Here is a 144,179-nt window from a genome sequence, read left to right on the forward strand (position 1 = left end):
CCGGTGCCCTAGATGCAGTATTACCTCCAACAAAACTGGTGATTCCCTGACCCTGACTGCTTTGGGCTGGCAAAGAAACCTGCACAGATACTGCCGGTGGTGAAGAAAATGGTGGCCTTACAGTGACGGAAGGGATGTTGCGTTGCTGAGTAGCTTCATTGGCCGAGTGTGCTACAACCTTAAGGGACGTTTGGTAGTTAGTCCAGGCTTGCAAATGCATGGTGGTTAAATGTCTATGCATGCAACTTGTATTGAGACTTTTCAGATTCTGACCTCTGCTTAAGCTAGTTGAACATTTTTGACAGATGACTTTGCGCTGATCAATTGGATGTTGTTTAAAAAAATGCCAGACTGCACTCTTCCTAGCATCGGATCCCTTTTCAGGAATTGCTGACTGAGCTTTAACCGGATGGACACGCTGTCCTCCAACATTTTTTTGCTTTGCCACGCGTTTTGGGCAAGATACGGGCCCGGCAGATGGAACCTGTTGCGATGTTGATGCCTGCTGCGGCCCCTCCTCCTCTGGCTGCCAATCGGGGTCGACAACTGGGTCATCTATAACCTCCTCTTCTAGCTCGTGTGCAACTTCGTCTGTGTCACCGTGTAGGTCGGCGGTATAGCGTTCGTGACGGGGCAACATAGTCTCATCAGGGTCTGATTCTGGATCAGTACCCTGAGAGGGCAATGTTGTGGTCTGAGTCAAAGGACCAGCATAGTAGTCTGGCTGTGGCTGTGCATCAGTGCACTCCATGTCAGAATCTACTTGTAATGGGCATGGCCTGTTAACTGTTTCACTTTCTAAGCCAGGGACGGTATGTGTAAAGAGCTCCATGGAGTAACCCGTTGTGTCGCCTGCTGCATCCTTCTCTCTTGTTGTTGTTTTTGCTGAAGAGGACAAGGAAGCGACTTGTCCCTGACCGTGAACATCCACTAACGACGCGCTGCTTTTAGATTTGCCAGTTTCAGAAGAGGAGGCAAAAGAGCTAGAGGCTGAGTCAGCAAGGTAAGCCAAAACTTGCTGTTGCTGCTCCGGCTTTAAAAGCGGTTTTCCAACTCCCAGAAAAGGGAGTGTTCTAAGCCTTGTGTAGCCAGACGACGAACCTGGCTCCACAGCTCCAGACTTAGGTGGAATAATTTTTTTCCCACGACCACCTGATGCTCCACTACCACTACCATCATTACCAGCTGACAATGAACGCCCACGGCCACGACCTCTTCCACCAGACTTCCTCATTGTTTTACAAACTTAACCAAAGTAACTTTATTTGTTGCTGTCAGACAACTTACACGGTGAGCTATAACTTCAGTATGATTTCGATATCGCTTTACAGGTTGGTGAAACCGCAAGGAAAATCAGGCACAATGTTACACACTCTGTTTTCTGTGGCACAAAATCAGAGAGATGCCACACACGCAGGACTGTCACTCAAGCAAAAATGTCAATATTAATCTCCCACTTTTTTTTTTTTTTTTTTTTAAGGAGACTTTAGAAAAAAAATTAAATAAAATGATTTATTCAGGAAGAATTTAGAAACCAAATAAAATAAAATGATTTTTCAGGGACAATTTAGAAACCAAATAAAAAAAAAATATAGGCTTTCTATGGCCCACTGAGTGAGAGATGGCACCCACAGGAGTCAGAAGTTGCACACAAGCCCAGAGGCCAATATTTTTCTCCCACTGATTGATGTGATTTTTTTTCAGGTAGATTTTAGAACCCAAATCAAGCAAAAAAAAAATATATAGGCTTTCTATGGCCCACTGAGTGAGAGATGGCACCCACAGGAGTCAGGAGTGGCACACAAGCCCAGAGGCCAATATTTTTCTCCCACTGATTGATGTGATTTTTTTTCAGGTAGATTTTAGAACCCAAATCAAGCAAAAAAAAAAAAAATAGGCTTTCTATGGCCCACTGAGTGAGAGATAGCACCCACAGGAGTCAGGAGTGGCACACAAGCCCAGAGGCCAATATTTTTCTCCCACTGATTGATGTGATTTTTTTTCAGGTAGATTTTAGAACCCAAATCAAGCAAAAAAAAAAATATAGGCTTTCTATGGCCCACTGAGTGAGAGATGGCACCCACAGGAGTCAGGAGTGGCACACAAGCCCAGAGGCCAATATTTTTCTCCCACTGATTGATGTGATTTTTTTTCAGGTAGATTTTAGAACCCAAATCAAGCAAAAAAAAAATATAGGCTTTCTATGGCCCACTGAGTGAGAGATGGCACCCACAGGAGTCAGGAGTGGCACACAAGCCCAGAGGCCAATATTTTTCTCCCACTGATTGATGTGATTTTTTTCAGGTAGATTTTAGAACCCAAATCAAGCAAAAAAAAAAAATATAGGCTTTCTATGGCCCACTGAGTGAGAGATGGCACCCACAGGAGTCAGGAGTGGCACACAAGCCCAGAGGCCAATATTTTTCTCCCACTGATGTGATTTTTTTTCAGGTAGATTTTAGAACCCAAATCAAGCAAAAAAAAAAAAATATAGGCTTTCTATGGCCCACTGAGTGAGAGATGGCACCCACAGGAGTCAGGAGTGGCACACAAGCCCAGAGGCCAATATTTTTCTCCCACTAATTGATGTGATTTTTTTTCAGGTAGATTTTAGAACCCAAATCAAGCAAAAAAAAAAAATAGGCTTTCTATGGCCCACTGAGTGAGAGATGGCACCCACAGGAGTCAGGAGTGGCACACAAGCCCAGAGGCCAATATTTTTCTCCCAATGATTGATGTGATTTTTTCAGGTAGATTTTAGTACCCAAATCAAGCAAAAAAAAATATAGGCTTTCTATGGCCCACTGAGTGAGAGATGGCATACACAGGGATGGCACTCTAGCAGAAATGCCAATCTTAATCTCCCACAAAAAAAAAAAAAAAAAAAAGGGACTGTCCCACAATTACTATCTCCCTGCAGTAATCTCAGCCAGGTATGGCAGGCAGCAATAAGGAGTGGACTGATGCACAAATGAAATAAAAAGTGTGGACAAACAAAAAAGATAGCTGTGCAGAAAGGAAGAAACAAGAGGATTTTTGCTTTGAAAAAAGCAGTTGGTTTGCACAGCGGCGTACACACAGCAATGCAGCTATCAGGGAGCCTTCTAGGGCAGCCCAATGAGCTACAGCGCTGAGGAAAAAAAAAAAATGTAGCTTCCATTGTCCCTGCAAACCGAAGGTGGTGTTGGACAGTGGAAATCGCTACAGCACAAGCGGTTTTGTGGTTAATGGACCCTGCCTAACGCTATCCCTGCTTCTGAAGAAGCGGCAGCAACCTCTCCCTAAGCTCAGATCAGCAGCAGTAAGATGGCGGTCAGCGGGAACGCCCCTTTATAGCCCCTGTGACTCCGCAGACAGCAAACCAATCACTGCAATGCCCTTCTCTAAGATGGTGGGGACCAGGACCTATGTCATCACGCTGCCCACACTCTGCGTTCACCTTCATTGGCTGAGAAATGGCGCTTTTCGCGTCATTGAAACGCGACTTTGGCGCGAAAGTCGCGTACCGCATCGCCGACCCCGCACAGGGGTCGGGTCGGGTTTCATGAAACTCGACTTTGCCAAAAGTCGGCGACTTTTGAAAATGAACGACCCGTTTCGCTCAACCCTACCGGTGACTACCTCTTGAAGCTCATCAAGAGAATGCCAAGAGTGTGCAAAGCGGGCAGCACGGTGGCGCAGTGGTTAGCACAGCAGCCTTGCAGCGCTGGGGTCCTGGGTTCGAATCCCACCCAGGACAACATCTGCAAAGAGTTTGTATGTTCTCTCCGTGTTTGCGTGGGTTTCCTCCGGGCACTCCGGTTTCCTCCCACATTCCAAAGACATACTGATAGGGATACTAGATTGTGAGCCCCATCGGGGACAGTGATAATAATGTGTGCAAAAACTGTAAAGCGCTGCGGAATATGTTAGCGCTATATAAAAATAAAGATTATTATAAAGCAGTCATCAAAGCAAAAGGTGGCTACTTTGAAGAACCTAGAATATTAGACATAATTTCAGTTGTTTCACACTTTTTTGTTAAGTATATAATTCCACATGTGTTAATAATTTTGATGCCTTCTGTGTGATTGTACAATTTTCATAGTCATGAAAATACAGAAAAAGCTTTAAATGGGAAGGTGTGTCCAAACTTTTGGTCTGTACTGTATGTATATTTTTATATATATATATATATATATATATATATATACACACACACACATGCATACTTTCTTTGTCAGCATATTTATCAACACATTCTCTTCAATAACGAAACACCAGGACACTTGTAGAACTTCTTAGAATAGTACAACAGTGCAAGAAAAGGGCAGCTGAGTGGGTATGGCACATCTGGTAAGAGTGTGAAGGTGCAAAGGGTAAGAACATTTTGGGGTCCCACTCAAACTGAGATAGCAATTCTCATAATACATATACACACTGAAGATAAAATATATAGTATATCAATTGTACATGTGTTATTTTCATTTCTGCGGTAAAACATCATAGAACATTTGTATGAAGTTAACTGATAGATTTGTACATCCTTTATATAATGGTTCTCTGTACAACAACAGCTAAACTCCTTTCCACATTCTTTTTTAATTTAGAAAGACTTGGTCTCAATTTAATCAGATTTCTCATTTTTTTACCCATGGACCTGCAAGTAAGTCAGCCAATACGTCAGACTAGTCAAAGTTATATTCTATTCATATGAGCGGTTGACTGCTGTATAGAAAAAATGACTAGGTTTTAAATACACCTGAATGATTGTAATGTGCCTACAGTGATACCCAGTAGTTATCTTTGAGAACTGCACTTAACACAATTTCAAATTTGACATACATCATAGTCACAATCTACAAGTTGCAATGGTTCATAAAATACCTCTGATTTACTATCTAATGAGCAGATAAACGTTCAACCAATCTGAAAGGATAACACAACATCTTCTCTAATTTGCTTTCTCTAAACTCTGAATTTGATTTTTGGAGTTTGTATTTTTTATAGGAGCCGGAACTGTCAGGCTGGTGTCTATACCGGATGAATTAGGTGAGACAGGGGTTATTCCTTTTGGACTAAAACCTTGGCCCACAACAGCTGGTCTCACACATGGTACAGCAATGGATTGGGAGACTTGAGAACGGTGGACTTTTTTACCTTTGGGTTCACGAGTAGTATCTCTAGATCGTGGCCTTTGAGGCCTTTCCTGTCTGGGGCTTTTAGCCCCACATGGGGAAGGGCTTCGACTCTTCTGTCGAGAAGAACTGGGAAGAATAAGGTCGTGCAATCGTGCAAGTGCTGGACTTCTGCTTCGTGGGGAACGAGCATTTCCTGGGCTGGGACTGCGGGATCGGGATTTGGGCCGGAGGAGGACTTGAGTGCTGTTATCATCCTCTGAACTGGAGTCTGAGCTGTCAGAAGTTGAGCTCGGTTCTGAACCTGGCAGAGAGATCTGGGGCAAAGAGTGAAGGTACAACAAAATACTGATAGAGAAAAGAAAATGTTGACAGTTTCTTACAGAATAAGAATATGTGAATGTAAATGGGAACTGGGACTTCACTTACCTGAAAAGGCTCTGTAACCCCAATTAGGGTGTTCATGTTGTTGCTGTAGTAGCCAAGAAGATATTCACCCGTGCCTCTGGGAAGTGATTCTTCACTGAACATTACCTGTGATAGGAACATATTGATTTCAAGACAACCATGGCAAATAATATTGTATGATCTCATTGTTTTGCTGCACTGCACTACTGGTAAAGCTGTGAGCTAACAACCTGGTGCTGGTATCTTCCTCCATCTGCTTCATCTTCTGTTTTCACCCACACATAAGACACGTAATCTTTATGATGTCGAAACCCAACCTGAAAATAAAGCAGGAGAAGACGTAAGACCACTAGAATTTATAAGATAAATTATACACCTATTTATTGCTTCTCACCTTATAAAGTCCAATCCAGTCCCAAGAACTCTTCATGTAAATGGGAGACCACAGGTAGGTAACACGGGCATCTGCAGGCAGTAACCACTCATCACGTACTGAAATGTGCACAAGTGGGGCAACAAGACAGGTGGAAAACTGAAACAAAACAAACGACTGTAAAGGTGTGTTCACATGGAGTTTTATATGCTGAGTTTTTGGAGCAGAAACTCTCTAAAAACATTTCAACGATTCTCTTGCTGGTCTTCATGAGGGGGCATTTCGGAGCAGATGCTCCTCATGCCTCTTAATAAATCAGGAAAAGCACACAGAGCAGCGTGCGCCACTTTGTGCACCTCTCCACAAACCTTATTTTAACCCTGTTGGAGCAAGATTTGTGGTGTAGCGAACGGCGTCGCTCGTCATGATTTTGATGCGAAGTGGTCGTCACGCCCCTGTCACACCCAGTTTGTCAGAGGTGGGGTGAGAAAGATTTGATAAATTGCCCATTATAACTTTTTATTGAAGAGTTGAAAAGTTTCTACTCTGAAAATTCAGCAAAAAACACATAAATGAGTGTTCTTAGAACCGCTTTTGTCAGGATTATCTTGCCACGCAAACAGGCTGCCGATCATCCAATGAATGAGCAAAATGCATTTACGCAGCGCAAAAAACATCATTCTCAGTGGTGCATCGTCCTGTGTAAACAGGACTCACACTGCCGACAACAATGGCAGACTATGTGTAGTGGGCCATCTTTTACAGATTACTCAGTGCGCATCTTTTACTTTGGTCTGCTTGTGTAAACATATATTTCCGTAAATGTCCGCTGATCGTTAAAGATTTACTGATTGGCAGTCATATTGTGCCACCTGTCAGTCCGTGTCAACAGACCATAACATCTAAATGCAAAGTGCATTGTGAGAGTAGGCATTTACTATCAGATTATTTCCTTGGCATCGTTGTAAGTATTTATTACAGCTTGCACCAGCAGATACAGTGAAGGAAATAAGCATTTGATCCCTTGCTGATTTTGTAAGTTTGCCCACTGACAAAGACATGAACACTCTATAATTTTAAGGGTAGGTTAATTTTAACATTAAGAGATAGAATATCATAAATAAAATCCAGAAAATCACATTGTATAAATGATATAAATTTATTTGCATTTTGCAGTGAGAAATAAGTATTTGATCCCTCTGGCAAACAGGATTTAAAGGGAACCTGTCACCCCAAAAATCGAAGATGAGCTGCGGCCACCGGCATCGGGGCCTTATCTACAGCATTTTGTAATGCTGTAGATAAGCCCCCGATGTATACTGAAAGATGAAAAAGATGGGTGTCACAGTCCGGTCCGGGGCCTCCTATCTTCTTACGATGACGTCCTCTTCTTGTCTTCACACCGCAGCTCCGGCGCAGGCGTACTTTGTCTGCCCTGTTGAGGGCAGAGCAAAGTACTGCAGTGCGCAGGCGCTGGGCCTCTCTGACCTTTCCCGGCGCCTGCACACTGCAGTACTTTGCTCTGCCCTCAACAGGGCAGACAAAGTATGCCTGCGTCGGAGCTGCGGCGTGAAGACAAGAAGAGGACCGTGACGCCCATCGGACCCGGACCTCCCCTGGGTTTCTCATCTTTCAGGATACATCGGGGGCTTATCTACAACATTACAGAATGCTGTAGATAAGCCACTGATGCCGGTGGCAGCAGCTCATCTTCGATTTTTGGGGTGACAGTGTCCCTTTAATACTTGGTGGCAAAACCCTTGTTGGCAAGCACAGCTTTCAGATGTTTTTTGTTGTTGATGATGAGGTTTGCGCACATGTCAGGAGGAATTTTGCTCCACTCCTCTTTGCAGATCATCTCTAAATCATTAAGATTTTGAGGCTGTCGCTTGGCAACTTGGAGCTTCAACTCCCTTCGTAAGTTTTCAATGGGATTAAGGTCTGGAGACTGGCTAGGCCACTCCATGATAGTAACCCCTTTCTGACATTAGACGTACTATCCCGTCGAGGTGGGGTGGGCCTGTATGACCACCGACGGGATAGCACGTCATATGCGATCGTCCGCGCTCACGGGATCGCAGCGTTCCGACGGCATAGGGAAGCATCGCGCAGGGAGGGGGCTCCTTGCGTGCATCCCTGAGACCCTCGGAGCAACGCGATGTGATCGCGTTGCTCCGAGGGTCTCCTACCTCCTTCTCCCTGCAGGCCCCGGATCCAAAATGGCCGCGGGGCTGCTCCCGGGTCCTGCAGGGAAGTGGCTTACAAGCGACTGCTAAGAACAGGCGCTGGTAAGCCAGGAATACTGCCTGTCAGATCGCTGATCTGACACAGTGCTGTGCAAAGTGTCAGATCAGCGATCTGACACCATAGTGCGATGTCCCCCCCTGGGGCAATGTAAAAAAGTAAAAAAATATATATATTTACATATGAAGTGAAAAAATTGGAACAGCATCAAATTACTACCTTACAAGGCATACAGAGCTCTCCCGACCAGCAATCGAATGGTCAAAAAGTAATAAACTCAAAAAAAAGGAAAAGCAGCACAAAATAATTGAAAAAAGTGGACTTTATTGCCTGAACGGGTTCAGGCAATAAAGTCCACTTTTTTTCAATTATTTTGTGCTGCTTTTCCTTTTTTTTGAGTTTATATTTACATATGTAAAAAAAATTCCTAAATAAAGCAAGAAAAAAAAAATTGTTCCAATAAATACATTTCTTTATCTAAATAAAAAAAAACAACAATAAAAGATACACATATTTAGTATTGCCGCGTCCGCAACGACCCGACCTAAAAAACTGTCCCACTAATTAACCCCTTCTGTGAACATCGTAAAAAAAAAAAAAAAAAAAACGAGGTAAAAAACAATGCTTTATCATCGTACCACTGAACAAAAAGTGGAGTAAGACGCAATAAAGAAAAGGATATAAATATCCATGGTACCGCTGAAAACGTCATCTTCTCCCGCAAAAAATGAGCTGCCACACAGCGTCATCAGCGAAAAAATTAAAAAGTTATAGTCCTCAGAATAAAGCGATGCAAAAATAATTATTCTTTGTATAAAATAGTTTTTATCGTACAAAAGCGCCAAAACATAAAAAAATTATATAAATGAGGTATCGCTGTAATCATACTGACCCGAAGAATAAAACTGCTCTATCAATTTTACCAAACGCGGAACGGTATAATTGACCACCACCACCCCCCCCCCCTCAAAAGAAATTCATGAATAGCTGGTTTTTGGTCATTCTGCCTCACAAAAATCGGAATACAAAGCGATCGAAAAATGTCACGTTCCCGAAAATGGTTCCAATAAAAAGTCAACTCATCCCACAAAAAACAAGACCTCACATGACTCTGTGGACCAAAATATGGAAAAATTATAGCTCTCAAAATGTGGAGACGCAAAAACTTTTTTTTGCAATAAAAAGCATCTTTTAGTGTGTGACAGCTGCCAATCATAAAAATCAGCTAAAAAATCCACCATAAATAGTAAATCAACCCCCCTTCATCACTCCCTTAGTTAGGGAAAAATGATAAAATTTACAAAAATGTATTTATTTCCATTTTCCCATTAGGGTTAGGGCTAGGGTTGGGGCTAAAGTTAGGGATGGGGCTAGGGTTAGGCTTGGGGTTGGGGTAAGGGCTACAGTTAGGGTTGGGGCTACAGTTAGGGTTGGGGCTAAAGTTAGGGTTGTGGCTAAAGTTAGGGTTTGGATTACATTTACGGTTGGGATTAGGGTTAGGGGTGTGTCAGAGTTAGGGGTGTTGTTAGGGTTACCATTTGATTAGGGTTAGGGTGTGTTTGGATTAAAGTTTCAGTTAGAATTGGGGGGTTTCCACTGTTTAGGCACATCAGGGGCTCTCGAAACGCGACATGGCGTCTGATCTCAATTCCAGCCAATTCTGCGCTGAAAAAGTAAAACGGTGCTCCTTCCCTTCCAAGCTCTCCCGTGCCCCCAAACAGGGGTTTACCCCAACATATGGGGTATCAGCGTACTAAGGACACATTGGACAACTTTTGGGGTCCAATTTCTCCTGTTACCCTTGGGAAAATACAAAACTGGGGGCTAAAATATAATTTTTGTGGAAAAAAATTAACTGTAGTGAAACTGCGTTATTAACTGTAGTGAAACATTTGGGGGTTCAAAGTTCTCACAACACATCTAGATAAGTTCCTTGGGAGGTCTAGTTTCCAATATGGGGTCACTTATGGGGGGTTTCTACTGTTTAGGTACATCAGGGGCTCTGCAAATGCAACGTGATGCCTGCAGACCAATCCATCTAAGTCTGCATTCCAAACGTCGCTCCTTGCCTTCCGAGCTCTGCCATGCACCCAAATGGTGGTCCCCCCCACATATGGGGTATCAGCGTACTCAGGACACATTGGACAAAAACTTTTGGGGTCGAGTTTCTCCTGTTACCCTTGGGAAAATACAAAACTGGGGTCTAAAAAAGAATTTTTGTGGAAAAAAAAAGAATTTTTATTTTCACGGCTCTGCGTTATAAACTTCTGTGAAGCACTTGGTGGGTCAAAGTGCTTACCACACATCTAGATAAGTTCCTTAGGGGTCTACTATCCAAAATTGTGTCACTTGTGGGGGGTTTCAATGTTTAGGCACATCAGGTGTTGTGAATTCTGTTGTCGGGCTCCCTCCTGTGGTCATGAATGGTACTTCGGCTGGTTCTGTCCATGGACTTCCTCTGGTGGGTGTTTCTGAGTTTCCTTCCACAGGTGACGAGGTTAATTCGTTAGCTGCTGCTCTATTTAACTCCACTTAGATCTTTGCTCCATGCCACCTGTCTATGTTCCAGTATTGGTTTAGTTCACTCCTGGATCGTTCTTGTGACCTGTCTTCCCAACAGAAGCTAAGTTCCAGCTTGTATTTCTTTGGTTTGCTATTTTTCTGTCCAGCTTGCAATTTTTATTGTTGTCTTGCTTGCTGGAAGCTCTGGGACGCAGAGGGAGCACCTCCGCACCGTGAGTCGGTGCGGAGGGTCTTTTTGCGCCCTCTGCGTGGTCTTTTTGTAGGTTTTTGTGCTGATCGCAAAGTAACCTTTCCTATCCTCGGTCTGTTCAGTAAGTCGGGCCTCACTTTGCTAAATCTATTTCATCTCTGTGTTTGTATTTTCATCTTACTCACAGTCATTATATGTGGGGGGCTGCCTTTTCCTTTGGGGAATTTCTCTGAGGCAAGGTAGGCTTTATTTTTCTATCTTCAGGGCTAGCTAGTTTCTTAGGCTGTGCCGAGTTGCATAGGGAGCGTTAGGCGCAATCCACGGCTATTTCTAGTGTGTTTGATAGGATTAGGGATTGCGGTCAGCAGAGTTCCCACGTCCCAGAGCTCGTCCTTTATTATCAGTAACTATCAGGTCATTCCATGTGCTCTTAACCACCAGGTCCATTATTGTCCTGACCACCAGGTCATAACAAAATCAGGGGCTCTCCAAACGCGACATGGCGTCCTATCTCAATTCCAGTCAATTTTGCATTGAAAAGTCATATGGCACTCCTTCCCTTCCGAGCTCTGCTCTTCGCCCAAACGGTGGTTTACCCCCACATATGGGGTATCAGCGTACTCAGGACAAATTGCACAACAACTTTTGGGGTCCAACTTCTTCTGTTACCCTTGGGAAAATATAAAATTGGGGGCGAAAAGATCATTTTTGTGAAAAAATATGATTTTTTTTATTTTTACGGCTCTGCATTATAAACTTCTGTGAAGCAGTAGGTGGGTCAAAGTGCTCACCACACATCTAGATAAGTTCCATAGGGGGTCTACTTTCCAAAATGTTGTCACTTGTGGGGGGTTTCAATGTTTAGGCACATCACGGGCTCTCCAAACGTGACATGGCGTCCTATCTCAATTCCAGTCAATTTTGCATTGAAAAGTCAGACGGCACTCCTTCCCTTCCGAGCTCTGCTGTGCGCCCAAACAGTGGTTTACCCTCACATATGGGGTATCAGCGTACTCAGGACAAATTGAACAACAACTTTTGGTGTCCAATTTCTCCTGTTACCCTTGGTGAAATAAAACAAATTGGAGCTGAATTAAATTTTTTGTGAAAAAAAATTAAATGTTCATTTTTTTTTAAACATACCAAAAATTCCTGTTAAACACCTGAAGGGTTAATAATCTTCTTGAATGTGGTTTTGAGCACCTTGAGATGTGCAGTTTTTAGAATGGTGTCACACTTGGGTATTTTCTATCATATAGACCCCTCAAAGTGACTTGAAATGTGATGTAGTCTCTAAAAAAAAATGGTGTTGTAAAAATGAGAAATTGCTGGTCAACTTTTAACCCTTAGGCTAGGTTCACACTGCGTTAGCAGCAGCCCGTTCAGCACATACGCTAACGGGCTGCTGTAACGCAAGTGCCGGCGTTTGCATCGCGCTAGCGCAGATAGAGCATCTGCTAGCTCTCTCTGTGCTAGCAGTGACGGAAACGCTGCAGCCCGCGTCTCGGGGTCCTTCACTCAATGACGGCACATACTGTAGCTAGCGGACGCCCATTGTGGGCGTGCGCTAGCGATGCATCCGACATTGCAGTCTATGGCGGCGTTAACGGACTACGTTACACCGCGTTATGCCGCGGTGTAATGTAGTCCGTTAAACGTACCACCATAACGCAATGTGAACCCAGCCTTATAACTCCGCAACAAAAAAAAATTTGGGTTCCAAAATTGTGCTGATGTAAAGTAGACATGAGGGAAATGTTACTTATTAACTATTTTGTGTGACATATCTCTGTGATTTAAGGGCATAAAAATTCAAAGTTGGAAAATTGCAAAACTTTCTAAATTTTCGCCAAATTTCCGTTTTTTCGACAAATAAACGCAGGTAATATCAATATCTGTTGTGAATTCTGTGGCAGAGTTCACTCCTGTGGTCACAAGTGGTACTTCGGCTGATTCTCTCTGGGATCTTCCGTTTGTGGAGGAAAGTGGTACTGCAGCTTCTGAGTTTCCTCCCTCAGGTGATCTGGTGAGCTCATTAGCTTCTTCTCTACTTAACTCAACCTGATGCTTTGATCTATGCTTCCTGTCAATGTTTCAGTGTGGGACTTGTTTTTTCCCTGGATCATTCCTGTGGCCTGCTGCTCTGCAAAGCTAAGTTTTGCTTATGTTATTTTGTTGCTATTTTTCTGTCCAGCTTGCTTTATTGGTTTTTCTCGCCTGCTGGAAGCTCTGAGACGCAGAGGGACCACCTCCGTACCGTTAGTCGGTGCGGAGGGTCTTTTTGGTCCCCTCTGCGTGGTTTTTTATAGGTTTTTGTGCTGACCGCAAAGTTATCTTCCCTATCCTCGTTCTGTTCAGCTAGTTGGGCCTCACTTTGCTAAATCTGTTTCATCTCTATGTTTGTGTTTTCATCTTACTCACAGTCATTATATGTGGGGGGCTACCTTTTCCTTTGGGGAATTTCTCTGAGGCAAGGTAGGCTTATTTTTCTATCTTCAGGATTAGCTAGTTTCTCAGGCTGTGACGAGGCGCCTAGGTTCTGGTCAGGAGCGCTCCACGGCTACCTTTAGTGTGGTTTGATAGGCTTAGGGATTGCGGTCTGCAGAGTTCCCACGTCTCAGACCTCGTTCTATTATTTTGGGTTATTGTCAGTTCACTGTATGTGCTCTGACCTCCATGTCCATTGTGATTCTGAATTGCCTTTCATAACAAATATCATGAAGTACAATATGTCACGAGAAAACAAAGTCAGAATCATCAGGATCCGTTGAAGTGTTCCAGAGTTATAACCTCATAAAGGGACAGTGGTCAGAAGTGTAAAAATTGGCCTGGTCATTAACGTGCAAACCACCCTTGGGGGTAAAGGGGTTAATGTGCTTCTATTTGAGCCACTCCTTTGTGGCCTTGGCTGTATGTTTTGGTTCATTGTCTTGCTGGAAGACCCAGCCATGACTCATTTTTAACGTCCTGGCGGAGGGAAGGAGGTTGTCGCTCCGGATCTTACAGTACATGGCTCCATCCATTCTTCCATTGATGCGGAGAAGTAGTCCTGTGCCCTTAGCAGTGAAACACCCCAAACACATAAGATTCCACCTTCATGCTTGACAGTGGGGATGGTGTTCTTTGGGTCATAGGAAGCATTTCTCTTCCTCCAACACAGCGAGTTGAGTTAATGTCAAAGAGCACAATTTTTGTCTCATCTGACCCCAGCACCTTCTCCCAATCACTCACAGAATCATCCAGGTATTCATTAGCAAACTTCAGATGGGCCTGCACATGTGCCTTCTTGAGCTGGGGTACTTTGCAGGCACTGCAGGACTTTAAATCTTTATGGCGTAATGTGTTACCAATGGTTTCCTTGGTAACTGTAGTCGCAGCTGCCTTGAGATCAGTGACAAGTTCCCCCCCGCCGTAGTTTTAGGCTGATCTCTCACCTTCCTCATGATCAAGGATACCCCATGAGGAGAAATTTTTGCATGGTGCCCCAGATCAATGTCGATTGACAGTCATTTTGTATTTCCTTCATTTTCTTACTATTGCACCAACAGTTGTCTCCTTCTCACCCAGCATCTTACTTATGGTTTTGTAGCCCATTCCAGCTTTGTACAGGTCTATGATCTTGTCCCGACATCTTTATAAAGCTCTTTGGTCTTGTCCATGTTGTAGAGGTTAAAGCCTGACTGATTAATTGAGTCTGTGGAAAGGAGTCTTTTATAAAGGTGACTATGAAAGACAGCTGTCCATAATGCAGGTAACGAGTTGATTAAGAGCATCTAACTGGTCTGTAGGAGCCAGAACTCTTAATGGTTGGTAGGTGATCAAATACATATTTGTCACTGCAAAATGCAAATAAATCTATATAATTTATACAATATGATTTTCTGCCTAAGCAGCATCGATAGTAAAAAGATCTAATGTTAAAAATAATAAAATAAAAATAAAAAAATGGTTATTCTCACCATCCGACGGCCCCTGATCTCCTCAGCGGTGCACGAGGCGGCTTCCGTTCTCATGGATGCTTTGCGCAAAGGACCTTTGTGATGTCACGGCCACGTGACCGCGACGTCATCCCAGGTCCTTCGCACAAAGCATCCCTGGGAACGGAAGCTGTCGTGTGCACCGCTGAGAGGCGGGAGGACTCCGGGGGCCATCGGAAGGTAAGGATATCACTAATTTTTATTTTAATTATTTTTTTAACAGGGATATGGTGCCCAGTCCGTGGAGGAGAGTCTTCTCTCCTCCACCCTGGGTACCATCCGCACCATCCGTGAAGGAAAGTCTTCTCTCCTCCACCCTGGGTACCATCTGCACATGATCCGCTTACTTCCCGCATGGTGGGCATAGCCCCATGCGGGAAGTAAGCGGATCAATGCATTCCTATGTGTGCGGAATCCCCGCGATTCCGCAAAATTAATGAACATGCTGCGTTTTTTTCCGGAATGCGTTTCCGCTCTGGAAAAAAACGTACCATGTGCACAAAAATTGCGGATTGCACTCTAATAATAGGATGCTTAATGTATGCGTTTTTTTGCGGTTTTATTGTGTTTTTATAGCGAAAAAAACGCAAAAAATCTGGAACGTATGCACACATCCTCAGTGTTTTATCAGTTTTTCTCGTATGCAAAAAGATTTCTCAAGTTACTTGAATCAGTCAGTGAAAAGTGGACAGCACATGGATGCAACTAGGATGTCATCAGTGTGTTACCGAGTTTTTCATGGGCCCACAGACTTGTATTGTCTCCAGACGTCTGAATGAGGCCTGATTATGATAGAAGCTTTTTGCATACTAAGATTTAGCAAAGTAATGAAATAGAAGGACTGAGTACGACTATCCAGCTGTAGAAATTTCATGGACAATGATGCAGCTGGATGGTCGCTGTGATGCTCATCTTCACTATATTGTTTCTGTTTGAGTGGAAATGTGGACAGCTTCTTACTAAGAGCTTCTCTGGCGTTCTTACAGCAGCAAAGAGTCAAAATCCAAAATAATGCCCAAAGTTCAATGAGAGCCGATGAATGTGATATGCGAGTGCCCGCATTGTTTTGTCTGTAGATTGTACCCATTATATTAGGTATTGCTCTCCCTAGTAAGGTGTTACATTCAGAATGAGGATAGTAACACAAAGTTAGACTACACTAGTATGACTGCGGACCGTCTATCCTTTCTTTTTGCCATACCCACAATATCATTATGCCAATACAACCCTATGCAAAACCCCAGAATGGTATAAAATAATATCCTGTATTCTAGGATCTACAAGCATTCCTCATACTGGTAGGGATGACACCATATCTCTGTATTAATGATGACTGGTGTGCACCACAAGATAACAATGACATCGATTGAACTATTGATTGCAATCTTACCTTTACGGTGAAAATAGCAGACACAGGTTTGTGGTCACTCTCTGTGTATTGCATATGAGATCCATAGCTGAGCAGTGTTGCGGACAGGCCCGCAGACACACTGCTGCTCGTGTCAGACTGTGAAATTGGATTTTTCATTTTCCATAGAATTCGGTCAGTCCATGCTGGCTTTCTCTTTTTAGAACTGAATATTGCATGAATATAGAAAAAGATAATTCCACAGGAGGTAAGCTTAAATAGATTGTTCAGTCTTGGTTCATAAATATTGGAGCAATAGGGGTCCAACATCTTGCACAGTCACCTATCTGGTGCCATTTACCCAGCAACTGTCAGATGTAACCATTGAACCCAGCTGTACAGTAAACTTTCATACAATGTGTAGCAGCAGCTGCTGAGTGCTGCAGAACGCCTCCTATTGATAGAATTGGGGCTGTTCTGCTCCGCAGCAGATGCTACACATTGAATAGAAGTTCGCTGCACAGCTGTGTTTAAGGCTTATTTCTGACAGCAGCCTGAGCTTATAACTGACAGATGAGGATGCCAGGTAATGGACCCCACTGATCCGATGTTGATGACCTATTACAAGGATAAGCTATCAATATGTGACCGGTTAACCCTTTAAGTGCACATAATTCCAGAAAATACCCCAAAATGTGAAAACTTCCATAAATCTGCTAATGCATTGTACTCCTTTACATACATACTTACCTAGTATCATAGATGTTGGTCCCAACATCATACTTATATGTGGGAGGGAAGGTCAGGGGCCCTTCCATAAAGCCAGAAAGCACATGTTCACAGCATTTTTCCATGTTTAGCTGTAAGGAGAGATTATGACTGGATTTAGGTAGTTTTACAGGTATCTTTGTTTGCCACAAGTTATAGGTCTCCTTTTCACAAAGTATACATTAATAAGTAGTGCAATAAAAAAAAAAAAAAAGACTTTGCAGCATGATTTGCTTTATCATCAATTGATGATACCACAGGCAGTTCATCTGTCTTTATCTGTTAATGGGTCTTTCCGTAGAATCCCAAGACTTTAGGCCTAAACTTCCTTAAATGTCCTGTCCTATGGATGAATAAAAACATTCAGAAGAAGCGAGAGACCAGAAGCAGCTCTCACTTTCTTCGGATGTCTATTACGTCCATAGGAGAGAAGTGTGAAGTAAGCACTGATGGGCCTCAGTACTGGACAACCTGTTTAAGGGTGACTGCAAGAATCGTGGCATGTAACTACATGTCTAGTCAGGAGATTAGGAGTTTTGTATCAGAAGAGTAGGCCCATAGTCCCTATATATTGGGAAAGTACAACCCCTGGCAAAAATTATGGAATCACCGGCCTTGGAGGATGTTCATTCAGTTGTTAAATTTTGTAGAAAAAAAGCAGATCACAGACATGGCACAAAACTAAAGTCATTTCAAATGGCAACTTTCTGGCTTTAAGAAACACTAAAAGAAATCAATAACAAAAATGTGGTAGTCAGTAATGCTTACTTTTTTAACCAAGCATAGGGGAAAATTATGGAATCACTCAATTCTCAGCCTCCTTTTCTGCTCGCTTTCTAAAACTGAACATGGACAAAACATAATTCATCATCTTTCCCTCATCTCACTCTACCCCTCCACCATACCTATCCATCAATGTCTGCTCGCTTTCCCCAGTCCTGCATGCTCGGTGCCTCGGGTTGATCCTCGACTCTGCCCTCCCTTTCAAGCCACATATCCAAGCCCTTACCTCTTCCTGCCGTCTCAAACTCAAAATTATTTCCTGGATCCGCGCATTCCTCGACAACGAAACCACAAAAACACTAGTGCACGTCCTTATCATCTCCCGCCTTGAATACTGCAACCTCCTACTCTCTGGATTCCCCTCTAGCACTCTGGCACCACTCCAATCCATCCTACACTCTGCTACCCGACTAATCTATCTGTCTCCCCGCTATTCCCCAGCCTCTCGCCTATGATAAGCCTTTCACTGGCTTCCTATCGTCTAGAGGCTACAGTTCAAAAAAGCTATGACATACAAAGCCATCCACAACCAGTCTCCTCCATACATTTGCGACATGGTCTCCCGGTACTTACCTACACACAAAATTCGATCCTCACAAGATCTCTATCTCTACTCCCCACTTATCTCTTCTTCCCACAACCGCATCCAAGACTTCTCCCGTGCTTCCCCCATACTCTGGAACTCTCTACCCCAACACATCAAACTCTCACCATAGAAACCTTCAAAAATAACCTGAAGACTCACCTCTTCCGACAAGCCTACAGCCTGCAGTGATCCTCAAGCTACTGAACCGCCGCACGACCAGCTCTACCCCCTCCTAGTGTGTCCTCACCCATCCCCTGCATACTGTGAGCCCTCGTGGGCAGAGTTCTCCCTCCTTCTGTACCTGTTAGTGCCTTGTTTTTTGCTCATGCTTATTGTATATGTCTATATTTGCCCCATTTTCACATGTAAAGCGCCAAGCGCCATGGAATAAATGGCGCTATAAAAATGTATAATAATAATATTATATATACACACACACACACACACACATACATATCAAACACTCTGTGTTTGGCTGGACTTTTTGGAGGTTTTAGGTAGGGATATGCTGTACCCCTGATATCTTCCAACATACTGCAGGGAAGGCTATGGGTGTGCAGCTGTAAGGTCAGCAGAGCACTATGAGTGGAAGGAGGAGGCCTGACGGCATTGCAGCAGAGCACTAAACCAGGTCCTATGAAACTGAGAAGTCCCAAAGCGGTGCAGCGACTATCCTATAATCCAGAAAACCAAACCCCAAGTGCCTGTCTCCGTCCTTAGAGGCTGGAGATGGCTGCCGAGATCAGGAAGGCGCTTCTCACAATGTGCAAGAAGCGCCATGTAGGTGGGCGGAACCACCGGCGTGACACGCGGTTGTGGGCAGAGTTACCGGCTTGCGACCTAGCAAGGGCCGAAGCTGGGGACTAAATTAGCGGTGCCCGGCTGGAAAAGGCGACTGGGCCCGCGACGTGCTCAGGAGCCCCCCTTCCTGGAGGAAAAACTCACCGCCGGAGCCTGGATGAGAAGGCAGAGCAGAGCAGCCACTCTGCATGCAGGTCAGGGCTGCGACACGGACGGTGAGGAACCATCAATCACCCGTCCCCTTTAAGGGGGAGATGGAGAGGGACTGTCCAGCTCCTTGCCACACCTCTGATCCATCAGTGGTGGTGCAGTGGGAGCAGCACGGACGCCATGGGGGCCTCTGTGTATCCTAAGGGTTCACTCCCCTGGGATTTCACAGGGCTATGTACGGCTGTAGCCTGGCTCAGAAGGGGGTACATGGAGGTGACACTCCATGTTCCCGTCTGTTGCTGGTGCGGGGAGATCAGCACCCTGAAGGGAACCGTCTCCCCTATGATAGCTCAGGCATGGCATCCCACGTCGCAGGAGAGGATATGGGGAGGCAACACTCCCAGTGCTTGCATGTTGTTGGTTGGGGGAGATCGGCCCCTTGAAAGGGTCCGTCGCCCCAGTCTTCCTCGTGAAAAAGGGTTAAAAACGTAAAAAAAATTGAAAATAAAATTAAAAAGTATGGTCTGAATAGCAGACCCCGTGTGCCTCCTACGGACACTAACAGTGAACTGGTTCGATCCGGAGCCAGTGGGTGGTGTATACTGCAGAAGAGGAGCTAACCCTTTTTTGTATTCACTTAGTGTCAGCCTCCTAGCGGCAGCAGCATACACCCACGGTCCTGTGTCCCCCAATGTGGGGAAGGAGAAATCCATGCTGCAGTGTGTGCAAACTTGGTCAAGAACTACAGGAAACATCTGATCTCTGTAATTGCAAACCAAGGTTTCTGTACCAAATATTAAGTTCTGTTTTTCTATTGTATCAAATAGCAATTTCATGCAATAAACTGTAAATTAGGTATGTAAGAATCACACACTGTGATTTTCTGGATTTTTTTTTTTTTAGGATTCTGTCTCTCACAGTTGAAGTGTGCCTACGATAAAAATTACAGCCCTCTTCATTATTTCTAGGTGGGAAAACTTGTACAACTGGCAGTGTATCAAGTACGTACTTATTTTCCCTACTGTATATTTTCCCTTATTCACACTGAGGTCAACATTGACACGTGGTAAGGTTTTAAATATTAGACAGTGTAGGACTGTCCTGATCAGAGTTACCTTGACGAGGTGGGATGGCTTTTATGCTATTTTTGATCAAAAACAGTATTATTAAAAACTCTGTTATTTTTTTTAACTTATTTACAGCAGGGTTTTTGCTCCTTTTTTCTCTTGTAGGTTTTATATGTTTTGTGGCCAATGTGAACATGCGTTTATGTGCTGCATGTGTACCAACTTAAGTCAAGCTCAATTTTTGTGTTTTTTCTGTATATTTTATATGTAGTTACTTTGAAAATTCGATTTGAAAGTTTAAGCTCAGCTTTCTGGTTAAATATGATTCCTACTGACATTGAAGAATGTGTTTCTTATGTGTGTCTATTTACCCCATTCTACCCTCGTCCTCACCTGATCTTTCTCCCAAAGCAGAGACAGTTTGTTGCCTTGGACAGCAGACTTCACAAAATACAGGTCTAGGTCATCTATTCGGAAATTTAAGTCTCCAAACCAGAACACCAGGCTGAAATGATATACAGAAGAAATTAATTGTGCCTAAAACAAATATATCTCAGAAGAAGAAGAAGTATTGCAAACTGAACAACCAACAGAAAATCATAGTGCTCAAGGTAATTAGCGGATTGCTATACTCCAATATGTAAGTTTTAGATGTTCGGTGACACCATGAATAGCCTGTCTAATCAAATTTCTACATTTTGTCTCATTTTTATTTTCTATTAACCCCTTTCTGACATCAGACGTACTATCACGTCGAGGTGGGGTGGGCCCCTATGACCACCGACGGGATAGTACGTCATATGCGATCGGCAGCGCTCACGGGGGGAGCGCCGCCGATCGCGGCCGGGTGTCAGCTGCTTATCGCAGCTGACATCCGGCACTATGTGCCAGGAGCGGTCATGGATCGCCCCCGGCACATTAACCCCCGGCACACCGCGATCAAAGATGATTGCGATGTGCCGGTGGTACAGGGAAGATTCCCGCAGGGAGGGGGCTCCCTGCGGGCTTCTCTGAGCCCCCCGCAGCAACGTGATGTGATCGCGTTGCTGCGAGGGTCTTACCTCCCTCCCTGCCTGCTCCAGCCCCGGATCCAAGATGGCCGCGGATCCGGGTCCTGCAGGGAGGGAGGTGGCTTCACAGAGCCTGCTCAGAGCAGGCACTGTGAAGCCTGCAGCGCTGCAAGTCAGATCAGTGATCTGACAGAGTGCTATGCAAACTGTCAGATCATTGATCTGTGATGTCCACCCCCTGGGACAAAATAAAAAAGTAAAAAAAAAAATTTCCAAATGTGTAAAAAAATAAAAATATTCCTAAATAATGAAAAAAAAAAAATATTATTCCCATAAATACATTTCTTCATCTAAATAAAAAAAAAAAACAATAAAAGTAAACATATTTAGTATCGCCGCGTCCGTAACGACCCGACTTATAAAACTGGCCCACTAGTTAACCCCTTCAGTAAACACCGTAAGAAAAAAAAAAAAAACAAGTCAAAAAACAACGCTTTATCATCATACCGCCGAACTAAAAGTGGAATAACACGCGATCAAAAAGACAGATATAAATAACCATGGTACCGCTGAAAGCGTCATCTTGTCCTGCAAAAAACGAGCCGCCATACAGCATCATCAGCAAAAAATAAAAAAGTTATAGTCCTGAGAATAAAGCGATGCAAAAATAATTATTTTTTCTGTAAAATAGTTTTTATCGTATAAAAGCGCCAAAACATAAAAAAATTATATAAATAAGGTGTCGCTGTAATAGTACTGACCCGAAGAATAAAACTGATTTATCAATTTTACCAAACGCGGAACGGTATAAACGCCTCCTCCAAAAGAAATTCATGAATAGCTGGTTTTTGGTCATTCTTCCTCACAAAAATCAGAATAAAAAGCGATCAAAAAATGTCACGTGCCCGAAAATGTTACCAATAAAAACGTCAACTCGTCCCGCAAAAAAACAAGACCTCACATGACTCTGTGGACCAAAATATGGAAAAATTATAGCTCTCAAAATGTGGTAACGCAAAAAATATTTTTTGCAATAAAAAGCGTCTTTCAGTGTGTGACGGCTCCCAATCATAAAAATCCGCTAAAAAACTCGCTATAAAAGTAAATCAAACCCCCCTTCATCACCCCCTTAGTTATGGAAAAATTAAAAAAAATGTATTTATTTCCATTTTCCCATTAGGGCTAGGGTTAGGGCTAGGGTTAGGGTTAGGGCTAGGGTTAGGGCTAGGGTTAGGGCTAGGGTTAGGGTTGGGGCTACAGTTAGGGTTGGGGCTAAAGTTAGGGTTTAGATTACATTTACAGTTGGGAATAGGGTTGGGATTAGGGTTAGGGGTGTGTCAGGGTTAGAGGTGTGGTTAGGGTTACCGTTGTAATTAGGGTTAGGGGTGTGTTTGGATTAGGGTTTCAGTTATAATTGGGGGGTTTCCACTGTTTAGGCACATCAGGGGCTCTCCAAACACGACATGGCGTCCGATCTCAATTCCAGCCAATTCTGCGTTGAAAAAGTAAAACAGTGCTCCTTCCCTTCCGAGCTCTCCCGTGTGCCCAAACAGGGGTTTACCCCAACATATGGGGTATCAGCGTACTCAGGACAAATAGGACAACTTTTGGGGTCCAATTTTTCCTGTTACCCTTGGGAAAATACAAAACTGGGGGCTAAAAAATAATTTTTGTGGGAAAAAAATTTTGTTTTATTTTTATGGCTCTGCATTATAAACTTCTGTGAAGCCCTTGGTGGGTCAAAGCGCTCACCACACATCTAGATAAGTTCCCTAGGGGGTCTACTTTCCAAAATGGTGTCACTTGTGGGGGGTTTCTACTGTTTAGGTACATTAGGGGCTCTGCAAACGCAATGTGACACCTGCAGACCATTCCATCTAAGTCTGCATTCCAAATGGCGCTCCTTCCCTTCCGAGCCCTCCCATGCGCCCAAACAGTGGTTCCCCCCCACTTATGGGGTATCAGCGCACTCAGGACAAATTGGGCAACAAATTTTGGGGTCCAATTTCTCCTGTTACCTTTGGGAAAATACAAAACTGGGGGCTAAAAAAATAATTTATGTGGGAAAAAATTTTTGTTTTATTTTTACGGCTCTGCATTATAAACTTCTGTGAAGCCCTTGGTGGGTCAAAGCGCTCAAAACACATCTAGATAAGTTCCTTAGGGGGTCTACTTTCCAAAATGGTGTCACTTGTGGGGGGTTTCAATGTTTAGGCACATCAGTGGCTCTCTAAACGCAACATGGCGTCTCAATTCCTGTCAATTTTGCATTGAAAAGTCAAACTGCGCTCCTTCCCTTCCGAGCTCTCCCATGCGCCCAAACAGTGGTTTACCCCCACATGTGGGGTATCAGCATATTCAGGACAAATTGTACAACAACTTCTGGGGTCCAATTTCTTCTCTTACCCGTGGGAAAATAAAACATTGGGTGCGAAAAGATAATTTTTGTGAAAAAATATGATTTTTTATTTTTACGGTTCTACATTATAAACTTCTGTGAAGCACTTGGTGGGTCAAAGTGCTCACCACACCTCTAGATAAGTTCCTTAGGGGGTCTACTTTCCAAAATGGTGTCACTTGTGGGGGGTTTCAATGTTTAGGCACATCAGGGGCTCTCCAAACACAACATGGTGTCCCATCTCAATTCCAGTCAATTTTGCATTGAAAAGTCAAACGGCGCCCAAACAGTGGTTTACCCCCACATATGGGGTATCGGTGTACTCAGGACAAATTGTACAACAACTTTTGGGGTCCATTTTCTCCTGTTACCCTTGGTAAAATAAAACAAATTGGAGCTGAAGTAAATTTTTTGTGAAAAAAAGTTAAATGTTCATTTTTATTTAAACATTCCAAAAATTCCTGTGAAGCACCAGAAGGGTTAATAAACTTCTTGAATATGGTTTTTAGCACCTTGAGGGGTGCAGTTTTTAGAATGGTGTCACACTTGGGTATTTTTTCATATAGACCCCTCAAAATGACTTCAAATGAGATGTGGTCCCTAAAAAAAAATGGTGTTGTAAAAATGAGAAATTGCTGGTCAACTTTTAACCCTTATAACTCCCTAACAAAAAAAATTTTTGGTTCCAAAATTGTGCTGATGTAAAGTAGACATGTGGGAAATGTTACTTATTCACTGTGTGATTTACAGTTAGGTCCATATATATTTGGACAGAGCCAACATTTTTCTAATTTTGGTTATAGACATTACCACAATGAATTTTAAACAAAACAATTCAGATGCAGGTAAAGTTCAGACTTTCAGCTTTCATTTTGGATAAAAGGTTTAGGAGTTTCAGCTCCTTAACATGTGCCACCCTGTTTTTAAGGGACCAAAAGTAATTGGACAGATTCAATAATTTTAAAGAAAATGTTCATTTTTAGTGCTTGGTTGAAAACCCTTTGTTGGCAATGACTGCCTGAAGTCTTGAACTCATGAACATCACCAGATGCTGTGTTTCCTCCTTTTTGATGCTCTGCCAGGTCTTCACTGCGGTGGTTGTCAGTTGCTGTTTGTTTGTGGGCCTTTCTGTCTGAAGTTTAGTCTTTAACAAGAGAAATGCATGCTCAATTGGGTTGAGATCAGGTGATTGACTTGGCCATTCAAGAATATTCCACTTCTTTGCTTTAATAAACTCCTGGGTTGCTTTGGCTTTATGTTTTGGGTCATTGTCCATCTGTAGTATGAAATGACGACCAACCAGTTTGGCTGCATTTGGCTAGATCTGGGCACACAGTATGGCTCTGAATACCTCAGAATTCATTTGGCTGCTTCTGTCCTGTGTCACATCATCAATAAACACTAGAGACCCAGTGCCACTGGCAGCCATGCATGCCCAAGCCATCACACTGCCTCCGCCGTGTTTTACAGATGATGTGGTATGCTTTGGATCATGAGCTGTACCATGCATTCACCATACATTTCTCTTTCCATCATTCTGGTAGAGGATGATCTTGGTTTCATCTGTCCAAAGAATGTTCTTCCAGAACTGTGCTGGCTTTTTCAGATGCTTTTTAGCAAAGTCCAGTCTAGTCTTTTTATTCGTGATGCTTATGAGTGGCTTGCACCGTGCAGTGAACCCTCTGTATTTACTTTCATGTAGTCTTCTCTGTATGGTAGATTTGGATATTGATACGCCGACCTCCTGGAGAGTGTTGTTCACTTGGTTGGCTGTTGTGTAGGGGTTTCTCTTCACCATGGAGATTATTCTGGGATCATCCACCACTGTTGTCTTCCGTGGGCGCCCAGGTCTTTCTGCATTAATGAGTTCACCAGTGCTTTCTTTCTTTCTCAGGATGTACCAAACTGTAGATTTTGCCACCCCTAATATTGTAGCAATTTCTCGGATGGGTTTTTTCTGTTTTCGCAGCTTAAGGATGGCTTGTTTCACCTGCATGGAGAGCTCCTTTGACCGCATGTTTACTTCACAGCAAAACCTTCCAAATGCAAGCACCACACCTCAAATCAACTCCAGGCCTTTTATCTGCATAATTGAGAATGACATAACAAAGGGATTGCCCACACCTGTCCATGAAATATCCTTGGAGTCAATTGTCCAATTACTTTTGGTCCCTTTAAAAACAGGGTGGCACATGTTAAAGAGCTGAAACTCCTAAACCCTTCATCCAATTTTAATGTGGATACCCTCAAATGAAAGCTGAAAGTCTGAACTTCAACTGCATCTGAATTGTTTTGTTTAAAATTCATTGTGGTAATGTCTATACCCAAAATTAGAAAAATGTTGTCTGTCCAAATATATATGGACCTAACTGTAATTGCATAAAAATTCAAAGTTGGAAAATTGCGAAATTTTCATAATTTTCGCCAAATTTCCGTTTTTTTTCCACAAATAAACGCAGGTAATATCAAAGAAATGTTACCACTGTCATGAAGTACAATATGTCACGAGAAAACAATGTCAGAATCACCGGGATCCGTTGAAGCGTTCCAGAGTTATAACCTCATAAAGGGACAGTGGTCAGAATTGTAAAAATTGGCCCGGTCATTAACGTGCAAACCACCCTTGGTCGTAAAGGGGCTAATAACAATAAAATTAAAAAAACACAAAAATGGAACACAATTTAGTGAACTCACTACTCCGCATGGCAGCTTATGAGTTTCATAAAAGTACACCTTTCCGAAACCTGTAAGATGGGATGAACCGATTTTTACTATAGATTTTAATATTTCTATTCAATCAGGGATCTATTCTGGTGTCGGACTATTCCTATAGTTTTTTTTTTCTTTTTACTATGGCTGACCTTAGAAAACAAAACTGGAAAACTGGTTTTATAAATTGAGAATACAAAACATTTTTTTCACATACTGAAGACAACCATAGATATTCTGAGGTTTCATAAATGATGTTGTAAGACCCACTCTTAAAATTAGAACATATCAATGTTATAATCCAACCTACACAACCTGGCAGTCGTTATTAATATGTTATTGTGACGGTATCCATGTGTTTGCATACATTTGTATAACCATAAAAACCTGTTCTGAGACCTCTTATTGTGCCCATGTAGGCTCATTTTCATATGGCTGCTCCCAGTCCTCCTAATTTTCACTAGAGCAACAAGTAACAAACATGACATTTCCCTGCATTAAACTAGTGTGACATCAACACCGAGATTTAACTCTTTCTATTCAGACATAAAAGTTCTGCATAATTCCTGAGCCTTCAGTCTGTTTTTAGTGGAACTTTAAATTTTGGAAAGATGAGGAGTAAGTATTTTACAGAAATTAAAAGGACAGATGAGGCAAGGAAAAGGGAAAAGCATACGGTATATTAACTTAGTATTACTCCTGTTATTATTCCCCAGACAGGAGGGGTTTTTCTGAATTGAGTGGGGAATTATTATCATACTTGTGTTTTCTATGGTGTCTTTTGTACACATTATCAAAAGTCATAAAATCTTTATAATAATAAAAATAAAAAAATAAGGAGGTACAGTATGTCGAATGAGTTTTCTGAAAGCAGAAAGCGACTGTGAACAGAAGCTATCTTTAAAGCCGAGGCATGCAGGAATCCATTGACCTCAGCATACCCGACTACTCAGTCATTCGTATCCACGACAGGTTTCTAAATGGAAAAGTGTTTGATTGACAGGTCTCTTACCATACATAAATAGGGAGAGACTTATTAAGAGTACTAGATGGTGGCCCTATTCTAACGCATCGGGTATTCTAGAATATGTATGTATGTATATATATATAGCAGCCACATAGCATATAGCAGAGGCCACGTAACAGACAGCCACGTAGTATATAGCACAGCCATGTAGTATGTAGGAGCCACGTAGTATAGAACACAGCCACGTAGTATATAACACAGCCCACATAGTATATAACACTGTCCACATAGTATATAACACTGCCCACGCAGTATATAACACTGCGCATGAAGTACATAACACTGCCCACGTAGTATATAACACTGCCCACGTAGTACCGTGTATAACACTGCACACATAGTATATAACACTGCCCACGTAGTATATAACACTGGCCACTAACTATATAACACTGCCACATGGTATATAACACAGCCCACGTAGTATATAACACTGCCCACGTAGTATAAAACACAGTCCACGTAGTATATAACACTGCGCACGTAGTATATAACACTGCCACATGGAATATATCACAGCCCACGTAGTATATAACACAGCCCACGTAGTATATAACACTGTCCACGTAGTATATAACAGCCCACGTAGTATATAACACTGCCCACGTAGTACGGTATATAACACTGAGCACGTAGTATATAACACAGACAGCCACGCAGTATATAACACAGGCCACGCAGTATATAACACTGCCCACATAGTATATAACACTGCCCATATAGTATATAACACTGCCCACGTAATATATAACACTGCCCACGTAGTATATAACACAGGCCACGCAGTATATAACACTGCCCACGTAGTATATAACACTGCCCACGTAGTATATAACACTGCCCACGTAGTATATAACACAGTCCATGTAGTATATAACACTGCGCACGTAGTATATAACACTGCCCACGTAGTATATAACACAGTCCATGTAGTATATAACACTGCCCACGTAGTATATAACACTGCCCACGTAGTATATAACACTGCCCACGTAGTATATAACACTGCGCACGTAGTATATAACACAGCCCATGTAATATATAGCATCCATGCAGTATATAACACAGCCCACGTAGTATAACATTGCCCATGTAGTATATAAAATTGCCCACGTAGTATATAACACTGCCCACGCAGTATATAACACAGGCCACACAGTATATAACACTGCCCACGTAGTATATAGCACTGTGGGCACCATATCCCTGTTAAAAAAAGAATGAAAATAAAAAATAATTATATACTCACCCTCCGGCGTTCAGCGAAGCTGTCCCTATGTGCGCTACGCGGCCGCCAGCTTCCGTTCCCAGCGATGCATTGTGAAATTACCCAATGACTTGACCGCTACGTCATCATCTCGCGACACCGCAATGCAAGGCCCGGAGCGTCGCGATAAGCGGGAAAGGCGCCGGAAGGTGAGTATAAAATGATTTTTCATTTATTTTCTTATTTTTAACATTAGATCTTTTTACTATTGATGCTGCATAGGCAGCATCAATAGTAAAAAGTTGGTCACACAGGGTTAATAGCAGCGTTAACGGACTGCGTTACATCGCAGCATAACGAGGTGTAACGCAGCCATTAACCCTGTGTGAGTGCTGACTGGAGGGGAGTATGGAGGGGGCACCGACAGAGAGTAGGAAGGGGCGAATTTGAGGCCGCGACCAATCAGTGACGCGGGATTTCCGTGACAGACAAACAGACAGACAAACATACGCAAGTGCCCCTTAGACAATTATATAGTAGATGTTCCCACGACATGCCTAAAGTTGCCGATGTAATCACATCCGCCGGTGCCTTTGCTTTATATATTAAAGCGTGGCTTCCAAACAAACCTCCGTGGGTGGCACCATATTAACACCCCGGCAGCAGGCGCGCTATCTGGGTGTTATGTTTGACTCCGATCTCTCCTTCACCTCCCATATACAATCTCTTGCCCGCTCGTGCCGCTTACACCTAAAGAACATCTCTAGAATCCGCCCTTTTCTCACCATGGAAACAACAAAAACCCTCACTGTCGCCCTGATCCACTCCCGCCTGGACTACTGCAACGCTCTATTAATTGGCCTCCCCCTCACTCGACTTTCCCCTCTCCAGTCTATCCTTATTGCAGCAGCCAGGGTTGTCCATCTAGCTAATCGTTACTCAAAAGCGTCCGCTCTTTGCCAGTCATTACACTGGCTGCCCATTGATTACAGGATACAATTCAAAGTACTTGTTCTCACCAAAAAAGCTCTCCACAGTGCGGCACCCCCTTACATCTCCTCCCTCATTTCTGTCTATCGGCCTAACCGACCTCTGTGCTCTGCAAATGACTTTCGACTAACCTCTTCACTAATCCATACCTCCCACTCCCGACTACAAGACTTCTCCCGTGCTGCGCCAATCCTCTGGAATGCTCTACCCCAAGAAATTAGCACCATCCACAATTTGCATAGTTTTAGGCACTCCCTCAAAACACATTCGTTCTGAGCGGCCTATCATGTTCCCTAATCAGTTATTTTGTTTGTGTGTAGCCCATTCACTATCTCCATCTATCCCCACTCCCTGAAGATGGCTGGACCATCATTGTAAATACATCATTGTAAATACACACCTGTACTTTGTATCTCCCCCACCTCATTGTAGATTGTAAGCTCTCACGAGCAGGGTCATCTTGTGTTGCTTATTGTATTGTTAACATTGTTACTTATGACTGTTGTGATTGAAGCTGTTAAACTGTAAAGTGCTGCGGAATATGTTGGCGCTATATAAATAAAGATTATTATTATTATTATTATTATTAATAAAGCAGTCTGAAGAATGTACACATTACTTACCTCTTTTAAATGCTTTAAGGTTTCAGAAGTCCTAAATAACAAACTGAGCAAGTGCATATGCATCATTTTGACATGTTACACTCATTTTTTACTGTGGGTTAGAGGCGAATTATAAGGCGGTGTTCAGACAGAAACTCCCTGAAAAATTTGTTATGGGCACATTCCCTAATCGAGAGGAGGAGCTGAATGCAATGCTTGTCCTTAGGGCTGGAATTCTTAAAAAAGAGGAGAATGTATTATGACTAACATTTCATATGTCAAGTTAATTAATGTAACATGCTCCCATTTTATAAGTAGGCATACTGCTTTCTATAAATCCAGTGTATCTATCCCCTTATCAGATAGTTAATGGGGGTTTCCCACAAACATAATCATTTTAAATAGTAAATCTGGGAATAATAATCAGTTCCACAATTGGATGTGTTTAAAAATATTCCTGTGCTGTGATAATCTTATAAATGTGCCCCTGCTGTGTACTGTGTAAGTGCTGTGTCCGACCCTGCAGGAACATGGTCTGATTATACCACAGCTCCTGGGCAGGGGAGGAAGCAAAAAAGTATACATATATTACAGTGAGGGATTGCAGTTGATTCTTTTGTGAGGCAAAACATTTCACTGCCTGATTGCAAGCAATCTTACCTGAAAAAAAAAAAAATCAGCTGTGCCCCTTGCTGTCCTATCTGTATAATCTTTTTCTTCCCCCCTCTGCCCAGGAGCTGTGGTGTGATCAGACCATGTTCCTGCACGGTCAGACACGGCCATTACACAGTACACAGCAGGGGCACATTTATAAGATTACCTCAGCATGGGAACATTTTTTTTAAACACATCCAATTGTGAAAATTATTATTATTCAAAGACCTGTTGATTCAAATATTGATTCAAATGTACTTTGTTTGTAGGAAAACCCCTTTAAATCTATGCCAATCATGACAATTTTGAGCATAAATTATAGTAAATTTGTCATGCTGCAGAGGCCTCTTCCATCCTACTAAGCCCTGCCTATTTTACAAACCTTTGGGGGGATTGGCGCAGAAAATGGCTCAGTGGTTAGCACTGCAGCCTTGCAGCGCTGGAGTCCTGGGTTCAAATCCCACCAAGGACACCATCTGCAAGGAGTTTGTATGTTCTCCCCGTGTTTGCGTGGGTTTCCTCCAGGTCCTGATAGAGAATTTAGATACTGATAGGGAATTTAGATTGTGAGCCCCATCGGGGACAGCGATGATAATGTGTGCAAAACTGTAAAGCGCTGCGGAATATGTTAGCGCTATATAAAAATAAAGTACCAGTACTAGCCTTGGTAAATTCATCTCTGACGTTTTCTGTGCAACTCAAGGCCTCATTTAGACGTCCATGTTTCATGTACGTGTTTGTTGTATTTGAGATTTTCACAGATAGAACACATTACAGGAAAAGGGGCTGTTCACAGGTCTATGTTGTTTTCTGCAGACCAAGTGTCTGCAAAGGAGAAAACAAAAAACAGGGGCATGTTGGTTTTTGATCTGATTCATGGATCAAATTCATCCTTTCACCTCAATGGGTTCATGAAAAAAAACAACAAACAGCGCACACATGTTCTTGCTGTGTGTCATTCGAGAGCTGCCTGGTTTCTACAATTTAATTGACAGACTATGAAAAAAAAATATTTGTGCATACTGCAAAAGTGCACCAAAAATGGATAAAAATCTATTTTTTTTACTTGTATGCAGAACCCCACCTCTACCCCCTCAATGAATGAGGTCTAAAACACAGTTCAGCGTAGCCAGGAAGTCTGTCTATAATGCTGCCGATGTCTATGGAAGCATGACCCAAAGACAGTTTCACTGTACTTTATGCCAATTTCCTATTTTAACTCCTAAAGATATTTTTTTTATCCATTGTAATATATAGTTCCTTTGGAAACAGCAAAGAGCCAATGAATATTAATCAACAAGAACTACACACGTGGTCAAAATTTTTGGTGCCCCTCGTTTAATGTCAGAAAAAAAAACAATGGTCACAGAAATAACTTGAATCTGACAAAAGTAATAATAAGTAAAAGATCTATGACAATGAACAAATGAAAGTCAGACATTGCTGTTCAACCATGCTTCCACAGAATTAAAAAAAAAAATAAAACTGATGAAATAGGCCTGGACAGAAATGATGGAACCCTTATCTTAATATTGTGTTGCACAACCTTTTGAGGCAATCACTGCAAACGAGGAATACCAACAATTTTGACTACGTGTGTATATCTGTTACTCATAAGCAGTAAGCATCTAATTTATCTGGCTATTAATTACCCTAAGCCATCAATGTTATGGCTTCTTGGAATCTCCATTTACACTTGTTAGAACTAACTGAAAGTTTCACATGATTACCCATTATAGTGGCACATCATTCAAACTCTAAAATTCATGTTTAGACCAGGAACTTACTCATGATCTAGGACACCATTCGCCAGGGGACCCTGAAATTGCTGAAGATGCAGAATACTCTCAAAATTGTCCACACGCTGGTCAGAATTTTCCATGTGAGCTGGCAAGTGACAGTTCAGAAAGCACACCATGTGTCCAAAGAGGGACAGCCGAATGCTAACGCCACCTTTGTTACCCTAAAAATGGAAGCAAAAATGGAGCAGCTAAAATTCCACAAACAGACCTACAAACAATAAAAGCAATCAGAACACCAAAAAAGTGAGGCAATGCTAGAAGTGGGCATTATGGGAACATGTCCTAATGAAGCGGACCGACTTGAGTCGTAAGGACACATACACACTACCAACCACAATAGTGATAATGGAAGACAAGTACATTGTCGTTTTCTTACACAGTGATATATGGATTTCTGTTTCTTGAGTGTGCACGCACACACACACACACGTAAAAGTTGCTAAATCATATACAGAGTGCGAAATAAGTATTGAACACGTCACCAATTTTCTAAGTAAAAAATATATTTTGTTATGCTGTGATGTCTATTGTCGGTACAAATAGATAAAAAGAACCCGGCACTCAACTTTAGTCAAATTGATGGTTTTTTATTTCGTAGTACGAAAAACGTTTCGGCCTGGTCTGGCCTTCGTCAGTTACTACAATGTTGTAAAGAAAATAGATAATAAGTACATCTGTGACTACATCTGTAAATACATCAGTGGATACATACAGTGTAAGATAAATAAATAAACGGAATAAAGAAAATGAACAGAACAAACAGAAGCAAACAAAAGTATATACAGTGTGTCAAAAGGTCCTGGTATGGCGATGTTAGGAACCAACAATATGAGGAGTACACTAGTAAATCCCAGCCCCCCTGGTGGTGAAAGGGTATGGAGAGTAAAGTGCCCCGTATCGTACCGTACTGAGAGGTGTCTGGGAGAATGTTGAGGGAATACTCCAAAAGGTGTGGTGAACTCCAAGGAGATCCCTAGGAAGGAGAAAAACCCCGTGGTAGGAGCTACTGTCAATCAGCTATAGTAAGTCCGTACCGGAAATATGAGAGGCCCCAGTGAGTGCTAATACCTTGAAAAATGTAAGCCTCCGGTCAAAAGACGCGGCTGCAGATACTGCTGCAGGCTGTGGAGAAGGAAGGAGTGAAGTCAGGGTACATGTCAGATGGCGAAGTAGCCAAGTGGTGTGACATGCTGGGTGGCGACATAGCCCCTGAGGAGAGAATTACCTGAGGGAGAAGAGGGTCCGGACGCGGTGTCCACCGCTGTCAGAGGGGCTTACCCGAGTGAGGAGACGCCAATGCGGCGTTCCTTATGTGCGCGCCGGTCCAACCGGAAGTGATGTACCGGAAGTGACCGCATGTTGTTACCCGCGATTGACAGGAGTGAGCCGGCCAATCGGGTGACTCCACAATAGGGAGGCGGGACATAACAAGGTGTGCACTGTGAAGTGTAGCAGAGGAACAGCCTCAGATGGTACGGAATAGTGATAGCAGCGCTGAAAAGGTGGAGGTGGGGGTTATTCATATCATATCCGCTGTGACCCCGTGGATAGGCAGAAGAGTCCTGGTGGCTCAATATAGGCGGCTCTAGGAAGATAGATAAATATGTTAGAGATATGCATATAATAAAAAACAGGATAAGTATGTGATTAATATGATAAGTATGCAATAACAACCAAGTCACAATGCACATAATTGACAACTGTGAGTATCAAAATGTTAGAGTCCCTAATATTGAGACATCCCTATGCAAATTAAGTAAAAGAGACAAGGTCATAGTCCCTATTAAGACCTTTAGGATGCAGGGTATCGAGGGTGTGGATCCAGAACGCCTCCCTACGTTTTAGGGAGGCTAATCTGTCACCCCCTCGTCTGGGCGCTGGGACCTGCTCGATTACCTGGAACATAAGTTGAGAAATGTTGTGGCCTTTCGATATAAAATGTTGTGGGATGGGTAGGAGCGTGTTGCCACACCTGATCGTGGACTTATGCTTTGAGATGCGTTCCCGAATGGACCGGGTTGTCTCTCCCACATAAAGCATGCCGCATGGGCACTTGATGAGGTAAATTACATAGGCCGAGTCACAATTGAAATAGTTCTTAATAGGAAACGATCTGCCGGAACGTGGGTGGTGAAATGAGCTGCCCTTAAGAACATTGCTGCATTGGGTGCAGTGGAGACAAGGGAAGGTCCCTAGACGAGGGTTCTGAAGGAACCGTTGGGTGGGTGCCTTTTTGTCTGGTCCTACGTCGGCTCTTACCAGTGTGTCTCTTAGGTTACGGGGTCTTCTAAAACACGGGAGGAAAGGTTCCTTAAACTCCGGGATGTTTGGGTGGGCAGTTGTGAGTAGATGCCAGTGTTGGCGTATATTTTTATGGAGAATATAAGCAAAAGGGTGGTCCTGGAACAAGAAGTGATTTGAATCGAGAACCAGTGTGAGTAGTTCCACCACTAAGTCAATTTGTTGCTTATGGGTCCCTGTGGTAGATAGAAGTTTTTTGATAGAATTAATACCATCCACGTGGGGAATGGAAGTGTATAAAAGATTTATACACTTCCATTCCCCACGTGGATGGTATTAATTCTATCAAAAAACTTCTATCTACCACAGGGACCCATAAGCAACAAATTGACTTAGTGGTGGAACTACTCACACTGGTTCTCGATTCAAATCACTTCTTGTTCCAGGACCAATACTACCTACAGATACGGGGGACCGCAATGGGCTCCAACGTGGCGCCCCCTTACGCTAACAGCTATATGGCAGATTTTGAGGAGAGCATCATCTACCCTGACTCACGCTTCCAAGAGAACGTCTTACTCTGGAAGCGTTACATAGACGATATTTTTTGCGTTTGGGGCGGCACGTTGGAGTCCTTCCGGTCCTTTGTGGATTTCCTTAACACCGCGTGGCCTGGCATCTCCTTTACCATGGCTCATGACCTGCACAGAATGAATTTTCAGGACACAGTGGTCATCAAAGACCACACGGGTAGGTTAAGCACTGATATCTACATAAAGAACACTGACCGGAATAGCCTATTGCACTTTGAGAGTCTACATCCCAGAGCCATCAAAAAAGCGATCCCTAAATCCCAAATCCAGCGGGTAACCCGCATAGTCTCGGATAACGAGCTACGGACACAAAGAGTTCAGAGATGGAAGCCAAATTTCATGCACGAGGTTATCCTAACTCATTCCTTCAAGAATCCCAGACACCTAACCCTAACAACAGGTCAAAGTCTAATAAACGTGTTCCATTTGTTCATTCCTTCCACCCTTTTGCTTATATTCTCCATAAAAATATACGCCAACACTGGCATCTACTCACAACTGCCCACCCAAACATCCCGGAGTTTAAGGAACCTTTCCTCCCGTGTTTTAGAAGACCCCGTAACCTAAGAGACACACTGGTAAGAGCCGACGTAGGACCAGACAAAAAGGCACCCACCCAACGGTTCCTTCAGAACCCTCGTCTAGGGACCTTCCCTTGTCTCCACTGCACCCAATGCAGCAATGTTCTTAAGGGCAGCTCATTTCACCACCCACGTTCCGGCAGATCGTTTCCTATTAAGAACTATTTCAATTGTGACTCGGCCTATGTAATTTACCTCATCAAGTGCCCATGCGGCATGCTTTATGTGGGAGAGACGACCCGGTCCATTCGGGAACGCATCTCAAAGCATAAGTCCACGATCAGGTGTGGCAACACGCTCCTACCCATCCCACAACATTTTATATCGAAAGGCCACAACATTTCTCAACTTATGTTCCAGGTAATCGAGCAGGTCCCAGCGCCCAGACGAGGGGGTGACAGATTAGCCTCCCTAAAACGTAGGGAGGCGTTCTGGATCCACACCCTCGATACCCTGCATCCTAAAGGTCTTAATAGGGACTATGACCTTGTCTCTTTTACTTAATTTGCATAGGGATGTCTCAATATTAGGGACTCTAACATTTTGATACTCACAGTTGTCAATTATGTGCATTGTGACTTGGTTGTTATTGCATACTTATCATATTAATCACATACTTATCCTGTTTTTTATTATATGCATATCTCTAACATATTTATCTATCTTCCTAGAGCCGCCTATATTGAGCCACCAGGACTCTTCTGCCTATCCACGGGGTCACAGCGGATATGATATGAATAACCCCCACCTCCACCTTTTCAGCGCTGCTATCACTATTCCGTACCATCTGAGGCTGTTCCTCTGCTACACTTCACAGTGCACACCTTGTTATGTCCCGCCTCCCTATTGTGGAGTCACCCGATTGGCCGGCTCACTCCTGTCAATCGCGGGTAACAACATGCGGTCACTTCCGGTACATCACTTCCGGTTGGACCGGCGCGCACATAAGGAACGCCGCATTGGCGTCTCCTCACTCGGGTAAGCCCCTCTGACAGCGGTGGACACCGCGTCCGGACCCTCTTCTCCCTCAGGTAATTCTCTCCTCAGGGGCTATGTCGCCACCCAGCATGTCACACCACTTGGCTACTTCGCCATCTGACATGTACCCTGACTTCACTCCTTCCTTCTCCACAGCCTGCAGCAGTATCTGCAGCCGCGTCTTTTGACCGGAGGCTTACATTTTTCAAGGTATTAGCACTCACTGGGGCCTCTCATATTTCCGGTACGGACTTACTATAGCTGATTGACAGTAGCTCCTACCACGGGGTTTTTCTCCTTCCTAGGGATCTCCTTGGAGTTCACCACACCTTTTGGAGTATTCCCTCAACATTCTCCCAGACACCTCTCAGTACGGTACGATACGGGGCACTTTACTCTCCATACCCTTTCACCACCAGGGGGGCTGGGATTTACTAGTGTACTCCTCATATTGTTGGTTCCTAACATCGCCATACCAGGACCTTTTGACACACTGTATATACTTTTGTTTGCTTCTGTTTGTTCTGTTCATTTTCTTTATTCCGTTTATTTATTTATCTTACACTGTATGTATCCACTGATGTATTTACAGATGTAGTCACAGATGTACTTATTATCTATTTTCTTTACAACATTGTAGTAACTGACGAAGGCCAGACCAGGCCGAAACGTTTTTCGTACTACGAAATAAAAAACCATCAATTTGACTAAAGTTGAGTGCCGGGTTCTTTTTATCTATATATAAAGCTTGGGAAACTACCCGTGCACCTTAGTAGCTGTGCCCACGTCTTTTGATTCACTATTGTCGGTACAAGTCCCCTCTAAAATGTAAAGTGCAGCGGAATATGTTGGCGCTACAGAAATAAAATTATTATTACTATTGTTGACATGAAATTCTCACCAGATGTCAGTAACAACCTATCGAATCCACACAGGCAAATGAATCAAACCATAGATATCCATATAGTAAGTTATGTGTAATAATGAGAACTATAACAGGGAAAAAGAATTGAACGCATGAAGAAAGAGAGGTGCAAAAAGTCATGACCCCAGCTAAAATCTATCAGTATTTAGAATGCAATCCTGCAAATAATATCAGTTGGTTCAACTGATAGCCTATAAAACGGTGTCTCATAACCAAGGTCCCACAAAAGAAACATCTTATGATGGGTAAAACCAGTGGGCAGTCTCAAGACCTTAACAACCTTATTGTTGCAAATCCTACTGATGGCATTGGTTAGAGAAGAATTTCTAAACTGCTGAATGTTTCAGTATGCACTGTTGAGACCATAATCCGAAAGTGGAAATAACATCATTTCACCATAAACCACTTACAGCCAGGTGCTCCCTGCAAGATTTCAGACAGAGGAGTAAAAATAATTATCAGAAAAGTTGTCCGAGAGCCAAGGACCAAATAAAACCAAGTAATGCACTCAACCTCCTTTTCCTGTATGCACGCTCATAAGACTTCATTGCTGAAAAAAAAAATGCACGTTTAGTTTGCTCAACAAAATTAAGACAAGCCTTCTGATATACTGGCAGAAAATAATCTGGTCAGATGAGACCAAAATTAAACTCTTTTGGATGCCATAATACATACATACAATGTTTTGAGGCCAAAAGGCACTGCATATCACTCCGAAAACACCACAATAACAATGAAGTTTGGAGATGGGAACATCATGGAATGGGGCTGTTTTTCATCATAAGGCACTAATAAACTTCATCTGATTGAAGGTAGGATGACAAGCCAGAGATGGTATGTCACTCTCCATAAGGAGAAACGATACCCCTTAGACCCCAGTCCAGAGCCTCTCACCTAGCCAAATTAGTTCTCATGCTTCGCACTGACGAGGGCCAACAGCCCGAAACACCGTGTCTGCGAATTGAGATACTAATTTGGCTTTTATCCTAAGTCATATTGCACGACTCGTTAAAGAGTTGATTGTGACTTGTAGGATCGCTACTTCCAACAGGTGGCGCTATAGAGTTTAAGTCCTCTTTTTCTCAGAAGAGGCAATTTGCATATAGATAAACATACCGACACATTCTGCTGCCATTTACCAGGATGCTAAAGATAACACGAGAGTGTACATTTCAGCAAGTCAATGAACCCAAACACACGGCCACGGAAACTCTCAATTGGTTGCAGAGACAGAAAATAAAGTTGCTAGAATGGCCCAGCCAATCACCTGACCTGAATCAGATAGAAAATTTATGGAAGGAACAAAAGCTCCGAGTTCATAGAGGGAGTCCACGGAACCTTCAGGATTTGAAGAGTGTTTGTGTGGAAGAATGGGCCAAAATCACACCTGACAAATGCATGCGACTAGTTTCTCCATACAGGTGGCATCTTGAAGCTGTCATCACCAAAAAAGGCTCTTTAACAAAGTATTAATTGAATTTTCATAAGAGAGTCTTCAATACTTTTTTCTATTTATTATTTCTCATTTTTACACATAATTTATAGACATCTATGGCTTGATTCCTTTGCCTGTGTTGATTGGATGGGTTGTCTAAATAATAAAAGTTGTAGCTAGCTCACCCGGTCTGTCGCCCTTTGGAGATCTACTCACTGCCAGGAAGCCGCATGGAATTTAAATGGGAGAGGCACACCCATGATTAAGTAGCCACAATATACAACAGAAAATTCCAGAGAATCTTTCCTGCTTGGCAATTAAAACCATTTTAATCTTTCTTTTGTCCTTAATATACACAGGACCTAGAAAAAGACCTAAGGTCGAAATGCGTAGTCTGCACGCATAAAGCAGCAGTGTGCCCTTTTTTTGATCCCCTGTGTATATTAAGGACTTCTGCCATATGGATTATTTTAAATATGAAAGAATAAAATGGTTTTAATTGTCAAATAGGAAAGATTCACTGGAATTTTCTGTTGTATATTGTGGCGATTGGATGGGTTGTTACAGACATCTGGTGAGAATTTCATGTCAATAGCACCTTTAGAAATGTACGTAGAAAACTGGTCACATGTTTAATACTTATTTCACCTGCTTTATCTTATTGGACAACATTGGCTCTTTTCCCTTCTAGAACCAGTGATTCTAGAGGGGAATACAATGCAATATTCGGTACACAGACTCTTCACATTGCAGTCGTGGCATGCAGTAGGACTAATAGTCTAATGCAGTATACTAACCCAGTAACCCCCTAAGCCAGTTCTTGTGCAGTCCGTCTGTACATCGCGTAGATAGGGAAGGTGGAAATACTTTGCAAACACCAACAGAAGACAACCTTGCATCCGCACAGAGCTGACCTATGACAATAAATCAGACAGCAAATGAAATCGTTGTGCGAAAAACAAAAAAAAGCGCATTTTTAAATATGAGTAACAACTGAAGCCTTGCTGTGCTTTGATATGTCACAGATAACACTGGGCCCAATTCATCATTGCTTTTCCATCAATTTAGTTGTCTTGAATATTTCTCACTCAGTGACTTTTTGATTCATGACAAATTCATCAAACGATTTAGACTAATTCATCAAATATGACTTTTTCAAAAGTCACAATTTGGCACAACTATACTCCAATCCCTCTCTGAATTGATTACATTACAGCATAATGAGTTGGGGGCCCTTATGGCTGTTGAGAAAGCCCCTATCTAAGGCCCCAATTTATCATTTGTGGTTTTCATTAAGCTTTTTTTGCCTTGCGGTAGTCATTGCAGTAAATTCTTCAAATATCTGAACACGCTACATGAATTTTGTGCAAAATCAAAAATGCTCTTTTTCCCTGTCTTTGACTTGTTTTACGACTTCTTAGCACAAAAAGTTGCACGTTTTGCAAAATGGGGCAAAAATTGCACCAAAATATCAGATGCACATTAAATCATATCAGGGGTGGACTAGAGTACATTTGTGACTTCAGAAAAAGTCGTAGTTGATGAAACAGTCAAAAACATCTGGAAAACCCGCACTGACGTAAAAATCAGAAAGAAAACTAAACCACAAAAAACAACTTTGAAAAAGGCGCATATCATTTGACGAATTTGTTGTGAATTAAAAGATCATTGAGAGGTATTCAAGTCAAAACACTAGAAAAAATGCAATTATGAATCAGTTCCAAAGACTTGCTGAACGGCTCTGCTTCCACCAGACATCTTCTCTAGTCTCCGCACACATTTACGTTAATCGGACAAGTAAATCAATACAAATCAAGTTACCGTACATCAGCAAGTCATTCCATTGTGTCACCGCATATAATGGATAAGTGCTACTAAAAGATTTCATTCAACAGGACACCCAGGAACTGTAAGAAACTGAATATAAAGAGCTCTAATGTAGCATATAGGCGCCTCTCATTTTATTTGGTACATATAACTACATTTAAACTGGCTAAATTACGTCTATGGCCACATGCACACGTTGTGTATTGGGGGAGTTTTTTGCATCAGTATCTGTTAGGTGTTGAGTTCCCGCTGCTGCACAGGGGGAATCTCGAACCATGTCCTATGCGGTCTCCCATTCTTCCCCAGTCGCAGAGGAGCCTGCTCAGCAGAGATGTCAGTCCCAGCATCTTGCTCAAGCTGATGCTGAGCGTCTGGTTACTGCTGCTGTCCCAGGTTCGGCTATTATAACCAGCATTAATCAGCGGCGAGCAGACGATCCAGGGACTAAGTTCTGCTTTTTGTCAACTGAGCATGCCCGTGGGACGACCTCTCATTAGAGGTCGGGGGTCACATGCTCAGGTTCTGAAGCGGTCCTGATTGGACTACGGGGAAAGTCCCGGAAGGACGCAGCTATAAAAGGTTTGCATGGCCGCTCGGCCATGAGCTAGTATAAATCGAGAATCATGTATGGGTGTATGTGTGCATGCAATCTGATGAAAGCTCCTAAATTGATCCCCTTCCCTAATGTTGTTGTCTGAGTGTGGGTGATTGGAGCTAACTAGCGCCAGATTGTGCCATCCAGCACAATGCACGACAGTACTGTGTCTACAGCAGCGTCCGTCAGAGCGGCACCATGCACAAATAGTGCGCTTTCCTGGCACATGCTTAGGGTGGTTAGTGGAGTCTGCCAGAGCGGCGCTGTACGCACCTAGTGCAGTAAATCTTCAGTTAGTTTGTGCCTGGCATGGCAGTTGCAGCACCGAATGCTAGTGAGTCTAGATGGACTCTAACCCTGTGTCCTTGGTGCAGGGTCCTGTGACCAAAACACTAGCATTCACTCTGTGGTATTGCGGCCCTGTGACGCAACAGGGTTCGCCTCCTACATACTGGGTGAAGTTAACCCGCGTGTGTTCGTTATACCGCCATATACTGTCCGTCATTACTAAGCAGCAAGTGTCATCTCTGCACGGTAGACCTAGGGCTACGATTGCACCGTATATCCTCTTTAATATTATTTGGTACGTTCCGCTAGCACTAACAGTATCAGTAAGCCAAAACCAGGAGAGGGTGATAAATACAGAAGTGGTGACATGTTTCTATTGCACTTTTCCTCTGATCGTTCCTCTCCTGTTTTTGGCTGAGGTAAAAAACTAGCCAAATTCTCAGCATGCGCACGTGGCCTAAGACAAAAGTCAATTGTCATCAAGAATCACTGTGAGTTGCTCTTACACATGCAGACACTTCCTAAAAAAAGAACATGACCATGAATTGTAAATAACGGTAAAATGAACTAATTTGCATGACAGTGTGTGGTCCAATTCGTTCCATTGAAACAATCCCTTTATTAATTTTACCCCCAGCCCCATACTTCTTCTTATTAATAATAATAATAATAATATTATACACAGGAAACATTCTTTCTGCATATAATTGGCCACAGCGGCCATTTATTAAAAAACAACAATAATTTAACAAAAAATTTAAATTACTGAAAGAATTGGGGAGGTCCTAGGGGCTACAAGATCCGACACATGTAAACCAAAGTATTTTCCTGTCCGGAGCCCCACTAAGTGCCAGATCATCCAATCATAATTTAATTCTGAAGAGAACAATCCAAGCAAATTCCCCATCATAACAAATTCCACCAACTCCAAGGACCCTGCTCACCGCAAATGCATTCTGAAACCTCAAGTGCGTGCGCCCCCAACCAACTCCAGAGCAAGCTCCATCCCTTTGTGAATGGAAAGTGCCCACAAGTCAATTCAAATCAAATTCAGATGTACCCCATCACTTATTAAAAAATTCCCTTTGCCCCAAGTCATGATGCCTAACCCCCATTATGTGCTACAAAACCTGAAATAGCTTTATTCAGTTTCACCCTTGCCCTATTAATATCTTTTGGGGATCTTGCTCTACTAGTTCTTCTAAGCACTATGTCGGACCATACTACAACAGTTTTTGGAGACACCAGCCAGAACTTCAGGAAATCAAAACAAATGTACTTAATCAGTTCTCTAAACACTATTGAGGTACCTTCACACTCAGCGACGCTGCAGCGGTACCGACAACGATGTCGATCGCTGCAGCGTCGCTGTTTGGTCGCTGGAGAGCTGTCACACAGACAGCTCTCCAGCGACCAACGATGCCGGTAACCAGGGTAAACATCGGGTTACTAAGCGCAGGGCCGCGCTTAGTAACCCGATGTTTACCCTGGTTACCATCGTAAAAGTAAAAAAAACAAACACTACATACTTACCTTCCACTGTCTGTCCCCCGGCGCTGTGCTTTCCTGCACTGACTGTGAGCACAGCGGCCGGAAAGCAGAGCGGTGACGTCACCGCTGTGCTTTCCGGCTGGCCGGCGCTCACAGCCAGTGCAGAGAAGCACAGCGCCGGGGACAGACAGCGGAAGGTAAGTATGTAGTGTTTGTTTTTTTTAACTTTTACGCTGGTAACCAGGGGAAACATCGGGTTACTAAGCGCGGCCCTGCACTTAGGAACCCGATGTTTACCCTGGTTACCAGTGAAGACATCGCTGAATCGGCGCCACACACGCCGATTCAGCGATGTCTGCAGGGAGTCCAGCGACGAAATAAAGTGCTGGACTTTCTGCTCCAACCAACGATGTCACAGCAGGATCCTGATCGCTGCTGCGTGTCAAACTGAATGATATCGCTAGCCAGGACGCTGCAACGTCATGGATCGCTAGCGATATCATTCAGTGTGACGGTACCTTTGCACTTATTGCCTCCAGTGTGCAGAACGAGAATGTCGGGCATACTATCTAAACATGTAAAACCCTGCTCCACACCATAACTCTACATCCAGCCATCTAAGAATCAGGGCAACTGTTTGAAATCTAGCTGCCTTCCCTCGGGTCTGATATCCGCACAGCAGGCCCCCCAATGCACGTAAGAATGTCCAAATAGCCAGGCTAAACATGGGTCTCCATCTGCAATAGACAAAACCAAAGAAACACACATCTAATTATCAACAAAATCAGTCATGCCTACGTTACAACAACTATAGCCACTACATTTTAAAGACAAATATAAGTCTTATAAGGAATAGAACTCCACCTCCATATCCATTGTAGTTCTTCCTATCTAAGGTCTCTGTCTGGCGCCTCAGTTGCCACACCTATTCGAAAAGAATGAGAAGCAAAACAGGAAGAATCCAAGCCCGACTTGCCAAAGCACTTTCGCATATCAGCTGTAAAATGGTATTGTGAAAGAAAAACCCATCCTCATGGAACAGCAAGGGTCCTTTCTTATCCATCACTAGCTGCTGGTAGTCTTGAAATCAGTATAAAGGGCACATCATTGAACCAGCCACTGGCCCCCAAACAAAACCATTCTGCCCCTGCCAGCCTGATCGGTTTTTGAGCTTCTAATTCAAAATTCCATTACTCTATCCAAACAACAAATATCTTTCCATAACAAACCTCCTCCTTTAATTTTGGTTGGTGAGACTAATTCCCCCACTCTCTGCACCCCAAAAAAGGCCAATGAGAATGCTAACATAAATAAAACCATCTCAAACCCTAAAATGCAAACAAAACCCTACTGCCCTCTAAGTGTCTTTCCAAAATATCAAATTAAACTGAACGTTGATTATACTTTAATCCCTGACCCTTTTTATAACCCTTTAGAAACTGACTAACCATTAATTCCTTAGTCATATCCTTTCGTCCCCAAAGTTTAAAACCAAACGCCAGTGCCGCTACAAAACTATTAATTTTTGCTACCGATCAATGCAATTCCACTTTTCTAATTAAATAAACAAAACTGCAAACATTCTATGCCTATGCAGAGTGACCTCCCCCAATACATTATTACATTATGCAGCTTTTCCATACTCGCCAAGCCACTTCATAAGCCTCGCACTTATGGGTCAGCAACCAAACCATAAATCAGCCATCTCGATCCTCGATAACCAGCCTTCACAGGTGCACCGGGCACTATAATCCCGAATCCTGAGACTCTGGGGCCAATTTGCAAAAGCGATCCCACTGAAATAGAGATAAAGAATCTGCAATGGAATTCTCAATTCCTGGAACATGGATCGCCACAATATAAGCATTCAGTTTCAAGCAACACAAGACTAATTCCCTGACTAATTTCATTGCTGGTGGGGATGAAGTCGCTAGATTATTAATAATAACTACCAACCCCATGTTATCACAATGAAACCTAATCATGCGATTCATAAATTCTTTTCCCGAAATTGACACAGCTATCACAATTGGAAATAGCTCCAATGATGTCAAATTATTCATGAAACCTTGCTCTTTCCACTCACTGGGCCACTTGCCTGCACATCACTGCCCCTCACAATAGGCTCCAAAACCTTCACGACCCACAGCATCCGTATAAATATTAAAGGGCCACTGTCACCCCCCTGCAGCCGTTATAAACTAAAAGAGCCACCTTGTGCAGCAGTAATGCTGCATTCTAACAAGGTGGCTCTTTTAGTTTTGTGTTCAAGTATTATTAAAATAAAGCGTTTTGAAACTCTGCAGAAATACCTGTCTTTGTCCACGGAGGCGGGTCTGAAGCCTCCTCTGAAGTGCCCAACAGCCGTCACTCACATCTTCTGGGGCGATGGTCGCCGCCCCCTGCGCGCTGTTTTCTTTTCAAATCCAACTCTCACCCACGTCCCCCGCCCCCCGCCTTCCAGCCAGCTAGCAGGCAAGTTTCGTAGGTTGTTTCTTTCCCGGCGATTGCTATGAGCAGAAGGAGGAGGCGGCAGGATGAGCTCAGCTGAATAGCCAGAGGCTGGAAGGCGGGGGACGTGGGTGAGAGTCTGAGACACGCAGTGCACATGCCCAGGAATCCTAGCCCCGCACTGTGCATAATGCATAACACATTGCGGAGCAGGGATTCCCGAGGTGGGTGGCCGCACTGCCAGCACAGGCGCAGTCTGCAAGCCTGGCTGTGACGTCAGACAGCCAGAGCTTACTGCGCCTGCCCCACAAATATTTACACAGCGCCGGCGTTGGATTTGAAAAGAAAACAGCACGCAGGGGGCGGCGACCATCGCCCCAGAAGATGTGAGTGACGGCTGTTGGGCACTTCACAGAGGAGGCTTCAGACCCGCCTCCGTCGACAAAGACAGGTATTTCTGCAGAGTTTCAAAACGCTTTATTTTAATAATACCTGAACACAAAACTAAAAGAGCCACCTTGTTGGAATGCAGCATTACTGCTGCACAAGGTGGCTCTTTTAGTTTATAACGGCTGGAGGGGGGTGACAGTGGCCCTTTAAGATCAACCTTATTCTGAACCTTGTTCTGAATTATGGACCGCCTGTTATAATTTCTCAAAAACATACCCCAAACCACTAATTCATCTATGCGCTCCTTTTTGAAGCACCCCCGCCATTGCTGCCACTAATCTCCAGCAAAAAAATTGGGCCATGGACATAATTCAACAGGCATAATTCAATTTTCTCAACAATGACTGCATCTCTCTCAATGTCAACGTTGCGCCCTGTCCACTTCCTGCTCTAGTGACACCAGCTTGTCTTCAGGTAACCGACACTCCATAGCCACTGAATCTATCAAAAATGTCCAAAAAACTAAACTGTGTGATAAGTCCCTTTGTTTTTCAGCAGCTAAAGGCATTCCAAAACGCTCCGCAATCCAAAACATGGTTCCTAATAAATTCTCACAAACTACTGACTCAGGCGCAGGGGCGGACATACCGCCGGTTCAGCCTGTGCAGCTGCACAGGGGCCCCGAAGGAGAGGGGGCCCGATCAGCTGTTGAAATGTCTTGTTCTGTCATAGAGGCAGCGGCAGCATCTCCAGTAAGTGGAGAGGAAGGGGGCCGATACCAGAGTCATTTGCGTTAGAAAGGGCCCTGCGATCTGCAGCAGACGCTGTAGGGGGCCCCCTTCCTCTCCTCTTAATGCTGCTGCTGGCTCTATGATGCAGGTCAGGAGAATCGCAGCATTGCTTTCAGTTCCACTTGCAGGGGGTGGCCCCTGCAAGGGACGCTATGGAAGTTTGCAATCAAACTATTTAGTATAGTTTGATTGCAAACTTCCATAGCATCCCTTGTGCACACACGCTGAGCTGGTCCGTGAAGCTCCTCATCTGGGCCCTCTCTGCTTGTTGTCACATGCCTGTTGCTCCAGCATCCATCCTGTGCAGAGCGTGTCTCCTGCAGCTGCTACAGACCTCAAGGCCTCATCTCTTGGAGCACAAGGTGAGGGATGGCCGGGAGTTATCACTGCTGCTGGTTAGTATCTGCAGAGCAGCAGTGTGTCCATGACAGCAGTGACTTAGTGACTGTGTGCTCGGTGCTTCCTGGTCGCTGCAGTGAATGGCTGAGAAACCTGATCCTGCACTGATCAGATAGCGGGGAGCTGCATCACAGGCACTAATTCACTGCTTGTAATCACTGACCCCAGATGCCTCCAGCCATTACTGATGCAATATCTCCAGGCTCAGAGTGGCCCCTGACCCCAGCCTTCCTCCTGTTCTGTATTTTGTATTGCTGCACTTAATATATACAGTATAATTCTGTATAATATGCGCACACAAACAGTATAGTACACAGATGTGTATTTTATGAGTATATTCCACTTGTGCAAAATCATAAAGAAATCCTCAATATATATAAAACCAATTTTTTATTAATTAAAAGCAAGGCAACGGACCCCACCAATAGTGACAAATAACAACAAAAACCCAAACCAAAAAGACAAAAAAGTGCTACTAAAACACCGTAAAACTGATGGGGAATAACTATATCACCCTAGCTGAGGCACCTATATCCGCCCCTACCTGGCTGCGGAGGTAGACACCCTAGGGGGGAACGTTGTGGCGCCCCCGCTCCACGATGACTGTCCCTAGAGGCCCCAATATGCCCTGCAGCCACTAATGAGAGCCTCTACCCAGAAGCTACAGGGTCCTCTAGCACTATACATAGACCAGCTGTGCTAGGGAAGACCTATATCCCCAAAAGAACAAAGTTTTACATAGACACATATGGCGGTAACTGGTGAATGTACTGGATGATAATAGCTCCCCAGTGGACTATTAGAAGTATCTCACATTCATATGGATACACTACTACCGGACATACTTCATTATTTACACAGGCAGGAGCACCAGTGCTGTGTTCCCCTGTTGCATCACCAGTCTAGATGATAAGCTCCAACAGCATAGTTTCCTATGCATCGATATATATGGAAGCCATCAGTACTCATCTGTAGGTAAGTCCACTGTGCCTTTGAGGCGTTCACTTTAGATGGCGGTGTGGTGGAGCACAGTGGACTTACCGACAGATGAGTACTGATGGCTTCCATATATATCAGTACTCATCCTTAATTGCATAATTTCCTCTTTACTAATGTATAACACCGTCCCTTATTATGTAGCATCCTTTTTAGTTATGTATGTTGCTGTCCTTTATTATGTAGTGTCCCCTGTTGTTAGCCTTCTCCAACAGAAAAAAAACTATCATGCTCCATCAGCAATCATTTCAGTTTATATCTAACAAAAGAGGACGGTATGAAATAAATACCAGGGCACTGTAAATAACAGTACTGTATATAACGGAGAAGGCACTGTGTAATAAGAGATGGTGTTACACATAACAAGAGAGGGCACTGTGTAATAAGGGACTGGTGCTCTTTATAACAAGAGAAGGCACTGTAATAAGGGACTGTGCGTTATATAAAAAGAGAGGGCACTGTGTAATAAGGGGCGGCAATATACATGAGAGGATACTATGTAATATATGTATACTGTATATCTGTACATTGGTAGCCATAAAAGGAGGGGGGCCCAAACACATTTCTTGCACAGGGGCCCCAAATCGTCTGTGTCCGCCCCTGCTCAGGCGGACCTATAAACAAAAAGTCATCCAAATAATGAATGACGGACAATGTTAGAAACTTCCCTCGCCACGCATTCCAGAAAGGAACTAAACATTTCAAAAAGTGAACAAGTGGACTCTCCCTACCCTCCCATCCCCAAACCTGACAATCTATTATTCTGCAACGGACAAAATATAGAGCCATACTCAATAGGCTGTGCAGGTGCTGTAATCCTGCCAGTCACAGATCCGGAATCTACAGTAGTCATTCTCCAATAGACACTCTTGGCCCTGATGATTCTCTCCCAATCCTGTCTTCCAATTGACCCTCACCTCTCATCTCTGTATTTGTAATCCAATTGCCGTCTCGTTAAACTGGCCAGCATACTGCTGCTGGTTCCTGCACCTTCTGCCTGGTTTACGACTTCTCATCGTAGCCCATGTTTTATTTTCCTGCACCCAATCTCTTCTACTCTGTCCCTGGTCTATGATGTCACCAGTAGGCCCTGCACCAGGAACCCCAGCACCAGGACCAGACGCCTGCCCTCGTTCCTCTTGTCGTCTGCATCCAACACCAACTGTCCTTCCAACTACAATGCCTGTTTCTACCACAAGATCTTGCCACTCTATAACTTGACAAGCAGGCCCTGCAACAGGAACATGCCACTGCAGGACTGACATCCGGCCTCCCAGGAGATGCAGGACATGCAGCTTACCCGCGTTGTGGCCTACTTCCTCCCGAAGCCCTGGGCTGGCTGCCAGGATTTCTCCCAGGCCACCTGATCACTTGCATCTAGATGGCACCTGCTGCCCGGAGGGTCGCTGGAGGGGCTCCTGAGCCAATGCCTGGAACGAGGGGTCACATCGGGGCTCAACCTTTATGGCGGCCTCGTTCTCCTAGGCCGCCGACTATATCCTTCAGGAACAGGCTGTGGCACTGCTCCTCCCAGCAGCCAGGACAACTGCTCCTCCAGCCAGGCCTCACCTCTCACACCTGCCGCAGCTCTCACCTTGCCCATGAGGGCTACTAGGCTAGGCATCACCATCCAGTAATCCAGTAACCAGGTGAGGGAGTGGGGATGGATTCTTCTCTCTGGGAAAGCCCCAAGAATGGCCCCTTTTCCCACACTTTTCCTTTTTATACTCCCCTTTACTGCCCCCTCCCCTTAGTGATCCAATCCCATAGCCCCAATTCAAACTTCCTTTTCTCTCCTGGCCCAATCACTGTCATGTGGTCCTCAGCCTAAAAGTAGAGCTCCGGCCCCTCCTTTACACCGCAAATGTATTATTCATAGTAATCAGCTCTCCTGACCAATGATAGTGCAGAAAACAGCCCAGTGCCAAAAGTAATCCATTACAAGCATTATATTTCTGGCATTACCAAGCTGCAACACAGCAAAATATATGCCAAGGATACTTTACTCTGGAAACATTGTATTTAAGCTTTTCATTACCGGTAGTTATGCTGTCAAGAAGACAAGTGAGGCAGCAATTCCTACATAAACTACCATTATATGGATAAAATAATTTTTACACCTCTGTATCATTGCATTTAGGTTTTTAATTCAGTCCCATTTCCCCAGGTGTATAAAATACAGACCCCAGTCACGCAATCTTCCTATATTAAAATGTGACAGAATTGGTTGTTCTAAAGAGCTCACTGATACCACTGTGGTACTGTAAGGACATGTTTCCATGGGCAGAAACCGGCAGCGCTTTGGACGCAGCATATGTCCAAAGCGCTGCCGACTTTTGAACGCTGGTGATTCCACATGTGTTCATTAAACCGTGCGGAATCACCGCACCCAATACATTTCAAGGGTGATATTTATCTTGCGGAGACTGAGCATCTTCGCTAGATAAATTGACATGCTGCTGTCTGTAAAAACGCATCGCATGTCCGTTTACGCAGGATTTCATGAAATCCCATCCACTATGCTGTAACATCTGGCTGCTGGGGGTCCAACCCGCAGCGTTTACTGACCGTGGAAACATACCCTAATAAGATTTTACCAATGTAAGAAGCCAACTCCTGACATTTCTGAAAATTTTAACCATTTAAGAATTACAGCAAGTGGCCGTGAAGTTGCAAAACCATGTAAAGTTACAGTGTGAGGTCACTGAGTGATGAAGAGCATAACTGCAAAGATCCAAACGTCCTCTGGCATGAACATCAGCATAAAAAATGTGTGTTGGGAGTTTCATTGCATACGTTTCCATGACCAAGCAGAAACATGCAAGCCTTACATCACCAAGCACAATGCCAAGGATTATATGGAGTGGCACGCTGCCACTGGACTCTGGAGCAATGGAAATATGTTGCGGAGTGACAAATCATACTTCTCAATCAGGCATCTGATTTACAAGTTTGGGTTTTGTGAATGCTAGGAGAACGTTACCTGTCAGACTGCAATGTGGCAAGTGTAAAGTTTGGTGGAGGAGTGCTATGGGGTTATTTTTCAGAGGTTGGTCTAGGTCCCTTAAACTGGCCAAAAATATTAGATGTCATACAGTTGTACAATGCTTTGGCTGATTGTTTGGCCCACCGCTATCTCAGCTGACTCTCCCATACACAGGAGCGCTCGCTTCTGTATTCTTTCTTAGCTCTGGGAGAATAGCGCGATCAGCAGTCCGAAATTATACATCAAATATACATCTCTTGCCCAACCATCATCATGCACCCCCATACACATTAGATGGTCGTTCCAACCTGTGATATCAGCGGTTCTGGACAACACTGGTCAAGTACGTATGGGGGGCCGTTAGTTACAGTGAAAGGAATCCTTAATGCTTCAGCATCCTAAAACATTTTGGACAATTCTATGGTTCCATCTTTGTTGGAACAGTATGGGGAAGGCCCTTTTTTGTTCATCAATGACTGTGCAACAGTACACAACGAAAGGTCTATAAAGGCTTGGCTGGGTGAGTTTTATTATGGAAGAACCCGTATGGGCCACAAAGAATCCTTTTGGGATGAACCAAGCCTTCTCATCAAACATCTGTGTCTAATCTCACAAATGCTCCTCTGCATGAAATGGAAAAACACTCCCAAAGACACACTCCAAAGATCTTGTGAGAAGCCCTTCCAGAAGCGTGGGAACTGATTCAGTTCCAAAGAGATGACCAACTGCACATTAATACCTATGGATTTAGATTGGGATGTCATAAAAGCTCCCGTAGGTGTAATGTGCAGGTATCCCAATACTTTTGTCCATATAGTATTAATATATGCTGTAGACATACATGCTGTATATATATAGCAGTAGATCGGCTCACTCAGCTGCTTAATGAGGTAGTCACAGGAATGCCTTCATCAGGTCAACAGAAAAATAGCCGTATTCAGACTTTTGGGCATAAACAAACAGCACGCTTTATGGTCCGCATAACTTCAAGGATCCGCCCGCTCAGAAATCAGGGTTAAGCTCGCTTTAGCAAATAGCATCTCTGTAGGTCAGCTTCTTCTTCAGAGCACACCCAGCACAATTATTAAGTCCAGAGGCTTCACCTTTACCTCCTGGACCACATCGTAGGGTGTGTGTATATAAATGTACAAGGATAGATAGAAAGGATAGCTAGATAGATAGACAGATAGATATAGAGAGCACAAGCACAGCAATAAACAGACAGAAATCGATATATATTACGGTAAATAATACAAGCAGTGATCTACATGCTTTCCTACTGAAAATCTCACCAGCACATAGCTGAAGGGGCTCAAGACATCCATGAACACTTCACTCCACTGATCTGAAAACAGAGCATCCTTCAGACGCTTATTGATCATGGAATTGACCTCCTGTAACCTGTAGAAACATAGTATGAAACAGGCTGATAAATGAAAACCCAAAAGGCCCACATATCTATTAGATTAACTGTGGCCGTACCCGTCATTATCGACAGGTTCGGCTCTCTAATATGTATGTCAGGGAAAATAAGGATCTTCTATGTCCGATTTCAGACTGCTGATCCTTTTGCTCTCTACAAGAAAAGCTGCTGCCAGAGATTTCTGGCATTGGTCTTCATAAAGAACACCGAAGCACTAGTTTCTTTTTGTATGAGAGATTCAGGCGAGATGGACGCCGGCTGAATGATTAACCAAACCATCAACCGACAGCTATCTAAAGTATATGGGAACTTAAAAGTGGCTAGATATTTTAATTTATTATTGTAACATTTAAGGGATAGGATATTAAGGATGTATCTTACCCAATAACAAACATATCGGTCTTGCCATCTCCAGCATTTAGGCAGAGAAGACCGGTGAGGTCTGACGGTGGCACAGAGCAGCCCACATTCCACGTGATGATGTATACCCTGCACAGGGACATAATATACAACAATAGCGGGAAAGTATGAACACAATATTTAGTCAAACAATGATAGAATCTGCACAGGAAAACAAACAACTAAAAATGAATGTAGATTGGGGATAGTATCATACAGTATTTGCATTACATGCAAGAATGCAATAAATCGAATCCCCAAACTAGAAGTCACATTTCTGGATATAAACACATGCTCAGCATTAGAGTTGGGGGAATTTATCTGAGTGAAATTAAATTATTTGTGTATTTTACAAAAATCCATATTCTCCAGAAAACAGATTTTTTTGTAATTCCCTCTGCGTTAATTCAGCAAAACTACTAAACCATATGGGACCAGCAAAAAGTTACAAAAAAAGGTAATAATCACCTCATCTCTGCTATTCACTTTCCCCTACAGTGCCTTGCGAAAGTATTCGGCTCCCTGGGACTTTTCAACATTTTCCCACATATCATGCTTCAAGCATAAAGATAGCAAATGCAAATTTTTGGTGAAGAATCAACAAGTGGAACACAATTGTGAAGGTGAACTAAATTTATTGGTTATTTTAAATTTTTGTGGAAATTCAAAAACTGAAAAGTGGGGCGTGCAATATTATTCGTCCCCTTTACTTTCAGTGCAGCAAACTCACTCCAGAAGTTCATTGTGGATCTCTGAATGATCCAATGTTGTTCTAAATGCCTAATGATGATAAATATAATCCACCTGTGTCTAATCAAGTCTCCGTATAAATGCACCTGCTCTGTGATAGTCTCAGACTATGTGCACAAGTTGCGGATTTGCCTGCAGATCCGCAGCTGATTGGCCACTGTGGATTCGCAGCAGTTTTCCCATCAGGTTTACAGTACCATGTAAACTTATGGAAAGCCAAACCGCGTGCCCATGGGGCAGAAAATACTGCGCGGAAATGCTGCGTTGTATTTTCCACAGCATGTCAATTGTTTGTACGGATTCCGCAGCGTTTTACACCTGCTCCTCAATAGGAATCTGTAGGTGTAAAACCGCAGGTGAAATCAGCACAAAAAATGCAGGAAATCCGGGGTAAATCCGAAGGTATAACGCAGTGCGTTTTACCTGCGGATTTTTCAAAAACGGTGCGGAAAAACCTGCACATCAATCCACAACGTGGGCACATAGCCTCAGGGTTCTGTTTGAAACACAAAGAGCCTCATGAAGACCAAGGAACACAACAGGCAGGTCCGTGATACTGTTGTGGAGAAGTTTAAAGCTGGATTTGGATACAAAATGATTTCCAAAACTTTAAACATCCCAAGGAGCACTCTGCAAGTGATCATATTGAAATGGAAGGAGTATCATACCACTGCAAATCTACCAAGACCTGGCCGTCCCTCTAAACTTTCATCTCAAACAAGGAGAAGACTGATCAGAAATGCAGACAAGAGGCCCATGATCACTCTGGATGAACTGCAGAGATCTACAGCTGAGGTGGGACAGTCTGTCCATAGGACAACAATCAGTCATACACTGCACAAATCTGGCCTTTATGGAAGAGTGGCAAGAAGAAAGCCATTTCTCAAAGATATCCATAAAAAGTGCTGTTTAAAGTTTGCAACAAGCCACCTGGGAGACACCAAACATGTGGAAGAATGTGATCTGGTCAGATGAAACCAAAATCGAACTTTTTGGCAACAATGTCAAATGATATGTTTGGCGTAAAGGCAACACAGCTCATCACCCTGAACACACCATCCCCACTGTCAAACATGGTGGTGGCAGCATTATGGTTTGGGCCTGCTTTTCTTCAGCAGGGACAGGGAAGATGGTTAAAATTGATGGGAAGATGGAGGGAGCCAAATACAGGACCATTGTTGAAGAAAACCTGCTGGAGTCTGCAAAAGACCTGAGACTGGGATGGAGATTTGTCTTCCAACAAGACAATGATCCCAACCATAAAGCAAAATCTACAATGAAATGGTTCACAAATAAATGTATCCAGGTGATAGAATGCCCAAGTCAAAGTCAAGACCTCAATTCAATCAAGAATCTGTGGAAAGAGATGAAAAATGCTGTTCACAAACGATCTCCATCAAACCTCACTGAGCTCAAGCTGTTTGCCAAGGAAGAATGGGCAAGAATTTCAGTCTCTCGATGTCCAAAACTGATAGAGACATACCCCAAGTGACTTGCATCTGTAATCGTAGCAAAAGGTGGTGCAACAAAGTGTTAAGTTAAAGGGGACGAATAATATTGCACGCCCCACTTTTAACTTTGTGATTTTCCACAATAATTTAAAATAACCAATAAATTTCGTTCAATTTCACAAGTGTTTTCCACTTGTTGTTGATTCTCGACCAAAAATTTACATTTGGTGTCTTTATGTTTGTAGCATGATATGTGGGAAAAGGTTGAAAAGTTCCAGGGAGCCAAATACTTTCACAAGGCACTGTATATGGTCCTCGGAGACATTTACCGCCATGGCACACTGAAACCCTGGGCATCTAGATGTCAGGCTAAGACTGCATGTGCAGGGATGTGAGTGAGCATTGTAACGTTGCTGCACACATCGTGACATTATGACCTACGTCCCAACCTTACGATGCTCAATCGAGGCAGGGACATCCAGCGGTAACTAGGTCTGGAATGTCTCTGCAAATGCATTGTGAAGATGACCAAGGTTTAGAAGTGCGCGGCAGTAATAAGGGGCGCCAAGAATGGTAAGTGGGACAGTATCAGTTATTTTTTTTTCTCTACATCCTTAGTTTTGTTATCTCTCCAGACCCCCGATGATAACAAGGGACATTCAATTCGCAGAGAATAAATTCATAGCAAATAGAATTTCTAGGTCAAAGCCACATGGTTTGTCGAATTCTAATCTTGCCAGATCCGTTCATTTCTACTCAAAATATATGCTAAAAAGAGTGCTGGTCCCATCATCTGCTGTTTTGCCATGAGATAAGCGGCACCAGAAGTAAGCAGCAGCCCCACATCTCTATTCAATCTATACAAATAGCATATTTCACAGCAAAACTTTTAAATTTAGAAAGAGACTATTATACACGTAGGTAGATACACCACTGAGCACTCACTCTTGATATTTAGGTAACTGTTCTTGAACAAGCAGATTCAAGACCACAAAAATACATTTCTGGTGTCAGACTAATGGATATTACATGCAGTCATTGTCAGAGCCTATTGCTCATTCCTTTCTCCTGAGGATCCACAGCGGTGGTTTATGGCTGTTCTACAGGAAGACTGCAGTTTTGTAATCATTTATAGACTGCTGAATATATTACTATTCTGTATGGCTTGGATTCAGATCTTGCTCTGTGGTTAAAGTCTAAAATCAAACCCACTGTGTGCGGTCATGTCTTACTGCGTTCATTCTGTATGTAAAGGTAACAATAGAAGGAGGAAGAATGAGTGAAGAAAGCATCAGTGAACAATGGTCTATATTTCGTGTACGCCAAACATATCTATATGGCTCCCTTCAAAGGGAGGTCAGATCCAATGGTATAGAAATGCAAGGCAGACGGCACTTTACAGTTTAGACTCTGCAACATAAGAATACTTTTTTCTTCCTTTAGAACCTATGGGCAAAGAATCTCACTGCATGTACAGGGGGGCAAAAAAGTATTTAGTCAGTCAGCAATAGTGCAAGTTCCACCACTTAAAAAGATGAGAGGCGTCTGTAATTTACATCATAGGTAGACCTCAACTATGGGAGACAAACTGGGGAAAAAAAATCCAGAAAATCACATTGTCTGTTTTTTTTAACATTTTATTTGCATATGATGGTGGAAAATAAGTATTTGGTCAGAAACAAAATTTCATCTCAATACTTTGTAATATATCCTTTGTTGGCAATGACAGAGGTCAAACGTTTTCTGTAAGTCTTCACAAGGTTGCCACACACTGTTGTTGGTATGTTGGCCCATTCCTCCATGCAGATCTCCTCTAGAGCAGTGATGTTTTTGGCTTTTCGCTTGGCAACACGGACTTTCAACTCCCTCCAAAGGTTTTCTATAGGGTTGAGATCTGGAGACTGGCTAGGCCACTCCAGGACCTTGAAATGCTTCTTACGAAGCCACTCCTTCGTTGCCCTGGCGGTGTGCTTTGGATCATTGTCATGTTGAAAGACCCAGCCACGTTTCATCTTCAATGCCCTTGCTGATGGAAGGAGGTTTGCACTCAAAATCTCACGATACATGGCCCCATTCATTCTTTCATGTACCCGGATCAGTCGTCCTGGCCCCTTTGCAGAGAAACAGCCCCAAAGCATGATGTTTCCACCACCATGCTTTACAGTAGGTATGGTGTTTGATGGATGCAACTCAGTATTCTTTTTCCTCCAAACACGACAAGTTGTGTTTCTACCAAACAGTTCCAGTTTGGTTTCATCAGACCATAGGACATTCTCCCAAAACTCTTCTGGATCATCCAAATGCTCTCTAGCAAACTTCAGACGGGCCCGGACATGTACTGGCTTAAGCAGTGGGACACGTCTGGCACTGCAGGATCTGAGTCCATGGTGGCGTAGTGTGTTACTTATGGTAGGCCTTGTTACATTGGTCCCAGCTCTCTGCAGTTCATTCACTAGGTCCCCCCGCGTGGTTCTGGGATTTTTGCTCACCGTTCTTGTGATCATTCTGACCCCACGGGGTGGGATTTTGCGTGGAGCCCCAGATCGAGGGAGATTATCAGTGGTCTTGTATGTCTTCCATTTTCTAATTATTGCTCCCACTGTTGATTTCTTCACTCCAAGCTGGTTGGCTATTGCAGATTCAGTCTTCCCAGCCTGGTGCAGGGCTACAATTTTGTTTCTGGTGTCCTTTGACAGCTCTTTGGTCTTCACCATAGAGGAGTTTGGAGTCAGACTGTTTGAGGGTGTGCACAGGTGTCTTTTTATACTGATAACAAGTTTAAACAGGTGCCATTACTACAGGTAATGAGTGGAGGAAAGAGGAAACTCTTAAAGAAGAAGTTACAGGTCTGTGAGAGCCAGAAATCTTGATTGTTTCTGACCAAATACTTATTTTCCACCATAATATGGAAATAAAATGTTAAAAAAACAGACAATGTGATTTTCTGGATTTTTTTTTCTCAGTTTGTCTCCCATAGTTGAGGTCTACCTATGATGTAAATTACAGACGCCTCTCATCTTTTTAAGTGGTGGAACTTGCACTATTGCTGACTGACTAAATACTTTTTTGCCCCACTGTATGCCTACATAGTACTACCAGAGGTAAGAGCCTTCTGTTGGAGATATCCTGCTGAAGAAAAGTCTCAAATGCAATGTACATACAGCCTAACTCAAGACAGAAGAATGAAATTACACACAAGGTTTGTAAAAACAACAGGTCCAATATAATCAGGTTTCAGTTATTAAAATGCAATTAGATCAAATGAGTGCATCTCATTTGTATTATGCTATAGTTGAGCATTTTGGTTTATTTTAATACATTTACCTAAAATCCTCTCCTGCCTTGTTTAGTTCAGCACCATTAAAAAATGATCTGTCTGCTTCAATTTGCGATGACGAATTGGAATCAGATCTCAAACAAGATTCCTGAGGTCTAACTGGACGTGGAGACGCTTGGGATCTGCTAGGCTGTGGTGATCCTCTTGGGCTAGGGACTGGTGATCGATGAGGCGAGGATGGAGCAGGAGGAAGTGGCCTATATTGATGAGTTGGAGATAAAAGACCTGGACAAGATCCTTCAGGTTGTGATCTACCAGATTCACTTTTCGGACTGAACTGAGAACCCACAGGATGAAGTCTCAAGGATCCTTCTGGTTGTGACCGGTCAGGAGCAGAAGATCCCACAGGTGCTAAAGGACGAATAGACAGTTGTCCTACCGGAAGTGAAGTTTGTGAACAGCTAGAACCTTCAGGTTGAGATCTACCAGATCCTGCAGGACTAAGTCGAGGAGAAGTCAAAGAGATATGCCTTGTGGACAACTCTGGAGATGGTGGAGCAACAAACACAAGTTGGGCATCCATCTTTAGGAAGCAAGCACAAAACATACAGTGTCAACATGATCAAAATAACAAGTCAAAAAGCACATCTGGTAATTATCACAACTTTACTTTAAGTACAGTCCTGCTCATCGTTATAAGCACCCATGAAATTTAAGTACATAATGTGAAATATCTCCTGAAAAAAAATTAATGAAGTGAAACAGGGTTTTTTTTTATAATGCAGTCGTGTTAAATACAAAAGAGCAAATGACAAACAATCATTTAAAACAGAAAACAATGGGAGGGAAAAAAAAAAAAAACCTAAAGCTTGCTCTGACACAGGTATTGGCACCCTTTACATTAAATTAGTGTGGAAACACATTTTGACTCACCTGTGGTAAATCACAAATGAGAATCACCTGTGATTAATGTGGCACCCCTAGGGGTATTTGCCACAAAAATAGTTACTGACAGTAAATGCAAATACTAAAATAGCAAGACTGCACTACCACCTCCGGCCAGAAGGGGGAGCTCCAGAGACTCCCCTTGATTCATTCTGGTCTGAGAGAAGAACTGGCAGTTGGGCTAAGGAGCTGAAAGTGAGAGGTCATACAGTTGAATCTCTAACAGCCCTGTGACTGTTACCAGGCCTAAATCACCGGCCTGAGGAGAAGAGGGATAGAGAAAAAGGACATTGTGAGAACCGGGTAGCATTAATCACTACCCAGAACAGGCGCAAAGACGGATACCGGATCCGTGGCTGTATTCATTACATATAATACAGCAACCGGAAAAACGTGAGGTGATATCAGCTTCACTAGGGTCGGACGCAGCAACAGACACAGAGTTCAGCGGTACTCCTGGAGGGGGTAAGCCGATAAAAGGACTCGGGTTGCCCGTCGAACCAGGACCTGGAGGGGACAGATTGGGCCGGCAGCCAGTTCACATACAGCAGCAGGGCCACACAGATATTGCGTACAATAAGAGGCGAAGACCCCGGCAGGGTCAAAGTAACTCAGAGTTCCCATACAGACTCCGGTGACAGGACTGGTTGTAAATCCTTTTTTTGTTAAAGTAAACTGGTTAAACGTTTCAGTGCCTCAGTCTTTCATTTGGACAATAGCCATCTATCCAGGATTGGGATCATCACCGCTGGGAGAACCTGCTGCTGATCAAGTAAGTGCCTGTTCCCTCACGATACCCTTTACACTGTGCATTGCCTGAGGCCACAGCACCGGGTCAAGCCACCCGTGACACCCCCCTCAAGAGACAGACCCCATTGGTCCGGTGCTGGGTACCCCGGTCTCTTGGGCGTCACAATTGGCGTCACGAACAGGATCTAGCCAGCCCGTATACCGGGTATTGTGTGCCGTGATTGGAGCCCAAAACTGTAAAAAAACTTGGATGAAAAATCTTGAAAATTGACTTTATTAAAGAAAAATCCATTCTCCATTGACAACTATTGAAAGTGACTTTTCCCCATTGGTTATAATGGAGTAAAGATGGCCGCCATCCCCTGAGGTAATCACTTCATAACCGTTAGGCACGAGACTGTTAATTGAGCTACGCCATCACCTGAGCCCCAGTCTAACTGAAAAAACTTCAGAATCCGCCATTACAGAGCGCGGTGGGTGGGAGCAGCAGGGGGCGTGTCATTGTGGGCGGCACCAAGCTGAGCGCTCTGACATCAGAGCAAGGGGAAAATCGATCCTGCTGCACAGCGGAACGAATCTACACTATCCCGACGGAAGCGGAGGACCGGAAGGGTCCGGATTAACTAAGGGGGCACAGTATGTCGCAGCACGGAGACGCCGCAGCACCCGGCGACGCTAATGCAGCTGAAAGACAGAGTGTCGATAGAGAGTCCGGTAGCGCAGCGGTGCAAGGAGTGGCGCCCATCATGCCGGTGCTGATGCCATATACCCCGGGTGGCCCATGGCTTCCAATGTATGAAGGTGAGCCTAATACCCTTGACGATTTCAGAGAAAAGATGCTGGCCCATTTTGACATGTTCCCTGTGGGTGAAGTTCAGCGTGTTAGTCTCCTGATGATGCAGTTAAGTGGCCATGCTAAGCGAGAAGTCACAGCATGGGCAGCTGATCTAAAAGGCACTGTTGAACGCATATTTGCTGGATTAAAAGCTACATTTGAAACCACTGCCAGCAGCAAAGCTAAAGTACGATTCTTTAATTGCAAACAAAAAGTTAATGAGGGCGTGAGAGACTTTGCCTTAAACCTGCAGGAAGCCCTTAAATCACTTACACTGGCTGAACCCATTTTTAACACCGGAGCGGATAAACTGCTAAGAGATCAATTTATTGAGGGACTCTACACCCCTTCTCACCGGGGGCATGTGAGCATGCTTGTTTTTAAGAACCCTGAATTGACATTTGCCCAATTAAAGGAGAGCGTTATACGTCTCCAGCTGGCAGAGGCACCTCGGGATCAGGATCCTGCGCAACTCATGGCAGAGGCTCCTCAACAACATGGAGTACCAGTGACATCAGCTATGTCCGGGGCCATTGCTAAGCCCCTGGGGCCCAGTACTAATGAGGCTCTTCAACAAAAGCTTGACTCTTTAGCTGATGTTGTTGCTTCAATGGCTAAAACCATGCAGGAGATGAGAGGACCCAAGATGGAGTTGTCAAACCGTAGAGAAGGTGTTCCATGGATGAGACCCCGGAGATACCCGACATGGAGAGGACGACCCCGCGACCGCTACCAACCGGATGGACAGCCCATTTGCCGCCGTTGCCAGCAGCCAGGCCACTTTGCACGAGATTGTGATTTAAACGGGAATCCCCTGGGAATGCGGGCCGCTTCGCAGGAATGAACTTTCAAGGCCCAACACCCTGGCACGACAGGTACATCGGAGGACGACCCATTATCCCTATCGTGCTGGACGGAATGCCCCTCAACGCTTTGCTGGACACAGGTTCCCAGATTTCATCTATACCGTATATCCTTTATAAGAGGTACTGGGCTGATGCAGATATTGATAAAGGGCCCTCTGATGTTGAACTAGATATATGGGCCAGTAATGGTAAGTTGGTACCGAAACTAGGATTCAGGGAGATGACCATAAAGATTGGTAAAGTAGAATTGAAGAAACAGGGTATAATTGTTGTTGATGTTGACCGGCGGAACTGTGAACCAACTGTATTGATAGGAATGAATGTGTTAGAGAACTGCTTTTCCGAAGTCATTTCTGTCTTACAGCAAATTGCTGAAACTGCCCAATCCTGCCAGCAGAGAGTTCTCCGGAGGGAAATAAAAGTATTGATGTTAAGGCAACAGGTAGAAGTTGCAGGTGGAGAAATCGGCAGTGTGAGGGTAAGTGATCCAACATCTATTGTAATCCCACCAAAAACAGAAATGCTGGTATGGTGTAGAGCAGCCATTGGTACTAAGGGACGAGATTATCAAGCCTTAATAGAACCAGTGTACACCGACAGCAGGCCCACTATACTCACAGCACGAGGGATAGTCGAGGTACACCGGGGACGAGTGGCGGTACGACTTTTGAACTGTGGAGAGGAAGAGGTCACTTTGCCAAGGTATGCTACAATGGCAAAGCTATATACTGTTGACAACAATGCCATCACAACCATTGAGCCCTTAGAACCAACCTGTCAGGTGGAAGGCAATGGCTCAGATGGAGAAATGGAGGATTGGTGCCAACAGCTACACGTGGGCATAAATTCAACACCTACCCATCAAAAACAAGGGGTGTATAGGCTAGTGACGGAATATGAACAAGTCTTCAGTAAACACCCATTGGACTTCGGACGGATAGAAGGGGTAGAACACACAATCCCCACCAGTGACCATCCCCCAATAAAAGAAAGATATAGACCCATACCGCCCGCTCACTATCAATGTGCAAAAGATATGCTGAGGAAGATGAAACAGGCCGGGGTAATAAGAGACAGCTGTAGCCCCTGGGCGGCCCCTCTAGTGATTGTCAAAAAAAAGGACGGAACCATGAGAATGTGCGTAGACTACCGGAAGATTAATAACATCACCCATAAAGACGCCTACCCCTTGCCTAGGATAGAAGAGTCCTTAACTGCTTTGAAATCTGCTAATTATTTTTCCACCTTAGACTTAACAAGCGGGTATTGGCAAGTCCCTGTGGCTGAGCGAGATAAGGAAAAGACGGCATTCACCACACCAATGGGTCTATGTGAATTTAATCGCATGCCGTTCGGACTCTGCAACGCATCCGGTACCTTCCAGCGGCTGATGGAATGCTGCCTCGGACACAAGAACTTCGAGACCATCCTCCTGTACCTAGATGATGTGATCGTCTACTCAAAGACTTACGAACAACACTTAATAGACCTGGCAGAAGTGTTCGAAGCCTTATCCAGGTATGGCATGAAAGTCAAGCCATCCAAATGTCACCTTCTCAAGCCAAAGGTACAGTACCTGGGACACATCGTGAGTTCGGAGGGAGTAGCACCAGATCCCGAGAAAATAAGCGCCATAAGGGATTGGCCAAGACCTACCAGCGCAAAAGAAGTGAGACAATTCCTGGGATTGGTGGGTTACTATCGCAGATTTATAAAAGGATTTACCAAGTTGGCAGCACCCTTGCAAGACACCTTGGTAGGGCAGACGAAGAAACCTTCAAACCGAAACCCTCCTTTTCAGTGGAACGACGAAAGGGAAGACTCCTTTGAACAACTAAAGAAGGCACTAACCGGAGAAGAGGTTCTGGCATACCCAGATTACCATCAACCTTTCATCCTCTACACCGATGCCAGTAATGTGGGACTAGGAGCGGTGCTGTCAGAAAAGCAAGAAGGTCGGGAGAAAGTCATCGCCTTTGCAAGTAGAAAGCTCCGGCCTACTGAAAGAAATTCAGAAAATTACAGCTCCTTCAAATTGGAACTACTGGCAGTAGTTTGGGCTGTGACTGAACGTTTCAAACACTATCTGGCCGCTGCAGAATTTATTGTCTATACTGACAACAATCCGTTGACCCACCTGGACACAGCCAAATTAGGTGCGTTAGAACAGCGATGGATAGCCCGGTTATCTAATTACAACTTCAAGATCAAGTATCGAGCAGGTCGCAAGAATGGAAATGCCGATGCCCTATCCCGGATGCCACACTTGAGAGATGTAGAAGAAGAAATGGGGGAGCTTGAGGAAATTGAACTACCAGCCTTCCATCATCCCAAGGCAAAACATCATCAGTCAAGTACCTATCAGAAACAACAAGAGGAGAATTTAAATCCGTTAGCACACCATAGATGGGCTGACACCCAAGACAGCAATCCGGCTGTGAAGTTGGTGAAGGAACTGTTAACTGAGCAAAGTGCATATCCCGATGAGGATGCCCCAGAAGAGACGCATCAACTCTGGAAAGAGAGAGGCAAAATGTTCCTGTATCAAGGGAAGCTCTGTAGAAGGTAAACCAATCCGAAAACACATGAATTGGTTTGGCAGATTATCGTGCCTAAACAAGATGTCAAGATGGTCCTCGAAGCTTACCATAATGGTGCTGGTCACTTCGGTTGGAAAAAGTTAGAAGTACTTCTAAGAGAAAGATTTTATTGGGTCGGGATGAGAAAATCAATCGAACAGTGGTGCAGAAATTGTGGCCCGTGCAACCTCAGAAGAAACGATCAAAAGAACCAAAGAGCACCACTGCAGCCCATAATCACCAAACAACCACTTGAACTTGTAGCCATGGACCACGTGAAGTTGACACCAAGCCGGTCTGGCTATGTCTATGCCTTGACCATCGTGGACCATTATTCACGCTTCTTGGTAGTAGTACCCGTAAAAGATCTGACAGCAAAAACAGCAGCCAAAGCGTTCCAAACGTACTTTTGTAGACCCCATGGATATCCGGAACAGGTTCTCACCGACCAAGGTACAGCCTTTGAATCAGAGATCTTCAGAGAATTCTGTAATATGTATGGTTGCAAAAAGATCCGGACGACGGCCTATCATCCACAAACAAACGGCTTATGCGAGAAGATGAACCATATTGTAATAGAACTACTAAAGACTTTACCTGAGGCAGAAAGGAATCAATGGCCAGAGAAATTGCCTGACTTGGTGGATCTGTATAATCATGTCCCGGTGAGTTCCACCAATTGCACCCCAGCTTACCTTATGCGTGCAAGACCCGGCCAATTACCAATCGATCTAGAAATGGGAATTCTGAAACCAGACGCAGAAGTCCAAGACTCCAATTGGGATATCATACGGCAAAAGCAGTATCGCCAAGTGCAAGAGAGTGTGGAAAGAAGCCTTCAGCAAACTAGAGAAAGACAAGAGCGAACTTTCAACCAGAATGCTCTAGCGACCCCATTAAGACCAGGTGACCAAGTGCTCAAGAGAAATCGTCGAACCAATAAACTGGACAATCAGTGGGAAGCCGTACCCTACACAGTTTTACCAACAAGAGTGGATAATCCTAAAATGTGTCTCATTAGCAAAAACGGAGGCTTAACATCTGTACTAGTGTCAAGAGACAATCTTAAATTATGTCCGGAAGCATTGAAAGAGCCAGACGTTGTCCAGCCAGAACCAGAAGTTATTCAACCCATACAGGTTCAACCAGTAAAGGAAAAAGAAGAGGAAGTGTATCACACCTGTATAGGAGACTTTCCCAAAACCCTACTAACATACCATGGTGCAGTAGTGGTTCCCATGGTGGCCTTTTACCCAACACCAAACCCAATACCAGAAGTCCCAAGACAGGAAGAGGCTGACCCCGTACTACAGGAGGTTCCAGGCCAGGAAGAACAGATTCTTGGTCAGAGTAATCCCATTCACGGTGGACTTGCCAACTCCATAGTCGTGGAATTATCTTTAGCAGAGCGGGCAGATACTACATCCGCAGTAGACAGTAGTACACCACATGAAGAGACACCGCTATTACGTAGATCACAGCGTAGTACCCAGGGTCAATTACCGGCCAGGTATGCAGATTACCAACTATAAAGCTCATAATGTGAATTGTATATATGTTATGCCGTATATAGTTAAACAGAAAATGTAGTATAGTCATTGTTATCAGTCTGCAACGTTTAAGCCCAGTGCCTACAGAGACTTGTCTGTATGAACTTCTTGCATATTCTTGAACTTTTTATCAGCCCGGAGGCACTAAATCAAAGCTCCGGAAAGACTGCTTTTTGAACTTTGCTCCTCACTCTTTTTGAACTTTCTTTAGACTTTATATTGATAACTCCGTTGGAAAAATGGAACTAAATTCCTGGACACTAAGTACAGTGCCTTTCCTAATACCTTCAAGGATAGAACTGTATTAATGGACGCTATTTGAAGTGACTTTGTACAGAACTATATTTTTGTTTCCTCGAGTGGTTTTTGTAACTTTTCATTTTTAAGACTCTGTACATATTAATTGTTATTTCAAAATGTTATTGTCCCACAGTCCCGGAGTACTGTTCTTAACTAAGGGGGAATGTGGCACCCCTAGGGGTATTTGCCACAAAAATAGTTACTGACAGTAAATGCAAATACTAAAATAGCAAGACTGCACTACCACCTCCGGCCAGAAGGGGGAGCTCCAGAGACTCCCCTTGATCCATTCTGGTCTGAGAGAAGAACTTGCAGTTGGGCTAAGGAGCTGAAAGTGAGAGGTCATACAGTTGAATCTCTAACAGCCCTGTGACTGTTACCAGGCCTAAATCACCGGCCTGAGGAGAAGAGGGATAGAGAAAAAGGACATTGTGAGAACCGGGTAGCATTAATCACTACCCAAAACAGGCGCAAAGACGGATACCGGATCCGTGGCTCTATTCATTACATATAATACAACAACCGGAAAAACGTGAGGTGATATCAGCTTCACTAGGGTCGGACGCAGCAACAGACACAGAGTTCAGCGGTACTCCTGGAGGGGGTAAGCCGATAAAAGGACTCGGGTTGCCCGTCGAACCAGGACCCGGAGGGGACAGATTGGGCCGGCAGCCAGTTCACATACAGCAGCAGGGCCACACAGATATTGCGTACAATAAGAGGCGAAGACCCTGGCAGGGTCAAAGTAACTCAGAGTTCCCATACAGACTCCGGTGACAGGACTGGTTGTAAATCCTTTTTTTGTTAAAGTAAACTGGTTAAACGTTTCAGTGCCTCAGTCTTTCATTTGGACAATAGCCATCTATCCAGGATTGGGATCATCACCGCTGGGAGAACCTGCTGCTGATCAAGTAAGTGCCTGTTCCCTCACGATACCCTTTACACTGTGCATTGCCTGAGGCCACAGCACCGGGTCAAGCCACCCGTGACACCCCCCTCAAGAGACAGACCCCATTGGTCCGGTGCTGGGTACCCCGGTCTCTTGGGCGTCACAATAATTATCAGTGTCCATGTGACATGAACTAGCCAATGATGACTTCAGTGTTTTAAAAAGCCACATGGTAGGCCTTGTTCCTTTGTCACAATGGTGAAGTCAAAGGATCTGTCTGAGGACCTCAGAGCTGCTATTATTAGCAAACACAAGACTTCCAAAGGGTATAAGGCCATCTCCAAAGACCTTGGTTTCCCAGTTTCAACAGTGTGCAATGTTATTAAAAAATTTGCCAAGCATGGAACCGTTAAGAACCTCCCTGGATTTGGGGGAAAGAGGAAAATTGACAAGAGAGGTCTTCGAAGGTTGGTGCAATTGGTGGAAAAAAACACCACGTCAAACATCCAAAGACCTGAAGGCCAATCTGAAACAGTCATGGGATCAACCAGTAACATACGCCGCACACTAAACCAATCAGAACTTTATGGGCGAAGGCCAACGATTGCTGAATAAAAGACATAAAAAAGGAATGGCTCCAACAAAGTGTTAATCCGCACAGCGGGGAAGCCCACTCAGTGCACAGGTAAGGCTACTTTCACACTGGCGTTTTTTGCAATACGTCGCAATGCGTCGTTTAGGGGAAAAAACGCATCCTGCAAAGTTGTTTCCAGGATGCGTTTTTGCCCCATAGATTAACATTAGCGACGCATTGCGACGCATTGACACACGTTGCAACCGTCGTGCGACGGTTACGCCGTGTTGTGGCGGACCGCCGGGAGCAAAGAACGTTACATGTAACGTTTTTTGCTGCCGACGGACCGCTTTTTCCGACCGCGCATGCGCGGCGAGAACTCCGCCCCCACCTCCCCGCACCTTACAATGGGGCAGCGGATGCGCAGTAAAAATGCATCTGCTGCCTCCGTTGTGCCTCCGTTTCACTGCTAGCGTCGGAACCTCGGCCTAGTGTGAAAGTAGCCTAACTTAACTGGTGCTGCAAGCATATATACAGCAGTAAGTGCTCCGTGAGCCAGGGTGCCACTCCAAAGAAATAGCCACAATGGATACAAAAATTGAAAGGAACGGATGGCACTTACCGGTTAAAAAAACTTCTTTATTCCAATACTTTAAAACATCAGCATTGGGAGGATGGGAGCAGGAGTGGAATGGACGACAGCCGTTTCACTCTGTCGTCCATTCCACTCCTGCTCCCATCCTCCCGATGCTTTAAAGTATTGGAATAAAGAAGTTTTTTTAACTGGTGAGTGCCATCCGTTCCTTTCAATTTTTGTATCCATAAAAAAGGAATGACTGATCTTTTCCAAAGAGTACCTTAACCCCTTCCCGACCTGTGACACAGCGTATGCGTCATGAAAGTCGGTGCCAATCCGACCTGTGACACATATGCTGTGTCACAGAATGATCGCGTCCTTGCAGATCCGGTGAAAGGGTTAACTCCCATTTCACCCGATCTGCAGGGACAGGGGGAGTGGTAGTCTAGCCCAGGGGGGGTGGCTTCACCCCCCCGTGGCTATGATCACTCTGATTGGCTGTTGAAAGTGAAACTGCCAATCAGAGCGATTTGTAATATTTCACCTAAAAAACTGGTGAAATATTACAATCCAGCCATGGCCGATGCTGCAATATCATCGGCCATGGCTGGAAACACTTTTTTTTTTTCCACTAAGGTTGGAGTTAGAACTAGGGTTAGGGTTAGGGTACGGTATGTGCACACGTATTCTGGTCCTCTGCGGATTTTTCCGCAGCGGATTTGATAAATCCGCAGTGCTAAACCACTGTGGATTTATCGCGGATTTACCGCGGTTTTTCTGCGCATTTCACTGCGGTTTTACAACTGCGATTTTCAATTTGGAGCAGTTGTAAAACCGCTGTGGAATCCGCAGAAAGAAGTGACATGCTGCGGACCGCTGCGTTTCCGTGCAGTTTTTCTGCAGCATGTGTACAGCGATTTTTGTTACCCATAGGTTTACATTGAAATGTAAACTCATGGGAAACTGCTGCGGATCCGCAGCGTTTTCCGCAGCGTGTGCACATACCTTTAGAATTAGGCTATGTGCACACGGTGCGGATTTGGCTGCGGATCCGCAGCGGATTGGCCGCTGCGGATCCGCAGCAGTGTTCCATCAGGTTTACAGTACCATGTAAACATATGGAAAACCAAATCCGCTGTGCCCATGGTGCGGAAAATACAGTGCGGAAACGCTGCGTTGTATTTTCCGCAGCATGTCAATTCTTTGTGCGGATTCCGCAGCGTTTTACACCTGATCCTCAATAGGAATCCGCAGGTGAAATCCGCACAAAAAACACTGGAAATCCGCGGTAAATCCGCAGGTAAAACGTAGTGCCTTTTACCTGCGGATTTTTCAAAAATGGTGCGGAAAAATCTCACACGAATCCGCAACGTGGGCACATAGCTTTAGGGTTAGGGTTGGGTTGGAATTAGGGTTGTGGTTAGGGTTAGGGGTGTGTTGGGGTTAGGGTTGTGGTTAGGGTTACGGCTACAGTTGGGATAAGGGTTAGGGGTGTGTTGGCGTTAGAATTGAGGGGTTTCCACTGTTTAGGCACATCAGGGGGTCTCCAAACGCAACATGGCGCCACCATTGATTCCAGCCAATCTTTTATTCAAAAAGTCAAATGGTGCTCCCTCCCTTCCGAGCCCCGACGTGTGCCCAAACAGTGGTTTACCCCCACATATGGGGTACCAGCATAGTCAGGACAAACTGCGCAACAATTACTGGGGTCCAATTTCTCCTGTTACCCTTGAGAAAATAAAAAATTGCTTGCTAAAACATCATTTTTGAGGAAAGAAAAATGATTTTTTATTTTCACGGCTCTGCGTTGTAAACGTCTGTGAAGCAGACATATGGGGTATCACCGTACTCAGGAGAAACTGGACAACAAATATTGGGGTCAAATTTCTCCTGTTACCCTTCGGAAAATTAAAAAATTCTGGGCTAAAAAATTATTTTTGAGGAAAGAAAACGTATTTATTATTTTCACTGCTCTGTGTTATAAACTTCTGTGAAGCACTTGGGGGTTCAAAGTGCTCACCTCACATCTAGATAAGTTCCTTTCGGGATCTAGTTTCCAAAATGGGGTCACTTGTGGGGGGGTTCTACTGTTTAGCCACATCAGGGGCTCTGCAAACGCAACGTGACGCCCGCAGAGCATTCCATCAAAGTCTGCATTTCAAAACTTCACTACTTCACTTCCGAGCCCCGGCATGTGCCCAAACAGTAGTTTACCCCCACATATTGGGTATCACCGTACTCAGGAGAAACTGGACAACAAATATTGGGGTCAAATTTCTCCTGTTACCCTTGGGAAAATAAAAAATTGCGGGCTAAAAAATCATTTTTGAGAAAAGAAATTTTTTTTTTTATTTTCATGGCTCTGCGTTATAAACTTCTGTGAAGCACTTGAGGATTCAAAGTGCTCACCACACATCTAGATTAGTTCCTTTGGGGGTCTAGTTTCCAAAATGGGGTCATTTGTGGGGGATCTCCAATGTTTAGGCACACAGGGGCTCTCCAAACGCGACATGATGTCCGCTAATGATTGGAGCTAATTTTCCATTTAAAAAGCCAAATGGCGTGCCTTCCCTTCCGAGCCCTGCCGTGCGCCCAAACAGTGGTTTACCCCCACATATGGGGTATCTGCGTACTTAAGACAAACTGGACAACAACATTTATGGTCCAATTTCTCCTATTACCATTGGCAAAATAGGAAATTCCATGCTAAAAAATCATTTTTGAGGAAAGAAAAAATATTTTTTATTTTCATGGCTCTGCGTTATAAACTTCTGTGAAGCACCTGGGGGTTTAAAGTACTCAGTATGCATCTACATAAGTTCCTTGGGGGGTCTAGTTTCCAAAATGGGGTCACTTGTGGGGGAGCTCCAATGCATAGGCACACAGGGGCTCTCCAAACGCGACATGGTGTCCGCTAACAATTGGAGCTAATTTTCCATTCAAAAAGTCAAAAGGCGCGCCTTGCCTTCCGAGCCCTGCGCCCAAACAGTGGTTTACCCCCACATATGAGGTATCGGCGTACTCGGGAGAAATTGCCCAACAAATTTTAGGATCCATTTTATCCTATCGCCCATGTAAAAATGAAAAAATTGAGGCGAAAAGAATTTTTTTGTGAAAAAAAGTACTTTTTCATTTTTACGGATCAATTTGTGAAGCACGTGGGGGTTTAAAGTGCTCACTATGCATCTAGATAAGTTCCTTGGGGCGTCTAGTTTCCAAAATGGGGTCACTTGTGGGGAAGCTCCAATTTTTAGGCACACGGGGGCTCTCCAAATGTGACATGGTGTCCGCTAAAGAGTGCAGCCAATTTTTCATTCAAAAAGTCAAATGGCGCTCCTTCCCTTCCAAGCCCTGCCGTGCGCCCAAACAGTGGTTTACCCCCACATATGAGGTATCAACGTACTCAGGACAAATTGGACAACAACTTTCGTGGTTCAGTTTCTCCTTTTACCATTGGGAAAATAAAAAAATTGTTGCTGAAAGATCATTTTTGTGACTAAAAAGTTAAATGTTCATTTTTTCCTTCCATGTTGCTTCTGCTGCTGTGAAGCACCTGAATGGTTAATAAACTTCTTGAATGTGGTTTTGTGCACCTTGAGGGGTGCAGTTTTTAGAATGGTGTCACTTTTGGGTATTTTCAGCCATATAGACCCCTCAATCTGACTTCAAATGTGAGGTGGTCCCTAAAAAAAATGGTTTTGTAAATTTCGTTGTAAAAATGAGAAATCGCTGGTCAAATTTTAACCCTTATAACTTCCTAGCAAAAAAAAATTTTGTTTCCAAAATTGTGCTGATGTAAAGTATACATGTGGGAAATGTTATTTATTAACTATTTTGTGTCACATAACTCTCTGGTTTAACAGAATAAAAATTCAAAATGTTAAAATTGCGAAATTTTCGCCAAATTTCCGTTTTTATCACAAATAAACACAGAATTTATTGACCTAAATTTACCACTAACATGAAGCCCAATATGTCACGAAAAAACAATCTCAGAACCGCTAGGATCCATTGAAGCGTTCCTGAGTTATTACCTCATAAAGGGACACTGGTCAGAATTGCAAAAAACGGCCAGGTCTTTAAGGTCAAAATAGGCTGGGTCATGAAGGGGTTAACAAACTACAATCCTTCTGGGAAAATGTTCTGTGGGCAGATTAAACAAAAATAAAAATTTTTGGCAATGCAAATCCAGTTTATTTACAGATGGCGAAATGAAGCTTATAAGGAAAATAACACCCTACCAACAGTTAAGCATGGTGAAGAATCCACAGTCCTGTGGGGTTGCTTTGCTGTGTCTGGTACTAGAGGCCTTGACCGTATCACAGCAATCATGAAATCAGAGAATTATCAATATATTTAGAGCGAAATGTCCTACCCAGTGTAAGAAAACTTGGTTTGAGTCGGAGATCATGGGTCCTCCAGCAAGACAATAACCCAAAGCACACATCTAAAAGTACACAAAATGGTTGAAAAAAAATGGACTGCTTAAAATGGCTAGCAATGAGTCCTGACCTCAATCCCATTGAAATTCTTTGGGGGGAGCTGAAATCTACCATTGGGAAAAAGAACCCTGCAAACTGAACAAACTTCAAAGGAAGAGTGGGAGAAAATACCAGCTGAGAAGTGCAAGAAGCTTATGAAACGTTTGGAGGCTGTCATCAATGCCAAAGGGTATGCAATCAAGTATTAAGCCTCTTTCACACTTCCGTCGGTACGGGCCCGTCGCTATGCGTCGGGCCGACGTACCGACGGACGTTGTGAAATTTGTGGACGACGTGAGCAGCGGATGCAGTTTTTCAACGCATCTGCTGCCCATTCTGAAGTCCGGGGAGGAGGGGGCGGAGTTTTGGCCAGGCATGCGTGGTCGACAATGGCGGATGCGCCGCACAAATAAGTTACATTGAACGTTTTTTTGGGACGACGGTCCGCCAAAACACGACGGATCCGTTGTATGATGGATGCGACGTGCTGCAATCCGTCGCGATCCGTCGCTAATACAAGTCTATGGGAAAAAAACACATCCTGCAAGCACATTTGCAGGATCCGTTTTTTTCCCAAAACGATGGATTGCAAAAGACGAAAGAGTGAAAGAGGCCTTAATTAGGGGTGCCGTTATTACTGCACATGCTGTTTATTCCGTTTCTTCTTTGAAATTGCAACATGTAAGTTGAAAAACAATGTTTTATTGCTGTATTACTTTAAACCACTAATTAAAAAATTCATAGGATATTACTATGGTACATTTCCATTTATTTCCTAAGGTATTGTACAGTCTATGAAAAAATGAAGGGGTGCTAATAATGGCGACCAGCACTGTACGCAATAGTAAACCCCAAATAATAGATTTTCCATCTTTCAAACTACATGAATTAAACAATAATTAATTACACAGTATAAAACCTAGACAAAGTATTTTTACCTCAATTACATAACCCACCCTAAACTCAAGTCCCAATATACCAGAGAGGTCCATTTTCATTTTCAGAGCAGTTCTAGACTAACGAAGTATACAATTTGTAGATGGGGGGAGAAGCAAAAAAAAGGACTAACAATTAAGGGATAGCATCGTAAGTATTCTATCGCTAATTAGAAGATCTGTGGGCAGCCCTGGAGTATCCAACCAAGGACTCCATATCTTTTCAAATACTTATGTTGATGACTATGTTTAGACTCCTCTATCCAACCAGATTAAATTATTTATCCTTTGTTGTAGTTCTCCCATAGATGGAGGCTGTGTGTCTAACCAATGAAATGCAAGAAGTTTACATGATGGAAATAAGACACGAGCGCTACCTATAAATGGGGGCAAGTCGGCATCCAATCCATCTTCAAATAATCCCAGTATACATATAAGGGGATCTTTTAACAGTTCACTTCATACACCCTTTCTATCAAGGCCTCATTCCAAAATGGGCCTTTCTGTCTACATTCCCACATCATATGCATCAAATGTGCCTCAACAATCCCAAACCTAGAGCATTTTGCATTATGGCAATATCCTATCTTATGTAAAAAGCTTAAGAGTTTTGTATATTCTGAATTCAATGTAATTGAGCCTTTGGGCCTCATAGGGAGAAAATTTGGAAACAGTTTCTAGAATATCTCTCAATTGCCCACTGATATAGGGTCTACGACCAACTCCCATTTAGCTTCAACTGTCAGGGGGTGATTATCCAGTTGGGATGACAATAGGCACTTATATATGGTAGAAATTAAACCTGTTGTATGACCTGTATAAGGAATAGTATCTATTAGGGGATGATGTTGTATGCTAAGACCCACTAGACCTGATTGAGCTGAGGGAGCATGTCGGACTTGTGGATATTGGTGAAAAGTGTTACAAAATAAACTGAATTCCTCTTAGGGCTGGTGAAAACTTTTAAGGACAGAGTATGTAAATAATTGTTCTATCGATCAAATCCCTTTTTCTCCAAATCAGAAAAACCCTTTAATGTTGATACTTCATCCAAACTGGGAGCATGCTATAGTGGTGTGTATTTGGTGAATTCCTTAATACCCATAAGTTTCTTTCCTCTGTCCCACACTTTATACACTAATGCCAACATGGGAGCAAGAGGATTCCCTCCGGGAGAAATCGCAGACTGCAGAAAACAAAGAGGTGAGACTCATTTCATATTCTGTAAAAGAAGAGCTCCCGACTTGCCCATGTCATCACTACTTCCCCATCCATAGAGGTGTTGTAATTGGGATGCAATAGAATACAGTCATGGATCAGGAACAGCCAGTCCACCCTCCTCCTTTTTATATTGGAGAGTTTGGAGTTTTATTCAAGCATGCTGTTTACACCATATTAATTCATATTGATTCATAATGATCATCTTGATAAGATTTCCTCTACCTATAACTGTTAGCGGGAGTTTGGACCATGCATTCACCTTAGTTCTAAATTTATCTAACAAAGAGTCTACGTTTAATGTTCCATATTCTTTAGGCTTGGTACTGACAGTTATTCCCAAGTATTTAAACTTGTCTACAATTTTTAACTGAGATTGTTCTACTATTGGCGAACGTGGAAGAGGATCTACTGGTATCAGGCCAAATTTATTCCAATTAATTGATAAACGTGACAACCTTCCGAAGTCTGTTATGATTGACACTAGATGGTGGCTCGATTCTAACGCATCGGGTATTCTAGAATATGCATGTCCACGTGGTATATTGCCCAGCCCACGTAGTATATTGCTCAGCTACGTAGTATATTGCCCAGCCACGTAGTATATTGCCCAGCCACGTAGTATGTTGCCTAGCCACGTAGTATATTGCCCAGTCACGTAGTATATTGCCCAGCCACGTAGTATATTGCCCAGTTACGTAGTATATTGCCCAGCCACGTAGTATATTGCCCAGTTACGTAGTATATTGCCCAGTTACGTAGTATATTGCCCAGCCACGTAGTATATTGCCCAGTTACGTAGTATATTGCCCAGCCACGTAGTATATTGCCCAGTTACGTAGTATATTGCCCAGCCACGTAGTATATTGCCCAGCCACGTAGTATATTGCCCAGCCACGTAGTATATTGCCCAGCCACGTAGTATATTGCCAAGTTACGTAGTATATTGCCCAGCCACGTAGTATATTGCCCAGTTACGTAGTATATTGCCCAGTTACGTAGCATATTGCCCAGCCACGTAGTATATTGCCCAGTTACGTAGTATATTGCCCAGTTATGTAGTATATTGCCCAGCCACGTAGTATACAGCACAGAGCCACGTAGTGTATTGCACATCGACGTAGTATATTGGCCAGCCACGTAGTATATTGCCCAGCCACGTAGTATACAGCACAGAGCCACGTAGTACATTGTCCAGCCATGTAGTATACAGCACAGAGCCACGTAGTATATTGCACAGCGACATAGTATATTGCCCAGCCACGTAGTATATTGCACAGCGACGTAGTATACAGCACAGAGCCACGTAGTATATTGCACAGCGACGTAGTATATTGCCCAGCCTTGTAGTATACAGCACAGAGCCACGTAGTATATTGCCCAGTGACGTAGTATATTACAGAGCCACGTATGTCACAGGTTAAAAAAATAAAAAATAAACATACTCACCTAACGATCCGAGGGCCCCTTGTAGTTCTAACATACTCACCATTCTGGTCGCTGCTCCTCAGCATCCTGTCTCTCCGCCTCCTGGGATCCAACGGCGCTGTGCAGATGGGCGTGTGGCTGCCGCCATCTTGAGTTCCCAGGATGCTTTGCAAAATTATCCATATGACTTAGCGGTCTCGTGAGACCGCTACGTCTTCTGGGTAATTTCGCAAAGCATCGCTGGGAAAGGAAGATGGCGGCAGGCGCGAGCGCCTCAGCGGACAACTGAGGGTGAGTATAGCAGGTTTTTTGTTTTTTTACTATTTTTAACATTACTTTTTTTTACTATTGATGCCGCATAGGCAGCATCAATAGTAAAAGGTTGGGGACACACAGGGTTAATAGCGGCGGTAACGGAATGCGTTACCCGCGGCATAACGCGGTCCGTTACCGCCGGCATTAACCCTGTGTTAGCGGTGACCGGAGGGGAGTATGGAGCAGGCGCCGGGGACACTGACTGCGGGGAGTAAGCAGCGGAGCGCCGGGGACACTGACTGCGGGGAGCGGAGCCCTGGGGACACTGACTGCAGGGAGCGGAGCGCCAGGGACACTGACTGCGGGGAGCGGAGCACCGGGGACACTGACTGCGGGGAGTATGGAGCAGGCGCCGGCCACTGACTGCGGGGAGTATGGAGCGGCCATTTTCTTCCGGACTATGCCCGTCGCTGATTGGTCGTGGCTGTTAGATTATTGGACTGATCGAGGAAGTGTTATCTGTAAAAAGCAGCATATTGTCTGCATAGAGACTCACTTGCTCCTCTATTTCTCCATATTTAATCCCAGTCAAATCTCTTGGCTCTCATGGGGGACACGCCAAGGGTTCAATGGCCAGGGCAAAAAGAAAGGGCGACAATGGGCATCCCTGCCTAATGCCTCTCTGAGAGTTGGGCGTTTACTCGAATTTTAGCAACTGGGGAGTGAGTTAAAGCAATGTAGTGGAGACCAAAGCCCAACTTTTTCAAAAGGTGACTTTAATCTACACTGTCAAATACTTTGGCAGCGTCTAAGGACATAACCGCCCTTGTGCCATCTTCTTTGAGCTCATTTGGAGGTTACGGAATAGACATCTCAGATTTATAGTGTTAGATGCATTCAGCATAAATTCAGATTGATCCTCGTGTAATACCGTATATACTCGAGTATAAGCTGAGATTTTCAGCCCATTTTTTGGGGCTGAAAGTGCCCCTCTCGGCTTATACTTGAGTCATGGTCGGCGGCGGGGGGTCGGCGAGTGAGGGTGAGCGACGACTGTCACATACTCACCTGCTCCTGGCGCGGTCCCTGCATGTGGTATGGTCTCCGGCGCCTGCAGCTCTTCCTCTGTTAAGCGGTCACGTGGAATCCATATTCATTAAAGTAATGAATATGGATTCCACTCCCATAGGGGTGGAGCCACATATTCATTACTGTTATGAGCGGTACCACGTGACCGCTGACAGAGGAAGAAGCTGCTGGCTCCCGGAGACCATCTGTCCAAGAGAAGCTGCCAGGGACCACGCTGGAACCGCTCAGTCTTCCGCGTCCTCTGCAGTGACTGTTCAGGTCAGAGGGCGCGATGATGTATTAGTGTGCACGCCGACCTCTGCCTGAACAGTCACTGTGGAGAGACGGGACACTGAGGAGCAGCGGGCAGCAACGAGAGGCATGTCCTTTTTATTTTTTTTATTGCAGCAGCATTACATGTGGCACATTTTTATATAAAGCATCTTATGGGGCCATAATGAACGGTATGGAGCATTATATGTGTCACATTTTTATATGGAGCATCCATGGGGCCATAATGAACTGTATGGAGCATTATATGTGGCACATTTTTATATGGAGCATTTTATGGGGCCATAATGAACTGTATGGAGCATTATATGTGGCACATTTTTACATGGAGCATCTTATGAGGCCATAATGAACTGTATGAAGCATTATATGTGGCATATTTTTATATGGAGCATCTTATGGGGCCATAATGAACTGTATGGAGCATTATATGTGGCATATTTTTATATGGAGCATCGTTGGTCGTGGGGAATGATCAGGACCTTTTTTTGGTCGCTGATCACCCGCTGTCATCGCTGGATCTCATGTGTGTGACGCTGATCTAGCGATGTGTTCACCTGTAACCAGGGTAAACATCGGGTTACTAAGTGCAGGGCCGCGCTTAGTAACCCGATATTTACCCTGGTTGTAAAAGTAAAAAAAAAAAACACTACATACTTACATTCTGATGTCTGTCACGTCCCCCGGCGTCAGCTTCCCTGCACTGTGTCAGCGCCGGCCGGCTGTAAAGCAGAGCACAGCGGTGACGTCACCGCTCTGCTTTACGGCCGGCGCTTACACAGTGCAGGGAAGCTGACGCCGGGGGACGTGACAGACATCAGAATGTAAGTATGTAGTGTTTTTTTTTTACTTTTACAATGGTAACCAGGGTAAATATCGGGTTACTAAGTGCGGCCCTGCGCTTAGTAACCCGATGTTTACCTTGGTTACCCGGGGACTTCGGCATCGTTGAAGACAGTTTCAACGATGCCGAAGTCGTTCCCCAGATCGTTGGTCGCTGGAGAGAGCTGTCTGTGTGACAGCTCCCCAGCGACCACACAACGACTTACCAACGATCACGGCCAGGTCGTATCGCTGGTCGTGATCGTTGGTAAATCGTTTAGTGTAATGGTACATTAACAGGCTAATTAAGGTCTGAAACCTTGGTCAACGTTATCTGAGTACACAAATCTCCCCGGGTGCCCAAACTTATGCATCAGTCCCTTTACCTTTTTGCAATTTTTAAAAGGTAAAAAATTAATTAAATTTTTGTTTTGCCTAAAATACAAAGGAAATGTGTCATCTTTAACTTTAGGCTTTTTAGAGATCATTTCATCTTCAGCTTGCATAACTGTTCACAATAACAGTAAGTTTGACAAGGGGTGTCCAAACTTTTACATGTCAGTGTATACACACAACTGTGTAAATTCCCTACGTCATCTTTCAGAACAGCAGAATGCACATAAAAATCCCAAGGAAAGGCAAGAATTGACTAGCTGCCAACACTGCTCATCTCGAGGGAAAACACTAGTCAGCAAGTAATATCAATCTGTGTTCCCCAGAGAGATGATGCCCAAGAGTGTGGCTGCTAAGCGTATCAAGTATATTATACATTTGTTTAAATTTGGCAAAAACAGCAGGATACAGCAGATTAATGCCCATGCTGGACCATCTCCTGAATATTTACTACTTCAATGACAGTATTTATAATCATTAAAATTAGTCAGTATAATATTGTCAAACGTGTATAAACACTCTTCAACATTGAAATTGCAACACTGATAAGGAAAAGTTTTGGAATTATGTAAATCATAGGATCGTTAAACACTGAAATGATATGCAAACGATGAAAAAATGGAAACAAAATTTTCAAAACATCTTGATTTATTCAGTAATGAATATGAGAGCCATGTGCAGAAACACATGCACTTACATGCCTAAGTATGCCATCATTGAGGTTCTAAAGGGAAACTGTCAGAAGGATTATGCTGAGTAACCTACATACAGTGTCAGGTTGGCGATGATACAATGATAACAATGATACCTTGGTTGATGAAATCCGTCTTGTGGTTGTTGTTTAATCTTTATTTTCAGTTTTCAGTTAATGAGATTCTCGTGCTCTGGAGATGTGTGGGGTCATCTGTAAGGCTTATGTCATAGCACTAATCACTCAGTGATCTGCCCCCTATTTTACATAATGAATATTATATATAATGTAAAAAAAATCAAATCAACATATTGGAGGACTTTTTTTTTAAATGAATTTACTTATATCAAATAATTTCATACATTACACAAGCAATCATGCTGCAGTGTCAGCGCCTGGCTGCTGTAGATGTTTACAATATATCACTGCATCCAAGAGAAAAGTGGAACTAATCACTGGACAGGTTAGACCACTTTCCAGCCTTCATTGCAGTCTTGGTCTTCACCATAATAGCTTTTGAGAGTGGTGGCTTAAGGTCAATGGAACACCTGCAGCTGGACTTCTGGCTCATAGCCCAATGTTGTGGAAACACTTTCTGATGGTTTGTGTAGTAGACACTGTTTGATGCCTTAGGCTTGGTGACATCCAATTTCTCTTGCAGTACAGAATGAATTAATCGTGGACCCAGTGGAAAGGCTATTTCTTCAAAATGTCCCAGCATCCGATTTTCAATATGACAACACCAGGCTGCATGTTGCTTGGGCTACTGTGAGCAGCCTCTGTGGTCTAAACGTGTTAGGCTGTGGAGTTGGCAAGCCAAACCTCCATCTCCTCAACTTCCCTGGCTCCCGACTCCCCAGCACTGGTCACTACTGAGCATGTACATAAAAACCTCAGACTCCACAGCACTGGTCACTACTGAGCATGTACATAAAGTGCAGCACAGATTCATCTCACCTAAACCTCCGGCTCCACAGCACTGGTCACTACTGAGCGTGTACATAAAGTGCAGCACAGATTCATCTCACCTAAACCTCCAACCCCCACAGCATTGGTCACTACTGAGCATGTACATAAAGTGCAGCACAGATTCATCTCACCTAAACCTCCGACTCCACAGCACTGGTCACTACTGAGCATGTACATAAAGTGCAACACGGATTCATCTCACCTAAACCTCCGACTCCACAGCACTGGTCACTACTGAGCATGTACATAAAGTGCAACACGGATTCATCTCACCTAAACCTCCGACACCACAGCACTGGTCACTACTGAGCATGTACATAAACTGCAGCACAGATTCATCTCACCTAAACCTCCGACTCCACAGCACTGGTCACTACAGAGCATGTACATAAACTGCAGCACAGATTCATCTCACCTAAACCTCCGACACCACAGCACTGGTCACTACTGAGCGTGTACATAAAGTGCAACACAGATTCATCTCACCTAAACCTCCGACCCCACAGCACTGGTCACTACTGAGCATGTACATAAAGTGCAGCACAGATTCCTCTCACCTAAACCTCCGACACCACAGCACTGGTCACTACTGAGCATGTACATAAAGTGCAGCACAGATTCATCTCACCTAAACCTCCGACCCCACAGCACTGGTCACTACTGAGCATGTACATAAAGTGCAGCACAGATTCATCTCACCTAAACCTCTGACTCCACAGCACTGGTCACTACTGAGCATGTACATAAAGTGCAACACGGATTCATCTCACCTAAACCTCCAACCCCACAGCACTGGTCACTACTGAGCATGTACATAAAGTGCAGCACAGATTCATCTCACCTAAACCTCCGACCCCACAGCACTGGTCACTACTGAGCATGTACATAAAGTGCAACACGGATTCATCTCACCTAAACCTCCGACACCACAGCACTGTCACTACTGAGCATGTACATAAAGTGCAACACAGATTCATCTCACCTAAACCTCCGACCCCACAGCACTGGTCACTACTGAGCATGTACATAAAGTGCAGCACAGATTCATCTCACCTAAACCTCTGACCCCACAACACTGGTCACTACTGAGCATGTACATAAAGGGCAGCACAGATTCATCTCACCTAAACCTCTGACTCCACAGCACTGGTCACTACTGAGCATGTACATAAAGTGCAGCACAGATTCATCTCACCTAAAAGCTGAGATCCTTACACCAGAAACAGAACAGACATTTATGGGACATTTCATAACTTTCCCAAATTATTATGAAAACATTACAGCACATCCTGCACTGAACTACTGAACCCAATTTATTAAACATTTTAGGAGTTGGAGTAGGTTCATTTCATACCGACTCCACAGCCTGCGTGTTACCTTGGCCTGCAGCATCATCAACATTGTCTCCCATCGAGCACATCTGGGATGTCATTGGTTGGCAACTGCAAAGCGAGCTGCTAGCAGTGGATCTTGATGACGTGCATGCCCAAGTGCATTCAGTATGGTAGGAAATGCAATGAACAACCATTAATACCTTCACTGACAGAATGTAAGTTGTGTAAGTACATGTATTTCTGCCCTTGGCGCTCATACTTGATACTGAATAAATCAAGATCCTTTGAAATTTTGCTTCCATTTGTTCATCATTTGCATATCATTGACTTTTCTATTGATCACCTGATTTCCATAATTCCACACCTTTTCTTTCATGGGGTTGCAATTTCACTGCTGAGGAGTGTTTATAATGTTTGAAGAATTTACCAGTCAATCACATTTATGTACTACTACTCCCACTCAGAGGACATATATATACATAAGAGAAGTGTACTACTCCCCCTATCAGAGGACATATACATAAGAGAAGTGTACTACTTCCCCTAACAGAGGGTATAGTAACATAGTAACATAGTAACATAGTTAGTAAGGCCGAAAAAAGACATTTGTCCATCCAGTTCAGCCTATATTCCATCATAATAAATACCCAGATCTACGTCCTTCTACAGAACCTAATAATTGTATGATACAATATTGTTCTGCTCCAGGAAGACATCCAGGCCTCTCTTGAACCCCTCGACTGAGTTCGCCATCACCACCTCCTCAGGCAAGCAATTCCAGATTCTCACTGCCCTAACAGTAAAGAATCCTCTTCTATGTTGGTGGAAAAACCTTCTCTCCTCCAGACGCAAAGAATGCCCCTTTGTGCCCGTCACCTTCCTTGGTATAAACAGATCCTCAGCGAGATATTTGTATTGTCCCCTTATATACTTATACATGGTTATTAGATCGCCCCTCAGTCGTCTTTTTTCTAGACTAAATAATCCTAATTTCGCTAATCTATCTGGGTATTGTAGTTCTCCCATCCCCTTTATTAATTTTGTTGCCCTCCTTTGTACTCTCTCTAGTTCCATTATATCCTTCCTGAGCACCGGTGCCCAAAACTGGACACAGTACTCCATGTGCGATCTAACTAGGGATTTGTACAGAGGCAGTATAATGCTCTCATCATGTGTATCCAGACCTCTTTTAATGCACCCCATAATCCTGTTTGCCTTGGCAGCTACTGCCTGGCACTGGCTGCTCCAGGTAAGTTTATCATTAACTAGGATCCCCAAGTCCTTCTCCCTGTCAGATTTACCCAGTGGTTTCCCGTTCAGTGTGTAATGGTGATATTGATTCCCTCTTCCCATGTGTATAACCTTACATTTATCATTGTTAAACCTCATCTGCCACCTTTCAGCCCAAGTTTCCAACTTATCCAGATCCATCTGTAGCAGAATACTATCTTCTCTTGTATTAACTGCTTTACATAGTTTTGTATCATCTGCAAATATCGATATTTTACTGTGTAAACCTTCTACCAGATCATTAATGAATATGTTGAAGAGAACAGGTCCCAATACTGACCCCTGCGGTACCCCACTGGTCACAGCGACCCAGTTAGAGACTATACCATTTATAACCACCCTCTGCTTTCTATCACTAAGCCAGTTACTAACCCATTTACACACATTTTCCCCCAGACCCAGCATTCTCATTTTGTGTACCAACCTCTTGTGCGGCACGGTATCAAACGCTTTGGAAAAATCGAGATATACCACGTCCAATGACTCACCGTGGTCCAGTCTATAGCTTACCTCTTCATAAAAACTGATTAGATTGGTTTGACAGGAGCGATTTCTCATAAACCCATGCTGATATGGAGTTAAACAGTTATTCTCATTGAGATAATCCAGAATAACATCCCTCAGAAACCCTTCAAATATTTTACCAACAATAGAGGTTAGACTTACTGGCCTATAATTTCCAGGTTCACTTTTAGAGCCCTTTTTGAATATTGGCACCACATTTGCTATGCGCCAGTCCTGCGGAACAGACCCTGTCGCTATAGAGTCACTAAAAATAAGAAATAATGGTTTATCTATTACATTACTTAGTTCTCTTAGTACTCGTGGGTGTATGCCATCCGGACCCGGAGATTTATCTATTTTAATCTTATTTAGCCGGTTTCGCACCTCTTCTTGGGTTAGATTGGTGACCCTTAATATAGGGTTTTCATTGTTTCTTGGGATTTCACCTAGCATTTCATTTTCCACCGTGAATACCGTGGAGAAGAAGGTGTTTAATATGTTAGCTTTTTCCTCGTCATCTACAACCATTCTTTCCTCACTATTTTTTAAGGGGCCTACATTTTCAGTTTTTATTCTTTTACTATTGATATAGTTGAAGAACAGTTTGGGATTAGTTTTACTCTCCTTAGCAATGTGCTTCTCTGTTTCCTTTTTGGCAGCTTTAATTAGTTTTTTAGATAAAGTATTTTTCTCCCTATAGTTTTTTAGAGCTTCAATGGTGCCATCCTGCTTTAGTAGTGCAAATGCTTTCTTTTTACTGTTAATTGCCTGTCTTACTTCTTTGTTTAGCCACATTGGGTTTTTCCTATTTCTAGTCCTTTTATTCCCACAAGGTATAAACCGCTTACACTGCCTATTTAGGATGTTCTTAAACATTTCCCATTTATTATCTGTATTCTCATTTCTGAGGATATTGTCCCAGTCTACCAGATTAAGGGCATCTCTAAGCTGTTCAAACTTTGCCTTCCTAAAGTTCAATGTTTTTGTGACTCCCTGACAAGTCCCCCTAGTGAAAGACAGGTGAAACTGCACAATATTGTGGTCGCTATTTCCTAAATGCCCAACCACCTGCAGATTTGTTATTCTGTCAGGTCTATTAGATAGTATTAGGTCTAAAAGTGCTGCTCCTCTGGTTGGATTCTGCACCAATTGTGAAAGATAATTTTTCTTGGTTATTAGCAGAAACCTGTTGCCTTTATGGGTTTCACAGGTTTCTGTTTCCCAGTTAATATCCGGGTAGTTAAAGTCCCCCATAACCAGGACCTCATTATGGGTTGCAGCTTCATCTATCTGCTTTAGAAGTAGACTTTCCATGCTTTCTGTTATATTTGGGGGTTTGTAACAGACCCCAATGAGAATTTTGTTACCATTTTTCCCTCCATAAATTTCAACCCATATGGACTCGACATCCTCATTCCCTTCGCTAATATCCTCCCTTAAAGTGGTATAAAGGTATATACATAAGAGCAGTGTACTGCTCTCCCTATCAGAGGCTATATACATAGAGAGGTGTACTACTCTCCCTATCAGAGGGTATATACATAAGAGAGGTGTACTACTCTTCCTATCAGAGGCTACATACAGAGAGGTGTACTACTTTCCCTATCAGAGGACATATAGGTAAGAGCAGTGTACTACTACTTCCCCCTATCAGAGGGCATAAGGGCATATACATAAGAGAGGTGTACTACTCTCCCTATCAGAGGGTATAGACATAAGAGATCTGTACTACTCTCCCTATCAGAGGGTATATACATAGAGAGGTGTACTACTCTCGCTATCAGAGGACATATACATAAGCACAGTGTACTACTCCCCCTATCAGAGGGCATATATATAAGAGAGGTGTACTACTCTCCCTATCAGAGGGTATATACATAAGAGAGGTGTACTACTCTCCCTATCAGAAGCTACATACAGAGAGGTGTACTACTTTCCCTATCAGAGGACATATAGGTAAGAGCAGTGTACTACTATTTCCCACTATCAGAGGGTATATACATAAGAGAGGTGTACTACTCTCCCTATCAGAGGACATAAACATAAGAGCAGTGTACTACTACTTCCCACTATCAGAGGGCATAAGGGCATATACTTAAGAGAGGTGTACTACTCTCCCTATCAGAGGCTATATACATACAGAGGTGTACTACTCCCCCTATCAGAGGACATATACATAAGAGCAGTGTACTACTCCCCCTATCAGAGGCTATATACATAGAGAGGTGTACTACTCCCCTAACAGAGGACATATACATAAGAGCAGTGTACTACTACTCCCCTATCAGAGGACATATACATAAGAGCAGTGTACTGCTCCCCTATCAGAGGACATATACATAAGAGCAGTGTACTACTCCCCCTATCAGAGGACATATACATAAGAGCAGTGTACTACTCCCCCTATCAGAGGACATATACATAAGAGCAATGTACTACTCCCCCTATCAGAGGACATATACATAAGAGCAGTGTACTACTCCCCCTATCAGAGGCTATATACATAAGAGCAGTGTACTACTCCCCCTATCAGAGGACATATACATAAGAGCAGTGTACTACTCCCCCTATCAGAGGACATATACATAAGAGCAGTGTACTACTACTCCCCCTATCAGAGGACATATACATAAGAGCAGTGTACTACTCCCCCTATCAGAGGACATATACATAAGAGCAGTGTACTACTCCCCCTATCAGAGGACATATACATAAGAGCAATGTACTACTCCCCCTATCACAGGACATATACATAGAGAGGTGTACTACTCCTCTAACAGAGGACATATACATAAGAGCAGTGTACTACTACTCCCCTATCAGAGGACATATACATAAGAGCAGTGTACTACTCCCCCTATCAGAGGGCATATACATAAGAGCAATGTACTACTTCCCCTATCAGAGGACATATACATAAGAGCAATGTACTACTCCCCCTATCAGAGGACATATACATAGAGAGGTGCACTACTCCCCTAACAGAGGACATATACATAAGAGCAGTGTACTACTCCCCTATCAGAGGACATATACATAAGAGCAGTGTACTACTCCCCTATCAGAGAACATATACATAAGAGCAATGTACTACTCCCCCTATCAGAGGACATATACATAGAGAGGTGTACTACTCCCCCTATCAGAGGACATATACATAAGAGCAGTGTACTACTCCCCCTATCAGAGGACATATACATAAGAGCAGTGTACTACTCCCCCTATCAGAGGACATATACATAAGAGCAGTGTACTACTCCCCCTATCAGAGGACATATACATAAGAGCAATGTACTACTCCCCCTATCAGAGGACATATACATAAGAGCAGTGTACTACTCCCCCTATCAGAGGCTATATACATAAGAGCAGTGTACTACTCCCCCTATCAGAGGACATATACATAAGAGCAGTGTACTACTCCCCCTATCAGAGGACATATACATAAGAGCAGTGTACTACTACTCCCCCTATCAGAGGACATATACATAAGAGCAGTGTACTACTCCCCCTATCAGAGGACATATACATAAGAGCAGTGTACTACTACTCCCCCTATCAGAGGACATATACCTAAGAGCAATGTACTACTCCCCTATCAGAGGACATATACATAAGAGCAGTGTACTACTACTCCCCCTATCAGAGGACATATACATAAGAGCAATGTACTACTCCCCTATCAGAGGACATATACATAAGAGCAGTGTACTACTACTCCCCCTATCAGAGGACATATACATAAGAGCAGTGTACTACTCCCCCTATCAGAGGACATATACATAAGAGCAATGTACTACTCCCCCTATCAGAGGACATATACATAAGAGCAATGTACTACTCCCCCTATCAGAGGACATATACATAAGAGCATTGTACTACTCCCCCTATCAGAGGCTATATACATAAGAGCAGTGTACTACTCCCCCTATCAGAGGACATATACATAAGAGCAGTGTACTACTCCCCCTATCAGAGGCTATATACATAAGAGCAGTGTACTACTCCCCTATCAGAGGACATATACATAAGAGCAGTGTACTACTACTCCCCTATCAGAGGACATATACATAAGAGCAATGTACTACTCCCCTATCAGAGGACATATACATAAGAGCAGTGTACTACTCCCCCTATCAGAGGCTATATACATAAGAGCAGTGTACTACTCCCCCTATCAGAGGACATATACATAAGAGCAGTGTACTACTCCCCCTATCAGAGGACATATACATAAGAGCAGTGTACTACTCCCCCTATCAGAGGACATATACATAAGAGCAGTGTACTACTCCCCCTATCAGAGGACATATACATAAGAGCAATGTACTACTCCCCCTATCAGAGGACATATACATAAGAGCAGTGTACTACTCCCCCTATCAGAGGACATATACATAAGAGCAGTGTACTACTCCCCCTATCAGAGGACATATACATAAGAGCAGTGTACTACTACTCCCCCTATCAGAGGACATATACATAAGAGCAGTGTACTACTCCCCCTATCAGAGGACATATACATAAGAGCAGTGTACTACTACTCCCCCATCAGAGGACATATACATAAGAGCAATGTACTACTCCCCTATCAGAGGACATATACATAAGAGCAGTGTACTACTCCCCCTATCAGAGGACATATAAATAAGAGCAATGTACTACTCCCCCTATCAGAGGACATATACATAAGAGCAGTGTACTACTACTCCCCCTATCAGAGGACATATACATAAGAGCAGTGTACTACTCCCCCTATCAGAGGACATATACATAAGAGCAATGTACTACTCCCCCTATCAGAGGACATATACATAAGAGCAGTGTACTACTCCCCCTATCAGAGGCTATATACATAAGAGCAGTGTACTACTCCCCCTATCAGAGGACATATACATAAGAGCAGTGTACTACTCCCCCTATCAGAGGCTATATACATAAGAGCAGTGTACTACTCCCCTATCAGAGGACATATACATAAGAGCAGTGTACTACTACTCCCCTATCAGAGGACATATACATAAGAGCAATGTACTACTCCCCTATCAGAGGACATATACATAAGAGCAGTGTACTACTACTCCCCTATCAGAGGACATATACATAAGAGCAATGTACTACTCCCCCTATCAGAGGCTATATACATAAGAGCAGTGTACTACTCCCCTATCAGAGGACATATACATAAGAGCAGTGTACTACTCCCCCTATCAGAGGACATATACATAAGAGCAGTGTACTACTCCGCTATCAGAGGACATATACATAAGAGCAGTGTACTACTCCCCCTATCAGAGGCTATATACATAAGAGCAATGTACTACTCCCCTATCAGAGGACATATACATAAGAGCAATGTACTACTCCCCCTATCAGAGGACATATACATAAGAGCAATGTACTACTCCCCCTATCAGAGGCTATATACATAAGAGCAGTGTACTACTCCCCTATCAGAGGACATATACATAAGAGCAGTGTACTACTCCCCCTATCAGAGGACATATACATAAGAGCAGTGTACTACTCCCCTATCAGAGGACATATACATAAGAGCAGTGTACTACTCCCCCTATCAGAGGACATATACATAAGAGCAGTGTACTACTCCTCCTATCAGAGGCTATATACATAAGAGCAGTGTACTACTCCCCCTATCAGAGGGCATATACATAAGAGCAGTGTACTACTCCCCTATCAGAGGACATATACATAAGAGCAGTGTACTACTCCCCCTATCAGAGGCTATATACATAAGAGCAATGTACTACTCCCCTATCAGAGGACATATACATAAGAGCAATGTACTACTCCCCCTATCAGAGGACATATACATAAGAGCAGTGTACTACTCCCCCTATCAGAGGACATATACATAAGAGCAGTGAACTACTCCCCCTATCAGAGGCTATATACATAAGAGCAATGTACTACTCCCCTATCAGAGGACATATACATAAGAGCAATGTACTACTCCCCCTATCAGAGGACATATACATAAGAGCAGTGTACTACTCCCCTATCAGAGGACATATACATAAGAGCAGTGTACTACTCCCCCTATCAGAGGCTATATACATAAGAGCAATGTACTACTCCCCTATCAGAGGACATATACATAAGAGCAATGTACTACTCCCCCTATCAGAGGACATATACATAAGAGCAATGTACTACTCCCCCTATCAGAGGCTATATACATAAGAGCAGTGTACTACTCCCCTATCAGAGGACATATACATAAGAGCAGTGTACTACTCCCCCTATCAGAGGACATATACATAAGAGCAGTGTACTACTCCCCTATCAGAGGACATATACATAAGAGCAGTGTACTACTCCCCCTATCAGAGGACATATACATAAGAGCAGTGTACTACTCCTCCTATCAGAGGCTATATACATAAGAGCAGTGTACTACTCCCCTATCAGAGGACATATACATAAGAGCAGTGTACTACTCCCCTATCAGAGGACATATACATAAGAGCAGTGTACTACTCCTCCTATCAGAGGACATATACATAGGAGCAGTGTACTACTCCCCCTATCAGAGGACATATACATAAGAGCAGTGTACTACTCCCCTATCAGAGGACATATACATAAGAGCAGTGTACTACTCCTCCTATCAGAGGACATATACATAAGAGAAGTGTACTACTCCCCCTAACAGAGAGTATATACATAAGAGCAGTGTACTGCTCTCCCTATCAGAGGCTATATACATAGAGAGGTGTACTACTCTCCCTATCAGAGGGTATATACATAAGAGAGGTGTACTACTCTTCCTATCAGAGGCTACATACAGAGAGGTGTACTACTTTCCCTATCAGAGGACATATAGGTAAGAGCAGTGTACTACTACTTCCCCCTATCAGAGGGCATAAGGGCATATACATAAGAGAGGTGTACTACTCTCCCTATCAGAGGGTATAGACATAAGAGATCTGTACTACTCTCCCTATCAGAGGGTATATACATAGAGAGGTGTACTACTCTCCCTATCAGAGGACATATACATAAGCACAGTGTACTACTCCCCCTATCAGAGGGCATATATATAAGAGAGGTGTACTACTCTCCCTATCAGAGGGTATATACATAAGAGAGGTGTACTACTCTCCCTATCAGAAGCTACATACAGAGAGGTGTACTACTTTCCCTGTCAGAGGACATATAGGTAAGAGCAGTGTTCTACTATTTCCCACTATCAGAGGGTATATACATAAGAGAGGTGTACTACTCTCCCTATCAGAGGACATATACATAAGAGCAGTGTACTACTACTTCCCACTATCAGAGGTCATAAGGGCATATACTTAAGAGAGGTGTACTACTCTCCCTATCAGAGGCTATATACATACAGAGGTGTACTACTCCCCCTATCAGAGGACATATACATAAGAGCAGTGTACTACTCCCCCTATCAGAGGCTATATACATAGAGAGGTGTACTACTCCCCTAACAGAGGACATATACATAAGAGCAGTGTACTACTACTCCCCTATCAGAGGACATATACATAAGAGCAGTGTACTACTCCCCTATCAGAGGACATATACATAAGAGCAGTGTACTACTACTCCCCTATCAGAGGACATATACATAAGAGCAGTGTACTACTCCCCCTATCAGAGGACATATACATAAGAGCAGTGTACTACTCCCCCTATCAGAGGACATATACATAAGAGCAGTGTACTACTCCCCTATCAGAGGACATATACATAAGAGCAGTGTACTACTCCCCCTATCAGAGGCTATATACATAAGAGCAATGTACTACTCCCCTATCAGAGGACATATACATAAGAGCAATGTACTACTCCCCCTATCAGAGGACATATACATAAGAGCAGTGTACTACTACTCCCCTATCAGAGGACATATACATAAGAGCAGTGTACTACTATTTCCCACTATCAGAGGGTATATACATAAGAGAGGTGTACTACTCTCCCTATCAGAGGGTATATACATAAGAGAGGTGTACTACTCTCCCTATCAGAAGCTACATACAGAGAGGTGTACTACTTTCCCTGTCAGAGGACATATAGGTAAGAGCAGTGTACTACTATTTCCCACTATCAGAGGGTATATACATAAGAGAGGTGTACTACTCTCCCTATCAGAGGACATATACATAAGAGCAGTGTACTACTCCCCCTATCAGAGGCTATATACATAAGAGCAGTGTACTACTCCCCTAACAGAGGACATATACATAAGAACAGTGTACTACTACTCCCCTATCAGAGGACATATACATAAGAGCAGTGTACTACTACTCCCCTATCAGAGGACATATACATAAGAGCAGTGTACTACTCCCCCTATCAGAGGACATATACATAAGAGCAGTGTACTACTCCCCCTATCAGAGGACATATACATAAGAGCAGTGTACTACTCCCCTATCAGAGGACATATACATAAGAGCAGTGTACTACTCCCCCTATCAGAGGCTATATACATAAGAGCAATGTACTACTCCCCTATCAGAGGACATATACATAAGAGCAATGTACTACTCCCCCTATCAGAGGACATATACATAAGAGCAGTGTACTACTACTCCCCTATCAGAGGACATATACATAAGAGCAGTGTACTACTCCCCTATCAGAGGACATCTACATAAGAGCAGTGTACTACTACTCCCCTATCAGAGGACATATACATAAGAGCAGTGTACTACTCCCCCTATCAGAGGACATATACATAAGAGCAGTGTACTACTCCCCCTATCAGAGGACATATACATAAGAGCAGTGTACTACTATTTCCCACTATCAGAGGGTATATACATAAGAGAGGTGTACTACTCTCCCTATCAGAGGGTATATACATAAGAGAGGTGTACTACTCTCCCTATCAGAAGCTACATACAGAGAGGTGTACTACTTTCCCTGTCAGAGGACATATAGGTAAGAGCAGTGTACTACTATTTCCCACTATCAGAGGGTATATACATAAGAGAGGTGTACTACTCTCCCTATCAGAGGACATATACATAAGAGCAGTGTACTACTACTTCCCACTATCAGAGGTCATAAGGGCATATACTTAAGAGAGGTGTACTACTCTCCCTATCAGAGGCTATATACATACAGAGGTGTACTACTCCCCCTATCAGAGGACATATACATAAGAGCAGTGTACTACTCCCCCTATCAGAGGCTATATACATAGAGAGGTGTACTACTCCCCTAACAGAGGACATATACATAAGAACAGTGTACTACTACTCCCCTATCAGAGGACATATACATAAGAGCAGTGTACTACTACTCCCCTATCAGAGGACATATACATAAGAGCAGTGTACTACTCCCCCTATCAGAGGACATATACATAAGAGCAGTGTACTACTCCCCCTATCAGAGGACATATACATAAGAGCAGTGTACTACTCCCCTATCAGAGGACATATACATAAGAGCAGTGTACTACTCCCCCTATCAGAGGCTATATACATAAGAGCAATGTACTACTCCCCTATCAGAGGACATATACATAAGAGCAATGTACTACTCCCCCTATCAGAGGACATATACATAAGAGCAGTGTACTACTACTCCCCTATCAGAGGACATATACATAAGAGCAGTGTACTACTCCCCTATCAGAGGACATCTACATAAGAGCAGTGTACTACTACTCCCCTATCAGAGGACATATACATAAGAGCAGTGTACTACTCCCCCTATCAGAGGACATATACATAAGAGCAGTGTACTACTCCCCCTATCAGAGGACATATACATAAGAGCAGTGTACTACTCCCCCTATCAGAGGACATATACATAAGAGCAGTGTACTACTCCTCCTATCAGAGGCAATATACATAAGAGCAGTGTACTACTCCCCCTATCAGAGGGCATATACATAAGAGCAGTGTACTACTCCCCTATCAGAGGACATATACATAAGAGCAGTGTACTACTCCCCCTATCAGAGGACATATACATAAGAGCAGTGTACTACTCCCCCTATCAGAGGCTATATACATAAGAGCAATGTACTACTCCCCTATCAGAGGACATATACATAAGAGCAATGTACTACTCCCCCTATCAGAGGACATATACATAAGAGCAGTGTACTACTCCCCCTATCAGAGGACATATACATAAGAGCAGTGTACTACTCCCCTATCAGAGGACATATACATAAGAGCAGTGTACTACTCCCCCTATCAGAGGCTATATACATAAGAGCAGTGTACTACTACTCCTCCTATCAGAGGCTATATACATAAGAGCAGTGTACTACTCCCCTATCAGAGGACATATACATAAGAGCAGTGTACTACTCCCCTATCAGAGGACATATACATAAGAGCAATGTACTACTCCCCCTATCAGAGGACATATACATAAGAGCAATGTACTACTCCCCCTATCAGAGGCTATATACATAAGAGCAGTGTACTACTCCCCTATCAGAGGACATATACATAAGAGCAATGTACTACTCCCCTATCAGAGGACATATACATAAGAGCAATGTACTACTCCCCCTATCAGAGGACATATACATAAGAGCAATGTACTACTCCCCTATCAGAGGCTATATACATAAGAGCAGTGTACTACTCCCCTATCAGAGGACATATACATAAGAGCAGTGTACTACTCCCCCTATCAGAGGACATATACATAAGAGCAGTGTACTACTCCCCTATCAGAGGACATATACATAAGAGCAGTGTACTACTCCTCCTATCAGAGGCTATATACATAAGAGCAGTGTACTACTCCCCTATCAGAGGACATATACATAAGAGCAGTGTACTACTCCCCCTATCAGAGGACATATACATAAGAGCAGTGTACTACTCCCCTATCAGAGGACATATACATAAGAGCAGTGTACTACTACTCCCACTATCAGAGGACATATACATAAGAGCAGTGTACTACTCCCCTATCAGAGGACATATACATAAGAGCAGTGTACTACTCCCCTATCAGAGGACATATACATAAGAGCAGTGTACTACTCCTCCTATCAGAGGACATATACATAGGAGCAGTGTACTACTCCCCCTATCAGAGGGCATATACATAAGAGCAGTGTACTACTCCCCCTATCAGAGGACATATACATAAGAGCAGTGTACTACTCCCCCTATCAGAGGACATATACATAAGAGCAGTGTACTACTACTCCCCCTATCAGAGGACATATACATAAGAGCAGTGTACTACTCCCCCTATCAGAGGGCATATACATAAGAGCAGTGTACTACTCCTCCTATCAGAGGACATATACATAAGAGCAGTGTACTACTCCCCCTATCAGAGGACATATACATAAGAGCAGTGTACTACTCCCCCTATCAGAGGACATATACATAAGAGCAGTGTACTACTCCCCCTATCAGAGGCTATATACATAAGAGCAGTGTACTACTCCCCCTATCAGAGGACATATACATAAGAGCAGTGTACTACTCCCCCTATCAGAGGGCATATACATAAGAGCAGTGTACTACTCCTCCTATCAGAGGACATATACATAAGAGCAGTGTACTACTCCCCCTATCAGAGGACATATACATAAGAGCAGTGTACTACTCCCCCTATCAGAGGACATATACATAAGAGCAGTGTACTACTCCCCCTATCAGAGGCTATATACATAAGAGCAGTGTACTACTCCCCCTATCAGAGGACATATACATAAGAGCAGTGTACTACTCCCCCTATCAGAGGCTATATACATAAGAGCAGTGTACTACTCCCCCTATCAGAGGCTATATAGATAAGAGCAGTGTACTACTCCCCCTATCAGAGGCTATATACATAAGAGCAGTGTACTACTCCCCCTATCAGAGGACATATACATAAGAGCAGTGTACTACTCCCCTATCAGAGGCTATATACATAAGAGCAGTGTACTACTCCCCCTATCAGAGGCTATATACATTAGAGCAGTGTACTACTCCCCTATCAGAGGACATATACATAAGAGCAGTGTACTACTCCCCTATCAGAGGCTATATACATAAGAGCAGTGTACTACTCCCCTATCAGAGGACATATACATAAGAGCAGTGTACTACTCCCCTATCAGAGGCTATATACATAAGAGCAGTGTACTACTCCCCTATCAGAGGCTATATACATAAGAGCAGTGTACTACTCCCCTATCAGAGGCTATATACATAAGAGCAGTGTACTACTCCCCCTATCAGAGGACATATACATAAGAGCAGTGTACTACTCCCCTATCAGAGGACATATACATAAGAGCAGTGTACTACTCCCCTATCAGAGGACATATACATAAGAGCAGTGTACTACTCCCCCTATCAGAGGATATATACATAAGAGCAGTGTACTACTCCCCTATCAGAGGCTATATACATAAGAGCAGTGTACTACTCCCCTATCAGAGGCTATATACATAAGAGCAGTGTACTACTCCCCTATCAGAGGACATATACATAAGAGCAGTGTACTACTCCCCTATCAGAGGACATATACATAAGAGCAGTGTACTACTCCCCCTATCAGAGGACATATACATAAGAGCAGTGTACTACTCCCCTATCAGAGGCTATATACATAAGAGCAGTGTACTACTCCCCTATCGGAGGCTATATACATAAGAGCAGTGTACTACTCCCCTATCAGAGGACATATAGATAAGAGCAGTGTACTACTCCCCCTATCAGAGGACATATACATAAGAGCAGTGTACTACTCCCCTATCAGAGGACATATACATAAGAGCAGTGTACTACTCCTCCTATCAGAGGACATATACATAGGAGCAGTGTACTACTCCCCCTATCAGAGGGCATATACATAAGAGCAGTGTACTACTCCCCCTATCAGAGGACATATACATAAGAGCAGTGTACTACTCCCCCTATCAGAGGACATATACATAAGAGCAGTGTACTACTACTCCCCCTATCAGAGGACATATACATAAGAGCAGTGTACTACTCCCCCTATCAGAGGGCATATACATAAGAGCAGTGTACTACTCCTCCTATCAGAGGACATATACATAAGAGCAGTGTACTACTCCCCCTATCAGAGGGCATATACATAAGAGCAGTGTACTACTCCCCCTATCAGAGGCTATATACATAAGAGCAGTGTACTACTCCCCCTATCAGAGGACATATACATAAGAGCAGTGTACTACTCCCCCTATCAGAGGCTATATACATAAGAGCAGTGTACTACTCCCCCTATCAGAGGCTATATAGATAAGAGCAGTGTACTACTCCCCCTATCAGAGGCTATATACATAAGAGCAGTGTACTACTCCCCCTATCAGAGGACATATACATAAGAGCAGTGTACTACTCCCCTATCAGAGGCTATATACATAAGAGCAGTGTACTACTCCCCCTATCAGAGGCTATATACATTAGAGCAGTGTACTACTCCCCTATCAGAGGACATATACATAAGAGCAGTGTACTACTCCCCTATCAGAGGCTATATACATAAGAGCAGTGTACTACTCCCCTATCAGAGGCTATATACATAAGAGCAGTGTACTACTCCCCTATCAGAGGACATATACATAAGAGCAGTGTACTACTCCCCTATCAGAGGCTATATACATAAGAGCAGTGTACTACTCCCCTATCAGAGGCTATATACATAAGAGCAGTGTACTACTCCCCCTATCAGAGGACATATACATAAGAGCAGTGTACTACTCCCCTATCAGAGGACATATACATAAGAGCAGTGTACTACTCCCCTATCAGAGGACATATACATAAGAGCAGTGTACTACTCCCCCTATCAGAGGATATATACATAAGAGCAGTGTACTACTCCCCTATCAGAGGCTATATACATAAGAGCAGTGTACTACTCCCCTATCAGAGGCTATATACATAAGAGCAGTGTACTACTCCCCTATCAGAGGACATATACATAAGAGCAGTGTACTACTCCCCTATCAGAGGACATATACATAAGAGCAGTGTACTACTCCCCCTATCAGAGGACATATACATAAGAGCAGTGTACTACTCCCCTATCAGAGGCTATATACATAAGAGCAGTGTACTACTCCCCTATCGGAGGCTATATACATAAGAGCAGTGTACTACTCCCCTATCAGAGGACATATAGATAAGAGCAGTGTACTACTCCCCCTATCAGAGGACATATACATAAGAGCAGTGTACTACTCCCCTATCAGAGGACATATACATAAGAGCAGTGTACTACTCCTCCTATCAGAGGACATATACATAGGAGCAGTGTACTACTCCCCCTATCAGAGGGCATATACATAAGAGCAGTGTACTACTCCCCCTATCAGAGGACATATACATAAGAGCAGTGTACTACTCCCCCTATCAGAGGACATATACATAAGAGCAGTGTACTACTACTCCCCCTATCAGAGGACATATACATAAGAGCAGTGTACTACTCCCCCTATCAGAGGGCATATACATAAGAGCAGTGTACTACTCCTCCTATCAGAGGACATATACATAAGAGCAGTGTACTACTCCCCCTATCAGAGGGCATATACATAAGAGCAGTGTACTACTCCCCCTATCAGAGGCTATATACATAAGAGCAGTGTACTACTCCCCCTATCAGAGGACATATACATAAGAGCAGTGTACTACTCCCCCTATCAGAGGCTATATACATAAGAGCAGTGTACTACTCCCCCTATCAGAGGCTATATAGATAAGAGCAGTGTACTACTCCCCCTATCAGAGGCTATATACATAAGAGCAGTGTACTACTCCCCCTATCAGAGGACATATACATAAGAGCAGTGTACTACTCCCCTATCAGAGGCTATATACATAAGAGCAGTGTACTACTCCCCCTATCAGAGGCTATATACATTAGAGCAGTGTACTACTCCCCTATCAGAGGACATATACATAAGAGCAGTGTACTACTCCCCTATCAGAGGCTATATACATAAGAGCAGTGTACTACTCCCCTATCAGAGGACATATACATAAGAGCAGTGTACTACTCCCCTATCAGAGGCTATATACATAAGAGCAGTGTACTACTCCCCTATCAGAGGCTATATACATAAGAGCAATGTACTACTCCCCCTATCAGAGGCTATATACATAAGAGCAGTGTACTACTCCCCTATCAGAGGCTATATACATAAGAGCAGTGTACTACTCCCCCTATCAGAGGACATATACATAAGAGCAGTGTACTACTCCCCTATCAGAGGACATATACATAAGAGCAGTGTACTACTCCCCTATCAGAGGACATATACATAAGAGCAGTGTACTACTCCCCCTATCAGAGGACATATACATAAGAGCAGTGTACTACTCCCCTATCAGAGGCTATATACATAAGAGCAGTGTACTACTCCCCTATCAGAGGCTATATACATAAGAGCAGTGTACTACTCCCCTATCAGAGGACATATACATAAGAGCAGTGTACTACTCCCCTATCAGAGGACATATACATAAGAGCAGTGTACTACTCCCCCTATCAGAGGACATATACATAAGAGCAGTGTACTACTCCCCTATCAGAGGCTATATACATAAGAGCAGTGTACTACTCCCCTATCAGAGGCTATATACATAAGAGCAGTGTACTACTCCCCTATCAGAGGACATATAGATAAGAGCAGTGTACTACTCCCCCTATCAGAGGACATATACATAAGAGCAGTGTACTACTCCCCTATCAGAGGACATATACATAAGAGCAGTGTACTACTCCTCCTATCAGAGGACATATACATAGGAGCAGTGTACTACTCCCCCTATCAGAGGGCATATACATAAGAGCAGTGTACTACTCCCCCTATCAGAGGACATATACATAAGAGCAGTGTACTACTCCCCCTATCAGAGGACATATACATAAGAGCAGTGTACTACTACTCCCCCTATCAGAGGACATATACATAAGAGCAGTGTACTACTCCCCCTATCAGAGGGCATATACATAAGAGCAGTGTACTACTCCTCCTATCAGAGGACATATACATAAGAGCAGTGTACTACTCCCCCTATCAGAGGACATATACATAAGAGCAGTGTACTACTCCCCCTATCAGAGGCTATATACATAAGAGCAGTGTACTACTCCCCCTATCAGAGGACATATACATAAGAGCAGTGTACTACTCCCCCTATCAGAGGGCATATACATAAGAGCAGTGTACTACTCCTCCTATCAGAGGACATATACATAAGAGCAGTGTACTACTCCCCCTATCAGAGGACATATACATAAGAGCAGTGTACTACTCCCCCTATCAGAGGACATATACATAAGAGCAGTGTACTACTCCCCCTATCAGAGGCTATATACATAAGAGCAGTGTACTACTCCCCCTATCAGAGGACATATACATAAGAGCAGTGTACTACTCCCCCTATCAGAGGCTATATACATAAGAGCAGTGTACTACTCCCCCTATCAGAGGACATATACATAAGAGCAGTGTACTACTCCCCCTATCAGAGGACATATACATAAGAGCAGTGTACTACTCCCCTATCAGAGGACATATACATAAGAGCAGTGTACTACTCCCCCTATCAGAGGCTATATACATAAGAGCAATGTACTACTCCCCTATCAGAGGACATATACATAAGAGCAATGTACTACTCCCCCTATCAGAGGACATATACATAAGAGCAGTGTACTACTACTCCCCTATCAGAGGACATATACATAAGAGCAGTGTACTACTCCCCTATCAGAGGACATCTACATAAGAGCAGTGTACTACTACTCCCCTATCAGAGGACATATACATAAGAGCAGTGTACTACTCCCCCTATCAGAGGACATATACATAAGAGCAGTGTACTACTCCCCCTATCAGAGCACATATACATAAGAGCAGTGTACTACTATTTCCCACTATCAGAGGGTATATACATAAGAGAGGTGTACTACTCTCCCTATCAGAGGGTATATACATAAGAGAGGTGTACTACTCTCCCTATCAGAAGCTACATACAGAGAGGTGTACTACTTTCCCTGTCAGAGGACATATAGGTAAGAGCAGTGTACTACTATTTCCCACTATCAGAGGGTATATACATAAGAGAGGTGTACTACTCTCCCTATCAGAGGACATATACATAAGAGCAGTGTACTACTACTTCCCACTATCAGAGGTCATAAGGGCATATACTTAAGAGAGGTGTACTACTCTCCCTATCAGAGGCTATATACATACAGAGGTGTACTACTCCCCCTATCAGAGGACATATACATAAGAGCAGTGTACTACTCCCCCTATCAGAGGCTATATACATAGAGAGGTGTACTACTCCCCTAACAGAGGACATATACATAAGAACAGTGTACTACTACTCCCCTATCAGAGGACATATACATAAGAGCAGTGTACTACTACTCCCCTATCAGAGGACATATACATAAGAGCAGTGTACTACTCCCCCTATCAGAGGACATATACATAAGAGCAGTGTACTACTCCCCCTATCAGAGGACATATACATAAGAGCAGTGTACTACTCCCCTATCAGAGGACATATACATAAGAGCAGTGTACTACTCCCCCTATCAGAGGCTATATACATAAGAGCAATGTACTACTCCCCTATCAGAGGACATATACATAAGAGCAATGTACTACTCCCCCTATCAGAGGACATATACATAAGAGCAGTGTACTACTACTCCCCTATCAGAGGACATATACATAAGAGCAGTGTACTACTCCCCTATCAGAGGACATCTACATAAGAGCAGTGTACTACTACTCCCCTATCAGAGGACATATACATAAGAGCAGTGTACTACTCCCCCTATCAGAGGACATATACATAAGAGCAGTGTACTACTCCCCCTATCAGAGGACATATACATAAGAGCAGTGTACTACTCCCCCTATCAGAGGACATATACATAAGAGCAGTGTACTACTCCTCCTATCAGAGGCTATATACATAAGAGCAGTGTACTACTCCCCCTATCAGAGGGCATATACATAAGAGCAGTGTACTACTCCCCTATCAGAGGACATATACATAAGAGCAGTGTACTACTCCCCCTATCAGAGGACATATACATAAGAGCAGTGTACTACTCCCCCTATCAGAGGCTATATACATAAGAGCAATGTACTACTCCCCTATCAGAGGACATATACATAAGAGCAATGTACTACTCCCCCTATCAGAGGACATATACATAAGAGCAGTGTACTACTCCCCCTATCAGAGGACATATACATAAGAGCAGTGTACTACTCCCCTATCAGAGGACATATACATAAGAGCAGTGTACTACTCCCCCTATCAGAGGCTATATACATAAGAGCAGTGTACTACTACTCCCCCTATCAGAGGCTATATACATAAGAGCAGTGTACTACTCCCCTATCAGAGGACATATACATAAGAGCAGTGTACTACTCCCCTATCAGAGGACATATACATAAGAGCAATGTACTACTCCCCCTATCAGAGGACATATACATAAGAGCAATGTACTACTCCCCCTATCAGAGGCTATATACATAAGAGCAGTGTACTACTCCCCTATCAGAGGACATATACATAAGAGCAATGTACTACTCCCCTATCAGAGGACATATACATAAGAGCAATGTACTACTCCCCCTATCAGAGGACATATACATAAGAGCAATGTACTACTCCCCTATCAGAGGCTATATACATAAGAGCAGTGTACTACTCCCCCTATCAGAGGGCATATACATAAGAGCAGTGTACTACTCCCCCTATCAGAGGACATATACATAAGAGCAGTGTACTACTCCCCCTATCAGAGGACATATACATAAGAGCAGTGTACTACTACTCCCCCTATCAGAGGACATATACATAAGAGCAGTGTACTACTCCCCCTATCAGAGGCTATATACATAAGAGCAGTGTACTACTCCCCCTATCAGAGGACATATACATAAGAGCAGTGTACTACTCCCCCTATCAGAGGCTATATACATAAGAGCAGTGTACTACTCCCCCTATCAGAGGACATATACATAAGAGCAGTGTACTACTCCCCCTATCAGAGGACATATACATAAGAGCAGTGTACTACTCCCCTATCAGAGGACATATACATAAGAGCAGTGTACTACTCCCCCTATCAGAGGCTATATACATAAGAGCAATGTACTACTCCCCTATCAGAGGACATATACATAAGAGCAATGTACTACTCCCCCTATCAGAGGACATATACATAAGAGCAGTGTACTACTACTCCCCTATCAGAGGACATATACATAAGAGCAGTGTACTACTCCCCTATCAGAGGACATCTACATAAGAGCAGTGTACTACTACTCCCCTATCAGAGGACATATACATAAGAGCAGTGTACTACTCCCCCTATCAGAGGACATATACATAAGAGCAGTGTACTACTCCCCCTATCAGAGCACATATACATAAGAGCAGTGTACTACTATTTCCCACTATCAGAGGGTATATACATAAGAGAGGTGTACTACTCTCCCTATCAGAGGGTATATACATAAGAGAGGTGTACTACTCTCCCTATCAGAAGCTACATACAGAGAGGTGTACTACTTTCCCTGTCAGAGGACATATAGGTAAGAGCAGTGTACTACTATTTCCCACTATCAGAGGGTATATACATAAGAGAGGTGTACTACTCTCCCTATCAGAGGACATATACATAAGAGCAGTGTACTACTACTTCCCACTATCAGAGGTCATAAGGGCATATACTTAAGAGAGGTGTACTACTCTCCCTATCAGAGGCTATATACATACAGAGGTGTACTACTCCCCCTATCAGAGGACATATACATAAGAGCAGTGTACTACTCCCCCTATCAGAGGCTATATACATAGAGAGGTGTACTACTCCCCTAACAGAGGACATATACATAAGAACAGTGTACTACTACTCCCCTATCAGAGGACATATACATAAGAGCAGTGTACTACTACTCCCCTATCAGAGGACATATACATAAGAGCAGTGTACTACTCCCCCTATCAGAGGACATATACATAAGAGCAGTGTACTACTCCCCCTATCAGAGGACATATACATAAGAGCAGTGTACTACTCCCCTATCAGAGGACATATACATAAGAGCAGTGTACTACTCCCCCTATCAGAGGCTATATACATAAGAGCAATGTACTACTCCCCTATCAGAGGACATATACATAAGAGCAATGTACTACTCCCCCTATCAGAGGACATATACATAAGAGCAGTGTACTACTACTCCCCTATCAGAGGACATATACATAAGAGCAGTGTACTACTCCCCTATCAGAGGACATCTACATAAGAGCAGTGTACTACTACTCCCCTATCAGAGGACATATACATAAGAGCAGTGTACTACTCCCCCTATCAGAGGACATATACATAAGAGCAGTGTACTACTCCCCCTATCAGAGGACATATACATAAGAGCAGTGTACTACTCCCCCTATCAGAGGACATATACATAAGAGCAGTGTACTACTCCTCCTATCAGAGGCTATATACATAAGAGCAGTGTACTACTCCCCCTATCAGAGGGCATATACATAAGAGCAGTGTACTACTCCCCTATCAGAGGACATATACATAAGAGCAGTGTACTACTCCCCCTATCAGAGGACATATACATAAGAGCAGTGTACTACTCCCCCTATCAGAGGCTATATACATAAGAGCAATGTACTACTCCCCTATCAGAGGACATATACATAAGAGCAATGTACTACTCCCCCTATCAGAGGACATATACATAAGAGCAGTGTACTACTCCCCCTATCAGAGGACATATACATAAGAGCAGTGTACTACTCCCCTATCAGAGGACATATACATAAGAGCAGTGTACTACTCCCCCTATCAGAGGCTATATACATAAGAGCAGTGTACTACTACTCCCCCTATCAGAGGCTATATACATAAGAGCAGTGTACTACTCCCCTATCAGAGGACATATACATAAGAGCAGTGTACTACTCCCCTATCAGAGGACATATACATAAGAGCAATGTACTACTCCCCCTATCAGAGGACATATACATAAGAGCAATGTACTACTCCCCCTATCAGAGGCTATATACATAAGAGCAGTGTACTACTCCCCTATCAGAGGACATATACATAAGAGCAATGTACTACTCCCCTATCAGAGGACATATACATAAGAGCAATGTACTACTCCCCCTATCAGAGGACATATACATAAGAGCAATGTACTACTCCCCTATCAGAGGCTATATACATAAGAGCAGTGTACTACTCCCCTATCAGAGGACATATACATAAGAGCAGTGTACTACTCCCCCTATCAGAGGACATATACATAAGAGCAGTGTACTACTCCCCTATCAGAGGACATATACATAAGAGCAGTGTACTACTCCTCCTATCAGAGGCTATATACATAAGAGCAGTGTACTACTCCCCTATCAGAGGACATATACATAAGAGCAGTGTACTACTCCCCTATCAGAGGACATATACATAAGAGCAGTGTACTACTCCTCCTATCAGAGGACATATACATAGGAGCAGTGTACTACTCCCCCTATCAGAGGGCATATACATAAGAGCAGTGTACTACTCCCCTATCAGAGGACATATACATAAGAGCAATGTACTACTCCCCCTATCAGAGGCTATATACATAAGAGCAGTGTACTACTCCCCTATCAGAGGACATATACATAAGAGCAGTGTACTACTCCCCCTATCAGAGGACATATACATAAGAGCAGTGTACTACTCCCCTATCAGAGGACATATACATAAGAGCAGTGTACTACTACTCCCACTATCAGAGGACATATACATAAGAGCAGTGTACTACTCCCCTATCAGAGGACATATACATAAGAGCAGTGTACTACTCCTCCTATCAGAGGACATATACATAAGAGCAATGTACTACTCCCCCTATCAGAGGACATATACATAAGAGCAGTGTACTACTCCCCTATCAGAGGACATATACATAAGAGCAGTGTACTACTCCTCCTATCAGAGGACATATACATAGGAGCAGTGTACTACTCCCCCTATCAGAGGGCATATACATAAGAGCAGTGTACTACTCCCCCTATCAGAGGACATATACATAAGAGCAGTGTACTACTCCCCCTATCAGAGGACATATACATAAGAGCAGTGTACTACTACTCCCCCTATCAGAGGACATATACATAAGAGCAGTGTACTACTCCCCCTATCAGAGGGCATATACATAAGAGCAGTGTACTACTCCTCCTATCAGAGGACATATACATAAGAGCAGTGTACTACTCCCCCTATCAGAGGACATATACATAAGAGCAGTGTACTACTCCCCCTATCAGAGGACATATACATAAGAGCAGTGTACTACTCCCCCTATCAGAGGCTATATACATAAGAGCAGTGTACTACTCCCCCTATCAGAGGACATATACATAAGAGCAGTGTACTACTCCCCCTATCAGAGGGCATATACATAAGAGCAGTGTACTACTCCTCCTATCAGAGGACATATACATAAGAGCAGTGTACTACTCCCCCTATCAGAGGACATATACATAAGAGCAGTGTACTACTCCCCCTATCAGAGGACATATACATAAGAGCAGTGTACTACTCCCCCTATCAGAGGCTATATACATAAGAGCAGTGTACTACTCCCCCTATCAGAGGACATATACATAAGAGCAGTGTACTACTCCCCCTATCAGAGGCTATATACATAAGAGCAGTGTACTACTCCCCCTATCAGAGGCTATATAGATAAGAGCAGTGTACTACTCCCCCTATCAGAGGCTATATACATAAGAGCAGTGTACTACTCCCCCTATCAGAGGACATATACATAAGAGCAGTGTACTACTCCCCTATCAGAGGCTATATACATAAGAGCAGTGTACTACTCCCCCTATCAGAGGCTATATACATTAGAGCAGTGTACTACTCCCCTATCAGAGGACATATACATAAGAGCAGTGTACTACTCCCCTATCAGAGGCTATATACATAAGAGCAGTGTACTACTCCCCTATCAGAGGACATATACATAAGAGCAGTGTACTACTCCCCTATCAGAGGCTATATACATAAGAGCAGTGTACTACTCCCCTATCAGAGGCTATATACATAAGAGCAGTGTACTACTCCCCCTATCAGAGGACATATACATAAGAGCAGTGTACTACTCCCCTATCAGAGGACATATACATAAGAGCAGTGTACTACTCCCCTATCAGAGGACATATACATAAGAGCAGTGTACTACTCCCCCTATCAGAGGATATATACATAAGAGCAGTGTACTACTCCCCTATCAGAGGCTATATACATAAGAGCAGTGTACTACTCCCCTATCAGAGGCTATATACATAAGAGCAGTGTACTACTCCCCTATCAGAGGACATATACATAAGAGCAGTGTACTACTCCCCTATCAGAGGACATATACATAAGAGCAGTGTACTACTCCCCCTATCAGAGGACATATACATAAGAGCAGTGTACTACTCCCCTATCAGAGGCTATATACATAAGAGCAGTGTACTACTCCCCTATCGGAGGCTATATACATAAGAGCAGTGTACTACTCCCCTATCAGAGGACATATAGATAAGAGCAGTGTACTACTCCCCCTATCAGAGGACATATACATAAGAGCAGTGTACTACTCCCCTATCAGAGGACATATACATAAGAGCAGTGTACTACTCCTCCTATCAGAGGACATATACATAGGAGCAGTGTACTACTCCCCCTATCAGAGGGCATATACATAAGAGCAGTGTACTACTCCCCCTATCAGAGGACATATACATAAGAGCAGTGTACTACTCCCCCTATCAGAGGACATATACATAAGAGCAGTGTACTACTACTCCCCCTATCAGAGGACATATACATAAGAGCAGTGTACTACTCCCCCTATCAGAGGGCATATACATAAGAGCAGTGTACTACTCCTCCTATCAGAGGACATATACATAAGAGCAGTGTACTACTCCCCCTATCAGAGGGCATATACATAAGAGCAGTGTACTACTCCCCCTATCAGAGGCTATATACATAAGAGCAGTGTACTACTCCCCCTATCAGAGGACATATACATAAGAGCAGTGTACTACTCCCCCTATCAGAGGCTATATACATAAGAGCAGTGTACTACTCCCCCTATCAGAGGCTATATACATAAGAGCAGTGTACTACTCCCCCTATCAGAGGACATATACATAAGAGCAGTGTACTACTCCCCTATCAGAGGCTATATACATAAGAGCAGTGTACTACTCCCCCTATCAGAGGCTATATACATTAGAGCAGTGTACTACTCCCCTATCAGAGGACATATACATAAGAGCAGTGTACTACTCCCCTATCAGAGGCTATATACATAAGAGCAGTGTACTACTCCCCTATCAGAGGACATATACATAAGAGCAGTGTACTACTCCCCTATCAGAGGCTATATACATAAGAGCAGTGTACTACTCCCCTATCAGAGGCTATATACATAAGAGCAGTGTACTACTCCCCCTATCAGAGGACATATACATAAGAGCAGTGTACTACTCCCCTATCAGAGGACATATACATAAGAGCAGTGTACTACTCCCCTATCAGAGGACATATACATAAGAGCAGTGTACTACTCCCCCTATCAGAGGACATATACATAAGAGCAGTGTACTACTCCCCTATCAGAGGCTATATACATAAGAGCAGTGTACTACTCCCCTATCAGAGGCTATATACATAAGAGCAGTGTACTACTCCCCTATCAGAGGACATATACATAAGAGCAGTGTACTACTCCCCTATCAGAGGACATATACATAAGAGCAGTGTACTACTCCCCCTATCAGAGGACATATACATAAGAGCAGTGTACTACTCCCCTATCAGAGGCTATATACATAAGAGCAGTGTACTACTCCCCCTATCAGAGGACATATACATAAGAGCAGTGTACTACTCCCCTATCAGAGGCTATATACATAAGAGCAGTGTACTACTCCCCTATCAGAGGACATATAGATAAGAGCAGTGTACTACTCCCCCTATCAGAGGACATATACATAAGAGCAGTGTACTACTCCCCTATCAGAGGACATATACATAAGAGCAGTGTACTACTCCTCCTATCAGAGGACATATACATAGGAGCAGTGTACTACTCCCCCTATCAGAGGGCATATACATAAGAGCAGTGTACTACTCCCCCTATCAGAGGACATATACATAAGAGCAGTGTACTACTCCCCCTATCAGAGGACATATACATAAGAGCAGTGTACTACTACTCCCCCTATCAGAGGACATATACATAAGAGCAGTGTACTACTCCCCCTATCAGAGGGCATATACATAAGAGCAGTGTACTACTCCTCCTATCAGAGGACATATACATAAGAGCAGTGTACTACTCCCCCTATCAGAGGACATATACATAAGAGCAGTGTACTACTCCCCCTATCAGAGGCTATATACATAAGAGCAGTGTACTACTCCCCCTATCAGAGGACATATACATAAGAGCAGTGTACTACTCCCCCTATCAGAGGGCATATACATAAGAGCAGTGTACTACTCCTCCTATCAGAGGACATATACATAAGAGCAGTGTACTACTCCCCTTATCAGAGGACATACACATAAGAGCAGTGTACTACTCCCCCTATCAGAGGACATATACATAAGAGCAGTGTACTACTCCCCCTATCAGAGGCTATATACATAAGAGCAGTGTACTACTCCCCCTATCAGAGGACATATACATAAGAGCAGTGTACTACTCCCCCTATCAGAGGCTATATACATAAGAGCAGTGTACTACTCCCCCTATCAGAGGCTATATAGATAAGAGCAGTGTACTACTCCCCCTATCAGAGGCTATATACATAAGAGCAGTGTACTACTCCCCCTATCAGAGGACATATACATAAGAGCAGTGTACTACTCCCCTATCAGAGGCTATATACATAAGAGCAGTGTACTACTCCCCCTATCAGAGGCTATATACATTAGAGCAGTGTACTACTCCCCTATCAGAGGACATATACATAAGAGCAGTGTACTACTCCCCTATCAGAGGCTATATACATAAGAGCAGTGTACTACTCCCCTATCAGAGGACATATACATAAGAGCAGTGTACTACTCCCCTATCAGAGGCTATATACATAAGAGCAGTGTACTACTCCCCTATCAGAGGCTATATACATAAGAGCAGTGTACTACTCCCCTATCAGAGGACATATACATAAGAGCAGTGTACTACTCCCCTATCAGAGGACATATACATAAGAGCAGTGTACTACTCCCCTATCAGAGGACATATACATCAGAGGACACTGATCTCTCCTTTAAACCACATATCCAAACCCTTTCCACTTCCTGCCGCCTCCAACTCAAAAATATTTCACGGATCCGCACATTCCTAAACCAAGAATCTGCAAAAACCCTAGTCCATGCCCTCATCATCTCCCGCCTTGACTACTGTAACCTCCTGCTCTGTGGCCTCCCCTCTAACACTCTTGCACCCCTCCAATCTATTCTAAACTCTGCTGCCCGACTAATCCACCTGTCCCCCCGCTATTCCCCGGCCTCTCCCCTCTGTCAATCCCTGCACTGGCTCCCCATCACCCAGAGACTCCAGTACAAAAGCCTAACCATGACATATAAAGCCATCCACAACCTGTCTCCTCCATACATCTGTGACCTCGTCTCCCGGTACTTTCCTGCACGCAACCTCCGATCCTCACAAGATCTCCTTCTCTACTCCCCTATTATCTCCTCTTCCCACAATCGCATACAAGATTTCTCTCGTGCATCCCCCCTACTCTGGAATGCTCTACCACAACATATCAGACTCTCGCCTACCATCGAAACCTTCAAAAAGAACCTGAAGACCCACCTCTTCCGACAAGCCTACAACCTGCAGTAACCACCGATTGACCAAACCGCTGCACGGCCAGCTCTACCCTCACCTACTGTATCCTCACCCATCCCTTGTAGATTGTGAGCCCTCGCGGGCAGGGTCCTCTCTCCTCCTGTACCAGTTGTGACTTGTATTTTTCAAGATTATTGTACTTGTTTTATTATGTATACCCCTCCTCACATGTAAAGCGCCATGGAATAAATGGCGCTATAATAATAAATAATAATAATAATAATAATATACATAAGAGCAGTGTACTACTCCCCTATCAGAGGCTATATACATAAGAGCAGTGTACTACTCCCCTATCAGAGGCTATATACATAAGAGCAGTGTACTACTCCCCCTATCAGAGGACATATACATAAGAGCAGTGTACTACTCCCCTATCAGAGGACATATACATAAGAGCAGTGTACTACTCCCCTATCAGAGGACATATACATAAGAGCAGTGTACTACTCCCCCTATCAGAGGACATATACATAAGAGCAGTGTACTACTCCCCTATCAGAGGCTATATACATAAGAGCAGTGTACTACTCCCCTATCAGAGGCTATATACATAAGAGCAGTGTACTACTCCCCTATCAGAGGACATATACATAAGAGCAGTGTACTACTCCCCTATCAGAGGACATATACATAAGAGCAGTGTACTACTCCCCCTATCAGAGGACATATACATAAGAGCAGTGTACTACTCCCCTATCAGAGGCTATATACATAAGAGCAGTGTACTACTCCCCTATCAGAGGCTATATACATAAGAGCAGTGTACTACTCCCCTATCAGAGGACATATAGATAAGAGCAGTGTACTACTCCCCCTATCAGAGGACATATACATAAGAGCAGTGTACTACTCCCCTATCAGAGGACATATAGATAAGAGCAGTGTACTACTCCCCTATCAGAGGACATATACATAAGAGCAGTGTACTACTCCCCTATCAGAGGACATATAGATAAGAGCAGTGTACTATTCCCCTATCAGAGGACATATACATAAGAGCAGTGTACTACTCCCCTATCAGAGGCTATATACATAAGAGCAGTGTACTACTCCCCTATCAGAGGACATATACATAAGAGCAGTGTACTACTCCCCTATCAGAGGCTATATACATAAGAGCAGTGTACTACTCCCCTATCAGAGGCTATATACATAAGAGCAGTGTACTACTCCCCCTATCAGAGGACATATACATAAGAGCAGTGTACTACTCCCCTATCAGAGGACATATACATAAGAGCAGTGTACTACTCCCCTATCAGAGGACATATACATAAGAGCAGTGTACTACTCCCCCTATCAGAGGACATATACATAAGAGCAGTGTACTACTCCCCTATCAGAGGCTATATACATAAGAGCAGTGTACTACTCCCCTATCAGAGGCTATATACATAAGAGCAGTGTACTACTCCCCTATCAGAGGACATATACATAAGAGCAGTGTACTACTCCCCTATCAGAGGACATATACATAAGAGCAGTGTACTACTCCCCCTATCAGAGGACATATACATAAGAGCAGTGTACTACTCCCCTATCAGAGGCTATATACATAAGAGCAGTGTACTACTCCCCTATCAGAGGCTATATACATAAGAGCAGTGTACTACTCCCCTATCAGAGGACATATAGATAAGAGCAGTGTACTACTCCCCCTATCAGAGGACATATACATAAGAGCAGTGTACTACTCCCCTATCAGAGGACATATAGATAAGAGCAGTGTACTACTCCCCTATCAGAGGACATATACATAAGAGCAGTGTACTACTCCCCTATCAGAGGACATATAGATAAGAGCAGTGTACTACTCCCCTATCAGAGGACATATACATAAGAGCAGTGTACTACTCCCCGTATCAGAGGCTATATACATAAGAGCAGTGTACTACTCCCCTATCAGAGGACATATACATAAGAGCAGTGTACTACTCCCCTATCAGAGGACATATACATAAGAGCAGTGTACTACTCCCCCTATCAGAGGACATATACATAAGAGCAGTGTACTACTCCCCTATCAGAGGACATATACATAAGAGCAGTGTACTACTCCTCCTATCAGAGGCTATATACATAAGAGCAGTGTACTACTCCCCTATCAGAGGACATATACATAAGAGCAGTGTACTACTCCCCTATCAGAGGACATATACATAAGAGCAGTGTACTACTCCTCCTATCAGAGGACATATACATAGGAGCAGTGTACTACTCCCCCTATCAGAGGGCATATACATAAGAGCAGTGTACTACTCCCCTATCAGAGGACATATACATAAGAGCAATGTACTACTCCCCCTATCAGAGGCTATATACATAAGAGCAGTGTACTACTCCCCTATCAGAGGACATATACATAAGAGCAGTGTACTACTCCCCCTATCAGAGGACATATACATAAGAGCAGTGTACTACTCCCCCTATCAGAGGACATATACATAAGAGCAGTGTACTACTACTCCCACTATCAGAGGACATATACATAAGAGCAGTGTACTACTCCCCTATCAGAGGACATATACATAAGAGCAGTGTACTACTCCCCTATCAGAGGACATATACATAAGAGCAGTGTACTACTCCTCCTATCAGAGGACATATACATAGGAGCAGTGTACTACTCCCCCTATCAGAGGGCATATACATAAGAGCAGTGTACTACTCCCCCTATCAGAGGACATATACATAAGAGCAGTGTACTACTCCCCCTATCAGAGGACATATACATAAGAGCAGTGTACTACTACTCCCCCTATCAGAGGACATATACATAAGAGCAGTGTACTACTCCCCCTATCAGAGGGCATATACATAAGAGCAGTGTACTACTCCTCCTATCAGAGGACATATACATAAGAGCAGTGTACTACTCCCCCTATCAGAGGACATATACATAAGAGCAGTGTACTACTCCCCCTATCAGAGGACATATACATAAGAGCAGTGTACTACTCCCCCTATCAGAGGCTATATACATAAGAGCAGTGTACTACTCCCCCTATCAGAGGACATATACATAAGAGCAGTGTACTACTCCCCCTATCAGAGGGCATATACATAAGAGCAGTGTACTACTCCTCCTATCAGAGGACATATACATAAGAGCAGTGTACTACTCCCCCTATCAGAGGACATATACATAAGAGCAGTGTACTACTCCCCCTATCAGAGGACATATACATAAGAGCAGTGTACTACTCCCCCTATCAGAGGCTATATACATAAGAGCAGTGTACTACTCCCCCTATCAGAGGACATATACATAAGAGCAGTGTACTACTCCCCCTATCAGAGGCTATATACATAAGAGCAGTGTACTACTCCCCCTATCAGAGGCTATATAGATAAGAGCAGTGTACTACTCCCCCTATCAGAGGCTATATACATAAGAGCAGTGTACTACTCCCCCTATCAGAGGACATATACATAAGAGCAGTGTACTACTCCCCTATCAGAGGCTATATACATAAGAGCAGTGTACTACTCCCCCTATCAGAGGATATATACATAAGAGCAGTGTACTACTCCCCCTATCAGAGGACATATACATAAGAGCAGTGTACTACTCCCCTATCAGAGGCTATATACATAAGAGCAGTGTACTACTCCCCCTATCAGAGGACATATACATAAGAGCAGTGTACTACTCCCCTATCAGAGGCTATATACATAAGAGCAGTGTACTACTCCCCTATCAGAGGCTATATACATAAGAGCAGTGTACTACTCCCCCTATCAGAGGACATATACATAAGAGCAGTGTACTACTCCCCTATCAGAGGACATATACATAAGAGCAGTGTACTACTCCCCTATCAGAGGACATATACATAAGAGCAGTGTACTACTCCCCTATCAGAGGACATATACATAAGAGCAGTGTACTACTCCCCTATCAGAGGCTATATACATAAGAGCAGTGTACTACTCCCCTATCAGAGGACATATACATAAGAGCAGTGTACTACTCCCCTATCAGAGGACATATACATAAGAGCAGTGTACTACTCCCCCTATCAGAGGACATATACATAAGAGCAGTGTACTACTCCCCTATCAGAGGCTATATACATAAGAGCAGTGTACTACTCCCCTATCAGAGGCTATATACATAAGAGCAGTGTACTACTCCCCTATCAGAGGACATATAGATAAGAGCAGTGTACTACTCCCCCTATCAGAGGACATATACATAAGAACAGTGTACTACTCCCCTATCAGAGGACATATACATAAGAGCAGTGTACTACTCCTCCTATCAGAGGACATATACATAGGAGCAGTGTACTACTCCCCCTATCAGAGGGCATATACATAAGAGCAGTGTACTACTCCCCCTATCAGAGGACATATACATAAGAGCAGTGTACTACTCCCCCTATCAGAGGACATATACATAAGAGCAGTGTACTACTACTCCCCCTATCAGAGGACATATACATAAGAGCAGTGTACTACTCCCCCTATCAGAGGGCATATACATAAGAGCAGTGTACTACTCCTCCTATCAGAGGACATATACATAAGAGCAGTGTACTACTCCCCCTATCAGAGGACATATACATAAGAGCAGTGTACTACTCCCCCTATCAGAGGACATATACATAAGAGCAGTGTACTACTCCCCCTATCAGAGGCTATATACATAAGAGCAGTGTACTACTCCCCCTATCAGAGGACATATACATAAGAGCAGTGTACTACTCCCCCTATCAGAGGGCATATACATAAGAGCAGTGTACTACTCCTCCTATCAGAGGACATATACATAAGAGCAGTGTACTACTCCCCCTATCAGAGGACATATACATAAGAGCAGTGTACTACTCCCCCTATCAGAGGACATATACATAAGAGCAGTGTACTACTCCCCCTATCAGAGGCTATATACATAAGAGCAGTGTACTACTCCCCCTATCAGAGGACATATACATAAGAGCAGTGTACTACTCCCCCTATCAGAGGCTATATACATAAGAGCAGTGTACTACTCCCCCTATCAGAGGCTATATAGATAAGAGCAGTGTACTACTCCCCCTATCAGAGGCTATATACATAAGAGCAGTGTACTACTCCCCCTATCAGAGGACATATACATAAGAGCAGTGTACTACTCCCCTATCAGAGGCTATATACATAAGAGCAGTGTACTACTCCCCCTATCAGAGGCTATATACATTAGAGCAGTGTACTACTCCCCTATCAGAGGACATATACATAAGAGCAGTGTACTACTCCCCTATCAGAGGCTATATACATAAGAGCAGTGTACTACTCCCCTATCAGAGGACATATACATAAGAGCAGTGTACTACTCCCCTATCAGAGGCTATATACATAAGAGCAGTGTACTACTCCCCTATCAGAGGCTATATACATAAGAGCAGTGTACTACTCCCCCTATCAGAGGACATATACATAAGAGCAGTGTACTACTCCCCTATCAGAGGACATATACATAAGAGCAGTGTACTACTCCCCTATCAGAGGACATATACATAAGAGCAGTGTACTACTCCCCCTATCAGAGGACATATACATAAGAGCAGTGTACTACTCCCCTATCAGAGGCTATATACATAAGAGCAGTGTACTACTCCCCTATCAGAGGCTATATACATAAGAGCAGTGTACTACTCCCCTATCAGAGGACATATACATAAGAGCAGTGTACTACTCCCCTATCAGAGGACATATACATAAGAGCAGTGTACTACTCCCCCTATCAGAGGACATATACATAAGAGCAGTGTACTACTCCCCCTATCAGAGGACATATACATAAGAGCAGTGTACTACTCCCCTATCAGAGGCTATATACATAAGAGCAGTGTACTACTCCCCTATCAGAGGCTATATACATAAGAGCAGTGTACTACTCCCCTATCAGAGGCTATATACATAAGAGCAGTGTACTACTCCCCTATCAGAGGACATATACATAAGAGCAGTGTACTACTCCCCTATCAGAGGCTATATACATAAGAGCAGTGTACTACTCCCCCTATCAGAGGCTATATACATAAGAGCAGTGTACTACTCCCCTATCAGAGGACATATACATAAGAGCAGTGTACTACTCCCCCTATCAGAGGACATATACATAAGAGCAGTGTACTACTCCCCTATCAGAGGACATATACATAAGAGCAGTGTACTACTCCCCTATCAGAGGACATATACATAAGAGCAGTGTACTACTCCCCTATCAGAGGACATATACATAAGAGCAGTGTACTACTCCCCCTATCAGAGGACATATACATAAGAGCAGTGTACTACTCCCCTATCAGAGGCTATATACATAAGAGCAATGTACTACTCCCCCTATCAGAGGACATATACATAAGAGCAGTGTACTACTCCCCTATCAGAGGACATATACATAAGAGCAGTGTACTACTCCCCTATCAGAGGCTATATACATAAGAGCAGTGTACTACTCCTCCTATCAGAGGACATATACATAAGAGCAGTGTACTACTCCCCTATCAGAGGCTATATACATAAGAGCAATGTACTACTCCCCCTATCAGAGGACATATACATAAGAGCAGTGTACTACTCCCCCTATCAGAGGACATATACATAAGAGCAGTGTACTACTCCCCTATCAGAGGCTATATACATAAGAGCAGTGTACTACTCCTCCTATCAGAGGACATATACATAAGAGCAGTGTACTACTCCCCTATCAGAGGCTATATACATAAGAGCAGTGTACTACTCCCCTATCAGAGGCTATATACATAAGAGCAGTGTACTACTCCCCTATCAGAGGACATATACATAAGAGCAGTGTACTACTCCCCCTATCAGAGGACATATACATAAGAGCAGTGTACTACTCCCCTATCAGAGGACATATACATAAGAGCAGTGTACTACTCCCCTATCAGAGGACATATACATAAGAGCAGTGTACTACTCCCCTATCAGAGGACATATACATAAGAGCAGTGTACTACTCCCCCTATCAGAGGACATATACATAAGAGCAATGTACTACTCCCCTATCAGAGGCTATATACATAAGAGCAGTGTACTACTCCCCCTATCAGAGGCTATATACATAAGAGCAGTGTACTACTCCCCTATCAGAGGACATATACATAAGAGCAGTGTACTACTCCCCTATCAGAGGACATATACATAAGAGCAGTGTACTACTCCCCCTATCAGAGGACATATACATAAGAGCAGTGTACTACTCCCCTATCAGAGGCTATATACATAAGAGCAGTGTACTACTCCCCCTATCAGAGGACATATACATAAGAGCAGTGTACTACTCCCCTATCAGAGGCTATATACATAAGAGCAGTGTACTACTCCCCTATCAGAGGACATATACATAAGAGCAGTGTACTACTCCCCTATCAGAGGACATATACATAAGAGCAATGTACTACTCCCCCTATCAGAGGACATATACATAAGAGCAGTGTACTACTCCCCTATCAGAGGACATATACATAAGAGCAGTGTACTACTCCCCCTATCAGAGGACATATACATAAGAGCAGTGTACTACTCCCCCTATCAGAGGACATATACATAAGAGCAGTGTACTACTCCCCCTATCAGAGGACATATACATAAGAGCAGTGTACTACTCCCCCTATCAGAGGACATATACATAAGAGCAGTGTACTACTCCCCTATCAGAGGCTATATACATAAGAGCAGTGTACTACTACTCCCCTTATCTGAGTCACATTGTCCTCTACAGATAGTAATGGGGCTAAAAATACACCATGAGCTTTCTGTGCATTTTTCTGACTGGCACACTAAACAAGGGAGGGGGTGACATTGTGATTGTAGAGAACAGAAGAGTCTCAGCAGCAGGAAGGGTTAATTCTGGCAGTGCACCGGGGTCACCGCGCCGGCACAAGGTCAGTGCATGCATGGAGCCCGCCATCCCCGTCTGTCCGCTCCCGTGAGCGCCCACAGCAGGAGGCTGCACGGTCCCGCGCCCTCACATTCCGGTCCTGTTACCTGTGAGCCCGCATCCTGCGCCCTGTGCGTCCTCCCGCGGTCCCCGTGCTCTGCCATCGCTGCTCAGCAGATGCCGTCCTCCTCCTCCTCCTCAGCTGCAGGTGACGTCAGGGCACCAACCTGCAGGAGCACGTTAAAGGGACAGGCGGGTTGTTGTCATGGCCGGAGGCGCCACCCGGTGTAATAACGTGTCCCTGATAACAATGTCCTCTAGTCACAGCTATTAATGAGTCACTCATCCTATAGAGGCACGGTGCCCCCTCAGGGGTGCGGGGGTCTGCCAGGAGCGGCCGGAGTTACCTTGCCCGGTAAATGCCACCCAGCCAGCAGCAGGGGTGGAGCCTGGCAGTACAGGAAGAGAAACCGGCAGGAGCTGCTGCATTCAGTGCCCGGGCTCACCCATTACCCCTATACTGTCCTGGTGAGTGCCTGGCAGGTGTGGCACACAGCTGGCACTTTCACTGGTCACATGGCCATTTGCACTGTGGGTGGGATGTCAGTGTGCAGCGCAGGTGTTTGGTGCCCCTTATCCTGTGACCCATTAGCACCCCAGGTCACAGTCTTCCCCACCATTTGCGCTAATGACTCTGATCAGGTTTACCAAGCCTCATCTTATTGTGATCCGATTCTCTCGCATGTAAGAAGAGCGCAAGTGTGGAGACGATGGAGAACGTAATTCCTCCATCTTCTTCATTGTCTGTGGCCGGATAATATCTGAGTGCAGTCCGAGGTTTCACACACAACCATAGATCTGAATTCCACAGCCACTCACAGCATGCTGCAATGTTTTCCACAGATCGATCCGGTAGAACATATTCACAGATCTGCCCCATAGTACTACATTGGTCCGAATGCTATCCAGGAACGGACTGGGACTGAAATTCAGCCCTGGCATTTGAAATCGCACAGGCCCATGCTGTCCCCGTCCCCAAGCACCAGGTGGGATATATCACGAATATTACCCTGGAGGGAGGAAAGGAAGATTTACTACAAGACCGATATTTCTAATGATTCCCGTGGCTGCTGGGGTAAGTGACGGAGTCAGCGACTTTGTGCTCCATCACAACTCTTAACAGCATGGGAGTCTTGAGAACATCGATTCTTTTAACAACTTAGCAGACAAGGCGGCCCATGACCAGACAGGCCCTTCAGGCATTTGCCAGAATTGTCAGATGGCCAGTGGCGTATCTAGGGGGAAGGGGCAGCTGGGGCATGATTCCCGGGCGCAGCCAGCAGGGGGTGCAGTTGGGCCGCCTAATGTGGCGGTCCGCAGTGTCTCTCCTGGCGGCTGCATTCTGCCGCCCCCGGTCTGGGAGTCAGCTGTTCTCTGTGCCGACTTTTCATTTATATCTTTATCATTTCAATTAAACACAAGAACAAAATAGTCTGAATTAGAAATATTTAATTTTGAAATAAAAACTGGTGTAATGTGGAGATAGGAAGCAATAGACTAGAGTAATAGAAGATATTAAATAATAGCAGATAAATGAAAGGAGCAGAGTAATTTGGGTCAAAAGTATTGAGTCCCTCCAAAAAAAAAAAAGACTTTTAGTGGGTTTTCTCAAGCGATAGGCGATACCTTTCCAATCATCGGTGGTCTGATCGCCATGGCCTCTAACAATCCCGAGAACAGGGGAGCGAGCTGTGGTTGATCATCGCTCCATGCATGTTTACTGGGAGCAGCACTCAGCTTGTCTTTGGTAGAGATGGGCAAACATGACCAGAAATGTTCGGCGTTCATAACGGACAGTGACTGTTCTGGCCTGGACACCGAACACGGACTGCTGAAATCTGATGCAGTGTTTGGGTAAGTCCGTGGTGGTGCGGGAGGAGAAAAAAGAGAGACATTTTTTTTTCTTTTCATACCAGTTCGGGTAACCGTATTTTCAATGGGGTTTGGGTTCTGGTAAAAGTTCAGGTACTGTTAATGTACCAGGACCCAAACTTCCACCGGTCCGCCCATCCCTAGTCTTCGGCTATCCTGGTGCTTACAAGCTGTTGCGTAAAGAGCTTGTAAGCATTGCTCAAAGTGGCAGGAGGGCACTGTAGTCTCCTGATTCGGGCAGCTTCAGTGCCCCTAGCACTGCTTGTCTGCTGCGGAGGCAAAGCGACCACTGCTTGCAGCTTTGGTAGAGGGCACAGTTCAGGCTGCACATCCAAACAGTCAATCAAGCAGGAAACAGAGGCTGGGACATTTAAAGCAGTTGTGTGATCTTTGTACGTTCTCACCTTTCCATCGAATAGGTGAAAATTTGCTGATTTGCTGGGGGTCTGACCATTGAGAACCTCATGGTCCCAGCATCGTGGTTCTTGAATGCTCTGTTAGAAACGAATGACTTTGGGATTTGCACATATCTCAAGAACAAAGGCTCCCCAACCCTATCTGGGCTGGTGAGGCTGCCAAATTAATGTTTGCGCTGATCACTTTTGGGGTGATCACACTCCGTTATTAGGGCGTTTAATCATTTCCATGCATGTAAATTAGTAGTTTTCTGTTCACATTGTTCTAGTTACACATCATGTTGTGATGTTGCTTTGGCACTATAACTTCTTTCAGATCCTAAACATTTTTTTTACATTGATCATTATAAAAACAAACAAACTAATAAATCCACCATGATGCAATGTTTGCAAGCAATAAAACATGGCAGTACAGGGGTGAATCACTTGTATAAGCCCTGTGAGTATCTTACACTGTGGGCAGATGCATTTCTCTAGCACTGGCACAATTACTTTGTTTTTCAGGAGCAAATGGCAAATAATCACCTCGTTTGTAGAAATTGCGGAATACAATGACAAGAAAAACTCAGATTGAGGTTGAGAAAAACATCAACACATTTACCATTCTATGTATGAGACACATCTGTTGCTTTTAAGGCATATTGTCTGCTAAAATCGGAGAAATCACCGTGAGCTTTGTACCCCACAACTACTTATAAATAGCCTTATGGCTGATGCCGACCTTTTAGTCTGTAGACTGTAGATCTGCTCCGTCCAGTTATCTCTCGCAAACCACATGGTCTTATCTATTATTAATGTATGTACAGTGCACAAGAAAAGGTTAATGAGAATATTCAGCAAGCCCCAAATGGCAATAGTTTGTTTTCCAATATATTGTGCTTTTTTATTGCATAGATAAATATCCCATTAATCCCCATAGTCAGGAAAGAAATTTCAGACTCCTTTGGTAATCCCGTTCTTCCTTTCACAAAGCTGTACTCGGATCTATGGACATAATTTCATGTAACATTTTTGGAGCATCGTCCGCATTGCATTATTCCTTTGTTGTTCCTCCTGTAAATCAATGTATTAATAGACAATGGGGTGTTACTACTGCCCTTGTCAAAGAGTATGTGACTGCGCTCTCATCACTGATTGGACAGCAGGCTTTGACTGGCCCACGAGAGAACTGGAGAATCCTCCGATGGGCCCCTGTGCAAGAGTGGGCCACCACCCTCCCAGAGGCGTAGCTAGAGCTTTTGCCGCCCGGGGCTGTTCCCGAGTTTGGCGCAAACCGGCTCAATACACACAAAGGTTACCAAAATTGGTTTTCCTGTTTTGTAGAACTTAAACTGGGCCTAATGGTGTCACCCCCACATGCCAAACCTGTGACTTAATACCACCACACCATGACCAGACCACATAGTGACCGAATAATATTACATACAAGGGACAAATACCACCGCACCATTTCCAGACCACATATTACCACCACATAGTGACTGAATACTACAATACTGATCAGTAATTAAAAAAAACACAATACTATCACCATAAGTGCCAGTATTCACAGGAGATCTGTACTTAGTATGCAGTGTCTGTGTAGAGGTAATACAGAGATCACTGGTGACATTGTACACAGGAACTCTGTATATAATGTATAGATAATACAGTGATCACTGGTGACATTGTACACAGGACCGCTGTATATAGTATACAGTGTATAGTGTCAGTGTATAGGTAACACTGACTCACCAGTGACGTCTCTAGGTGAAGTCCTTCATCTTTCATCCAGCACAGACCGCCATCATTCCTTCCAGCCAGGACTCGTTTCTGCAGGAAATAACACAGTTAGGCCGGCTTCACACTTGCGAGTTTTACGGACGTAAGAGCGCAGAAACTACGTCCGTAAAACTCGCAAAAAATACGGCACAATTATTCTCTATGCCCCTGCTCCTATCTGCCGTATTTTACTGATCAGTATTATACGGCTTTCTACGGCCGTACAAAATCGCAGCATGCTGCGTTTGTCACCGTACTGCGCAAGAAATACGCCAATGAAAGTCTATGGAAGCGTGAAAAATACGGATTTCACACGGACAAGCAGTGTGACTTGCGAGAAATACGCAGCGCTGTTAGAGAGAAAAGCCGGTAATTCAGTGCGGTGTACAGTAAAATCACACTGACAGCTTACAGTAGAATAGGTAGAATAATTGTGTACACATAGAATAGGTATATATATATATATGTCAGTGAGACACATATATGTATATATATTAATATTTATTCCAGCGCTATACAGCTTGAAAGCCGGTAATTCAATTACCGGCTTTTTCTTTCTCCTTCCTAAAACCCGACATGATTTGAGACATGGTTTACATACAGTAAACCATGTCTTCTCTCCATTTTTTTGCAGATTCCACACTACTAATGTCAGTAGAGTGTATCTGCAAAATTTGGCCGTTCTAGCTCTTAAAATAAAGGGTTAAATGGCGGAAAAAATTGGCGTGGGCTCCCGCGCAATTTTCTCCGCCAGAGTAGTAAAGCCAGTGACTGAGGGCAGATATTAATAGCCTGGAGAGGGTCCACGGTTATTGGCCCCCCCCTGGCTACAAATATCTGCCCCCAGCCACCCCAGAAAAGGCACATCTGGAAGAAGCGCCTATTCTGGCACTTGGCCACTCTCTTCCCATTCCCGTGTAGCGGTGGGATATGGGGTAATGAAGGGTTAATGCCACCATGCTATTGTAAGGTGACATTAAGCCTAATTAATAATGGAGAGGCGTCAATTATGACACCTATCCATTATTAATCCAATTGAATGAAAGGGTTAAATAAAACACAAACACATTATTTAAAATTATTTTAATGAAATAAAAACAATGGTTGTTGGAGTATTTTATTCTACGCCCAATCCAGTCACTGAAGACCCTCGTTCTGTGAAAGAAAAAACATAATAAACCAACAATATACTTACCCTCCGCAGATCTGTAACGTCCAACGATGTAAATCCTTCTGAAGGGGTTAAAACATTTTGCAGCAAGGAGCTTTGCTAATGCAATGCTACTCCTCGCTGCAAAACCCCTGGGAATGAGTCTAAATATAGATCAATGAGCTATATTTAGCTTCATTTGCGGTGAGGCGCCCTCTGCTGGCTGTTTATAGATCGTGGGAACTTGCCTAGAAAGCCTGGGAGCTTTCTAGGAAATTTCCCACGATCTATGAACATCCAGCAGAGGGCGCCTCACCGCAAATGAAGCTAAATATAGCTCATTGATCTATATTTAGACTCATTCCCAGGGGTTTTGCAGCGAGGAGTAGCATTGCATTAGCAAAGCTCCTTGCTGCAAAATGTTTTAACCCCTTCAGAAGGATTTACATCGTTGGACGTTACAGATCTGCGGAGGGTAAGTATATTGTTGGTTTATTATGTTTTTTCTTTCACAGAACGAGGGTCTTCAGTGACTGGATTGGGCGTAGAATAAAATACTCCAACAACCATTGTTTTTATTTCATTAAAATAATTTTAAATAATGTGTTTGTGTTTTATTTAACCCTTTCATTCAATTGGATTAATAATGGATAGGTGTCATAATTGACGCCTCTCCATTATTAATTAGGCTTAATGTCACCTTACAATAGCAAGGTGGCATTAACCCTTCATTACCCCATATCCCACCGCTACACGGGAATGGGAAGAGAGTGGCCAAGTGCCAGAATAGGCGCATCTTCCAGATGTGCCTTTTCTGGGGTGGCTGGGGGCAGATATTTGTAGCCAGGGGGGGGCCAATAACCGTGGACCCTCTCCAGGCTATTAATATCTGCCCTCAGTCACTGGCTTTACTACTCTGGCGGAGAAAATTGCGCGGGAGCCCAAGCCAATTTTTTCCGCAATTTAACCCTTTATTTTAAGAGCTAGGACGGCCAAATTTTGCAGATACACTCTACTGACATTAGTAGTGTGGAATCTGCAAAAAAAATGGAGAGAAGACATGGTTTACTGTATGTAAACCATGTCTCAAATCATGTCGGGTTTTAGGAAGGAGAAAGAAAAAGCCGGTAATTGAATTACCGGCTTTCAAGCTGTATAGCGCTGGAAAAAATATTAATATATATACATATATGTGTCTAATGACATATATATATATATATATATATATATATATAGACAACATATATATATATATTTTTTTTTCTTTTTGGGACACATGGATCATTTCTATAGCGGTATGTTGGTTTTGCAAGCCTGCGAGAAAACCACGCAGTACGGATGCCATACGGATTACATACGGAGGATGCCATGCGCAAAAAACGCTGACACACCCTGCCTACGGAGGAGCTACGGACCACTATTTTCGGGACATTTCAGCGTATTACGGCCGTAATATACGGACCGTATTTTCATACGCTGAGTGTGAAGCCGGCCTTAGCTCGAGCTCCGCTTGCAGACCACATTACTTAATTTTTCACAACTTCTACATTACACCACATGAAGAAAAAAAGGTGATATAGTGTCACTCTGCACAGTAACAGGACCGCCCCCTCATTTAAAACAGTATACTCAAAAAATAAAATAAATGCATCACTGCAGTAATAATATCCCTTAATTAGCCCCTATGGTAATACTATTCCCCACCCTGGCCCCGTTTATCTCATTCCTGGCTCCAGCCATATGTTCTCGCATCCTGCCCTCATGAGTATCCATTCTACCCCATATGATCTCCCCATCCTGCCCCACAGCCTCCATCGTATCCGTCCTGCCCCATGATCCAATCCTGCCCCGTGTCTCCAATCATGCCCCGTATCTACATTCTGCCCATGCCTCAAGTCCTGCCCCCAGTGTGTCCAGCAATCTGCCCCAGTGTGTCCAGCATTGCCCCAGTGTGTCCAGCATATTACCCCCAGTGTGTCCAGCAATCTGCCCCAGTGTCCATCATTGCCCCAGTGTGTCCAGAAATCTGCCCCAGGGTCTCTAGCATTGCCCCAGTGTGCACAGCAATCTGCCCCAGTGTGCACAGCAATCTGCCCCAGTGTGCACAGCAATCTGCCCCAGTGTGCACAGCAATCTGCCCCAGTGTCCAGCATTGCCCCAGCGTGTCCAGCAATCTGCCCCAGTGTCCAGCATTGCCCCAGTATATCCAGAAATCTGCCCCAGTGTGTCCAGAAATCTGCCCCAGGGTCTCCAGCATTGCCTCAATGTGTCCAGAAATCTTCCCCAGGGTCTCCAGTATTGCCCCAGTGTGTCCAGCATTGCCCCAGTGTGTCCAGCATTGCCCCCAGTGTGTCCAGCAATCTGCCCCAGTGTCCAGCATTGCCCCAGTGTGTCCAGCAATCTGCCCCAGTGCCCAGCATTGTCCCAGTGTGTCCAGAAATCTGCCCCAGGGTCTCCAGCATTGCCCCCAGTATGTCCAGCATTGCCCCCAGTGTGCACAGCAATCTGCCCCAGTGTGCACAGCAATCTGCCCCAGAGTGCACAGCAATCTGCCCCAGAGTGCACAGCAATCTGCCTCAGCGTGCACAGCAATCTGCCCCAGCGTGCACAGCAATCTGCCCCAGCATGCACAGCAATCTGCCCCAGCGTGCACAGCATTGCCCGAGCGTGTCCAGAAATCTGCCCCAGGGTCTCCAGCATTGCCCCAGTATGTCCAGAAATCTGCCCCAGTGTGTCCAGAAGTCTGCCCCAGGGTCTCCAGCATTGCCTCAATGTGTCCAGAAATCTGCCCCATGGTCTCCTGTATTGCCCCAGTGTGTCCAGCATTTTGCCCCATGGTCTCCAGTATTGCCCCAGTGTGTCCAGCATTCTGCCCCATGGTCTCCAGTATTGCCCCAGTGTGTCCAGCATTCTGCCCCATGGTCTCCAGTATTGCCCCAGTGTGTCCAGCAATCTGCCCCATGGTCTTCTGTATTGCCCCAGTGTGTCCAGCATTCTGCCCCATTGTCTCCAGTATTGCCCCGGTGTGTCCAGCAATCTGCCCCATGGTCTCCAGTATTGCCCCAGTGTGTCCAACATTGCCCCCAGACAGAGTCAGACATAAAGAAAAAAAAAGTAAAATCCTCACCTCTCCCGTTCCTAGCGCAGGTCCGGTGCAGCCAGTCAGCGTCTCTCCGGCTCTGCAACGCTCAGGACAGAGAGGCTGAGCGGCGCGCACAGTGATGACGTCATCGCGCCCTCTGCCCTGAGACGTCGCAGAGTCAGAGGGCGCTGAAGACGCTGCAGCTGCCGCAGGAACCAGGAGAGGTGAGTATTAGAGCGGGGGCTGGGGGTGGGGGGAGCCTGGTATTGGCGGCGGACGGCGCCGCCCGAAGATTTAAAGGGCCCGCGTCTTTTTTTTTTTTTTTTCTTCCTCCTCCTGCAGCGCCAGCCGCCCCCCGCATTGTGCCGCCCGGGGCGGCCCGCCCCCCCGCTCCCCTTTTCCTACGCCACTGCACCCTCCTATATGAGCAGTACTTGGCACAATATACTAGAACCATTATGTACAGACACAGGCAGCATCGTATTCATTTATCAATCTACCCAGCTCATTGTTACCAAAATCAAATTAGTATCCTTAGCGGATGCGACACTAGATGGTAGAAGGTCATTTCATAAAAAAATTAGAAAAATTCCCGCATCCAAAATACAGGACTAAATATAAATCTATAATATAACGCTGGGAGCGTCACTCTGTCCGAAGCCTTTATAGACTGCGCAGGCGCAAGCGCCGGCGCAGTCTGGGCCTCACAGAGTGACGCTCCCGGGAGATCGCGGTGTGCGTTCACACTGAACGCACACCGCGATCTCCAACAGAGAAGCAGGGACCGCCAGGAGGGTGAGTATCGCCTATATTCACCTGTCCTCCGTTCCATCGCTGAGCGCCGCCATCTTCCCGGTCTTCGGCCTGTAACCTTCAGTTCAGAGGGCGCGATGACGCGCTTAATGCGCTCCGGCGCCGCCCTCTGACTGAACAGTCACGGCCAGGAGACCGGGAAGATGGCGGCGCTCAGCGATGGAACGCAGGACAGGTGAATATAGTAAGTGCTGGGGGGCCTGAGCTGGCGGCGATACCGGCACCTGACCCCCACAGCGCGCCAGTGTCCCCGCCTGCTCAGGCCCCCCAGCACTCGGCGCCGAGCGGGTCAGAGGCAGTATGGGGACGCAGGATGGAGCAGCACATAAGGATGGGGACGCAGGATGCAGCAGCACAAAAGGATGGGGACGCAGGATGGAGCAGCACATAAGGATGGGGACGCAGGATGGGAGCAGCACATAAGGATGGGGACGCAGGATGGAGCAGCACATAAGGATGGGGACGCAGGATGGAGCAGCACATAAGGATGGGGACGCAGGATGGGAGCAGCACATAAGGATGGGGACGCAGGATGGAGCAGCACATAAGGATGGGGACGCAGGATGGAGCAGCACATAAGGATGGGGACGCAGGATGGGAGCAGCACATAAGGATGGAGACGCAGGATGGAGCAGCACATAAGGATGGGGACGCAGGATGCAGCAGCACATAAGGATGGGGACGCAGGATGGGAGCAGCACATAAGGATGGGGACGCAGGATGGAGCAGCACATAAGGATGGGGACGCAGGATGGGAGCAGCACATAAGGATGGGGACGCAGGATGCAGCAGCACATAAGGATGGGGACGCAGGATGGGAGCAGCACATAAGGATGGGGACGCAGGATGGAGCAGCACATAAGGATGGGGACGCAGGATGCAGCAGCACATAAGGATGGGGACGCAGGATGGGAGCAGCACATAAGGATGGGGACGCAGGATGGGAGCAGCACATAAGGATGGGGACGCAGGATGGAGCAGCACATAAGGATGGGGACGCAGGATGCAGCAGCACATAAGGATGGGGACGCAGGATGCAGCAGCACATAAGGATGGGGACGCAGGATGCAGCAGCACATAAGGATGGGGAAGCAGGATGCAGCAGCACATAAGGATGGGGACGCAGGATGCAGCAGCACATAAGGATGGGGACGCAGGATGGAGCAGCACATAAGGATGGGGACGCAGGATGGAGCAGCGTATGACAGGATGGGGACGCAGGATGGGAGCAGCGCATGACAGGATGGGGACGCAGGATGGAGCAGCGCATGACAGGATGGGGACGCATGATGGAGCAGCACATGACAGGATGGGGACGCAGGATGGGCAGCACATGACAGGATGGGGACGCAGGATGGGAGCAGCGCATCACAGGATGGGAGCAGCGCATCACAGGATGGGGACGCAGGATGGGAGCAGCGCATGACAGGATGGGGACGCAGGATGGGAGCAGCGCATGACAGGAAGGGGAACGCAGGATGGAGCAGCACATGACAGGATGGGGACGCAGGATGAAGCAGCGCATGACAGGATGGGGACGCAGGATGGAGCAGCACATGACAGGATGGGGATGCAGGATGGAGCAGCGCATGACAGGATGGGGACGCAGGATAGAGCAGCACATACCAGGATGGAGACAATATACCAATATAAATGCTCGCCACCCGGGCGTAGAACGGGTTCAATAGCTAGTATATATATATTGTAGATTGTAAGCTATCACGAGCAGGGTCGTCTTGTGTTGCTTTAATTATTGTATTGTTAACATTGTTACTTATGACTGTTGTGTTTGAAGCTGTTAAACTGTAAAGCGCTGCGGAATATGTTGGCGCTATATAAATAAAGATTATTATTATTATATATATATAGATAGATATATAGATAGTTCTACGTAATTGAATAGAAGCATATAAACAAAACAAAAAAACGTATGTTGAACAAGGTAGAAAATTTTATTGCTAACAAGAACAAAACCAAAAAATTCACATATTAAAGAATTAAAATGTAGCCAATGGTGTTATGGCTGGCAATCAGGCAACACAGCGTGCAGTAATCAGCGCACATACAGAGATCTGGCAAAAACCCAAAACAATAGGACGAGCTCTGAGACGTGGAATCTCTGTAGACTGCAGTACCTGAACTGTCCTCACACAACTGGAAGCAGCAGTGGATTGCGCCTATCACTACCTATGCAACTCGGCACTGCCTGAGGAGCTGACTAGCCTGAAGATAGAAATACAAGCCTGACTTACCTCAGAGAAATACCCCAAAGGAATAGGCAGCCCCCACATATAATGACTGTTAGCAAGATGAAAAGACAAACGTAGGAATGAAATAGATTCAGCAAAGTGAGGCCCGATATTCTAGACAGAGCGAGGATAGCAAAGAGAACTATGCAGTCTACAAAAAACCCTAAAACGAAAACCACGCAAAGGGGCAAAAAAGACCCACCGTGCCGAACTAACAGCACGGCGGTGCACCCCTTTGCTTCTCAGAGCTTCCAGCAAAAGATAATAACAAGCTGGACAGAAAAAACAGAAAACAAACTAGAAGCACTTATCTAGCAGAGCAGCAGGCCCAAGGAAAGATGCAGTAGCTCAGATCCAACACTGGAACATTGACAAGGAGCAAGGAAGACAGACTCAGGTGGAGCTAAATAGCAAGGCAGCCAACGAGCACACCAAAACACCTGAGGGAGGACGCCCAGAGACTGCAATACCACTTGTGACCACAGAATTCACAACAGTACCCCCCCCTTGAGGAGGGGTCACCGAACCCTCACCAGAACCCCCAGGCCGACCAGGATGAGCCACATGAAAGGCACGAACAAGATCTGGGGCATGGACATCAGAGGCAAAAACCCAGGAATTATCTTCCTGAGCATAACCCTTCCATTTGACCAGATACTGGAGTTTCCGTCTAGAGACACGAGAATCCAAAATCTTCTCCACAATATACTCCAATTCCCCCTCCACCAAAACAGGGGCAGGAGGCTCCACAGATGGAACCATAGGTGCCACGTATCTCCTCAACAACGACCTATGGAATACATTATGTATGGAAAAGGAGTCTGGGAGGGTCAGACGAAAAGACACCGGATTGAGAATCTCAGAAATCCTATACGGACCAATAAAACGAGGTTTAAATTTAGGAGAGGAAACCTTCATAGGTATATGACGAGAAGATAACCAAACCAGATCCCCAACACGAAGTCGGGGTCCCACACGGCGTCTGCGATTAGCGAAAAGCTGAGCCTTCTCCTGGGACAAGGTCAAATTGTCCACTACCTGAGTCCAGATCTGCTGCAACCTGTCCACCACATAATCCACACCAGGACAGTCCGAAGACTCAACCTGTCCTGAAGAGAAACGAGGATGGAACCCAGAATTGCAGAAAAATGGAGAGACCAAGGTAGCCGAGCTGGCCCGATTATTAAGGGCGAACTCAGCCAACGGCAAAAATGACACCCAATCATCCTGGTCAGCGGAAACAAAACATCTCAGATATGTTTCCAAGGTCTGATTGGTTCGTTCGGTCTGGCCATTAGTCTGAGGATGGAAGGCCGAGGAAAAAGATAGGTCAATGCCCATCCTACCACAAAAGGCTCGCCAGAACCTTGAGACAAACTGGGAACCTCTGTCAGAAACAATATTCTCAGGAATGCCATGTAAACGAACCACATGCTGGAAGAACAAAGGCACCAAATCAGAGGAGGAAGGCAATTTAACCAAGGGCACCAGATGGACCATTTTAGAAAAGCGATCACAGACCACCCAAATGACAGACATCTTTTGAGAAACGGGAAGGTCAGAAATGAAATCCATCGAAATATGTGTCCAAGGCCTCTTCGGGACCGGCAAGGGCAAAAGCAACCCACTGGCACGTGAACAGCAGGGCTTAGCCCTAGCACAAATTCCACAGGACTGCACAAAAGCACGCACATCCCGCGACAGAGACGGCCACCAAAAGGATCTAGCAACCAACTCCCTGGTACCAAAGATTCCTGGATGACCGGCCAGCACCGAACAATGAAGTTCAGAGATAACTTTACTAGTCCACCTATCAGGGACGAACAGTTTCTCGGCCGGACAACGATCAGGTTTATTAGCCTGAAATTTCTGCAACACTCTCCGCAAATCAGGGGAGATGGCAGACACAATGACTCCTTCCTTGAGGATACTCGCCGGCTCAGATAACCCCGGAGAGTCGGGCACAAAACTCCTAGACAGAGCATCCGCCTTCACATTTTTAGAGCCCGGAAGGTATGAAATCACAAAATCAAAACGAGCAAAAAATAACGACCAACGGGCCTGTCTAGGATTCAAGCGCTTGGCAGACTCAAGATAAGTAAGGTTCTTATGATCAGTCAAAACCACCACGCGATGCTTAGCACCCTCAAGCCAATGACGCCACTCCTCGAATGCCCACTTCATGGCCAGCAACTCTCGGTTGCCCACATCATAATTACGCTCAGCAGCAGAAAATTTCCTGGAAAAGAAAGCACATGGTTTGAACACTGAGCAACCAGAACCTCTCTGTGACAAAACCGCCCCTGCACCAATCTCAGAAGCATCAACCTCGACCTGGAACGGAAGAGAAACATCAGGTTGACACAACACAGGGGCACAGCAAAAACGACGCTTCAACTCCTGAAAAGCTTCCACGGCAGCAGAAGACCAATTAACCAAATCAGCACCCTTCTTGGTCAAATCGGTCAATGGTCTGGCAATGCTAGAAAAATTACAGATGAAGCGACGATAAAAATTAGCAAAGCCCAGGAATTTCTGCAAACTTTTTAGAGATGTCGGCTGAGTCCAATCCTGGATGGCCTGAACCTTAACCGGATCCATCTCGATAGTAGAAGGGGAAAAGATGAACCCCAAAAATGAAACTTTCTGCACACCGAAGAGACACTTTGATCCCTTCACAAACAAGGAATTAGCACGCAGTACCTGGAAAACCATTCTGACTTGCTTTACATGAGACTCCCAATCATCTGAGAAGATCAAAATGTCATCCAAGTAAACAATCAAGAATTTATCCAGATACTCACGAAAAATGTCATGCATAAAAGACTGAAAAACAGATGGAGCATTGGCAAGTCCGAACGGCATCACCAGATACTCAAAATGACCCTCGGGCGTATTAAATGCCGTTTTCCATTCATCTCCCTGCCTGATTCTCACCAGATTATACGCACCACGAAGATCAATCTTAGTAAACCAACTAGCCCCCTTAATCCGAGCAAACAAGTCAGAAATCAATGGCAAGGGATACTGAAACTTAACAGTGATCTTATTAAGAAGGCGGTAATCAATACACGGTCTTAGCGAACCATCCTTCTTGGCTACAAAAAAGAACCCTGCTCCCAATGGTGACGACGATGGGCGAATATGTCCCTTCTCCAGGGACTCCTTCACATAACTGCGCATAGCAGTGTGTTCAGGTACGGACAAATTAAATAAACGACCCTTAGGGAATTTACTACCAGGAATCAAATCGATAGCACAATCACAATTCCTATGCGGAGGAAGGGCATCAGACTTGGACTCTTCAAATACATCCTGAAAGTCCGACAAGAACTCTGGGATGTCAGAAGGAATGGATGACGAAATAGACAAAAATGGAACATCACCATGTACTCCCTGACAACCCCAGCTGGTTACCGACATAGAGTTCCAATCCAATACTGGATTATGGGTTTGTAGCCATGGCAACCCCAACACGACCACATCATGCAAATTATGCAGTACCAAAAAGCGAATAACTTCCTGATGTGCAGGAGCCATGCACATGGTCAGCTGGGCCCAGTACTGAGGCTTATTCTTGGCCAGAGGTGTAGCATCAATTCCTCTCAACGGAATAGGACACCGCAAAGGCTCCAAGAAAAATCCACAACGTTTAGCATAATCCAAATCCATCAGATTCAGGGCAGCGCCTGAATCCACAAACGCCATGACAGAATATGATGACAAAGAGCACATTAAGGTAATGGACAAAAGGAATTTGGACTGTACAGTACCAATAACGGCAGAGCTATCGAACCGCCTAGTGCGTTTAGGACAATTAGAAATAGCATGAGTAGAATCACCACAATAGAAACACAGTCTGTTCAGACGTCTGTGTTCGTGCCGTTCTACTTTAGTCATAGTCCTGTTGCACTGCATAGGCTCAGGCTTACTCTCAGACAATACCGCCAGATGGTGCACAGATTTACGCTCGCGCAAGCGACGACCGATCTGAATGGCCAAGGACATAGACTCATTCAAACCAGCAGGCATAGGAAATCCCACCATTACATCCTTAAGAGCTTCAGAGAGACCCTTTCTGAACAAAGCCGCTAGTGCAGATTCATTCCACAGAGTGAGTACTGACCATTTTCTAAATTTCTGACAATATAGTTCTACATCATCCTGACCCTGGCATAAAGCCAGCAGATTTTTCTCAGCTTGATCCACTGAATTAGGCTCATCGTAAAGCAATCCCAGCGCCTGGAAAAATGCATCAATATTACTCAATGCAGAATCTCCTGGTGCAAGAGAAAACGCCCAGTCCTGTGGGTCGCCGCGCAAAAAAGAAATAATAATCAAAACCTGTTGAATAGGATTACCAGAAGAATGAGGTTTCAAGGCCAAAAATAGCTTACAATTATTTCTGAAGCTCAGGAACTTAGTTCTGTCACCAAAAAACAAATCAGGAATCGGAATTCTTGGTTCTAGCATCGATTTCTGATCAATAGTATCTTGAATCTTTTGTACATTTACAACGAGATTATCCATTGAGGAGCACAGAGCCTGAATATCCATGTCCACAGCTGTGTCCTGAAGCACTCTAATGTCTAGGGGAAAAAAAAGACTGAAGACAGAGCTAAGAAAAAAAAATGATGTCAGGATTTCTTTTTTCCCTCTATTGGAAATCATTGAATTGGCTCCTTGTACTGTTATGGCTGGCAATCAGGCAACACAGCGTGCAGTAATCAGCGCACATACAGAGATCTGGCAAAAACCCAAAACAATAGGACGAGCTCTGAGACGTGGAATCTCTGTAGACTGCAGTACCTGAACTGTCCTCACACAACTGGAAGCAGCAGTGGATTGCGCCTATCACTACCTATGCAACTCGGCACTGCCTGAGGAGCTGACTAGCCTGAAGATAGAAATACAAGCCTGACTTACCTCAGAGAAATACCCCAAAGGAATAGGCAGCCCCCACATATAATGACTGTTAGCAAGATGAAAAGACAAACGTAGGAATGAAATAGATTCAGCAAAGTGAGGCCCGATATTCTAGACAGAGCGAGGATAGCAAAGAGAACTATGCAGTCTACAAAAAACCCTAAAACGAAAACCACGCAAAGGGGCAAAAAAGACCCACCGTGCCGAACTAACAGCACGGCGGTGCACCCCTTTGCTTCTCAGAGCTTCCAGCAAAAGATAATAACAAGCTGGACAGAAAAAACAGAAAACAAACTAGAAGCACTTATCTAGCAGAGCAGCAGGCCCAAGGAAAGATGCAGTAGCTCAGATCCAACACTGGAACATTGACAAGGAGCAAGGAAGACAGACTCAGGTGGAGCTAAATAGCAAGGCAGCCAACGAGCACACCAAAACACCTGAGGGAGGACGCCCAGAGACTGCAATACCACTTGTGACCACAGAATTCACAACACAATGGTGCCTGAAATAAGCCAAACAGATCTTGGTGGCACCACCCTGGGTAAACAGGTATAAAGGTACCAACTAAGTGTCATAAAATGGCGATGTTACATTAAGTGTCCGTATCAAAGACACATGAATAGACCAAGAGGTTACTGGTCTATAGCATAAAGTTAAGCAATTTGAGTCATGTGACATATATAAATAGTCCACAAATAAAGAAGAAGTAAAACGGCACCAGGTAAGACGATGGCCAATGGATAGTGAGCAAAATGCTAGACAGGCAGATATCTCATGTGACCCTAAAGCGGTGGTGGTTTCAACTCGCACTGCAGTGCTCAACCAAAAAGTAATCCATAATGAAAAATATAAAGAAAAAGAAATAGTGGCACTCACCAAGCGATACGTTTAAAAATCCTTTTATTCTCCCATTTGGTGGGGTGAGGACATGCCTCAAGGGCGACGGGTATAAGGTGCAAGGAGCAAACAGGACGACGGCCGTTTCGCGCCGACTGCGCTTCAACGGGTCCAGGTCTGAGTGCCACTATTTCTTTATCTTTATATTTGACATATATAAATACCAACTATGAATAGTAAGGAAACGCCAGAACTGCCAAACAAAAGGTTTAAAGAAACCCCTAACAACACATATAGAAACAACTTACCTAAACCCTGATGGTGGTGACACTAACTCTACGCGCGTTTCGGTGGCGTGCCTTCGTCGGGGGGAATGGCATCACAATCTAAACATGCCCCTTTTAAACCCGGAGTGACCAATAGCAATATGACAAGCCCCAAATCACGTGATAAATTTATAATAAGTATCGGCACTTTGCATTCTCTGCCTATTATGATCATATGATTAGACTGTATACATGTGACCAAGAGCCTCACACGGAAACTACAAATACCGGCATCCTTTGCACTAACTTCCTGTTTGAGGTCACGTGATTTGGGGCTTGTCATATTGCTATTGGTCACTCCGGGTTTAAAAGGGGCATGTTTAGATTGTGATGCAACTTCCCCCAACGAAGGCACGCCACCAAAACGCGCGTAGGGGAAGTGGCACCACCATCTGGGTTTAGGCAGGTTGTTTCTATATGTGTTGTTAGGGGTTTCTTTAAACCTTTTGTTTGGCAGTTCTGGCGTTTCCTTACTATTCATAGTTGGTATTTATATATGTCACATGACTCAAATTGCTTAACTTTATGCTATAGACCAGTAACCTCTTGGTCTATGCATGTGTCTTTGATATGGACACCTAATGTAACATCGCCATTTTATGCCACTTAGTTGTTACCTTTCTACCTGTTTACCCAGGGTGGTGTCCTCTATACAAGTATTCGGCACCATGATGGCTTGAAAACGACGAAACATCTTTCTATGACTAACTTCTCTCGGGAAGATATCGAGTTTCTTCTTCAGTTGTTGGACTTTTTGTTAACTCATAATTTTTTTACTTTTAAAGGCTCCTTCTTCCTACAGCTCCAGGGAACAGCCATGGGAGCGGCCTGTGCGCCCCCCTATGCTATTCTGTTCCTGGGGCTGTGGGAGAGGGAGCTTTTTTCAACAGACCGTTGTTCGTTGATGGACCGGGTCATACTCTTGACCCGGTACATCGACGACATATTTTTAATTTGGCGAGGATCATCAGAGGATTTAGATTTCTTTTTCAGGGAGCTGAATAAGAATGACTTGAATCTAAAGTTAACATATAAACATCATGGTGACCACAATGAATTTCTTGATGTTTTGGTAAAAAGAGATATCTCTGGTCTTTTACAGACAGATATCTTCCGCAAAAAAAAACCGCTGTTAATGCCATTCTACATGCAAGTTCGTCTCATCTAACACATCATCAGGTCTCTCCCTACCAGTCAGTTCTTACGAATTAGACATTTATGTTCAACGGACCTAGATTTTGAGATTCGTGCTACCGAGATGAAGAAAACATTTTATGACCGTGGCTACATTAAGCGATCTGTCAAACATGCTTACAATAGAGCAAGGAATACCAACCGCCATGAGTTAATGTATTCACAAAAAACTAAACCAACAGTGGGTTCTTCAAGGATGGTGACACAATATCACTCCGATTGGCAACTTATGCACAGAATTTTGCAGAAACATTGGCCTATTCTTCTAGCAGATAAAACACTCAAGCAATATCTACCACTTAGACCTATAGTGACAGCCCGACGTTGCAATAATCTATGTGATCACCTAGTGAGGAGCTACTACACACCAACGAATCAACCACGGGTGTTCTCAACTATTGGCAACAAAGTGATTAATAACTGGGGATGTGCCCCGTGCAGCAAATGTGTTGCCTGTCCAAACATCGAGAAGTCTAAGGAATTTGTCTCGTCTAATGGTAAGAAGTTTGTCATTACTCACTGTTAACTGTTCTACACAGACGGTTATATACCACACAACCTGCCCCTGTTCCTTAATTTATATAGGACTTACGACACGACCCTTAAAGGTCAGGGTGTGGGAGCATGTGCGCGATATTATGACAGCGGCTAAAGAAGTCGATTTGGAACAAATAAAAACAATTCCTAGACACTTTAAACAATACCATTCATGTGATCCATCAGGCCTTCGGGTCAAGATTATTGATCGTATTCAACCTAGTCTCCGAGGGGATGGCCTCGGCTGCCTTCTGGCCCAGAAAGAGGCCAGGTGGATCTGGACCCTCCGCACTCTACAGCCAGATGGACTTAATGAATCACTAAGTTTTGCTCCCTTCATCTGATATCCTGACCCCGTGCTCTGGGTTTTCTTTCGGCATCCTTTTCATTATGTATGTTTTGTTTTTATATTGTTTTATTCTGTTTTATTGTGTTTTTATTCTTTGTACTAATTTGTCTCTTCTCCATGCCTTTTAGTACGACTCCTTTGGTTGACTGATTTCGTTGCCCTATATTTCCGTGACAACAGTAATGATATATCACGAACGCTTACAGTATGTGCAAAAAGGAGTTCATAATCTATATAGGAGGACACCTCTGTAGACCGCAGATGACATCTGGATGACCGGTTTCATCTGTTGAGCATGTGTGAACCTTGTTTCCTCACCACTTCTTATAGAACTTTGGTCTACCCCAATATGAAGACATCTTTGGATATCAAGGAAGACGAGTCTAAGTGGCTCTTGTTCTCCCCTTTTTTGGGACATGTTCTATCCTTTTTGGACTGTAATACATTTTTCTTGTTGTCCAGTCAGATGTGTGCTGACCTGATTTCAAGTGATGGACTCTATTATTTGTTGTCTTATTCTCCACATAAGATGTTTTAATTGTTGTCGAGGTTCGACTCTCTAACAATGCATTTTAATGTCTTTATTCTACCATTTTTTTTTAATAATGTTTCTATCTCTCCCACCTCTTTTACATTGTTTGGGTGATTCTGTCATCTGACACTTTTATTTATCCTTGGTATCCCAAATTAGGGATCTAGTCATATAATATGCACTGCACTTTATTAACCTGTCAATATTAGTATGTCACATACTTTTTGACTGTTTGTCTAATAAATTAGCACTTGTGCACTTTATCTTTGTTTTACTGCTGTCTTAAGGGGCGGCATCAATGTATTCTAGTCACTAATCTTTTCTCACCATTCACCACCACCCATTAACTCTTTATTTTCACCACGTTTTCATTTCCCTCTTTCGGATTTTAAAGTCCGTTCTATACCTTCTGGGATCTCTACTGTGGTTCAGACAATACTGACTCCTTATTTTTATATATAATCTTTGTGTACTGTGATTAACGTGCTGGTTGATAGGTTGTACATACTTACCTCTTCTGGCTGGAGCACATGCGTGCTGATGTTCTGGACATGTTGCCGACGACGGTGCCACACACTGGCAATATGCGGTGTGCTGGGCCCTCACTCCACCCACGTTGCTACGTGGGATCTGGGGCAGTCCTGGCGCTCCTCCATCTGCCACGACGCCCTCGTCCGCCTCATCTGATCGGCCACTGTATTTGGCTTGAGGTCTCTTTTTTAGATTGTAATTTTATAAGTATCGGCACTTTGCATTCCCTGCCTATTATAATCACATGATTAGACTGTATACATGTGACCAAGAGCCTCACACGGAAACTACAAATACCAGCATCCTTTACACTAACTTCCTGTTGTTTGCGATCATGTGATTTGGGGCTTGTCATATTGCTATTGGTCACTCCAGGTTTAAAAGGGGCATGTTTAGATTGTGATGCCACTCCCCCCGACGAAGGCACGCCGCCAAAACGCGCGTAGGGTTAGTAGCACCACCATCTGGGTTTAGGTAAGTTGTTTCTATATGTGTTGTTAGGGGTTTCTTTAATCCTTTTGTTTGGCAGTACTGGCGCTTTCTTACTATTCATAGTTGGTAGTTATATATGTCACATGACTCAAATTGCTTAACTTTATGCTATAGACCAGTAACCTCTATGCATGTGTCTTTGATACGGACACCTAATGTAACATCGCCATTTTATGCCACTTAGTTGTTACCTTTATACCTGTTTACCCAGGGTGGTGCCTGTTGTGAATTCTGTTGTCGGGCTCCCTCCTGTGGTCATGAATGGTACTTCGGCTGGTTCTGTCCATGGACTTTCTCTGGTGGGTGTTTCTGAGTTTCACAGGTGACGAGGTTAATTCGTTAGCTGCTGCTCTATTTAACTCCACTTAGATCTTTGCTCCATGCCACCTGTCAATGTTCCAGTATTGGTCTAGTTCACTCCTGGATCGTTCTTGTGACCTGTCTTCCCATCAGAAGCTAAGTTCCAGCTTGTATTTCATTGGTTTGCTATTTTTCTGTCCAGCTTGCTATTTAATTTTTTGTCTTGCTTGCTGGAAGCTCTGAGACGCAGAGGGAGCACCTCCGCACCGTGAGTCGGTGCGGAGGGTCTTTTTGCGCCCTCTGCGTGGTCTTTTTGTAGGTTTTTGTGCTGACCGCAAAGTAACCTTTCCTATCCTCGGTCTGTTCAGTAAGTCGGGCCTCACTTTGCTAAATCTATTTCATCTCTGTGTTTGTATTTTCATCTTTACTCACAGTCATTATATGTGGGGGCTGCCTTTTCCTTTGGGGAATTTCTCTGAGGCAAGGTAGGCTTTATTTTTCTATCTTCAGGGCTAGCTAGTTTCTTAGGCTGTGCCGAGTTGCATAGGGAGCGTTAGGCGCAATCCACGGCTATTTCTAGTGTGTTTGATAGGTTTAGGGATTGTGGTCAGCAGAGTTCCAACGTCCCAGAGCTCGTCCTTATTATCAGTAACTATCAGGTCATTCTGTGTGCTCTTAACCACCAGGTCCATTATTGTCCTGACCACCAGGTCATAACAGTACAGGTGGCCCAAAGTACTAATGCATCTCAATAGAGGGATAAGAGAAGTTCTGAGACCATTTTTTTTTCTTTGCAGTGTGTTTTGTCTCTATTTTCCCCTTTACCTCTGGGTGGTTCAGGACACTGGTGTAAACATGGACATTCAAGGTCTGTCCTCTTGGATGGATAATCTCACTACAAGGATACAAAACATTCAAGATTTTGTGGTTCAGAATCCGATGTCAGAGCCTAGGATTCCAATTCCTGATTTGTTTTTTGGTGATAGATCTAAGTTCTTGAATTTCAAAAATAATTGTAAATTGTTTCTTACCTTGAAACCTCGCTCCTCAGGTGACCCTGTTCAACAAGTAAAGATCATTATTTCTTTGTTACGTGGTGACCCTCAAGACTGGGCATTTTCCCTTGCGCCAGGAGATCCGGCATTGCGTGATGTTGATGCGTTTTTCCTGGCGCTTGGATTGCTTTATGACGAACCTAATTCAGTGGATCAGGCAGAGAAAATCTTGCTGGCTCTGTGTCAGGGTCAGGATGAAGCGGAGATATATTCTCAGAAGTTTAGAAAGTGGTCTGTGCTCACTCAGTGGAATGAATGTGCCCTGGCAGCAATCTTCAGAAAGGGTCTCTCTGAAGCCCTTAAGGATGTCATGGTGGGGTTTCCCATGCCTGCTGGTCTGAATGAGTCTATGTCCTTGGCCATTCAGATCGATCGACGCTTGCGTGAGCGTAAAGCTGTGCACCATTTGGCGGTACTATCTGAGCATGGGCCTGAGCCTATGCAATGTGATAGGACTTTGACCAGAGCTGAACGGCAAGAACACAGACGTCGGAATGGGCTATGTTTTTACTGTGGTGATTCCACTCATGCTATCTCCGATTGTCCTAAGCGCACTAAGCGGTTCGCTAGGTCTGCCACCATTGGTACGGTACAGTCTAAATTTCTATTGTCTGTTACTCTGATTTGCTCTTTGTCATCCTATTCTGTTATGGCATTTGTGGATTCAGGCGCTGCCCTGAATTTGGTGAACTTGGAGTATGCTAGGCCCTGTGGTTTTTTCTTGGAGCCCTTGCAGTATCCTATTCCATTGAGAGGAATTGATGCTACGCCTTTGGCCAAGAATAAGCCTCAGTATTGGACCCAATTGACCATGTGCCTGGCTCCTGCACATCAGGAGGATATCCGCTTTCTGGTGTTGCATAATCTGCATGATGTGGTCGTTTTGGGGTTGCCATGGCTACAGGTTCATAATCCAGTATTGGACTGGAAATCTATGTCTGTGTCCAGCTGGGGTTGCCAGGGGGTACATGGTGATGTTCCATTTTTGTCTATTTCGTCTTCCACTCCTTCTGAAGTTCCAGAGTTTTTGTCGGATTATCGGGATGTATTTGATGAGCCCAAAGCCAGTGCCCTACCTCCTCATAGGGATTGCGATTGTGCAATTAATTTGATTCCTGGTAGTAAGTTTCCTAAGGGCCGATTGTTCAATTTATCTGTGCCAGAACACGCCGCTATGCGGAGTTATATAAAGGAATCCTTGGAGAAAGGCCATATTCGCCCGTCGTCATCACCGTTTGGAGCAGGGTTCTTTTTTGTGGCCAAGAAGGATGGTTCTTTGAAACCTTTTATTGATTACTGCCTTCTTAATAAAATTACAGTCAAATTTCAGTATCCTTTGCCGCTGCTGTCTGATTTGTTTGCTCGGATTAAGGGGGCTAGTTGGTTCACCAAGATAGATCTTCGAGGGGCGTATAATCTTGTGCGTATTAAACAAGGCGATGAATGGAAAACAGCATTTAATACGCCCGAGGGCCATTTTGAGTACCTGGTTATGCCATTCGGGCTTTCCAATGCTCCATCAGTGTTTCAGTCCTTTATGCATGACATCTTCCGAGAGTACCTGGATAAATTCCTGATTGTGTAATTGGATGATATTTTGGTCTTTTCGGATGATTGGGAGTCTCATGTGAAGCAGGTCAGAATGGTGTTCCAGGTCCTTCGTGCGAATTCCTTGTTTGTGAAGGGGTCAAAGTGTCTCTTTGGAGTTCAGAAGGTTTAATTTTTGGGGTTCATTTTTTCCCCTTCTACTATCGAGATGGACCCTGTTAAAGTCCAGGCCATTTACGATTGGACTCAGCCGACATCTGTGAAGAGCCTGCAAAAGTTCCTGGGCTTTGCTAATTTTTATCGGCGCTTCATCGCTAATTTTTCTACTGTTGCTAAACCGTTGACTGATTTGACCAAGAAGGGTGCTGATGTGGTCAATTGGTCTTCTGCGGCTGTAGAGGCTTTTCAGGAGTTGAAGCGTCGTTTTTCTTCTGCCCCTGTGTTGTGCCAGCCAGATGTTTCGCTTCCGTTTCAGGTTGAGGTTGATGCTTCTGAGATTGGAGCAGGGGCTGTTTTGTCGCAAAGAAGTTCTGATGGCTCGGTAATGAAGCCATGTGCTTTCTTTTCTAGAAAGTTTTCGCCTGCTGAGCGTAACTATGATGTTGGTAATCGTGAATTGTTGACCATGAAGTGGGTATTCGAGGAGTGGCGTCATTGGCTGGAAGGAGCCAAGCATCGCGTGGTGGTCTTGACAGATCACAAGAATTTGACTTATCTTGAGTCTGCCAAACGGTTGAATCCGAGACAGGCTCGATGGTCGTTATTTTTCTCC

At 44.0% G+C, this 144,179-nt stretch overlaps 1 protein-coding gene across 2 annotated transcripts; it reads right to left on the reverse strand.

Annotated features, from left to right (window-relative positions):
- Positions 1–4,218: 4,218 nt before the first annotated feature.
- On the reverse strand, positions 4,219–119,840 carry INPP5J (inositol polyphosphate-5-phosphatase J). Of its 2 annotated transcripts, none has more exons than XM_069760236.1 (13): positions 119,485–119,840; positions 59,049–59,584; positions 53,506–53,613; positions 52,994–53,102; positions 40,285–40,401; positions 32,720–32,895; positions 20,729–20,840; positions 16,931–17,040; positions 16,223–16,406; positions 5,920–6,057; positions 5,756–5,842; positions 5,547–5,651; positions 4,219–5,434 (listed from the first exon to the last, which is right to left on the reverse strand). In XM_069760236.1, the coding sequence occupies exons 1-13, from the start codon at positions 119,539–119,541 to the stop codon at positions 4,934–4,936; spliced, it is 2,340 nt and encodes a 779-aa protein (XP_069616337.1). In that variant the 5' UTR covers positions 119,542–119,840; the 3' UTR covers positions 4,219–4,933. The 2 variants fall into 2 exon arrangements, with proteins under 2 accessions (XP_069616337.1, XP_069616339.1); XM_069760238.1 differs by having other exon boundaries at positions 5,253–5,465; positions 119,485–119,635.
- Between the last annotated feature and the right edge of the window lie 24,339 nt (positions 119,841–144,179).

This window comes from Ranitomeya imitator, chromosome 1 (genome assembly GCF_032444005.1).
Source record: "Ranitomeya imitator isolate aRanImi1 chromosome 1, aRanImi1.pri, whole genome shotgun sequence".
Lineage (NCBI taxonomy): Eukaryota > Metazoa > Chordata > Amphibia > Anura > Dendrobatidae > Ranitomeya > Ranitomeya imitator.

Coding starts and splice junctions, on each gene's coding strand:
- INPP5J (XM_069760236.1), bottom strand. CDS start 119,541: ATGGCAGAGCACGGGGACCGCGGGAGGACGCACAGGGCGCAGGATGCG. Junction 53,614..59,048: donor AAGGCAGGAGAGGATTTTAG/GTAAATGTATTA, acceptor GTCCCTGTGCAG/GGTATACATCATCACGTGGA. Junction 16,407..16,930: donor ACCAACATCTATGATACTAG/GTAAGTATGTAT, acceptor TGCAATATTCAG/TTCTAAAAAGAGAAAGCCAG.